The sequence below is a fragment of the Moschus berezovskii genome, chromosome 14 (genome assembly GCF_049115385.1).
Source record: "Moschus berezovskii isolate FMDL1 chromosome 14, NW_MosBer_1.0, whole genome shotgun sequence".
In the NCBI taxonomy this organism is placed as follows: Eukaryota; Metazoa; Chordata; class Mammalia; order Artiodactyla; family Moschidae; genus Moschus; species Moschus berezovskii.
In genome coordinates this window covers 70094208-70233961 of record NC_142473.1, presented here as the reverse complement: position 1 = coordinate 70233961, position 139754 = coordinate 70094208, and the positions used below count along the sequence as shown (strand labels likewise).

The following is a 139754-nucleotide window of genomic DNA, read 5'->3' as shown; positions in this document are numbered from 1 at the left end:
AGCCTTTTTTATGGTCCAGCTCTCACATCCACACATGACTACTGGAAAAATCATAGTTTTGATTATACAGACCTTTGTCAGCAAAGTAATCTTTCTGCTTTTTAATGTGCTGTCTAGCTTTGTCATAGCTTTTCTTCCAAGAAGCAAATGACTTCTAATATCATGGCTGCAGTCACGGTCCATAGTGATCTAGGAGCCAAAGGAAAAAATCTGTCATTGCCTCTACTTTTCCCCTTCTGTTTGTCATGAAGTGATGGGACCAGATGCCATGATCTTAGTTTTTTGAGTGTTGAGTTTTAAGCCAGCTTTTTCACTCTCCTGTTTCACCCTCATCAGACTAGCATGGGTTCAAATCCCAGCTCTGTTTTTTCCTGCCCAGTTGAGTGATCTAGTCCTTCATTGGAAGGACTGATGCTGAAGCTGAAACTCCAATACTTTGGCCACCTCATGCGATGAGTTGACTCACTGGAAAAGAGTCTGATGCTGGGAGGGATTGAGGGGTGGGAGGAGAAGGGGACGACAGAGGATGAGATGGCTGGATGGCATCACCGACTCGATGGACATGAGTTTGAGTGAACTCCGGGAGTTGGTGATGGACAGGGAGGCCTGGCGTGCTGTGATTCACGGGGTCGCAAAGAGTCGGACATGACTGAGCGACTGAACTGAACTGAACTGAGTGATCTAGAGCTCTTAATTGCTTGGAATCTCTTTTGTAAAGTGTGCTAATGAAACTCCTCTTACAGGATTGTCATTAGTATCAAGTCAAATAACATATATAGGTGTGTCTGTATATATATATACACACATATTAACAGGCAGACAATAAGCATCTGATGCTCTTTTAGGGGTCAGCAAACTTTTTCTGCAAAGGATCAGGTGGTAAATATTTTAGACTTGGTGGACATGAGTTTGAGCAAGCTCCGGGAGTTGGTGATGAACAGGGAGGCCTGGCAAGCTGCAGTCCATGGGGTTGGAAAGAGTTGGACACGACTGAGCGACTGAGCTGAACTGAGGTCATACAGTCTACGTGGCAACTCTTCACCAATAAGGTATGTGAATGAAGCAGAGAGGATGTGTTCCAATGAGGGTTTATCTACAAAAACAGATGGCGGGGTGGATTTGACAAGGCAGTCGCTGCTGACCCTGCTGTAGGTCAGCGCTGCCCGTTAGAACCTTAATATGAGCCTCCTTGGTAATATTAAATGTTCTCATAGCCACAGAAAGTAAAGAGAAACAGGTGACATTTGTTTTAGTAAAATATTTCATTGGCTTCAAATTATCCAAACTATTTTTGCTTCCACATGCAGTCAGTAGGGAAGATCATTACTGAGGTATTTTACTTTGATGTTTCGTAATATTTTTAAATGTCTGCTCTGTATTTTAAACTCAAACTCACCGCCCCTCTCATTTCATACTAGTCACATTTCGAGTGCACCATCCCTACATTGAACAGCACGGCTTTGGACAGTACTTCTCAAACTGCCATCATAACCATTTAGTGGGTCAAAAAATCCATTTGTTAGAAGACAGTCAAATTAAGAAAATGAAATAGAGAAGGATAGAACCCATATTGGAAGGATGCAGATTGTTTCCTGCAGTTTTGTGCGTACCTGCCCATGTGTCTATGTGCACGCGTGTGTGTGTGTGATGCATGTAAGTGTGTGCCGGGTCATGATGAGAAGCAGCAGATGTATTTCTTCCTGTGGGCTGTTGTCAAACACGCTTGATGTTAACTATTTTACACACTATAGTCAAGCTTGTTTTTTTTTTTTTAAAACCTATGCTGAGATGTTTAGCCTCTTCCTCACTTAGGCTGTGCAGGCACTGTGCCAAGAGCTTTGTGTTGACCACATGACTGGTGTAGAACCAGTCAAACTAGTTACCAAGTGTCATGCCAGCCATTTCAAAAGCACAGATCAAAATTCTCAACTTTAAACTTTACTATCACTGTACTTAATTTCAAAGACTCCTCCTTTTACAGATAGTAAACTGAGACCCGGAATGGTGCAATGCGTAATCAAGATCCCAAACATGAGCCGGGTTTTGGGGTGACAATGAGACACTCTGTGTGCCCAGCTTGGGGACAGCTCCTGTCTCACGTGTTGGGACTCCACCTATTCATGTGGATGGGAGCCTGGGCCAACTCACCCAGTGGCTTAAGTGTCACGAGCCCCTGAGGCTTGAAACTTTGGGATTTATGAAACACAAGGTAAAGGGGTGTTGCTTAAAAGTGTTTCCTTCTCTTCTTGATTCTTTCACTGATTTTTCCACGCGTTTTTGTGAGCAACACCCCCATGACCCAAAAGTGAAGTTCATGTTCTGTCCCCAAACAGCTCAGCTTTTATCTTTCTATAATAATATGTCTAATGTTTTTCAGAAGGTAGTGGAGAAGAACATGTTGTTGTGTCTGGCTCCTAATTCCATAAAAGTTGAAGACAGGAAACTGATAAAACTCATTTTCCCTTCTTCTCTTTAGCTGTGTGTGAAAGATATTGTAAATAATGTGTATAGTAAAAATTATTTAAGGTCCATTTTCCTGAAGTATATTCTGAGTTTATCCCACTCTCAGTTGGGTTCAGTTTTCTTCCTTTCCAACAGGACTGGTGTATAGACACAATACAGATTTTGGATTCAGGCTGACTTGGGCACAGATCCTGCCTACATGACTTCTAGGCTGTGAAGCTTAGCCATGGTGTCTAAGACTCAGCTTCTTCCCCTATAAAATAGGGATAATAATTTTGGCCTCATAAGTTTGTGGCAAAGATTAGTTGGGGAAATATATGTTAAGATTTAAAAAAACTTTGTGTGGAAAAATTCTTTTACATATGAATTTCCCGTATGAATATGTTTTCATAATAATGGAGCGGAGTATAGAAATGTTCTGTTTTTTCACTTCCTCTTCCTTCCAGGAGGGTGCAGTATAGAGCCAAGAAATGTTTTTGTGGCATTTATTTTAATGTCCTGATTATTTAATGACTTACAGGCTGCATTTTAAGGTATCTTTTCTCCACCTGTTCACATTTCACTCTCACATATATACCGTTTCCGTCAGGAATTCAACACTTGAGAAGAAATGGTCTTACATTTTAGATACTTAAAAAGAAACAACAAATAAGGGCCTTCAGCTGTCGCCATGACAACCAAACCCTCTCCAGTCAGTTATCCAGAGTGAATTATTAAAGAGCTCTGTCCAGAGAGTGGTGCTAAGAGGAAGGTTACCCGGCTCTAACGGTGCGAGGCGGTGGCAGTGCTGGAGAGCGGGGGAAGGGCTTGCTTTCTTGCTTCATCATCCACAGGGAAAGACTCAAACGAGCTGACCATTTGCACGTGATCCTCTTCGCTGGCTAACGAGTCTGTTTTCCCAGAATTTCAGGTTGCTTAAAAGACCGAGTGTCTCTCTGAGTCACTTTTTCAGAAGCAGGATGCCTAAGCGAGCACTTTCTCTCATTCCAGGAAAGAGCTGACCTGTTCCTACTCAGATAATCCTTCCTATAATTAAGATGTCCCTCTACAGTGATTGGTCCATCAGGAACAAGTTGTTACACCAATTCCAGGAGAGAATGGAGGAGGCTGCTGGAAGATGAGAAAGTCAGAAAGTGTAGGTTTGCAACTTATTGAGATGCAAATGGCTGTCCTCATTTTTATTTTAAAGTAAGAAATGCCACGTGTTAGTCATGGATAACCTTCTCAGACAAAGTAATATTAAGGCAACTTACTTAAACTTTTGGAGCCTCAGTTTCCACATAGGTAATATAGGTTTCACCCAATCTTTTAGGGGCGGTTGTGAGGATAAACGCATTGAAAATGTAGAGCGAAGCTCCTGGCACACAGGAAACTTTCAGTGTGCTAATCGTTGTGCTTAAAATGGTTGATTCTCGTGCCACACATCATGATTTCTATTCATTAAACCTATTAGGATATTCAAAACAAGACATCTTAAAGGTGATTATATTTTCATTTCCAAAAATAAGAATTGGTTTCCTTTGTTTTTCTTTCAGAAGAAAGTGCTTGAACCTGCCATCCAAGTAATAACACTTTGATGGCTTTTCTTCAGCGTGGAGTTTTGCTTTATATTCACATCTTTGAATTTCATTGCAGTGGTATCTGAGGTTGTCAGTGTCTAAAAGTATATAGAAAATATCTGCATTTTTAAAAGACGAGTTCCTTTGTGTGTGCGTGTGCGTGCTCAGTCGTGTCCAACTCTTTGTGACCCCATGGGCTATAGCCCGCCAGGCTCCTCGGTCCTGGAATTTTCCTTTCCTGACACAGTAGAAGAGTGAGAGATGAGAAGGCAAGACGGGCCTAAGCCTTTAGGTGGCCCCTTGGAGAGAAGAACCTGGTGATGTGGAAAGACATGGCAAGGAACATGGTGAGGCTCACAGACAGTAGTTTCCAAAGGGTGATTTTGCTTGCTCTTTGTGTCTCCTCTGCCCAAATTCCTTCTAAAATATTTGTTTATTTATTTATTGTCCGTGCTGGGTCTTCGTTGCTCCTCGGGTTTTTCTCCAGTTGTGGCGAGAGGGACCTACTCTCTGGTTGCAGTGTGGGGCTTCTCGTTGCCTTGGTTCCTCTTGTTGTCGGGCATGGGCTCTACTGAACATGGCATGTAGCTGTGGCATGTGGGCTCAGCAGTTACGGCTCCTGGGCTCTAGAGCACAGGCTTAATAGCTCTCTGGCTTAATAGTTGCTCTCAGGCATGTGGGATCTTCCTGGACCAGGGACTGAACCCATGTCTCCTGCATTGTCAAATGGATTCTTTACCACTGAGCTACCAGGGAAGCCCCTAATTTCTAACTCTGATGAGTCAAATTCCTGTAGGGTCAAAAAAAAATTATTATATGAGTTTGGTTAGAAGATGCTAAGGAGAATCAGGCAGAGAGAAGTGAAACTAAGCCCTGTATCTTTGAAGGAACCTATCTTGGGGGAAGATCAGAAGAGCAGATGGGCTTGCCTGGTTCCTTGTAGAACTAGTGTTCTGAGATAACTTACAGGTCTCAAACAGTGTACATTTAAGGAACTCCAAAAAGACCATTTCTCTGGCAACCATGCCCCTCTGCAGGATCTTCTGCCTGGGAAGAATGGGAGACACGGTATTGCAAAATTTGGAGGCTTTAGAATCAAACAGACTAGCTTGGAGAGGTTACCTAACCTTTCAGAGCCTCAGTTTGCTCATCTGAAAAAAGGGAGATACTATTTTTCTTGTAAAGCTGTGAAGAGGATGAAATGAGAGGCCATCTGTGATGGCCTCTCATGTCATGTACTTTCAGCATCTGCTATTCCTCTTCCGAGTATCGAAAAAGTTGTCCATTTTTCTAATTCATAAAGAGGAGGGCAGAGGTGGTTTGACCTGGGAGATTTACTGGTCTTTCTAAGTTACACTTAGGGGCGAGGGGGAGAACTTTTGTTTTTGAATATTTCTATTTCACTCTGAGGCCCAATCACATATGATGTATATGTGATTATGATCATTCAGCATGTGGGTAAATTTTTATTATCGTATGTCTTTAGTTTATCCTTGTATAAGCAACACATTTTGGGTATGTTTAACCAAGTGCCTCTCTATGAGTTGGGCCATATGTAGGCAGGTGGTGACCTATTTGGTACACACTAGAGTAGAAAAACTGTACTGCCCTGAGACTCTGCCTGTAGGCTTCTGGGCTTTGGCAAACACCTTGACCTCTCTAACCTTTGTTCTTTCTTTCATATGTAAAATATAAGGTTGATGATTGGATTTCTAAAATCCTTTTACATCCTCCAAATTCTATGATTGAAGTTCTCAGTTATTTGTGTAGTTGTCTAATAGCATAAACAGATCAATGGCCAAACTCCTGTGATGATATTTTTCATCCCTGAAGTTGGTGAATCTTCTGAAGGTTTGGAGGTTGGGACACTGATAAGTATGCCACAGCACAAGTACGGATAGGTAACTCAGCAAGTGAGTAAGCCTCAGTGATGAATGGATGTTCTCTAATCCACTGGGCCTAAAGCTGGAACAGTCTGAGACTCATTTAGGATTCAGGATTCTTGAATCCTCTACATGCTTGTCGTTTTGAATTATGGCCATATGCTGAGCAGATGGCCTCTGGGCTGACCTTCCTTGTTTGAGCGAGAAGAGGTCATCTTCATTTATCTGTACATTATATTTCTAAAACTCATGGAATTTTAAGGATGAGTTCAGAAGTAAGACATACTAGGATCAAGCCATATGGATGAGAACACTCATCTTCTATATTCCATGTGGGATCTGAGGTCATCCAGAGTTTGACAAATGCTTGTTGTTATATACTTTCAGTTAAAATATTTCTAGAATTATGATATTTCACAAAGTCATTCTCCGCTCTCACTAACCAATCATCCAGTCCCTGGTCCAAATTGCATTTGGCAGAACAACTTCTGTTATTACTTCGTTTCTTGTTCTTGGATTCCATGAGATACCCGTGCCTCACACTGTCACACTGTCCCCTTTTGTTGTGTGTGAGTGCATTTCTCTTTCAAGTAACCAACAGAGCCCAGACCAAAACAGTGGAGGAAGGTGGCAGGCCATTGCTAAACTTTACTGGGTTGTGGCCGTGAGTGTTCTTCAGCTGTTTCCTTTATTCTGTTAACTGTCAGTGCTCCAGACTTACCACTAGAACGACTGCTGACCCTTCAGCACTAAGAAGCCCCAGGGACGGGATCTGGAGAGAGATTTACACAAAACGCATCATGATTGAGGTGGTATCATGGTGGCTGCTCCTGAAAGCCCTAGCATTGCCCCCTGGAATCCATCTGGGTACCATTCAACAGACATTGATCAGATACCCACTGTGCATGAAGCCCTGTGATACTTGCTGGAAATATAAATGTGATAAGATAGGGTGCTTGCCCTTGAGTGGTTTTCACCATAATAAGCAGCAGCTTATCCAAAACATGCCCTATGCCAGGCACTGTTTTAAATGCTTCACATTTGTTAGCTCTTATGACCTTGGGAACGACTCCCGGGGTTACTATTACTATTCTCAGTCCTGTTTACTAGGTGGGGAAATGGAGATGCAGAGAGAATGGGCAACTTGCTCAGTTACAAAGCAAGTGAGTAACAGAACCAGAATCCAAACCCAGGCAGTTGACTTGAGTCTGGACTCCCACCCACCTTGGCACATTCTTCTAATACTTTCCTTTTCGCTGATAACCTCAGTAACATCTTCATCTGCCTCATCTTTGTAGCCTTTTTATTAATAACCATTATTAACAATCATTTGTCAAATAACATCATAATAAAAATAATGTTGCTCAAAACAAAACAAATTTCAACCAAAAAATCACAAAGCAAGAAAGCAACCAACCGAAAAAAAAAAAAAAAAGGACCACCACCCACAATCATTTTAGTTTCAGTTCAGTTCAGTCGCTCAGTCGTGTCTTACTCTGCAACCCCATGAATCACAGCACACCAGGCCTCCCTGTCCATCACCAATTCCCGGAGTTCACTCAAACTCATGTCCATTGAGTCAATGATGCCATCCAGCCATCTCATTCTCTGCCGTCCCCTTCTCCTCCCACCCCCAATCCCTCCCAGCATCAGACTCTTTTCCAGTGAGTCAACTCGTCGCATGAGGTGGCCAAAGTATTGCAGTTTCAGCTTTAGCATAAGTCCTTCCAATGAACACCCAGGATTGATCTCCTTTAGAATGGGCTGGTTGGATTTCCTTGCAGTCCAAGGGACTCTCAAGAGTCTTCTCCAGCACCACAGTTCAAAAGCATCAATTCTTCGGTGATCAGCTTTCTTCACAGTCCAACTCTCACATCCATACATGACCACGGGAAAAACCATAGCCTTGACTAGACGGACCTTGGTTGGCAAAGTAATGTCTCTGCTTTTTAATATGCTATCTAGGCTGGTCATAACTTTCCTTCCAAGGAGTAAGCGTCTTTTAATTTCCTGGCTGCAATCAGCATCCGCAGTGATTTTGGAGCCCTTACATTCTTTTTATTCCTGAAGAGTTGAGAAATGGTAATACCATAAATGTTTGAAGCATGATCTAAATCACTTTTTAGGTAAACAATTTTAAACTTAGGATTTGTTCTCTTGGAAATATAGAGAATTTTCATCTTGAGGACTGGATTCATGATTCTGCCAGTGATTAGCTAAATCACGATGTAACTGGTCTGGTTGCCTCTCTTCCTCCCTCTTGAAGAATCACAGTGAAATGCTGGTGAATCAAATACACAAAGATCACGAAGACATCAGTTTAGCAGGAGCTCTGTGGGAGTGAAAATATAAGGAGGCTGACAGACCAGGATGGAACACACAGTGTGAATAAATAGCAAGTAAAAAACCATCAAGCAATGAGTAGTTCAATACATAGTGGTCTACCACAGGCTTTGGAGGTACATGGGGTTGAATTGGAAGCTTGACTCCACGTCTTACTTGCTGTGTGACCTTGTACAAGTTGTTCCATCTTTCTGAACCTCAGTATCTTCACCTGTAAAATGGGTATGTGATAGTTATCTGCTTCAAAGAGTTAGTTGTTGTGAGGATTTAACCAGATCATGTACGTAAACATTATATATATGTAAAGTAAACATTCCAGTAGTCATGTATGGATGTGAGAGTTGATAAAGAAAGCTGAGCGCTAAAGAATTGATGCTTTTGAACTGTGGTGTTGGAGAAGACTCTTGAGAGTCCCTTGGACTGCAAGGAGATCCAACCAGCCCATCCTAAAGGAGATCAGTCCTGAATATTCATTGGAAGGACTTATGCTGCATCTGAAACTCTAATACTTTGGCCACCTGATGCGAAGAACTGACTCATTTGAAAAGACCCTGATACTGAGAAACATCGAAGGCAGGAGGAAAAGGGGATGACAGAGGATGAGATGGCTGGATGGCATCACCGACTCGATGGACATGAGTTTGAGTGAACTCCGGGAGTTGGTGACGTACAGGGAGGCCTGGTGTGCTGCAGTCCATGGGGTCGCAAAGAGTCGGACACGACTGAGGGACTGAACTGCACTGAACTATATGGAAACGTCTAACTGCTGTTGACTGACTGCTTTGCACAGGGCTGTAGACTACGGCAAGTTCATTATCATCAGTATCACTCAGTGGAGGGGACCGTGTGATCAGAGGTCAGAACTCACATTCTGTTGTGGGGCATGAAAACCATCAGGGAAGTTTGCTCTTCTGGGAATGACAACAAATGAAAGTGTGTCACGTGACAACTGTGGGAAATGAATGTTACTCTTTATTTTCCGAAAGTACAAAGTAGGATCAGCTTGGAATTTCCCATCTGCTTTCTGAGGGCAAATGAGGGCAGTTAAGAGGCCTTGGGTAGCAGGCTGGGCGTGAGTGGATAGGCTTATGGCTTGTACTTTTAACATTCCTCTGGCGTTTTTAGAAATCTGCATTTAGAGATCACTCTGCCTTACGCTTCTTTGGGGTACTCTTGGTAGAACCCCAACTCAAAGGCAGAAAAAGGGGAGCTTTATTCGTTAAGGTCACGAGGGTGTTTAGGGAGTCAGTGATGGATCAGGGCCAAGGGCACAGATACCGTGAGGATCATCCCATTCCCTCCCTTCTCTTGGTTGGGCTTTCCTGGGTTGTCTCGTTTCAGGGAGTGGTTTGAGGCTCTTGAGAGCTCAAAGCTTACAGCATCCTCACCGTTGATGATCTTAGTAGTAAAAAGTGCTTCTTTCCTGATGCTTCAAGGAAAAGGCCCAGGGAACAGCCTCATTTAGCTGGACTCCCAGTCCCATCCATTCGTGGTCTGACCGGCGTAGGAAAGGTCATCTGATTGGATCACTTGGTTCACTTCTAGGAGCAGATGGAAAGGGGTGGAAGAGTAAAAAGAAAGGAAAAAAAAGCGGGGGGGAGGAAGGAAGGAAAAGAAATATTTATAGCTACTAAAACTCCTGAAAATCTCGTGGTTATGTGATTTACACCTGAGCTCTGCAGTACTGCATTTACTAAGTTTATGAAGAACATTTTCTCCCTCTTCCACCTCCTCTTCCACGTATGTGTGATTGCTAAGTCGGGTGTGGCCTTCTGACTTCTGAAGCTTCAGCAGCCGCTGTGTGCATCCTGCTTAAGCTCAGGGTGTCATTAGTAGCATAACAGCCACGCTGTGCTGCTTAACTTCTCCCTACAGATTCTAAAAATACCCGGTGGCTCTCAAAACAAACGGTGAGGCCGCGGCGTCTGCAGGCGCCACCGCAGTCCAGCTCCCTAAATGCCTTAGCGCTTGGAAAGACAGCCTCTGGGTCTCTCAGCTCCATTCTTCATTCTTTATTTTCTGCTTTGGATCAACTATACCGCTACCTAACACAGAGGAGGAAAAAGGGGTTATTGACAGAACAGAATTGACTGGAAGAAAGGGAAAGAGAAACAAACCCCCAACTAATTCACGCTGTCGTTTTGCAGTTCTCTTGTAGACCTGAACTAAGATGTGTCAAGAGATCAGTCCGGGGAGCAGGAAAGATTAGCTGGGCTTTAAAATAAAACTCTTTAACCCAAGGTCACCTAGAATAACTCTCCCGTGTGTGTCCATGAAGACACCCGAGGACCCTATTCGGAGAAGGTTAGTGCTCACAAACCACCTGTGTTGCTACCTGGATGATTTTTTCAAAGGAAAGGAAACCCAGTCCCCCCTCGGTGAAATTTTCAGGTAGAGTTGACTCATCCAGGGTATTGAGGTTTTCCTGTTTCAAGGAGATATCCCATTCTGTGGGGCTGAGGTGCTAAGAATATTGGCATCACGTGTTTTGGGAAGGTGCCTGGTGTTGTTTGATCAAATCAATGAGCACTGGGTTGTTTTTGGAACTTGGCCAAGGGATTAAATGATAAAATCAGATGGGTTATGAAAATACGTGAGTCATTACTGATCAGACCTTTTATAGATTTCCTAGAAGAATGAGATGTCTCTTGAAGATAATGAACCTGAACCCAGTAGAAGCTTGAGAGTAAGGGCTTTTGCTGTTTGTGCTTACATGGAATAATAGATGTCATGAGTGATGCTCATGCAAAGGAGAAAAAAAAACCAAACACAGCTTTTTACCAACTGTATGGATGTCCAGATTACATCGAGCGTTTGTTTTAGCTCTTGGGAATTGCCACACGATTAATAGATTGCCCAGAAGTTGTTCTCAGAACAGCCTTTCAGTTGGCTGATTTATGGCAGAATGCTGAGATTTAAACTAAAAAGTTCAGCCTTGTAGGGTAAGCATGAGTAAGTAAGTTCTTGGGACAGAATGTATTTAGCATTGTTTCCATCCTTACGTGAATGGAGCAAGCGTATGTACCTTGGACATATGCTTCTCCTTGGAAAATGCGATCAAATGTCTCTTTCTGAACTGGTTCTCATCAGAAGTCCTTGGCATCTTCTCAAGACTCAAGTCAAGACTCCTCAGCTCCCCAGTTGCTAGGTGGTCTCTCCTTAGGAAAGTGTCAGAGGCAGGGGCTTCTTGCTCTTTGCGGGTGGGAGTTGGCTCATTCAGGATGCCACGTCTGCCTTCTTTAAAAAATCTGCATTGCTTATCTAACTGGAATTGCCTAAATGTGATGAAGGTTTTCTAGTAGTTTTGTGCCTCTGGGCAGCCTAATAAGAATGTTAGTAATAACCATAGCAGCAGGAAGGACAGCTAACTAACGTTGCTGGAGCACAGGCACTGGTCTGTGTGTCACAGATTTTAATGCACTTAATCCACAAACAATGGGGTTTCAGCTTACCCGTCTACCTTCTCCTTTCAGAGCTACCATTTGCCAGGATGCCTACACACACTTTCCAAGATTGCCAGCTTTTAATGGCATCCAGGCAGCTTTGACTCTCAATAGAATTTGATTGAAGAGAGCCACGTGTTATGTGTTTGTTGGGACACACTTATCTTTCACGTTCTTGTTGGTCTGTGAGCCGTTCAAAGTACACTATTTATCAGTCCAGTCCAGAGTTTTGGTTCCCAGCAAAGACTCACTTTGTTCCCTCTGCCCTTCTAGGTTCCAGCACTTTGGAAATGGTCTCATTGTATGCTAAGTAGTTAAATGTCATGGGAAAAAGAGCTGTGGACTTTTAGAGTTGCTCATAAAGACACAAATTGCTGATGCAAATGGGAAGGGTTAGTGTTTTCCGAAATGAAGATTTTGACAAATCAGTTCGGTTTGTGACAATTTTAAACTGCTTCTGATCAGTCATTAATATTAATTTCTGGTTTTTCCTGTCTTTGTAGGCTATGTATGATACGGAGCTGCGAGTTTGAGATTGCTCTGAGATTGCTGAGTTCCCAGGAGGCAGGGCCCCCCGAGTGTCCTGTGTATCATCACCCAAACAACGTTTCAGAATAATCGGTCCCCAAAGTATTATAGTGCAAAGGCATCAGGCTGCTTCCACTGTGCCTGTGTTTTAGGATCTGGGGACTCTGCCCTTTCCAAAATTCCAGGTTGCTTTTCTTTTCAGAATGGGAAATCCTATACTGAGAATTCACTTTTGAGGAAGCAGAGAGTGATATTACTGATTCTGTTTACAGGTTTGAAACCAATAGACTGGGCTTGCATTGAGGGGCACTAATCTGGTTTGGTGTAGCTTTATTCTGGCTGAAACCACTAAAGGAACTCCCAAGTGCCAGGCTGGTCCCATTTGACATGTGCATGTGTTTTCATTTAGGAATGCCTATTTTGTGAAATGGATTGTGAATCTGAGTTTCTTAAACAAACAAACAAACAAACACAGTGGAATGCAGGAGGGGTGTTTGCAATTATCTAGACGGCTTAAGTCATGGAGATGTCTAAAATAAGAGACGTAGGCCCCAAAGAAAAGAAAACAAGCAAAACAAACAAGCTACTCTAATTTTTTAGGGTCTAATCTGGATTTGATCACTGTGACAGGCGAAATCAGGGACAATGGCAGAATCTGCATGAATTTGCCTATGTAGGCCTGTCTTTTAGGGTTACTTTGCAGAGACTTGAGGTTTTTTTCTTCTTACCTGCTTGATTTTTTTTCCACCTTATGAGTCTTCCTTGGAAATGGAATGAATGAAGAGAGCATGATGGGCCTTGGCTATCAGGAAGATTCAAGCTTGAAAAATTCCGGTGTGCCCACTCAGCTGTCCGGTAACCTTTCTGAGCCCCAGTTACCTCCTTTGAACATGGGGTTAATAATCACTCCTCTTTGGTGATGAATCACATGGAATGATGGATATAGAGCATCTGGTACATAGTTTGTGTTCTGTGATATTTGTCTGGTTCACTTTGCATCTTACTGTCTGAGTTGAGGACAAACCAGAGGATGATTTGTTAGAGAGGGCCAATACAATTTTGGCTGAAGTAAGAAAGTCAACAAAGAAGGGAAACCTACAGTCTCTCATGATAACATGCTTTACATGCTATATCCCAACTCTACTGCTGAGATCAAATTGCCAACATCCCCTGGATCATGGAAAAAGCAAGAAAGTTCCAGAAAAACATCTATTTCTGCTTCATTGACTATGCTAAAGCCTTTGACTGTGTGGATCACAATAAACTGTGGAAAATTCTGAAAGAGATGGGAATACCAGACCACCTGACCAGCCTCTTGAGAAACCTGTAAGCAACAGAACTGGACATGAAACAACAGACTGGTTCCAAATAGGAAAAGGAGTACGTCAAGGCTGTATATTGTCACCCTGCTTATTTAACTTATACGCAGAGTACATCATGAGGAACGGTGGGCTGGAAGAAGCCAAATCTGGAATCAAGATTGCTGGAAGAAATATCAATAACCTCAGATATGCAGATGACACCACCCTTATGGCAGAAAGTGAAGAGGAACTAAAAAACCTCTTGAAGAAAGTGAAAGAGGAGAGTGAAAAAGTTGGCTTAAAGCTCAACATTCAGAAAACAAAGATCATGGCATCTGGTCCCATCACTTCATGGCAAATAGATGGGGAAACAGTGGAAACAGTGGCTGACTTTATTTTTCTGGGCTCCAAAATCACTGCGGATGCTGATTGCAGCCGTGAAATTAAAAAACGCTTACTCCTTGGAAGGAAAGTTATGACCAACCTAGACAGCACATTAAAAAGCAGAGACATTACTTTGCCAACAAAAGTCCATCTAGTCAAGGCTATGGTTTTTCCAGTGGTCATGTATGGATGTGAGAGTTGGACTGTGAAGAAAGCTGATTGCCGAAGAATTGATGCTTTTGGACTGTGGTGCTGGAGAAGACTCTTGAGAGTCCTTGGACTGCAAGGAGATCCAACCAGTCCATTCTAAAGGAGATCAATCCTGGGTGTTCATTGGAAGGACTGATGCTGAGGCTGAAACTCCCAATACTTTGGCTACCTCATGCGAAGAGTTGACTCATTGGAAAAGACCCTGATGCTGGGAGGGATTGGGGGCAAGAGGAAAAGGGGACAACAAAGGATGAGATGGCTGGATGGCGTCACCAACTCGATGCACATGAGTTTGGGTGAACTCTGGGAGTTGGTGATGTACAGGGAGGCCTGGCGTGCTGTGATTCATGGGGTCGCAGAGAGTCGGACACGACTGAGCGACTGAACTGAACTGAACTGCTGACTTGCTGTGTGACCTTTAGAAATTGTTTAACCTCTCTAATCAGTGACTTGGGAGTTATAACATAGTTCCTTCCTCCTAGGGCTGTGGAGAGGATTAAACGAGCTAATGCAGGTAGAGTGTTTACCTCCAGGCCCTATACCTAGTTATAGGGATCTGTGCCTCTGTTTGTCTTTACCTCTCTGGCTGCCAGCCATCTTGACCCTCATGAAGACGTGGGTCTCCCTGGCTTGCCCTTTGCTCCTAGTGTGTATCAAACCTGCTGCACTTCGGGAAGCTCACCCATGCCTATGAAGTGGTACTTCGCTTCCAGGGGATACAAGCCTTTCCTGGGCAGTGGCCACGAACCTGTGGGTACTGAGTAGATCTGTTAAGTAGTAGTGATGCTGAGAATCTGAATCAGAGAGGGAAAGATGAGAGACACACCTCAAAGCATGTGTAAGTGATCTGTTCTTTTTTCTCTTCCAGTTCTATTGAGATAAACTAACATGCAGACCTGTGTAAGTTTAAGGTGTATGGCATAATGATTTGAGTGACGTACATCATGAAATGATGATCATAATAAATGTGAACATCCATCATCTCACATGAATATAAAATAAAATAAATAGAACAAATGTTTCTTTATGATGAGAACTCTTAGGATGTATTTTCTTACTTCCATGTATAACATACAATAGTATTAATTATATTCATCGTTTGTACATTGCCTCCCTAGTGTTTATTTATTTTCTAACTGGAAACGTGTGCCTTTTGACTGCCTTCATCCAATTCTCCTGCCCCCAATCCTCATTTCTGATCTCTTTTTTCTATGAATTTAGGTGTTTTGTTTTTTAAGTATGATTGACCTACAACACTATCCCTTAGTGATTCAACATTTCTGTACATTTAAAACTGAAGTGATGTGTTTTTCTAAAGAAGATCCAGGTTTCTAAACTTCATCATTGCCAGCTTTTGTTGTTGTTCACAATTTTAAACAGATTTAATGTCAAGTCAAAATGAGTACTTAGAAGGAAATGTAGTCTGATTACAATGACAAAGATAAACACATTCATTTATAAACTGAGAATGTCACTGGTTTTGATCCTTTTGTCATTTGTATATTTGTTTTTTTAGCACCAAATTCTGTAAAAATTTTAGATAATTTTAGACTTAAAGAAGAACTGTAAAAATAATGCAGAGAGTTCCCGTATGCCCCTCACTCTGCTTCCTGTAATGGTAACAGTTTACATAACCACAGGACATTGATTAAAACTAAGAAATCAACCTTGCTCCCATACTATTAGAACTTGCTTGAATTCCCCCAGTTTTTCCAGGAAGGTCCTTTCTGTGCTAGGATCCAGCCTAGAGTCCCATGTAGCCTTTAGCTGTCCTGTCTCCTCCCACCAGTGACAGCTCCTCAGTCTTTCCTTGCCTTTTATGACCTTGCCACTTTTGAAGAGGTCTGATCGGTTATTTTGTAGAACACCTCTCAAGTTGGAATTGCCAAATGATTTCTCCATTTCTAGATTTTTAGTTGACTGTTCTATGTATACTTGACTACTCAGGCTGAGAAACCATTCACAGATAAGTGTTTCAAGGTCTGATAAATTATCTAGTTGCTTCTGAGGATAGCCTGATTAAGTATTATAAATCCTAGAGGTTAAGAGTGTGGACTGTGGAGCCAGAGAGCCTGGGTTTTGTTCCTGGCTCTGTGACTTTCCTGCTGTGTGTCGTCATGAATGTTACTTGACCTCTCTGTGTCATCATCTACAAAATGGGGATAATATTGGGACTTCTTTGGGTTGTGGTGAAGACTCAGTTACAGCACTAGGCGCATCAAACGGTACCTTGCAGGTGGTCATCACTCAGTATGTCTTAGCTGTTACCATTGCTGTCCTTTGCAACCCTGCCCCACGGAAGTTCAGGACTAATGATTTCCTGTTGTCACTTTTCAGGTCTGCAAAGTCAAGTGTGGTTCTTGCCAGAGTGATGACTTGGCAGCAGAGCCCCGGGGTTTTTGGATATAGGCCACATGTCCCATCTAGAAAACTCGTTTCAACAGGAGGATTGAATCTTAGCTGCCAGAACCATGTAGAAGTTTAGTCTGCAGTGTGTCGTGGCTCTGCTCAGCTCTTAGAGTGCACTTTTCTCATCTCCCACCCTCCCTGCCAGCAGCCCTGGGATCTGCTCAGAGCTCTCTCCAGGAGTCCTTTCTCTGTTCTGCCTTCTTCCGGCCTCTCACCTTGGTGCCCTCCCTTCACCTTGTTCTTCTGACTTGACGTGAGGCAGCAAGCCATAATGGTTACACACACCGCTTCCATAGGAACACAGGCTGGGTTTCCTTCCCCGGCCCATCACTTCAATGCTACTTAGATCTCTGTGCTTCAGTTTCTTTGTCTCTGAAAAGGGCAAATGATAGTAACAATTATTATAATGAAATTGATTTATTCTGTGTGATGCACCATTTCACATATTACCTCTATTATCACAGCTGTAGACAGAACTACTCACATGCTCCCATTTTACAGACGAGGAAACTGAGGAACAGAGAGTTTGACTAGCCTGCCCCCAGTCACAGAGCTAAGAGATGGAGGAATCTAGATTCAAACCGCACCTGGTCTCAGAGCTCACATTTCTGTTTCACTCCATGCTCTTTGCCACATGGAGTCTCGGGGGCGGGGGGGTGTTCTGTAAATAATTTACAGGGGGCTAAATAATTTATGTAGAGCACTTATCAACGTGCCTGGCTTGCGGTTAATGTTCAGTCAGTTTTAACTATCATTAATCCCGTGATCTGACTTCTGTTTCCTCTGGCTCGTGGTTTATGTGACTCTGGGTTGCAGGTCCTAGGGTTTATCAGTCATTTACCTGGCAGCCTGCACCATGAGCAATGGACACCTCACCCAGTTCCCAGACCAGTGTACCCGACCCCCGCCCGTGCTGTATTAGTCCCACAGGCCCCCCGCCCAGCAGATGGGCTCGCCCACAGCCCTCCACCTTGATCCAGTCCAGCCTGCAGTCCTCTGTCTGTTTCTGATCGACTCACTTTCTAGTGTCTTGACTTCTTTTCCATTTAGTTTCACCTTGCTCCTCCGACCTTCGGTTCCGCTTCTCTGGCCCAGTTTCTGCCTCCTTCCCCTCACCCACAGCCGGCCTCCTGCCTGCTCTGGACCAGCTGCTTCCTGTCCCCAGGCTCAGCCCCGGGCGCCTGTCGTGTGGGACAGTCTGAGACCGATCCTCATGACTGGTGTCCCTGCTGGGTTTGCCCAAGTCATGAAGGAACTCTGCCCTGTGGTGGAAACAGCAGCACCTGTTTGTGGGCCTTGAGGGCTGAGAGAAGGTGTTCAAGGAGCTGTTGGTGTTTGGTCGCTAAGTCATGTCCAACTCTTTGCAACTCCGTGAGCTGTAATCTGGTCAAGAATGCTGGAGTGGGTTGCCATTTCTTTCTCCAGGGGATCTTCCCGACCCAGGGATTGAACCCACGTCTCCTCCATTGGCAGGCGGATTCATTATGGCTAAGCCACCGAAAGGACAACCGTCGGAGGGGCAGGGAGCAGGAGCCGGCTAGCGTTTTGTTCCCTGGTGCCAGGAAGCTCTTCTCCTCAAACCTCAGTGTTTAAGGATCACCTGGAGAGTCTGTTAGATTCTGTTTCACGGGGCCGGACAGGGCCTGGGACTCTGCAGTTCTGTCTCCTGGGTGATGCTTGCTGGGTACCCATTGATAAACAAGAGATTGAGCACAGCAATTCAGCCAGTGGCATTTCTGACTGTTCAATAAAGAATTCAAGCTACAAAAGCGATGTCTTGAGCATCATTGCAGATGTTGCCTCCTCCTAAAGATGTTAAATGGGGTAATGGTCTGCTTTGGCAAAGGTTTTGAGGCATCCCTCATCTTCTGGGACCAAAGAAAATGAGGCCACAGGTTCAGAATCAGCCTCTCAGGGAGCAGTCAGCTTCTTAACATAGTCACTGGTCACCAAGGTCGTATGCAAGGGCGAGAAAAATCTACTGTGGCCAAGGGATGGGGTCCTGAGGGCCCAGCTGGACCATAGTAGACACTTCTCCAAGTCAGCAGGAAGGGAGTGAATGCTGGTTATGGTGAAGTTGGTGCCACATCCAGGTGCCAAGGGGAGGCCATAGACAGGAGGTGAATGAAGTGATGGGAGGCAAGGGAATGGGGCCTGTCCTGGAAGTGTCCAGGCTGGACTGGTGGAGGGGACTTGCTCAGGAAGGATGAGGCCAGGCTGTTCTCACTCAGGCTGGCCACCAGGCTTAAAGGGCCGGAGCCAGTACAGGTGAATCAACTCATTCCATCGCCTGAGCAAGACTCTTCTACCGCTGAGCCACCAGGGAAGCAGGGAACGGAGACTCAATATGGAGGCCTCTTCTTGCCTCTAGTTTCTCCCCTCTGCCACCCGCCTCCGGTGAGACAGCTGCTCAGATGGAATGGAAAGAGATGTTACCTCCCCCCGCATGGCCGTCCTCCCTGCCCCACCCCCTGCTCAGCCCTTCTCTTCGCTCACTGCTCCTGTAGCACCCTCTCTGTTGTTTGGGCTTCTCTTCCAACCTGTAAATCCCATCTCTTGGGCTGCTGAGTTTAGAGACTCCAGGCTGCTTCTCTCGTGGGCAGTGGGGCATAGCAACCCCCATACCAGCATCATCCTCATTCCCTTGAAAGCTGAAGTAACTCCCACAGTTATTTTAGGAGAGTCTTGGCTCCTTTCTTGAGGAGGCTTCGCCCAGCCTGGACTGTAGGTGGAGTGCCACCAAAGGCGGGTAGGGAGGGCCAGTGCCTTGGTCTGTCATTGCCTCTCCCCCATCATGTCCCCTAATGATTCTTGATTTCCATAACCAAATGAGCTCATTATCTCTAGATGCGCTGTTCCTTGCATTTATAGCTATAGATACTTATCATATTCTGAGTTTTGTTAGCATTAGTTACGGATTGGAGTTACTTCCAGTGTCATTCGACCCCAGCCCCTTGTCTCACCACATATACATCCTGCCGACAAGTCTGATGATCGGTTCTCAGATGGTGGGGCCTGCAATGGGCAGCATAGAAGGCAGTTCATGAAAATTCAGAATGAATGTGTCAGATGCTGATATGGAAATGCCAGGCTCCTTTCAGGCTCTTAGATGTGGCCCATATCGTGCCCTGGGGATTTGAGGGATCTGGTGTTAGGGGCAGTGCTGTGACCGGGATCCACAAAGCCACATTCATAAATGAAAGACCCTAAGTCTCCATTAATAACTTGCCTTCTCCTGCTTCCCACGAGTGCCTACAGGCATCCTCAATGTCCTTAGCTGCAGCACTAAGTGTCCTGAAGCTGCAAGCTGGCCAAAACCCTCAGGGAACTTCCTGGGAATGTCCAGCCAGTCCTTTGCTTCAGAATCAAGTGATCAAAATCCAACTCAGAGTCTCGCAGGCTATGGAGATCCAGAGTGGCTTTTCTGGACTGTTTCACCTGTCAACCTCAGCCAGAGACTTTTGGGGTACCCTCTGGGTCTGACCCTAATCGTGGGTTGAGAGCACCCCAGGTTCCCTGTCCCACTGTCTCCCAGACCATGGAGCTCCTTTATCCCCCAAAGCCTTGTGTCTTTATTTCCAGCCTCCAGCCTGGGTTTCCTTTCATTCTATGTGTACGTGTGTTGCTTCAGTTTGGGCAAGTCAGAGACATACAAGGCCTCTGATTAGGAATCTGGAGTCTTGTAAGGGGCATATAACTGAGCACCAAACATGTATGTATGTAACCCTTACAAGACTGACGATGGGGCACCTACAGCGCAGTCAGACCCGGTGGGCGATGCTGAAATATAACTTTCATGCTAAAGAGTATCTGACTCCCTCCACCCTCAACACCACTACCTTGAGTTCCATGACAAAAGCCCCGTCACCTGGGCTTAATCTCCAGAGCCTCCAGTCTCTGGGAAGGCAGTGGGGGAGAAAAATCCACTTTAGGATGTGTTATTTCTGCTGCACCCACACTGTCAGCACCAGAGCAGGACGTGACACTGGTGCTTTAAGACCAGTGAGGGGTGTGGGGAGGGAAGGCAAACGACAGGTGTGTATGCTGTCTCTCTTCCAGACTGTGCTTCTCTATCCAGGTGGCACTAATGGTAAAGAATCCACCCGCAAGAGACCCTGGTTCGATCCCTGGGTTAGGAAGATACCCTGGAGTAGAAAATGGCAACCTATTCCAATGTTCTTGCCTGGGAAATCCCATGGACAGAGGAGCCTGGTGGGCTACAGTTCCTGGGGTTACAAAGAGTCGGACATAACTGAGCACCAAACATGTATGTATGTGTCATCTTAAAGTGTTCTCTGCAGGTGGTTAATCTGAAGTAGAGTAGGATTAAAATCAGGTGAGACAGGTATAAGTGGAATATTAAAAAGGCACAGGAAACGTCAGCCTTGTCTGCAGTGACCTCTGCCGTGATGAGTGGCAGGGCTCTGCATGTAACAATGCCTCTCTGAGTGGTTTTAGATGAGATCTTTGCCCTCATGTGCTGCCGTCCACAAAATGGCAAGCCCCAGGGCAGGTTGGCACACTTTGGGGGCCAAAGATGAGGCAGGCACTTCTCACCCTGGCCTGAATCTGCTCCAACTGACTGCTTATGGCTGGGCATCAATGCCTTCTGTGTTTTAGTCAGAGGCAACCGAGCAGGCCTGTAGAGTGAGAAAAAAATAAAATAGGACAGGAATAAAAATATCCAACTTAAAATAGGTAATAATCCTGGCTGCACATTAAGGCAGCTGTTTATAAGAGTGGAAAAAGCAAGACTGTGTGACCTTGACAGATTATGCAACCGGTCCTTCCTCTTTGTCTGTAGAATGGGCATCAAAATACCTAGCATACATTGGGACTTCTCTGGAGGTCCAGCGGCTAAGACTCTGCAAGGGGCCCAGGTTCAATCCCTGGTCAGGGAACTAAGATCCCACATGCCACAATTAAGACCTGGTGCAGCTGAATATATACAAAAAAGTACTTATCATACAAAGTTAACAATAATAAATAGTAATAACAGCCATAATTAATTGAGCCTGACTGTGGGTCAAGCATTATTTGAGGTCTTCACATTACGAAGGTGGGACTATGGTTATCCTCATTTTGCAGATGAAGAAAGAGAAACCCAGAGAGGTTTAGGAAGTGGTAGATCTGGACTCAAACCTGTACTGTTAATAATAAAACCACATATGGTAAGAATCCAGGGCAATGAGACAGCTTTAGTCAAAGCATGAAACATGTCCCAGTGAAATGAAAGATGATTTAGATGGCTGTGCACTGGTGACAAATTAAGGAACGTTTCATTACATGGTGAAAAACGTACTCCTTTTCTGAATCTCTTCCAACCTTTCTGATGATGACAAAGTTAAAACCTTGGTCAGGTGCCACTAGGCCTTTATCACTGTCCTAAAGCCTTTCAGCTTCCCTTTTAAACAAAGAGAGCAGGAGGCCAAGGCTTCACCAAACATCCAGCTCACATTCAATAAAGATATTTGTTGTCACATTTGTTTTCATGCCTGTGTTCTATTTATGACAAGGGTTACTGGGTTTTCGTTGATAGTAGGCATGTAAAAATCCCTCTGAAGGTGGGATTTAAGTACAAAGAGTCCGTCAGCACTAAACATTATTAAGTCAATTCTAGAAGAGGTGGTATTCAGATAAGGCAAAAATGGCCAAGGCTCATGCTTGTGAGTGACCCAGGCATGAGAAATCTTGTGATAGACTGTGAGTAGGTTTCAGCCTGATGCATAGCACGGGGTTCGTACTCAATGGATGTTCAAGACAGAGGGAAGGGAGGATACCATGCTGTCTTCCCATCTGGGAACTGGGAGAGAGAGAAAAAAAAAAAGAGTCCTTGGTAAACCGCAGGAGACAGTCTTTCCCTTGAAATTTTGGGTATGAGTTTAGCTTGTTCTGAAGGTTGATGACTCAAGCACAGGCTGGAGAGAATGAGGTTGGTTTTGGCCTTCATTGAACCCAGGTGGCTGATTCTGGTGGTGGACTCAGATCTTAGGGTCAGACCCCAAGTTACAAATGGGAGGCTCTGGATGGAGGGAGGGTTTTCCCCACAGTCACCCAGGTGGAGAGCAGCTGCAGTAGGGACTGGTGTTTCCGCCTGTTTCTAGCCAAGTGCCTCGTCTTCGCCTCTTTTCCCAAAATAGTCACCAGGCTGGCACTGGTTCCTGGTAAAACCCGGATAGCTCAGGGATAAGTCCCCATCTCTAGGTGTTCACCACTTCTCAGCACTGCGTGAGGCACCCTGAGTTTCAGGAACCTCCGCGAGGGGAAAAACAATCATCTCCATCCTCAAGGATCCGGTAAAGCTCTGCTGTATGATTTTGCCCTTAGACGAGCATCATTTGAGAGGTAAGTAGCCCAGGTTTTCTTGAAAAGCATCAGTTAGGAAGGTCCCTCTAGGAGTGATAAGCCCCGTATGACTCGGCTTTCACCAGGTTTTGCTTCAGTAACAGCAACTCCCAAATCCTTGTGGCTTACAACCACGGAAGTTTGTTTCTTGTGTCTGTTACATGTTGGTTGCAGGTCAACAGCAGTTAGCCACCATGTTTCCTCCATAAGGGACCCAGGCTGAAGACACAGCCCTCACCTGGGTCATGCCATTCTCACAGGAGAAGGAAAAAGCAGTGGCAGAATCACCTGAAAGTTCTTGAGGTTTCTGCTAGGAAGAGAAATGTGTTGCTTCTATTCTGTTTTGGTTTGGGCAGACTCCAGAGCAGAATCCAGAACGAGTAGTTTATTTGGGAGGGGCAGGAAACACCAGGAGGGAGGGCTGACGTGGAAGGGCAGCCTAAGGGAGGGTGGGTTATCAAGCCCACCACCTCTGTGGGCGACTCTAGTTTAACCCACGGGAAATCGTGGAGACGGGGCAAATTACATGCCCTGTTAGCCCTGGAGTCATGTGTCCTGGTATCCTCTCCAGGAATGAAGGAGCTGATGTATTTACATATTCAAATCTGCCAGTCATTGGTTGAGGGCTGCTCCTTGTAGGAACGTTTAATTCCCCCACGTTTCTGGCCCACAGGGGGCCGGAATAGTCTTTTAGCTTCTGAGAAAGCCCTCAGGCAAAGAGATACAGATATTGGCAGGTGGGAGTTAGCTGGAACACATTAGAGTGACAAACGAGTGCTAGCGGTGAGGCACGGAAAATGTCTAAGACGTCTCTCATTGCACTGACAGAAGTGGAAAGGCAAAGAGTGGCATCAGAGATGGAGACAGATGGTCCCCCCACAGAGGAGGTCTGTTATCTGAGTGCAGTAAACTCTTGAGTCAAGAGCATGAGTGATGCTTAATTGAGAACTGCTAGGTAGACTAGGGGTGCTTCCCTGGTGGCTCAGAGGTTAAAGCGTCTGCCTCCAATGCGGGAGACCCGGGTTTGATCCCTGGGTCGGGAAGATCCTTTGAAGAGGGGAATGGCAACCCACTTCAGCATTCTTGCCTGGAGAATCCCATGGACAGAGAAGCCTGGAGGTCTACAGACCATGGGGTCGCAAAGAGTTGGACAGGGCTGAGCGACTAACACTGTCACTTTTTGGTAGACTAGACTGTGTTGACCTTGACAGCATTGACATTTGGGGCTGGGTTATTCTTTGCTGTGGAGGAGCTATCCTACGCTCCGTAGGATGCTTAGCAGCATCCCGGGCTTCCCTGGTGGCTCAGAGGTTAAAGCGTCTGCCCCCAATGAGGGAGACCAGGGTTCGATCCCTGGGTTGGGAAGATCCCTGGAGAAGGAAATGGCAATCCACTCCAGTACTCTTGTCTGGAGAATTCCATGGACAGAGGAGCCTGGTAGCTACAGTCCACAGGGTTGCAAAGAGTCGGACACGACTGAGCGACTTCACTGGCCTCCACCCATGAAATGACAGTAGCACCTTCCCACCTCCAATTGGGTCAACCAAAAATGTCTCCAGATTGCCAAGTGTCCCCTGGGGAGTGAAATTGCCCCCACAGAGAACCACTGATGTAGATCATGCATGCATTGCTAATTCCCAGAGAACTGAAATAAATTACTAATTCCCAAAGAATTAAATTATAGATGCCTGGGCAGAGGAGTTCACAATCCAGTGGAGGAGACAAACAAATATAAACTCTAAGGACAAGTCACTCTGTGTTGCAGCACTTTGAAATATGTAAAGGAAGGAGAACTAGTTCAGGAATGGAAAGAATGCATTCTTTGAAGAGTGGGGATGGGCAAGGAAGGCTGTATAGAGTCAGAGACAGCTGAGTAAGGTTTTGAAGGATGAAGAGTTTTCCAGATGAATGATACCATGTGTAGAAGTTAAATATGATCTTTGATGATGGTGGAGACTTGGGAATGCTATAATAATTGATGTTGGAAATGCTGGCTTCAGAGCCTTCTCACACTCAGGCCAGATTGCAGGACTGTAATTGAATCAGCTTTACTCTGTGATAACAAAGCATTCTGAGTGCACATGGACCTGGGTTCCAGCCCTCCTCTGTCCGTCCACCAGCTTGAACTTTTCGGACTCCCTCCCCATTTTCTCATCTGTAAAATGGGTATAATACCTACCTTATGGGACTGTCTTGAGGACTAAATCATGCTAAACTCTTAGCCCTGTACCTGACATGTAGTATGAGAAGAATAAGTGACAGTTAATTACCATAAGTATTATGAAATAGGCTGAATTTAAATAATAATAGCTAACTTTTATTGAGAATGTATTCTGCTCCCAGCACCACCACAAGGGCCTGTCTGTATTAACCTTTGAGTCAGTAGGTATTGTGATTGCTATCTCCATTTTACATGGGAAGAGGTCAAGGCACAGAGTAATTTGTTCGGTGGGTGAATGGTACTCAAATTGCCAGCAGACGTCTGAACAAGCAGTCTCTTTGGTAGATGGTTTAGTACTTAGCATTTCTCCTTAACTTTTTGAAAAGAAATCAATGGCTTGGTTTTAAAGTTATTTTCACCAAAGTTTTAAAGCCAGTGGAGCAACTTTTGAATAAGTGAACTTTTCTCACTGTTGACTGAAGGTCCTTAATGCAGTTAGAGAATATTAATAAGAAGATGAGTGAGCAGAGACTTATTTTTAACCACAGTATCTGAGCTGGCCTCTCAGTGAGAGTCTACTGGGGTAGATGATGAATCACTCAATGCTGACCCCTTCCAGAAATGTCTGTGAGAGGAACACAAAGGGAAACTTTCAGCTGTTTAACCCTCCCCCCAGTCCCCACCCCCAGGCTATTAAAAGAAAATGCTGGAAGTGTGTTTGTCAGCCTCCTGGATACCAGATCCAGAACAGGAGGGGGTTTGTTTTCTCTCCCTTTGTGACAGGCACACATATGGTGTTCTTGGTGTTACAGGGAGCAGAATGTGTTCCAAGGCCTGCTTTTAAATCCAGCCTCCCTCCGTGTGCCAGCAATGGGAATCAGCGTAGGGTCCTGGTGTCTGGGGGAATACCCTTCTTCTGCTATACCCTTGTTTCTGGCTAAGCTCTCATCTTTGATGGCCTCTCCTTGTAGGAAGAGAAAATACAGCTCAGTGAGGGCATGGACCTGGTCTGCCATACGTAGTTCTGAACCATTGGAGGAGCTCCAACAAGAAAGAGTCAGTGAATGAAAGGTGTGGACGCTCCTTCTTTCCCAATACCACCTATCACGTGCCTAGACTACACCTTTGCTTCTCCCATCTTGGGCTCAGGTCCAGACTCCAATCCCTGCCAGCCGCGTGTTCTGGGGTAAATTACTTCCTCTGTTTACGCCCCGTCAGTAAGGTGGCGTGTGTGTGTGCTCAGTCATGTCTGGCTCTTTGTGGCCCCATGGACTGTAGCCAGCCAGGCTCCTCTGTCCATGGAATTTTCCAGGCAAGAATACTGGAATGGGTTGCCATTTGCTTCTCCAGGGGATCTTCTTGACCCAGGAAATGAACCCAGGTCTGCATCGCAGGAGAATCCTATGGACAGAGGAGCCTGGTGGGCTATAGTCCACTGGGTTGCATGAGTTGAACATGACTTAGTGACTAAACCGCCACCACCACTTTCGTTTCTGTCTTGAATATGCGTGCTTCACACTACCCTTTCTCTAGTGAGACAGTCAACCCCTCCAGGGAGAGGCAGGGTCATGTAGTGAGTCCAGGCTCAGGCTCAGGAGTCCAAACTTGGAGGGTGTGGATCCCAGCTCTGCCGTGGAGCTGCTGTGTGAACTTGGGCAAGTTTCTCAGCTTCTCTGTGCCTTCTACTGGTCTATAAATGAGAATTAGTGCCTACCTGACAGGGTCTTTGAGAGATTTAAACAAGCCAAGCTCATGTAAAGCACATAGAATGTGCTTTGACACATGGTGAGTCTTCAGTGAAGCTTAGCTAATATCAGGATCTTCCAGTGACAAGTGGTAGCAAAAGAGGATGGTGATGCTTCAACCATAAGAGCTTGCATGTAGTCAGGCTGCCAGGGGGATCTGGGATCAAAAATCCAGTTGGCTGTGGATTTGCCATGGATTCTTTTAAAATTTTTTTTTTTTTCTTTCTTTATTTGACTGTGTTGAGTCTTACTTGTGGTGCATGGGCTTAGTTGTCCCGCGGCAAGTAGAATCTTCCCGGACCTGGGATCAGGTCTCCTCCATTGCAAGGCGGATTCTTTACCACTGGGCCACCAGGAAATTCCTTCCCATGGATTCTAATGGCAACTCTCAATAGTGAAATTGTTCAAAGGACCTTGAGGACTCACGAAGTGAAAGTGTTAATTACTCAGCTGTGTCTGACTCTTGCGACCCCATGGACTGTAGCCTGCCAGGCTCTTCTGTCCTTGGAATTCTCCAGGCAAGAATACTGGAGGGGGTTGCCATCCTTTCCTCCAGGGGATCTTCCTGACCCAGGGATCAAACCCAGGTCTCCTTCACTGCAGGCAGATTCTTTACTGTCTGAGCCACCAGGGAAGCCCAAGGGCTCATAAAGGCAATGGCTATTGTGCTTCTGTAACCTGATGCTGCTGCTGCTGCTAAGTCACTGCAGTCGTGTCTGACTCTGTGCGACCCCATAGACAGCAGTCCACCAGGCTGTCAGGGAGTGAGGCTGCCAGGGAATGAGTGGTTAATGATCACAGCGGGTGTAAGGCTAGTAATGGAGGAATGAGGGTATGTGCCAAGGAAGGATGGTGTGGTAACAGTGACTGGGGCTTGCCAGCTAGCTGCTGGGCTCGCTGAGTGTAAACTCACAAAGCCCTGATAGGAAAAAGGTGCAGTTCTTGCTTATGGAAAGGAGGGACATCCGAGGTCTACGATGATCCTGTTGAGTTCTCCAGTAATTACACAGTGTTCAAACAAACACTTACTGACCTTGGCGCTTTTCAGCCAAATGATACACTCAATAGGACAGTTTGTTGCTTCTGTAACATCACAACAATGGCTAGGTAAACTTTAAAGCACCTGACAGATCTTCCTGCAAGGTACAACAGCACCGGGATGACAGACAGAAATGCCCGTGCTGCGGGGCCAGCGCGTTCCTGGAGACGAGAGGATGGTCAGGTCGGAAGTCTTGGGATGGGGTGGGGCTGGGCTGTGCGGGGCGATGAGAAGGGAAGAATCACTTTGTATTCCTGGAGGAAAAGAGAAATGAAAAGTGGAACAATGGGTTATTATAGTACACTCTTTGGAGCCTGTTTCGGTATCTGGCAAAGATACTTGCTTTCCCAGGGGTTGAGGTAATGTGTGCTTCCTTCTGTGAACCAAGTCTTTCCTGGAAATGTAGAGGTGTCAAGAAAGAAGGAGTGAAAATTGGGAAATATAATCTGTTCATCAGAAAACAACTGGTTCTGAAAAGTTTGATGCTGGTGAAGAGAATCTGTGGTCCCTGTACCCTGATGCCTAGCGACGAGTCAGGCGCATGGTTCCCTTCCCAGTGAGTTTCTGTTGAATGAATGGATCAATGAAGGAATGATATTCATACGTTTTCATATAGATGTTTTCTCCTTTAGTTGTTGTTTAGTCACTAAGTCATTTCTGACTCTTTCTGCAACTCTGTGGACTGTAGCCCACCAGGCTCCTCTGTCCATGGATGACTGCTTAAATAACATTAGTAAGGTGTTTAGTGATGACTTGGAAAAACTGCCCCTTGTACTGAAATCATCATCTGTGATTGCATCTTGAAGAACTTAAGCATCCAGATGTAAGCCATAGTCCTTAATGAGGATGTCACCCACATTCAATCCCAGACTCTTTCTAGAGGTTTGAATGTTACCTTTTTCAGCAATCATTGCTGAAGGAATTGGTCCAGATAAAAGCCTGTGCATCTCAGCTCTGCCGTTTACCTGGTGTGTGATAACTGTATTTCCCTGCGCAAGCAAGTACCCAGTACAGTTTCGTTAAGACTGTGTTGTCAGTTAACCCTGCTGCAAAGGCTCTTCAGTCCAAAGATTTAAAAGCAAAAGTGTTTAAGTGGTGTTACTCTGTGACCTGAACTTGGTGTGATGGGAAAGCCAGCAGGCTTGGTTTTCATGTTGGAAAGACACTTTCTGATATTGCTAAATACATAAGGTGTTTGGTTCAGTGTTGTACTCTGGGACCCTGTTAGCATTTCTTCTCTCTCTTGCAACACAAAGTGTAGGTGTTACAGAGACCACCAGCTCCTCCTGTCCTTTTTCCTCTTCAGATCCCTCCTCTTCAATTCCCTCCATAGTTGGGAAGAAACGGCTGTTGTTCATTTCTTAAGTGTATCTATTTAGTGTTTGTTATCAGTGTTGGGCTCAGTTTTAGGGTTTACTAGAATTGGGATGGTACTCAAATACTCTATCTTTTTATACATTGATTTGTGTTTGCAGAAGCCCAAAAAGATGTTTTAAAAAGGCTAATGAAGAAGAAACTTCTGATACCCATAATTCAGGAAATCAAAAAGAAGAGATCCGTGTGGAGAGGTTGGATTTTGAGTAAGGACTCTCTGTGTGTGTTTGACACTGTGGTTGCTACCAAGTTGTGAAAAACCTAATGATTTTCATTTTCTACATTAATTTAAATGATTGATTCTGTTCATATTTTGGCTTATTTCTCCTCACCGCTTTAAACTAATTTCTTAAAGTTCATTTGTTCATAGTTTCATTTTTTTATAAAGGATATTGATATTATGATTATAAAAGTTCTATATGCTTATTATAACCAATGGTTAAAATTTTTTAAGTATAAATAAGGGGGCAGAATCACCTGCAATTCCTTCAACCAGAGATAATCACTATTCAAATGTATCTTTTTCTAGTCATAATGTAGGATAATATTTGGGGCCATGTTTTATATCTTCAGTCTTATATCTGTTTTTTAGATTATCCCCCTTCAATATTCTTTTTTAAGAAAAGGAACTCAAATCATTATACTGTAATTCCTGTTCTGAAGTCCCTTCTGCTTCTAGTGAGTATTCTTCAGTCCACTCTTGTCTTGTGTGGGCTGTGTGAAGGGCCTGCTCTATGTCCAGCTGCATGGACAGGCACCAGATCGTCAAATGGAAACATGGATAAGAAATTACATCTTTTAATGGCTCTGTCATACTTCACTACTTTGTGGCATTGTTTGTTTAACCTTTCAGAGAGAATGAACTGAGTTGTTTCTAATTTTATTATTATCTAAATAGTGCTACAAATAATCATCTTTGTCTGAATTGAATTTACTTTTCTTGGACATTGTTCCCAAGATGGGGTCACCAGGCCCATGAATATAAGCAGACTTATTGCAGATGACACTACCCTTATGGCAGAAAGTGAAGAGGAACTCAAAAGTCTCTTGATGAAAGTAAAAGAGGAGAGTGAAAAAGTTGGTTTAAAACTCAACATTCAGAAAACTAAGACCATGGCATCCGGTCCCATCACTTCATGGGAAATAGATGGGGATACAGTGGAAACAGTGTCGGACTTTATTTTTTTGGGCTCCAAAATCACTGTGGATGCTGATTGCAGCCATGAAATTAAAAGATGCTTACTCCTTGGAAGGGAAGTTATGACCAACATAGATAGCATATTAAAAAGCAGAGACATTACTTTGCCAACAAAGGTCCGTCTAGTCAAGGCTATGGTTTTTCCCGTGGTCATGTATGGATGTGAGAGTTGGACTGTGAAGAAAGCTGATCGCCGAAGAATTGATGCTTTTGAACTGTGGTGCTGGAGAAGACTCTTGAGAGTCCCTTGTACTGCAAGGAGATCCAACCAGACCATTCTAAAAGAGATCAATCCTGGGTATTCATTGGAAGGACTGATGCTAAAGCTGAAACTGCAATACTTTGGCCACCTCATGCGACGAGTTGACTCACTGGAAAAGACTCTGATGCTGGGAAAGTTTGGGGCGGGAGGAGAAGGGGACAACCGAGAATGAGATGGTTGGATGGCATCACCGACTCGGTGGACATGAGTTTGAGTGAACTCCGGGAGTTGGTGATGGACAGGGAGGCCTGGCGTGCTGTGATTCATGGGATCGCGGAGAGTCGGACACGACTGAGCGACTGAACTGAACTGATAATACTTGTTACCTCTTTACAGTATTCAGCTCAGTTCAGTTCAGTTCAGTCATGTCCGACTCTTTGCGACCCCATGAATCACAGCACGCCAGCCCTCCCCGTCCATCACCAATTCCCGGAGTTCACTCAAACTCATGTCCATCGAGTTGGTGATGCCATCCAGCCATCTCATTCTCTGTTGTCCCCTTCTCCTCCCGCCCCCAATCCCTCCCAGAATCAGAGTCTTTTCCAGTGAGTCAACTCGTCGCATGAGGTGGCCAAAGTATTGGGAGTTTCAGCCTCAGCATCAGTGCTTCCAATGAACACCCAGGACTAATCTCCTTTAGAATGGACTGGTTGGATCTCCTTGCAGTCCAAGGGACTCTCAAGAGCCTTCTCCAGCACCACAGTTCAAAAGCATCAATTCTTCGGCAATCAGCTTTCTTCACAGTCCAACTCGCACATCCATACATGACCACGGGAAAAACCATAGCCTTGACTAGACGGACCTTTGTTGGCAAAGTAATGTCTCTGCTTTTTAATATACTATCTAGATTGGTCATAACTTTCCTTCCAAGGAGTAAGCGTCTTTTAATTTCATGGCTGCAATCAGCATCTGCAGTGATTTTGGAGTCCTCAAAAATAAAGTCTGACACTGTGTCCCCATCTATTTCCCATGAAATGATGGGACCAGATGCCATGATCTTTGTTTTCTGAATGTTGAGCTTCAAGCTGACCTTTTCACTCTCCTCTTTCACTTTCCTCAAGAGGCTTTTGAGTTCCTCTTCACTTTCTGCCATAAGTGTGGTATCATCTGCATATCTCAGGTTCTTGATATTTCTCCCGGCAATCTTGATTCCAGCTTGTGCTTCTTCCAGCCCAGCGTTCCTCATGATGTACTCTGCATATAAGTTAAATAAGCAAGGGGACAATATACAACCTTGACGTACACCTTTTCCTATTTGGAACCAGTCTGTTGTTCCATGTCCAGTTCTAACTGTTGCTTCCTGACCTGCATACAGGTTTCTCAAGAGGCAGGTCAGGTGGTCTGGTATTCCCATCTCTTTCAGAATTTTCCACAGTTTATTGTGCTTACTTAATCCAGTTTATAATGCCACCTGTGATGTCCAAATGTACTTGTTTGCAGAAAGCCCACTCCTGTCCAATTTAAGTCATTATATTTGTTGGGTTTCTCTGGTGACTCAGTGGTAAAGAACCCGCCTGCCAATGCAGGAAACCTGGCTTCGATCCTTGGAGTCAGGAAGATCCCCTGGAGAATTAATGGTGACCTACTCTAGTATTCTTTCCTGGGAAACCCAATGGACAGAGGAACCTGGCAGACTGCAGTCTGTGGGGTCTCAAAGAGTCAGACACAACAACAATTTATATTTGTTGCCTTAATAGGGATCTAAAATTAAGTGAAACAGATTTGAATTTACTTTTTGAAACTCTTACCTTTTTATCACCAGAGGTACATATAATGCTTCCCAAAAAAGTAAAATGAGTTTGTTGATTATTACCTAAACAATACTTTAAAACATATGATATATTGTTAAAAAATTAATTTCTACTAAGTAATAAAATTAACATAAGGACTTAATGTTTGGGAAAAGTTCTAAATGAAAAGACTTGCTTCCATTTTTATTTTCCCTCATTTTTCTTTATCTTCTCACCAAATTCTCAGAAATTTTACCTCTCAATGCCATTCACCTACTTGCCCTAAATGTTTCAAGCAAGCCTAAGCAATAAGAGAAAAGTGATATTCTAGACCTTCAGAACCAATGTCCTTTCAGGTGGTGGAGAAGGGTCCTTGGATTTCCTTGCCTGGGAAAGAAAAGATGCCATATGTTCTTGACCCAAAGTAGCTGTCTTGGAATGCACCCCCTCTCTGCTCACATCCAAACCAAAGACATTCTGCCCAGAACTCCAGGTGAGCCCTAGTCACTGCCTGGAGTCTTAATCTTAGCAAACACACAGCCATAACATTTGGCTAGAGAAGCAAGTAAACATGAGGGGCTTCTCTCCGAATGAACCTTTCTACTCTCCAGGGACACCAGTGGGGTGGAAGATCTTATCCCTGTACATTTATAAGATGAAGCAACACAAGCCCCTAATATTCTTGTTAAAAATTAATTAGTAATATTGCATGGGTTGATTATAGGTTTGTGAGTATGAATTTGGAAAAAAAGTTACAGGCTCCCTCAGTTTGGTCTACTTGATGGCACTGAACCATCAAGTTGAATTCAAGGACATCCAAAGTGTAAACATCCAAAAAGTACAAGGCTCTGGAGGCTTTAGAATCATATGGCTGGATGCCTTACAACTCACCTGGAAGACTAAAACAACCGCTGCGGGTAGTCGGCCGTGCATTTCACATGCTTATTTTACTTAACATCTAAAGAGAAAGAACAACTCTGTAGTGGGCAGTGCTATGATCATCCCCTGCCACGCTCTGTCTGAGAAAACCGAGCAGAGTTACCTTACCGTATCCGGTGAGAAAGTCAACCAAGGTGCTGAGTCTCAGTCTGAACTGACCTCACTCACTCCACAGTCATGTGTTGACCAATCCCCGCTGATCTGCAGCACCCATGCAGTCAGACAAGACGGTCAGCAGGCAGGACCCATGGGTGCTGCCCTCCCAGTGGGCCGCTGAATGCCCCCAGGTGCTAATCACCGGAAATGGTGCCAGTTATGGGAGACAACAGTAAAGGGGCAGTGGAGATGAAGAGGGAGGAAATGCCACAGGAGGGCATTGAGGGCCAAAGGGAGGAGGAGGAGGACAGCCCACCATGGTTGGTGTCATCACAGACCCTCTGGATACCAGCTGTTTTTCGTCCTAAGAATAAAGTCTGTGCTTTGAACTTTTCTTCCAGTGAGGGGGCGGATTGTGACTTCCCACTGGGTGAGAGAGCCTGCTGCAAGGCAAAAATCCTCTGAAGGCTTGTGTTTTGTCTTTGACATTCAAGCACATTTTACACCACCTTCTATCATATCTCTGTCTTTATTTCTATATGTTATAATATTTTAAATTACATTTAAATGATTCTAATATGCAATCATTTATGAGTTTCCGTTGATTTCAAAACACCACATAGGTGGGGAGGGAACTACATTAATTAAAAGGCACATTCCATTTTCAGAAATATTGAAATATTGGGACAAGGTATACCTTAATATGAAGACATACAGCAAATTCTGAGTGAAATCGCTGTTCCTGGAAGCTGTGTCATGTTTCTGGTGGGGCTGGGTGTGTCTTCTGGTGTATGTTTGTGTACATGTGGGGTGGACAAGTGCCTCGGCATCTAATGCACAGCCTTCGATGTGTTGTAGGGTGGGGGTGGGGAGTGTTGGGTTTGGGGCTGAGAGGTGTGAGGAATTTCCCAGTGCCCATTCTGGATTCTTTTCTGACATCCCTTAGGACAAGGTTCCTAGACCTTGGCAATGTTGGCATTTGGAGCCAGCTATTACTTTGCCAACCAAGGTCCGTCTAGTCAAGGCTATGGTTTTTCCCGTGGTCATGTATGGATGTTAGAGTTGGACTGTGAAGAAAGCTGAGCGCTGAAGAATTGACGCTTTTGAACTGTGGTGCTGGAGAAGACTCTTGAGAGTCCTTGGACTGCAAGGAGATCCAACCAGTCCATCCTAAAGGAGATCAATCCTGGGTGTTCATTTGAAGGACTGACGCTAAAGCTGAAACTCCAATACTTTGGCCACCCCATGTGACGAGTTGACTCACTGGAAAAGACTCTGATGTTGAGAGGGATTGGGGGCGGGAGGAGACGGGGACGACAGAGAATGAGATGGCTGGATGGCATCACCGACTCTGTGGACATGAGTTTGAGTGAACTTGGGGAGATGGTGATGGACAGGGAGGCCTGGCGTGCTGTGATTCATGGGGTCACAAAGAGTCAGACACGACTGAGCGATTGAAATGAACTGAACTGAACTGATCCCTGTTTTGGGAGATGTTTAGCAGCATGCCTGGCCTCTAACCATGAAACGCATCCCTTATCCCTGGTTTTGACAACCAAAAATGTCTACAGATGCTACAGAATTGCCCCTGCTTAAGAGCCGCTGCGTTAGGGCCAAAGAGAAGCTCCCGAAGCAGTGGACCAATACAGAGCCTTTGGCATTTCTGTTCTTGGGAAAGAGTACTGTGATTAAGAACCAAGTTTCTGAAGTTAGGCTGGGATTTTTAAAACTCACTTAGTCTGTCACTTTGGGCAGATTGGGTGCCTCAGTTTCTTTGCCTGTCAAATGGGGATAAGAGTAGCTCCTACCTCTGTGACCTCCCGGGATCGTCGTAGGTATAAAATGCTTGGAAAGACACCTGGGGTAAGTGCTTTGGAGAAATTAGCTACCATTACTGTCGATGTTGTTCTTGTTGCTGTTATTGTCGTTGCCATTATTACTGAGGGTCCTTTGGTCACTCCCTCCGACTGGGATAATTACTGGCCATTTCTTCCCTGCAGCTTCCTGCCTCCCAGTCGCGTTGATAGGGCTTCTCACTCCCTGATCAAGCTCTTCACTTTTCAGATCCATCCTCCTTCACCCCCTGAATTCTCGTTTACTTCTGCAGCGCTGTTTGCCATCACATTACCCAACTCACTCCCAGCCTAATCCTTCGAGTGAAACATGTCCGTTATGTTTATTACAAAATAAGAGCGACTCGTGTTCTTCCTCCTTACCTCTCTCCTCTCGCTCTCTCATTGTCTCGGGTTTGGTACAGCTCACTGTGAGATACTTTTATAAATCTAGATGGAGATGATCCTGTTAGGAAGAGAAAGAGGAAAAATTGTGCCAGTGCTTTGGAGAAGCAAGCTGGAACCTGGCAGTTTCCTCAGCCATTGGAATGGCTTCTAGAAGGACAACCTTGGCACTGGGACAGGATAAAAATGCATCTCTGTGACCTCTGAGGATCGGCTAAGGCAAGAGTGGATAAAGAGCTAACCTGCCCTGCCTGCCAGCCAAAAATAGGCCAACTGCGTCACAGGGCTTTCGGTCATTAAACCTTTTCTCTGCAGAAGGCTGTGGTTCCAATTGGAAAGGGGCCAGGGACAGGTTAAGGTAATTCACTCCCAACCCTGACGTTCCTCTCTTTGCATCAGAGGCAGCCTTGGAAATTGAGTAGTGCTACTAGTGCCATCTGTGGGAGCAGAGACATGCTGGTCATTCAGGGAGGTGGGGAACGAATGGGAGGTTGCCCAGCCGCCCTGGAAAAAGCATGGCACAGGGAGTGGAGCGTGGGCTCCTAAGGAAAGCACTTCTGGGTTATATTCTGTCTATGCCACCAATCATTTTCCTGACTTTGATTAATCTATCTTACCCTCTAAACCTCAGTATTCCCATCTATAAAATGGAACTAATGATTGTGTCTATTTCTTTGGATTACTGGGGATAGTACCTGACTCAGAGTGGGTACACAGTAGTGATCCTTAGTATGCTATCATGATTAATCCCTCAAATGAAGACTGGATCAGCCGACTCCATTCTGTGAGGATAGTGGGTAGATGGGTTCACCCTGGAAGAAAATGTCTAAAAGAAAATAAAAACGTGGATTGGACTTCGTATGTTCTCCCAGAGGGGAGGTGCAGTCAGGATACAGGGTGGTCCAAAGAATGGAGTTAGGGCTCCTTCCATTATGCTTTTGAGGCCATTAGTGGAGGATGCTTCCAATGCCTGCTAGGAGGTCACCCACCCCAGAGTCTGGGTCTAGACCAGAGAGAGTCTCCAACTCCAGCCAGGTGTCTTTATAATCAGGCTTGATGGAGCAGCTAAGAGTATTTAATACATCATCATCATCAGTTTTGTTGCCACAGCCAAGGTTGTTAAGACCTGGAATTGAGACACTGGGATGAAATCTTATCTCCCAGTGCCTTTATGGAAGGATCCCCAGGTAGCAGGGTTTCAGGTGTGGCTCCAGTAAGGAGCAAGAAAGCATCTGAAATGGTTGGAGATACCTGAGTTTGAATCCTACTTCTGCAGTAGCTTCAGGACTTTGGGTAAGTTTCACACCTTCAGTCTCTCTTTACCTTCTCACTTGATCCAGATTAAACATTTGTACCTTGTGGGTTGATGTTGAGGATTGAAAGAGATAAGGTCTAGGACATGCCTAGCACCATGCTGGACTTGCTATAGATACTAAAAAACTGTTGATATCATCTTCCACCCCCCACACTCAGCAAGATAAAACAAGGAATAAGAGAGTTTTTTGGTTTCTTCATCTGTAAATAAGAAGCGTTAATAAAAGTTAATGGCTCACTCAACCTCTAGGGTTTGGGAAATGTTTGTCTTGTCCTTTGATTGCCAGTCCTAAACATCAGTAGTGAGTTTCCAGTATTTGCTGACACATTCTGGCAGATAACCATTGAGTATATATCATGTGCCGAGCACTGAACTCAGCCCTTTGCTTGGGTCATCCCATTCAGGGATTACATTCCGTAAAGAAGAAAAACAGAGGCTCAGAGACATTATTAAGAGACTCATTCCAAGTTTCTTAGCTGGTAAGTGGTGGAGGTGGTATTTGTGCCTAAACCCTTGGACAGCAAATAGATCAAACCTGTCTATCATAAAGGAAATCATCCCTGAATATTCATTAGAAGGACTGATGCTGAGGCTCCAATACTTTGGCCACCTGATATGAAGAGCTGACTCATTGGAAAAGACCCAGATGCTGGGAAGGATTGAAGGCAGGAGGAGAAGTGGGTGGCAGAGGATGAGATGGTTAAATAGCCTTATTGATTCACGTGAGTTTGAACAATCTCTGGGGTATAGTGAATAACAGGGAAGCCTGGCATGCTGCAGTCCATGGGGTTGCAAAGAGTCAGATACAATGTTGTGACTGAACAACTCTTTACCTCTGGAGACCGTTTTCACAACTAAAGACTTCTGACCCTGTTGGCAAAGATAAGTACAAAACAGACTAGAATGGCCATTTCAGCAGCTAAATTGAAGCCCCCCTGAGTCCAAGGACTGTGGGTTATCCACTCTGTCCCCTCCCAGGCAGGCATGCAGCGAATAGGAACTTGTGGAAGAATCTATGGGAAATCTAAGCATCTGAGTCAACTTCCTTTAAATGCAGATGTCCTGTGAACAGCAAGTGCCTTAGACACGTAACTCCACTATAAGAGAGACCAGGACTTTCTCGGGTCTCTGGGGAACTGCTCGGAGTGAAGGAGACTGAAAATCTGGAGGGGAAGGATGTTCCCTCAATTTTTGTTTCCCCACAAAAGGAAGGGAGGAAAGGACCAGAGATGAAGAAGATAGCTTCATAGGTTTCAAAACAGAAAACCATCTGAATTGTTGATTTCCAGGCCCTAGACATTAGCTGGACAAAGTTTGGTGGTTAGCGGCATATGTAAAGAATCCGTGTTTCTAAGGACTTACAGAAAACTGCCACTTCATCCATCATTTAATTTCTTGTTCCTGGGGGATGTTGGCCTTTGATTCCCTTTGTGCTTTTGATTCCTTCCTGATTCTTCTTTTTTTAATTTTATTTTGTGTGTTTATTCCTTTTTTTTTTGACTGTGCTGGGTCTTCGTCGCTGTGTGCGGGCGTTCTCTAGTTGTGATGAGCGGGAGCTCCTCTTCATTGTGTTGTGCAGGCTCTTCATTGCGGTGGCTTCTCTTGTTGCAGAACTCAGGCTCTAGAGTGTGGGCTTCGGTAGTTAGGGCACACAGGCTTAGTTATCCCACTGCATGTGAAATCTTCCCAGACCAGGGATTGAATCCATGTCCTCTGCACTGGCAGGTGGATTCTTAACCCCTGGACCCCCATGGAAGTCTCTGATTCTCCCTTTTAATGTGGCCTTGATTTTTGTCTTTATTTTCATCTGTACGGGGCACACCGTACTTTTGGCCTCATTCTGCACTCTCTAGGTGCTCCCATTCACATCCTAACTTCCCATTTTGCTCCCTGTTGCTCCCAGATTCACCTCCCACATTGTCCTGCCTGTTTCTGAACCTTGCCTTTCCCAGCCCACCCCTGGGCGTTTGCCCTCTGCTTCCTCTTCCCGATGCACGTCTCCCCTTCTCTGTCCCTATGTGGTGTCTGCCTATAGCCTTCTAGGCTCAGCCCACCTCCTCCGCCTCTGTCACTCTGTCCGAAACTGTTTCATCCATCCCTTTGTCCCTCCGATTGCACTGATGCGCGTGTGCATCTGTTCCTTTGGCGGTTAACCATGTGCTTCCTCTGTCCCCTCTATCCTGTCTCCACATCTACTCAGGAAGTCTTTAAATGTCTGTCTTATTATGGAGACCCCTCTACATACACGGCACTCTGCTAAGAGCTGAGGGACAGCCAAGAGGAATATTGGGTTTGCTCATCAATAGATGCTTGACGGAAGATGCCCCAGAAATAAGTGTCCATTGGCCTGACTCGTGGCTGGAAATTCTTTCACCAACCGCAGGGGAAGCCAAGGCAGGCATGTCTCTGCTTTTGACTTTCCTTGTCTCTTCTGTGCAGAAGCAGATGCCTGAGGAATGCTTTAGTGTTAGCCTGGGTTCACAGTCCTGTTCCTAGCGAGGTTGTGCCCGTCAGTCCCGGAATCCACCAGCTATGTGAATTCAGCATCTCCCACAGGGCAACATGTGGATGCTGTTGGGGGGTTGGGCACTTTCTCTGAATAAGAGCGGCCTCAGCTCAATCCAAGTGGAGCCCAGACCATCACAGGGAATACGGTCCTTGGCAGGGTCAGAAGGGAAAGCTGGCTTCAGAGGGAGAGGCCCCTTCTGCCACTTTGGCATGTCCTAAAGCTCACCGCACCCAGCTTCTTTGTTGTCATTTTTCTTAGGAATAAATGAGTGTGATAACTCATTTAATAAATATTTGCCAAGCACATCATTCTCTGATGCCGTAGTTCCTCCCTGGCACAAAGATAAATATGACTGTCTCTGCTCTAACGAAGTCGACATCTAAGAATGAAGGTATATGCAAATTACTCAGAGAAAGATGGCAAATATGAGCACTCCTCAGTATTGTGTCCTTACAGACATTGTTAATTAAGCATAGAACTCACCTTGAATCTGGATTCAGCTTCAGAATCCTTCTCAATACATTGTTCTAGGCAGCCACGGTTATTGAATTGGGTATTGGGCAAGAGTCAACTGGCTTGTGATCCATTCTTATCTTTTTGTTTCAGTAACTAATTTGTGTCCAACTCTTTGTGACCCCTTGGACTGCAGCACACAGGCTTTCCTGTCCTTCACTGTCTCCTGGAGTTTGCTCAAACTCTTGTCCGTTGAGTCGGTGATGACATCCAACCATCTCATCCTTTGTTGGCCCCTCCCGCCCTCAGTCTTTCCCAGCATCTTTCCCAGGGTTTTTTTCAATGAGACAGCTCTTCTCATCAGATGGCCAAAGTATTGGAGCTTCAGCTTCAGCATCAGTCCTTCCAGTGAATATTCAGGACTGATTTCCTTTCAGATTGACTGGTTGGATCTCCTTGCTGTCCAAGGAACTCTCAAGAGTCTTCTCTAGCACCACAATTCTAAAGAATTCTAATCTTTAAGGCAGTCTAAAGGCCACTGAGATAGAGGGAGGGGACCCATTGTATTGAGTTACTGTGTCTGTCTGTTTAGTGAAAGTGGCAAAAGTAACCTGCTTTGGGGGAAACCCCCTAAGACCACTCCTCATGACATCTTCATGCTTCCCCTGCTTTCTCATGCTCCTTTCTGCCTGTGTTTTAAAGGATTCCTCTTCCTCTCTTTCCCCACAGAAGTAGTTGTGAGATTCCATTCTCATCCTTTTTAAGGTCTTTGTTTTTGCCAGTTCTCCCACTTGGAGAGTTAATTGAAGTGGTCAACTCCCAAACCTTTATCTTCAGGTACATGTTTTTTTCCAAAGTCTCCCCTTCTTCCTTTGGCACTGGAGCACCAGGATAACCTAAGCCTACTTTATCGTCCCTACTCCCTCCCAAGCCCCCACTCCTTGCCTCCAGAACCTCTGCTGGGAGCATCTGGGTCCACTCACGTGGAGTCAGCTACGGGGCGTCCTGCCCCCATGCCTCTCTTCTCTGCTTTGTCATATCCTAGCCAGCATCTGAGTCTCACTTCACCTGGAAAGTCATCCCCAACTTCTTTATCATTTCTGAAGAGAACCAGGGGCCGAGATTCTTACTGTCTTACTCTTTCAGTCATTCAACAAATAGCTGCTAACTGCCTCCTAAGGATCTGCAGTGAATACGAGGCGAACCTGCCCTCAAGGAGCCTGGAGTCTGGTCACACTTCTGCTGCTAGTTGTCCTTGTTCGTATGTCATGCCTCTGCCATTAGACCACACCCCCTGTGGCCACTGTGTCCCCACAGTCCTGCGCACGTACCAGAGGCTCCACATATCCTGGAGAGGACTGAAAGGCGGCCTCTCTCAAGTTTGATGAATGTGTCATCCTTAGGGCAGCTCAGAAAGGGTGGAGGGCTGGAAAAGTAGGAACTTGGAACATGGTGCCTGGACCCCAGAGCATTGGGAGCCGGGGTAGGAATGGATGCCTTGAATGGAAAGCAGTTGTGGTTAAAACGTGTTAAGGACACGATCTGGGTTTGCCTTCCAGCTCTTCTGCTTAAAAACTAAGAAACTTCGGCAAGTAACTTAACACATTATTGACCAGGGGATTTTTACAGAAACCTGTGGCTGGCGATTTGTTATATAAGTGAATATTGTTGTATCTCCAATCAATAACATTTGGGTAACAAATGTTATGTCTCTGGTCAATAAGTTGTTAATTTCTCTGTGCCTCAGTTTTATCATCTGCACACTGGGTCTTAAAATGTCACCCTTATAGAGTGGTTATGAGGTTTAAATAAGTAAGTGGGTTTAAATGAAAATAAAGTGCTGAATACAATGCTTGGTCTACACATTGGCTATTACTTACACTTTCCTGACAGTGGGATTTACTAGGGATTTTTAAAGTAACATTCTGTAAACAAAGTGCATATTATTTATGTAATCTGAAAGGACAGACAATAAAACTATTTTTTTAAGAGACAAGGAAAGTCTGGTGGGTGGGGGGGTCACAGTCATCTGCTAGCTCCTGCTCCGCCATGTGTAGATTTCTCGGTGCACTGTGTGTTGGGGAGGTAAGTTTCAATCCCGCCACCCTGCCTGTTCTCTTTGGTCCCTCCTTGTCCTAAGAGTTTCACAGAGTGAGGCTCCAACCTTTCTGGATGCTGTCATGGTTTGCTCCCAAGAGTCGTTTGTTCTCATAACTTGCTTGGAGAACAGAAATGAACTCACCAAGGGTTCCCCTGCAGAGAGGATTCGCTGAGCACTGCAGTAGCAAGGGTTCCTCAGGACTGGGCAGAGGTCTCTGAAAGTGGGAAGGTCTATGTGGTGCTGAGCAGGAGAAGCGGGGAGGGCCAGCCTGCGTTTGCAAAAGCAGGAGCCAAGTCCACACGTTTTATGAAGTGTTTTATGGTGAAGCTGTAATTGGAACCCTGCTATTTAGCAAGAATTATGAGGTGTGATGGTCTTAACGCTGAGAGTCCTGTGGGGACCTGAGCAAAACTAGCAGGAGAAACAGAGAAGTAGGCATCATGGAGTGGGTTGCTTGGATTCCTCACGCTGCTTAAATCTGCCTATTTATTATTTTTAAAATGATTGTTATTCACTTTTTACTCTGGACATTCAAAATTCAACTAAGAAACAAATCAGAGATATTTGACAGTTACCTGCTGTCTCTCTGAACCAGAGTTGCTAAGCCTCGTTGAATGGTTCGATTCTCTTACTACCTTCTAGAGATGAAAACTGCCTCTGGGTCACTTTCAGCTCAGAGGGCAGGGGAATGGGATCCAATCAGCGTGCTCAGGACCCAGAAGCCCTCGCCATATAGAGAGAGGGCGGTTGTCAGGCCCACGGTTGATCCCGCTCATCACTGCCCCATCCTAGTGTCTTAGTCCCCTGAGCTGAGGGACGGGCTTTCCAGGTGGCTCAGTGGTAAAGAATCTGCCTGCCAGTGCAGGAGACTCAGGTTCGATGCCTGGGTTGGGAAGATCCCCTGGAGAAGGAAATGCAACTCATTCCAGTATTCTTTTCTGGAGATTTCCATGGCCAGAGAAACCTGGTGGGCCTACAGGCCATGGGATCACAAAAAGTCAGACACTACCGAGCACACACACACACACACAAGCTGAGGGAAGGGGCTCGCGCTCCTTTGGAAATAGAACCTGCAAGTTGCCTGAAGAAGGGATGTGGTCTCATGTTTGCCTCTTTTACCCCGTGAGGGATGGCGGCCATGACTCAGATTTTTGGAGCCATGCTGTATCCAGAGCAACAATCTTCAGTGGTTGGCGAAGGAACAGAGGTTGTTCACCAAGGTCCATGAGTAGAAGGCTTCAGGGATCTTGGTTGTTAGGAGAATGTTTCTGTATGTGCGTTTTCAGGGGGAAACGCCTTCAATCACATCAAGGGTGTACTCAACTGAATTTGCCTGTCTGTGTGAAGGTGAGGAAAGCCTCCTTGCTGTTTTCAGAATTTACCACCTCGCTCCTGCCTCCGGGCCTTGGCACTTGCTGTTTTTCACTCTCAGAATACATTTCCCAGGGTTTCCACATGGTCACCCTGACTTCTTTCAAGTCATTGATCAAACATGCCCTCCTGACCCGCTTATATAAAATAGTCCTCCGTCACTCTCCGGCCTGTTGCGTCACCCCACTGTTTTCCCACAGTGCTTTGTGGTACTTACACTGTGTGACATTATTTGTTTACGATCTCTCTCTGTGTAAGCCTCTGTGGTATTCACTGCTCTTTCTGTGGTATGTAGAATAGTGCCAAGACCAGAGTAGATGCTCAGGAATGGATGAGCAGATGCTCAGTACCATCTGAATGGATGAGTGAGTGAACAAATTAATATCTTTGATTATATTTGGGTCTCAGATGTCAAATGTAGAAGGTGGAAGTCTGAGTTCTTTTTTAAAATTTTTTGTTGAAATATAATTGATCTACAATTCTGTGCTAGTTTCAGTTTGCAGAGAAAAGCAGTTCAGTTACACACACATATTTTAAAAATATGTATCCTTTTTTTAACATTCTCTTCCGTTATAGGTTATTGTAAGACATTGAGTATAGTTCCCTGTACTATACAGTGGTCCCTTTGGCCATCCATTCTGTACACAGTAGTGTGGGTATCCCAGTCCCTAACTCCTCATCTGTCCCTCTCCTGCTCCCCGAACAGCCACAAATCTGCCTTCCATATCCATGAGTCTATCTCTGTCCCACAAATAAATTCACCTGCATCACTTTTCTAAACTCCACACACAAGCAATACTACACAATCCGTCCCTAGCTCTCTGTCCCACCCCCGCCTCCAGCACTCAGCACACACACGCCACATCTTCTCCATCCATCCATCTATCCATCCATCCGTAGACACCCAGGCTGCCTTCATGTGCTGGTCACGGCAGACAGTGCCGCTATGAACACTGGGGTCTGAGTTATTAGTGGGGCTGCTTCTCAGCCATGTACCTTGGGTCTCAAGCATTTCATTTGCTATGAAATACATGTGGGCACTGCAATGGATCTATCTGTGTGTGTATGTGTCTCAAAATGAAGCGGTCAGATCTTGGTGCACAGATATTATTATTACTAATTGTTATAGTCTGGGGCACAGATAATGGGTTTCCTCCCTTTGAAAATGGGGTACCGACATTATAGACACATTGGTGTGGTTTTGTGACTTACCTGAGCCCTTACGATCTGTCAGAGCAGGACAATGATGAAAGTCTCATTTGCAAGCTGCAGCCCCATTCTAGAATCATTATTACCACATTCTGGGGGAGATGTCCCAGGGGTTGAACCGAAGTGACCAGGAGCGGTTTGGGGCTGGTATCTTCTCATACATGAACTCCTGTGTGAATGGGGTGCAGTGGCCTCTGTTACTGATCAAGGGGAAGTGGAACTAAAACTAGGAAAGGAGATTCTGCATTTTCCTCTAATTTTATTTTTTTTAACTAAAAATAATTCTATAGTATTTTTTCATTTGGTGAAATTTTAACTGTTAATGTTTTTGGCATTGTACTTTGTACCATTTGTTAAGTAAAAATTAAAAAAATAATTAAAATATTTATTTACTTACTTTTGGCTGTGCTAGGCCTCTGTTGCTGCGTGAGGGCTTTCTCTAGTTGCAGTGAACGGGGGCTACTCTTCGTATCTGTGCGTGGGCTTCTCCTTGCGGTGGTTTCTCTTGTGGAGCACGGGCTCTAGGCACGTGGGCTTCAGTAGTTATGGCGCACGGGCTTAGTTGCCCCACAGCAAGTGGAATCTTCCTGGACCAGGGATTGCACCTGTGTCCCCGGCAATTGGCAGGTGGATTCTTAACCACTGGACCACCAGGGAAGTCCCATTTTCTTCTAATTTTAAAGAAGAAAATAAAAGGTATCCACTTTTCCAGGAAGTATGTTCCTTCTGGTCTCTTCTGGACAGATTATTTGTTTTGTTTTGGGGACATAAACCTCAGAATCATTTTGGACAGAAGGTTATCTTTTGTCAGTATCTGTATGGGGTGAGCTTGGAAGTAAATTCAGCACTCAGGCTTATGACCTCCCTGATAACTCCTCTCTAAAGGACAGCTTCTAAGTTTTGTGTTTTAAAAAGGTAATACTTTCCTGTATTAAAAAGAATATTCTGTCCTCTTCCAGGCATTTTAGATGGCTTATTCACCATTCTTCAAAATAAATTTTAACTGTAGAGCAAGACACATGTATAGCATTGTTTCAAAAGTCAAAATCTTAAAAAAAAGCCTACCAAAAATATATATACACATACTCACCTCTGAAACTTTCTTCCATTCCCAGAGTTAACCCCAAGAACTTTTTTTATTTCTCTTTCCAGAATTTTTCTCTATGCATTATAAGTGTAAATGTGAGTATACAATTTTTATATATTTATATCCTGTATATTTTTCCAAATAGTGATACATCATTCTTTCAAACAGATGCAGTTTTTCATTGCATCAGTGTATCAGAATTTATTCAGCCATCCCATATTGATGGAGTTTAGGTTATTCCTCAGATTTTACTATTATAAACAATTCTGCAAAGACTATACATCTTTATGCATAGACATGCACGCTTCTCTAGGACAGGTATTAAAAAAAAAATTCCAGGGGATCAAAGAGCATTGCATACTTTTAATTTTGATAGAAACTACAACATTAACCCTCCTTCCACCCGCCTTACCAATCTAGACACCCATGTTTAATTTCCTACATCCTTGCCAATCCTAGATGTTATAATTTTAAACTATTTCGTCAATTTGATGTGCAAAACTTGCTCCTTTCCTTTGCTATACTCTGATTTCCAAGGTATTTGAGAATCTGTCTGTTGCTTGTGATGCTCCCAGCATTGGTGGGTTTTTAACATTATTTTCAAACATTTTCATTAGTAAGACTATCCCAGAAATGCCTCTCTTCCAGGACTAACACACAGTTGGTAGTTAAAATATTGAAATCTTTTGCAAAAACAACCAGCTTTTACCGTATGCATGTTGATAGTGATATGAAAGTGACTTGGAGGGATAAAGCATTTTCTAATCTGGAAATCAGTATGGAATCACAGCTTCTGGTTATCTTATATGTTCTCAATAACTCTGAAAACACAGAATCCTATGGGAAGAAATGTGTTGAGGTACATAGCTGGGTTATTAGCATACTTTTAAAGCTAAAATTAGAGGACTGAGGCCACCTCTGCCACTGACGTGGCCCGTGACTAGTTAATAAACCAGGAGATGAAACAATAAAAAACAAATAAACATTGAAATGCTTTCATACTTGTTGGTAGAATGCTCTGACCTTTAGTTCCTATTCCCTCACCCCATTCCCTCCCAGGACCTGCCTGGGAGGCAGCAATGAAGAGGTTAATATGCAGGCTAGAGGTGCAGGAGACCCCTGAGACCCTGCTTTGTCACAGTCCCAGCCTCTGTTCAGATGGTTTGGTGCCCTGATGTACTAGTTAAACAACATTTAGACAATTCTCTCCCCTACTAGCAACCATGTGGGCGCCACCTGTGTTTTAAGACATTTGGCAGTTTCTGGCTTCTGAGAGAGCCACTGGAGCATGCTGCTGGTTTGCTTCTTCAATGGGTCCCTGTTTTGTTTGCTGGTTTTCCAGGATTACGCTTGCATAATTTCCTTGTGCCCTTAGCCTGCCCACCATAATCCCAGAGGGCACACCAGGGAAATAAGATGCCCGTTATGTAACTTGTTATGTAAGAGTCCAGAGATCCAAGTCACTGGAGAGTGTCTGCCACATTTTCCATGAGGTCTGAAAGTTCATTTTGACAGGGGTTTATGTTGTCTCTTTCAGTCAGTTGAATTCTTTCAAAAGCATTGTGTTATTTCAGAAATAGCTGACGGGAAGGGAGAAAGAAGAAAGGACAGTACTGCTATTCTGTGTCAGATGCTTAGCGGAAGTTATTGTATCTAATTTAATCTTCTCTGCAATCCTCTTTCCTTCTAAACAGACCCAGGCTTTCAGGGACAAAAGTGAGTAACTGAGACTTGTGGCTGGAGATCCCAGCTCTGGGCTATACAGTCAGACCCAGGTTCTGTGTATAGAATGAGCCTGTGTGTGTGTGTGTGTGATGGGGCATGAGTAAATCAGAATCATGCTAGACTGTTCTGTTTCATGGCCTATTCTCTTGAAGCCAAACTTTGCCTACTGACTTAAAGCTGATAGGAAGCTCAGACCATTCTGAGCACTTTCAGTGCCTTGGGGGCCAGGCTGAGGCCACCTCTTTGATCTCTGTGCCATAGATACCCTCCCTAGGCCTGGCTGTGCCACGATGGACTGGAGGCTGGCACTTTGGCTCCCAAATGCCTATCCCCTTCCTCTTTACCTCAGAGCTATGGCAGACCCCAAAGCAGCAGGTCCCATGTAACACGCTTCCCCGTCACAAGCCGGGTCTCCCTGCTGCTTCTCCCTCTGCTCAGGGAAGTGACGTGGAGAGGAGATCACACCAGTGTGAATGTTTGCAATGACCAAGCTCACCAGTCCTCAAAGGAAAAGCTTAACCAGGAAGCCTGAGGAAATGGGGTTCTGGTTGTTTAACTTTTAGGGTCACTGGGAGATGAAAGTGGAGGGGTTTCTCAGAAAGTATATTTTTGGTAATTCTTTCTTAGTTTTAATCCTTACATTGAGAAAGTAGTAAAAACGCATGGAAAAACATTCAAATTGTGCTAAAGAGTGTCTGCCTTTCGCATGAGATACCTATTTACATATTCTTCTCCTAAGAGGCCACCTCTATTAACAGTGCCCCGTGATCCACCAACAATATTATCTGTAATCTTCGTGTATTAGGTTGGTGCAAAGATAATTGTGGTTTCGGACCATGAATTTTAAATCATTATAACTAAGCTCAAACACATCTTTATTAATCAAAATAAGAACCATTGCAATCAACATATTTTTGCCAACAAGAAATAGTTTATTCATGTAGCATAAAAATCTGTGCTTTAGAGTTCAAGGAACTCTTGGAAAGCATTTTCTGTCTCCTGCTGATTGTGGAAATGTTTTCCCTGCAAAAGGTTGTCGAGATGGTTGAAGAAGTAGTAGTTGGTTGGCAAGTGGTCAGGTGAATACGGTGGATGAGTCAAAACTTGGAGGTTCAATTTTTGAAGCATTGGTTGTGCGACATGTGGTTAATGTTGTCATGGAGAACTGGGCCCATTCTGCTGACAGTTTTCAGTGCATCGCATTGATTTGCTGAGCATACTTCTCAGATATAATGGCTTTGCCTGGATTCAGAAAGTTGTAGCGGACTGGATGGGCAGCAGACCACCAAACAGTGACCATGACCTTTCTTTGGTGCAAGTTTGTCTTTGGGAGGTGCTTTGGAGCTTTTTCTTGGTCCAGCCACTGAGCTCGTCATCACTGGTTGTCGTATAAAATCCACTTGTCATTGCATGTCACAAACCGATCTAGAAATGGTTCATTGTTGTTGTGTAGAATAAGAGAAGATAACACTTCAGAATGATGATTTTTTTTCTTTGACCTGTGGTTAGCTCACAAGGCACTTACTTATCGAGCTTTTTCACCTTTCCAATTTGCTTCAAATGGCAAACCACCATAGAATGGTTGACGTTGAGTTCTTTGGCAACTTCTCATTTAGTTGTAAGAGGATCAGCTTAGATGATGGCTCTCGGTTGGTCATTGTCAACTTTGGATGGCCGGTCACTACGGTCCTCATCTTCAAGGCTCTCGCCTTCTTTGCAAAACTTCTTGAACCACCACTGTATTGTATGCTGGTGAGCAGTTCCTGGACCAAATGTGTTGCTGATATTGTGAGTTGTTGACGTTGTGAGTTGTCTCAGCTGCTATATAATCCATTTTGATTTTGAATAAGAAAATTGCTTGAATTTACTTTTTTGTCTAACATCATTTCCATAGTTTAAAATAAATATATAGTAATCAGGAAGTAATAAGTCCTTAACCAAAAAAACATAAAGCAGGAAATGTGCATTAAAATGATGTATAACACAACCACATTTATTTAAGAAGGTATTCCAATATCAAATGGCAAATTTCAGCAATGCAAAAACCATGATTACTTTTACACCAGCCTAATATATAGTAACAAGTGTGTATATTTTCTATCGAATCATTTATCATCAGATAGGATAGAATAGAATCATCATTCTGTTCCAACCTGTGCTTAACTCTTGTGGTTGAAAATTATTTAGAATTCTCAAATTTATTTTCTCATCTTGGTTTGTTGGGGTCACTACACCCCGACAGAAGATCTTGTGTGTCCCCTGGGATGCCTGTCTGAGGTCCAGTCCTCATTTAAAGTCCTCCAGCTGGTGAAAGTGTAGCCCTGAATCACACAGCAACCAGAGACCTCTCCGAGGTGGGGTCGCCATACCCTGCACTGTACTCCTGTGTCTGTCTTTCTCTTCAGAGAATAAGAAGATGCTGTAGGAGGAGGTGATAATTTTTCCCCTAGGCTTCTAGGTTCTTGGATGATAGCCTGTGTAATAAAAAGGCAGATTAACAGGAGGAAAGCAAATTTAATTACTTATGCATATATGTACAGGAACTCCACAAAGATCTGAGACCCAAAGGCAGCCAGGCAATCGAGACTTGTATATCATCCTGAGCTAAGAAAAGGGATAGGGGTTTAGATCTTCAAGAGGAGAAAGGAAATTCACAGGAAGAAAGAAGGGCAGATATTTGGTAGATGAATGTTTGCCCTGCCATGCTGGTAAGTCTCTCAGATGAAAAAGTTACACCTGGTAATAGTTTTCTTCCAGAAATACAGACCTCCTTTCTAAATTCTTTTAGACAGTTAAGAAAAAGGTAAAAAGGTCTTCCCAGGTGGCACAGTGGTAAAGAATCTGTCTGCCAATGCAAGGGGTGCAAGAGGTGCAGGTTCAGTCCCTGGGTCGGGAAGATACCCTGGAATGGGAAATGGCAACCCACTCCAGTATTCTTGCCTGGAAAATTCCATGCACAGAGGAGCCTGGTGGGCTCTAGTCCATAGGGTTGCAAAGAGTCAGACGTGATTGAGAGACTGATTATGCTCAAAAAGTTTTACTGAGTCTTCTGGATCTTGATTGACTTCAACTCAAGACGATCCTTAAACCAAAGAGGCATATTTTGGTTTTGGCATATTCTGCCTTACTTCAATGCCCTGTGGGTGGATGGATCCAGTTGGGTGAGATTTCATGGAATCCCTGCTTCAGCAAAAGCAAAGCCCTCTTTGACTCATCCTTTGCTAGAGAAGGATCCTAATTTATAATCCTTTCTCCCTGCATGGAGACTACCTGTTTATCTATGTTGATTGCTAGATAACCATATGCTCTAACAGAAGGAGGTCAGTTTTCTCCACAGCAAATTTTTTCCCCTTTTAAGTGTGGCAAGAATAAAGAGCTTGAGAAATGGCTAAGACACCACTTTTTACTACAACTGCTTCTGAATTACCACCTGAGAAACCAGTACTCTACTGGGCCTTGTCACAAGTGGAAAACAGGATGATCCCCAAAGAACTACTCTCTAGAGAGCAGAGATACAGTTAGGCAGATTCCTTTTTCAGAGAAAGGAAAATAACCTGTTGGTTGTGTGCCTGTCCTAATCTGATCTTCTGGAGAACTCTACGTCTAGTTCCTTCATCTCATAGAGCCCCATGTAGACCTGGGTCCTAGCCTCTGCAATCTGCTACTCCATAGCTATGTAACTTTGGGCAGGTAAGTCTCCATGGACAAAATAATTGTCTATTTGAAAGGATTGTTTTGTTTTAGTTGTAAGTTATAGACGCCTGACTTAATCTGACCTTAGCATGTGAATGTATTGGCTTATTATCTGAAAAGTCCAGAGGTAGCTTCAGGCAGCTTTGGATCCGGAAGCTAAAACCCTATCATTAGGACTTGTTCTTTTTCCATCTTTCTTTGTCTTCAAACACAGGTAATTCATTTCCATGCAGGGTCTTATTAGCTCTGGACTTACATCCTAGCAGCTCAGAAACCTCTGCAAAAAAAAAGAGTTTTTCCTTCTCTCAATTTCCAATTTCAGTCTTAGGATTGAAACTTACATCCCACCTCTGAATCTCTGGTGTCCTGAGGATGGAGTATCTTGATTTGTCAGGCCTGAGGTGGGCAGTGGGTTAGCTCCACCGAAAACACAGGCTCACCAAAGGAGGTATCCTAAGGGAAGTTAAAGAGGCAGAACCAAGAAAGTAGTATGTGGATACGAGTTAGGCAAGAGCAACAGGTTTGCAGAGTAGGGACTAAATGAGGGGTCAGCAATTTTTTTCCGTAAAGGGCCAGATAACAAACATTATAGGGTTTCTGCCACAACTCCTCAACTCTGCCCTTGTAGTGCAAAAGCAACCATAGACAATAGGTAAATGATGGGCCTAGCCATGTTCTGATAAAACTTTATTTACAAAAGCAGGCAGTGGGCTGGATTTAGTCAATGGCTAGAGTTTGGTGATCCCTGATCTAAAAAATGCACAGGATCTTCTCCCATATATTCCAAATGACATCTGCACATACAAAGTAATTAACAGATACTGACTATTATTATCATTTAGGCTGTAAGTAAAGATAATAACAATGATAACATTGATAATAATTATGAGAACACTAATTGGATAATGAGACGTAATGCACTGTGAGTAATATGTCAGCCATGTGTTCCAAGACTCTTTCTACCCTGTTAGTGGGGCTTCCACTCCACCTACTCAAAGAGCTGGAAGGCACCACAGAGGTATCCAATGCAAATGTCTCCTTGTAGCCATGAATCTTAGGCTCAGACCAGGGCCGACTCATGTACAAGTTTATATAGCAAACTGGTGGCATTTTTGGAATTTGCAGCTGTTACCTCTGGCCCCTGTCCTGCAGTCCTGAAGGACTCTGCCCTATAGACACATGGTACACCTAGCACATTTTAAAATAGAAGTAGAATCAGATCATAAGTGTTCATTGATTTTGGATCCAAACCAAGTAATGTAGTGACTTTGTATCAGTACAGCTCTTGGCACATTCTTGAGCCAGGGGGAAAAACTTCTTCTGGACCAGTATGTTTTTATAACCCAGGAGAACTGCCTGCTGTTGGGATGACTCAGATGTCTGTTTTACACGAAGATTACTGAACACCTCTTGATGCTTTTGAAAACAGTGAATAAAATGAATAGTTACTCATTGCCTTACTTACTTCCCTCTTTGTCACTGTTTCTGTTGGCTTAGCATGCTGGTAGCCATCCAAACAGCCAGTTTCCAATTTGGCTACATGCTGATGAAAGGTTTCCCCTCATATCCCCCATCAACATTTACAGAGACCCGTGTGCACTAAAAGGGTTGAATTGTGGTGTTGGAGAAGACTCTCGAGAGTCCCTTGGACTGCAAGAAGATCAAACCAGTCAATCCTAAAGGAAACCAACCCTGAATATTCATTGGAAGGACTGATGCTGAAGCTCAATACTTTGGCCATCTGATGCGAAGAGTCGACTCATTGGAAAGACTTTAATGTTGGGAAAGACTGAAGGCAATAGGAAAAGGGGGCAGCAGAGAATAACATGGTTAGATAGCATCACCAACTCAATAGACATGAATCTGAGCAAACTCCGGGGATATAGTGAAGGACAGGGAAGCCTAGTGTACTGCAGCCCATGGGGTCACAAAGAATCGAACATGATTTAGTGGCTGAATGAGAACAAAAGAGGGTCATATCCTTTGGCCAAAGTCTTCATGATTAGCAAAGCCCTCTGTGGGGTTTGGTTAACCAATAAACAGCCCCACAGTGATCCAAGAGATGGATATTGTAGAACCACAGCTCTGTAGCTTCTCTTTTTTTTTCCACAAATTTATTTCCGATGGTCATTACTCAGCCTTATAAATCAGTTAATTTACATAAATCAACAAAAAGAAGTTTTTCATGAATCAAAAATAAGCCATAGACTCCTCTGATCTCAAGTACTACAGGGACCTCAGTAAACACAGTGGAACATTTGGGATTTGGTTTATCATTCCTCTAAGGCAAAGGCCAGCAAACTTTTCCTGTAAAGATCAGATGGTAAATAGTTTATGCTTTGTGATTCATTTGGTGGGCTATGATCTGCTGACTCCTGCTCTAAACTCTAGTTAGTTACAAAAGGCAGAGCAAAAGATGGAGTCTTTGCATGGGCTGCCCAGTTTCTCAAATGCAGTCTTTAAAAACTCGAGCTTTAGAGTTAGACAGATGTAGGTTTACTCTGTGGTTCTGCTGCTTTGTGGGTGAATTTAGGCATGTTAGTTTTCTTGCCTGTAAAATGGAAATATTAGCTGCTGCTGCTGCTACTGCTAAGTCACTTCAGTCGTGTCCGACTCTGTGTGACCCCATAGACGGAAGCCCACCAGGCTCCCCTGTCCCTGGGATTCTCCAGGCAAGAACACTGGAGTGGGTTGCCATTTCCTTCTCCAACGTGTGAAAGTGAAAAGTGAAAGTGAAGTCGCTCAGTCGTGTCCGACCCATAGCGACCCCACGGACTGCAGCCTACCAGGCTCCTCTGTCCATGGGATTTTCTAGGCAAGAGTACTGGAGTGGCTTGCCATTGCCTTCTCCGGGAAATATTAGCAGTCTCCCCTTAATGACTCGTGAAGATGAAGCAAAGAAAGTCACTTGCCCCAGAGTTGGTGTGCTGTCTAAATTATAGTAGTATAACTTGCACAGTTATTGATAACCAAGACCAGTGGGTGAAAGGAACTATTCGGTAGGATGCAATTGAGGTATCTGGTTACCTTCAAAGAAAATTAGGTGGGGAATGCCAAGAAACCTATTTTCATCATCATCTTCTAAGGGAGGAATCTGAGACTAGATCAGATTTGCTTTGTGCTGTTGCTAGGAGGCTAGTGCTAACTCATGACAGACCATGTTCCTTTCTCTGACAAACGAGTCCTTACATCATTCAGAGGAAAATCTCAAATTAAAAATCTATTTTCTGAACACTTTCTTCAGTCATAGAGTTAAGGCAAGTGGTCTGCTTTGGGCCTGGATCATCAACATGGTCTGAGAAAAGGTGGGAGGAGGGACTACTGCTGTGGGAGCTCTGGGACCTTGCCAATTACTTCCCAGTGACTTCATCATGCCGCCTAGATTTTGCAACCCTTGTTGCCATGGCTGAAGCTTGAAAGAATTTGGCCTGAAGCCACCTATATGCTCAACATACTGGGGAATGTAACTTTCAATAACTAAATTTTATATTTATTTCAGAAGAATTATGAGCTATGAGGTTGAAGTTGGGTGTGTTGGTTAAGATTGGAGAATGAAAAGTTTACTTCAGAAAAGTAAAATAAAGTGCAAAATAGTAATCTCTTTTTCTTACACACACACACACACACACGTCACATCACATCACACCACACTCTGCTTAGAACAATTGGAAGTCAGGTCTGCTGCTGCTGCTGCTGCTAAGTCACTTCAGTCGTGTCCGACTCTGTGTGACCCCATAGATGGAAGCCCACCAGGCTCCCCTGTCCCTGGGATTCTCCAGGCAAGAACACTGGAATGGGTTGCCATTCGATTCAGTAACTAAAGGAATATCTGAGAATGGTATTCTCATTTGAAAATTCCAGGTTCTTATAGCTGCCATTTTTATGGTAAAAAAGGAAGAGGTTTTGAGTAAACACAGATCAGGCTGTGATTTCCAGCTCTGTCCTTTCCTAGCTATTTGACAGCAGGCAAATTACTTAATCTTGTTTACTCATCTGTAAAATAACAATCACTTCTCACATTGTACAAAACGTCTGTTTTAAAAGATGCTGCAAGTAACTGCTGTCCAGCTGGACTGTACAGACTGGAGTCCAAATTACCAAATCTGCACACCCTGCCCCTCACTGTAGACTTGTTAAAAAAAAAAAAAAAGGCTGAAGTCATTTTCAGCATTTTAGCACATGTTGAGTCATTGATCTAGAGGGTTCTAATCCTGGGGCCGTGATGACAAGGAGACCTGCTGAAAAGACAATGTAAAGCCTACTCCACCCTCCATGGCCTGCAGGCCTGACATTAGCTGTTCTTCCTTGCATTGTCTCTACCTGCTCTCGGGGAAGGTGAGGGAACAGGTCACAGGTCACTTGCTTTTCACTCTTGTCCCCTGGGAAACTTTGTTCAAAGTTGTAAATTATGTGACATCTTTAGTAATAACGTGATTCACTCTGAACCACACTCCTGGCCAGTAAACACTCAGTCCTTGCTTGGGGACTACATCTATGCACACAGGAAAAGTCCTCATCTGTACAGTGACAGAACCACAGGGGACAGGGATTGCCAACCCAACAGGAGTCAGGCAGGTGGATAAATGAAGTCAGGAGGTGTTTTATGCTCCTCTTAACATTTGTCTCAGGAAAAACAGCAGTGTAAGCTGTTTTTGTATCTGACACTGGGCTTTGACATCAGGGAGCAATAGGGACTGGTGGGAACTGTGGCAGAGTAGAAAATTTGTGTCTCTCTAAAGGACAGTCACTTCTCAGTTCTAATTAAGTTGGAGGATACCTAGATATTTCTAGTACTCTAAGAGATGAGAGAAATCTGAATTTTGACTTGCAATCTATTAGCTTTTAAACATTGTTCAATAATTGAAATTTTTAAAAGTAGTAACAACAACTGTGTCACTCTTGTGTTATCGGCCCTTCCATAGACTGAAAGGAAGAATTGGTGGGGAAAAACTGAAGTTGGGGAAAAGATAGTTGTGTGGACTAACACCTCAAAAAATGGTATATGGTATTTCTTGCAATACTCTCCAAGTGGAAAACCTTGCCTGTTTCATTTAAGCTTTGTCATATTCCTCAGACTTCACTTACAAAGGCAGGAAAGTGGTCAAACACCTTTGGTACTTTAGATCCAAACAAAGAGCAATGATGCTTAGTTAAGAAAAATGTAAATAGTTAACAATTGGCTGGCATTTATCACTGCAAATTAAAAGAGATTTTTAGGATTAATTCTCAGATCGTTACCTTTAACATTGCTAAAGTTACTTCTGACTGAACTTAGCCAAAAGTAAAAGGAATATTTGCCTAAAGGAGTGAATGGGTTCTGTGACTTCTCTCCTTTATTTTTGCTGTAAAAACATAAGAATATTTTCTTCGTGTCTAAGAAAGACCTCTTTGGAAGGTCTTTGTTATACTGTGTAGGGATGGGGAAGAGACCCACTAAAAGGAGCATGCTTGAAGAACAACAGCTGGGCAGCTGTTGGACAATCAATCAGGCTTGTGTTTTGCTCAGCGGACTATGGTAACTGAGAGTGAGGAGTATGGAGGAATATGAGGAGGAAGGATAAAGATGCTTGCGATGAACTTTTATTACATGTTTGCTAGGTGGGTGTGATGTGACACCTCTTCTGCCCGTATTCTGTACTGCACTGTGAAGTTAGATCTGTTCTCAAGTAAGGGACAATGGGCCCAGTGTCAGCAGACTGTGACCTTACGGCGCATGGGCTGGGTAGAGGAAGGAGGTGAAATTGCCCGTGGCAAGAAAGCCTGCCACTTCCGTTTAACTCGAAACCCTGGGATGTCCTGGAGTCCAGGGAACTGATTTCAAGGGACACTGTAGATCTTCAGTTCAGTTCAGTTCAGTCGCTCAGTCATGTCCGACTCTTTGCAACCCCATGAATCACAGCACACCAGGCCTCTCTATCCATCACCAACTATCCAACCCCTATTATCATATGTTATCCTAGCACTCATTTTGATCTACTAGTTTTCACTGAACACCTATTAGGTGCCTGGCATTGTGCACGCCATTGTATAGTGGATTCAAGGAAAGATAAGACATGATCCTTGTTTTGATGTCATGATTTAAGAGCCAATCAGATAAGTCCTTGATGTGGAAATAAAGCACACTCAGAAATAAATGAAAGATTTTAACGGTTTGAGCAAGATTGACCCTTTCTTCTCAAGCACCTGGGATGAAGAACTTTCACTTCATTTGTTGTGGAGTGAAATGGTGTTGATGGTCCAATGGCCAACATACCAGACCCCTTCCAGGGATACTGGAAGAGCTGTGACTGGAATGATTCAAGAGTGCTTAAAAAGTCAAGGTATGACTACTTTCAGTAATTAGAGGCCCTGGTTGCTCTGGGCAGGGCCATCAGATGTTAGTTGAGCTTCCAGTCGACTTCAAGGCTGAGGAGTTTTGTATATTCTTTCCCTGTGCTTTGTTTGTGCTTCTCTCCAAATCTATATTCATAGGAACAGCCTCTTATTTAGTGCCTGATCTGGGGAAGCTCCTGCCACTTGTTGACAAAGTCACCTCCTAGATCCTAAAGACTTGGGCCCCCCGTGGTACCTGCAAATCATTAGTCTCTCAATGAAATCTTGTGTGCTTAGTCATTCAATCATGTCTGACTCTTTTGACCCCATGGGCTATAACTCATCAAGCTCCTCTGTCCATGGGGATTATGCAGTCAACACTGGAGTGGGTTACCATGCCCTCCTCCAGGGGATCTTCCCAATTCAGGGATCGAACCCAGGTTTCCTGCATTGCAGGCAGATTCTTAACCAGCAAAGTTACCAGGGAAGCCCCAATGAAATCTGAATGAGCACCTAATAAATATTGAGTCCAGGAGTAGATATGGGCCCTTTCCTCACAGAGTTTAGAACCTAATGGGGAATATTCAGACATTAAGGAGGCAATTTGAATGTGGTAAACTATGAAGTGCAGGCTCTTACAGGCATGAAAAGTAGATTGGGACTCAAGAAAGGATTATTCAAAGAAACAATGTCAAAGAGTCAGTTAAGATTTCAGGTTTAATATAAGAAGTAATATAGTCCTAGAACACCATGAACTACATCTAGCTATTAAAAGTGGAGGGGAGGAATGGATCATAAAAAAGGACGTATTCCACTTGTGGGCTTTGCCAAATTTACGTAGACCACTGTGAATCAATCTGTCTCAATAAGTTACCAGTTTGAGAAATGCACATTCTTCTCTTAAGAAGGAATTCTCCTGCTGATTGAATGGCTCTGTTTATCACTCATAAAATAAACATACAAGATTAGTTAAGAGGAGATTGGGCAGTCAATCTGGTGGAATTAACAGGGACTGAATATCTAGTTGACAGATTCAGTACAATTCAGTCATTCAGTCGTGTCTAACTCTTTGCGACCCCATGGACTGCAGCACACCAGGCTTCCCTGTTCATCACCAACTCCCGGAACTTGCTCAAACTCATGTCCATCAAGTTGGTGATGCCATCCAACAATCTCATCCTCTGTCGTCCCCTTCTCCTCCTGCCTTCAATCTTTCCCAGCATCAGGGTCTTTTCCAATGAGTCAGTTCTTCACATGAGGTGACCAGAGTATTGGAGTTTCAGCTTCAGCATCAGTCCTTTCGATGAATATTCAGGACTGATTTCCTTTAGGATTAACTGATTTGATCTCCTTGCAGTCACTTTCAACTCCTTGAAGTTGACAGATTAATAGCCTTATATTTAGCGGCTCATTAGAAGTAACCAAGGTAAGAAAAAACACAAGTCATCTCGGAGGCCCTTAAATGCTTCCTTGGGTGTGTTAACCTAAAACAATGAAACAGCCAGTTATTTTTTTTTCTAGCAAGACAGGTTTACTTAGGAGAAGTGAAGAACTGAAATTTGGGACTTGCAACTATAATGAAACATGTATAAATCTGGTTAAAAAAAAAAAGAAGAGGAGACTTTTATAGAGGAGAAGAGGAAGTTGGGAGGGACTGCTATAAACAAAAAGTCCATCAGAGGAAACTTTGAGTTCAAAATCTAGTGGCTTCTCATTGGCTGAGTTGTGACAGTCTCTCACTGGCTGAACTGTTGCCAGGAAAGCAGAAGTCTTTCTTCTTCCTGATCAGGGTAGTGTCTCTCCCTGCTGGAGATGCAAGGCATGTCTCTTCCTGTTGGTTTGTGCATGAGAGGTCTCCCTTCTGGTCCCCTAACTCCACTGTAGTGAGTTTCCTTTTCTTAGTTTTCACAGGTGATGAGTACCATTTAGAGACAAGATGTTGACCAGTCTTTGAAATAGGCTGATGGTTAAGGAAAGATAGTGCTTTAGCCTCTGTTTATCTAGAGCTTCCCTCACTAGTGGAAGAAGGGAGGAAGGGTGAGGTTGAAGAATTCTGCCTACATCACAGGAAGGGAGACTAAGAGACAAGCCAGCTGCCTCTCCAAACAGAACTCTGGAAGGAGACGAGTGAATACTGATCAGAAACTCCCAGTGTCTGCCATCTTGCCTCTTAAGCTTACTATAAACACCAAATAAGACACTTAGCCTATGGTCTGGGACTATTACTTTTCTATTGTTGCTATAACAAATTGCTACAAATTAAGTGTTTTAAAAGACGCTTACTCCTTGGAAGGAAAGTTGTGACCAACCTAGATAGTATATTGAAAAGCAGAGACATTACTTAGCCAACAAAGGTCCGTCTAGTCAAGGCTATGGTTTTTCCAGTGGTCATGTATGGATGTGAGTATTGGACTGTGAAGAAAGCTGAGCGCCGAAGAACTGATGCTTTTGAACTGTGGTGCTGGAGAAGACTCTTGAGAGTCCCTTGGACTGCAAGGAGATCCAACCAATTCATTCTAAGGGAGATCAGTCCTGGGTGTTCATTGGAAGGACTGATGCTAAAGCTGAAACTCCAATACTTTGGCCACCTCATGCAACGAGTTGACTCACTGGAAAAGACTCTGATGCTGAGAGGGATTGGGGGCAGGAGAAGGGGACGACAGAGAATGAGATGGCTGGATGGCATCACCGACTCTATGGACATGAGTTTGAGTGAACTCCGGAAGTTGGTGATGGACAGGGAGACCTGGCGTGCTGTGATTCATGGGGTCAGAAAGAGTCCGACACGACTGAGTGACTGAACTGAACTGAACTGAACTGAAAGGCTTCCCAGGTGGTGCTAGTGGTAAAGAACCTGCCTGACAACCTAGAAGATGTAAGAGACATGTGTTCGATTCCTGAGTCAGGAAGATCCCCTGGAGGACAGCATGGCAACCCACTCTAGTATTCTTGCCTGGAGAATCCCATGGACAGAGCAGCCTGGCAGGCTATGGTCCATAGGGTCACAAAGAGTTGGACATGACTGAAGCAACTTAGCATGAATGCACAGCCTAAAATCAAGATGTCAGCAAGACTGTGTTTCTTTCTGAAGGCTGTAAAGAAGAGCTTGGTTTTTTTGCCTTTACCAGTTTCCAGAAGCTGTCCACACATCCCTTGACTCACGGCCAATGATGTTAGACCGAGTCTTTCTCACATTGCCATTTCTCTAGTTCTCTCTCTCTCCTGCCTCCTTCAATTTATAAGAGCACTTGTGATGATACGTGTCTCACTTGGATAATCCAGAATAAACTCCATCTCAAGGTCAGTTAATGAGTAACCTTAATTCCCCTTTGCCATGTAACTGACATTCACATGGGTCCTGGATTAGGACATGGACATTTTGGGAGGGTGGGCATGATTCTGTATCTGTACTATTGTGCTGGTACACAATAAAAGTCTATCAATGGTCCCTGTTTATTATTATTACCTGATCTGTTCTTTCTCAAGTGTAAGATTAGCTACTGGCCTTCATTCTTTAAATGCAGGACCAAAGCCTCAGCTCTGGTAGACTTTAGAAAGCCTGCCCTCGACTGTCTCAGGAAGCAGGGATGTAGCCAGACCCCACCTGGAGGGTTGTGTCTGGCCTAGGAGGTACATTGTAAGTGGATGTAAGTGGTTTGAAGTGCTGCAACCAGGGTGGTCAGGAACTTGAGGAAGAGAAAATTATGGGAAAGCTGGTGGGTAGAGAAGGAATTAGGCTTCAGGTATTATAAGTGTCTCATGATTAAGAACATGCACCTTACACATGTCGAGCTGGGTTCCCATCCCAGTTCAGTCACTCACCAGCTGCCCGGCTTTGGGCAAATGACCTCCCCTCTCTGATCTCCAGTTTTTCGTCTATGAGAAGGAATAATAATAGTATCTATGTTGTGAAAGTGTTTGGAGTGGTAAGTGAGATAATGCATATGAAATGTCTAGTATGTTGCCTGGTGCTAACTATTATCATTATTAACTGATTCCATGGGGTAGAAAAATAACCAAGGAGTAGAAGCCATAGGGAAAATTTAGTCTCGTCGTAAAGGAGGAGCTTTGTAATAGTGAAAGCTGTCCAGTGGCAAGATGGTGAGATGTGTGAAATCATCACACTGGTTCAGATTTTGACTGGACATCAGCCTGTGGGTCAACAACAGCAATGCCACCTGGATGCTTTCTAAAAAGTCCAGAGATCTAGGACTCAACCGATGTGCTGAACTGGGATAGTCAGGGATGGGGCTTAGAGATCTGTGTTTTCTTAATATAAAATAAAAAAATAGCACCCAGGAGCATTGATTGTCCAGGACAGGTGACAAGATGATGGGTTCCCTGAGCTCACATTGCCTTTTTTCTCCACTAGGGTCATGCTCCTCTCTCTGTTTCCCTTCTCTGGGAGCTAGACTCGCATGTCCCATAAATTGCTAGTCCCTGGGCAGAGATGGAAATATTTTTGTGTCCATCACTCTGCAGACATCCCTAGAGAGGATGTAGCCAAAGGACCCTAGACTGAAAGGCAGAGTATAACACAGGATTTCATTCTGCTGCAAGACCACCTGGTTCAAGTCCCAGCTCAGCTGCTTCTGAACTTGTGCGAGCTTCAGAATCTCCTCTGAGATGGAATAATTCCTTCCCAGTAGAGGACATCATAAAGAAATAAGTTAATAGATGTGAAAATATTTTGTAAACTATGCAAATGTTAAGTTGCTGCTATTTTTAATTTATTTTGGCTGCACGGGTCTTCATTGCTGCTGGTGGGCTTTCCTTAGGTGTGGTGAGCCGAGAGTTACCCTCTAGTTGTGGCTTTTGGGCTCGAGAGTGCAGCTCAATAGTTGTGGCTGCGTGAGTTTAGTTGCTCTGCAGCATGTGGGATCCTCCTGGACCAGGGATCAAACCTATGTCCCCGGCCTTGGCAGGCAGATTCTTAACTGCTGGACCACCAGGAAAGGCCTTATTAAGTTACTATTAACTTATGTATTTATAAGTTCAATGGATAAAATGTTGGTTATTATTTATAATTCAGAAGAAGAATGAAAAGAGAAGAGCCTACAAGGAACATTCTTTTGGAAGTTAAACTGTGTGAGAATACTTTGCAGTTATGGGCATGGAAAGGCAGAGGCAGATAAAGACCGGGAATTTATTTTTTGGGGCCCATGAGATCACTCTTGGCTTAACCTGGGCTACCCAGAAACCCCACCAATTTTGTCTTATCTGAAGAAGACCTTTGCTGCTGTTCAGTCACTCAATTGTGTCCGACTCTTTATGGCCCCGTAAAGTGTAACCCACCAGGCTCCTCTGTCCATGGGATTCTCCAGGCAAGAATACTGGAGAGGGTTGCAATTTCCTTCTCCAGAGGATCTTCTTAAAGTGTTTTTTCAAGTCTAAGGTGCACACAAAAAAGCACATAGACTTTAAATCACCAGCGTAATTAATTTTCATAAATTGGAAACACAATTTACGAAACTAGCCTCCAAATACAAAAAGAAAATCGAAAAAGAAAAAGAATATCGGTAGCCTTAAGAAACCCTGCTGAGGCCACAGAATTTGAACACAGTGACTTCAGAACTGACTGGGGCAAAATTCACATCCAGTGTTCTGACCTCCCCTCTTATTTGGCTTCTGGATGTGGTTCTGGTCAGGACCTGTGTCTAGAGATTTTCCCCCAGCAAGTCCTATTCTTTAGGAGAGATCTGAGAAGATCCTTCACACTGAGGTGTCGGTGAATGCCTTTCCTTGGATTTCTAGCTTTCATCTGGTCTCCTTCAGGGATATAAAGGGACAGGTCTCTCTTGAGGAGGACTTTCAAGGCCTCTGGGAGCCGGGAGTGGGTGATTTTGAAGAGCGATGAAAAACCTTAAAGAAGTCCTAAAGCATCACCCCACAAAAGCACAATGTGGCCTTTTGATTCCCTGCCGTAGCAGACCTGATCATTTACATGGTCATGATGGTGACTTGCCTTCTTGCTTATTCCTGACACCACGTTTCAAGATTGGATGCTTGGCGAGAAAAGGGCTGTGAACAGACAGACCACTCTGGTCATAGAAGACTGCGTTGAAGAAAAGCAATGGTAAGGTGTGACCAAATGCCTCATCCAGTTCCTACTGGTGCCTGAAGGCCGTGCAGCTCATTAAGCTACTTAGTCAACATATCAGCCACTCCCATGTCTTGGGAAGGCTCAGTTTGGGGAGCTTCTGGGGCCAAAGGAGGAACTTCCCAGGCCTCCGGGCCAAATCCAGAGCTCTATTAATCAAGGGAGTGCCTCGAAGTCAGAGTCCCATTGGGAAAGGAATAAATGTCCATGCTCTTTGGTTGAAGGATCACATTTTTGAGAATCCAGATTTAGGGATGTTGATCTTGGCAATGGAGTCCTGAGAAATGTAATATTTCCTGCCATATCAGTAAACAAGGATGTCATAGTCACCAGCAATTGCAGCCACCACTAATGGTGAGGTGATGAACCCTGAGGAAACTCAGGAAAAAAAGAATACCTGCTACCTAGAAGCGATCAGGCCGCAGCCACTCCCTAGGGTAAGCCCTGGAAAAACTCAGGATGTGAAAAATGCCAGAATCCAGACCCAGCTAGCTGAGGTGCATGTCAAAGGAATGGTTTCACTGAGCCCAGACTCTTGCATCTTTCCAAACTTAGAAAAGCTCTTGTTGTTTAGTTGCTATCTTGTGTTGGATTCTTCATGATCCCACGGACCACAGCACACCAGGTCACACTGTCCTCCAGTAACTCCCAGAGTTTGCTTAAATTCATGTTCTTTGAGTCATTGATGCTATCTAACCATCTTATCCTCTTCCACCCCCTTCTCCTCTTGCCCTCAATCTTTCCCAGCATCAGGGTCTTTTCCAATGAGTCAGCTCTTTGCATCAGGTGGCCTAAGTATTGGAGGTTCAGCCTCAGTATCAGTCCTTCCAAAGGATAATCAGTCCTTCCAATGAATATTCCAATGATTTCCTTTAGGATTGACTGGTTTGATCTCCTTGCTGTCCAAGGGACTCTCAAGAATCTTTTCCAGCACCACAGTTCAAAAGCATCAATTTGAAAAATGCTGAATTTCTTAATTTGGGATATCTGGTATCCTTTAATTAATAGTAATCCTTTGATGTTCAGACTACCTGCCCTTTGTTGCAAAACTTCTGTACCAGCTGGCTCCTCCCTTGCTCTTCTCAGCAGTTCTCTCAGGGTTGCTTGAGGTGCTGTCTCCCAGCCTTCAGTTCTAAAAATTCCCACCAAATAAAACATAGCTCTCAACTTTGAGCTTCTGAATATTTTTTAAGTCCACAGTCCTAATGTATCTTCCTGTGTCCTCATCAGTTTTCCCTGAAGGCCTCATTAGCTGAGGTTCATGGCTCCACATTCCCCGAGAATGCTGGGAGCAGTGAGGCCACCAAGCTTGGGCAGGGCAACTGGATCAAAACCACCAGCAAGGCAGGGCCAGCCCTTGATTGGTGCTGACCTGCCCTTCCTACCTCCCACTGGTTTTTCTAATGTGAGTGTTTGTACATCTGTTCTCTTTTCTCTCCTCACAGATTTCTTAGTCTTTTAGAACACTACCATCTAGAATGGAGTATCACACAGAACCTGTGACTAGAACATATTTTTTTTATCTAGTCACCCATTCATTCATTCATTTCTAAACATGTAGTGATTGCGTGTCTGCTATATGCCAGGAACCACACTGAGTGTGGGCAAGACAGAATCAAGTAAGTCAAAATCTTGCCTTAATTCTAGTCTGGTGGGGGAAGAGACAAGTAAATTGTGATAAATACCTTGAGAGAGGTAAGCTGCAGGAAGAACATCCAAAAAGCAAACTCGGGTATCAACAAAGACTTCCCAAGGGAAGTCATAGCAGAATTGAATTTTGAAGAGGAAATAAAGATTAGTCTCCAAAGGCTGGATCAGAGGGTGTGGGGAAGAGGACACTTTAGCAGAAGAGACAGTTTGCCTCAAGGCAAACTAATTGGGGCCAGGTTCCCTGTGGCTCAAACCTAGAGCCCATGCCCCATGGATTGCCTCCTTTTATTGGACTAATATGAAGTTTTCAAATTTATTTTCATGTTGTTCAGTGAACCAGAGCCAGAGGGAGTGGCATTTACTTCAGAATCGACACGCCTCTGGGGATTGGGCTGGCCAGTATGTTCCTAGGCCATGGCTCAATCTTTATTTTTAGAAGGAGTTCCCACTTTGGGAAGATCAAACACCTCCACCCCAGTCTGTCACTTGGGCCTGGAGATTCACTGTTCCTTGGTGTCTTATTTCTGTTTTGGGTGATGAAACTTTCTGGACATGGGTGATTCCACTGGGTCAAGATTGACTCAGGTCTCTACCCTGGGGAGGACCTCACAAAAGTCCAGAGGTTTTATACTTAAGGGTGTTCTCCTGATGCTCTTCCAGAGGCGGTCCAGGCCAGTTCACAGTGTGGAGCTTACAGCCCTGGGAACTTCCCAGACTCCCACCCACTGGGGCCTCCTTCTGGTACTTTCTTTTTGTAAAAAGCACAAATACCATTTGTTACTATAATGACGTACTAAAACTCACTGGTAGCTAAGCTATCTGAGTGGTCATTTTGTACCATTTTAGGCATTTAAGACAAGGAAAGGAAGCTAAAATAGGATGTTGATTTTGCAGTAAATACTGTTGGTGCTTTCATAAGTACCATCTATTTTCTTTGGCTCCAAAATCACAGTGGACAGTGACTGCTGCCATGAAATTAAAAGACACTTTCTCCTTGCAAGAAAAGCTATGACCAACCTGGACAGTGTATTAAAAAGCAGAGACATCGCTTTGCCGACAAAGGTCCATATAGTCAAAGCTATGGTTTTTTCAGTAGTCATGTACAGATGTTAAGAGTTGGATCATAAAGAAGGCTGAGCATCAGAGAATTGATGCTTTCAAACTGTGGTGTTAGAGAAGATTCTTGAGAGTCCCTTGGACAGCAAGGAGATCAAATCAGTCAATCCTAAAGGAAATCAACCCTGAATACTCACTGGAAGGACTAATGCTGAAGCTGAAGCTCCAATAATTTGGCTGCCTGATGTGAAGAGCTGACTCATTGGAAAAGATCCTGATGCTGGGAAAGATTTAAGGCAGGAGAAGAAGGGGACGACACAGGATGAGATGGTTGGATGGCATCACTGATTCAATGGACATGAGTTTGAGCAAACTCCGTGAGATGGTGAAGGAGAGGGAAGCCTGGTATGCTGCAGTCCGTGGGGTCACAGAGTTAGACAGGCCTTAGCGACTGAACAACAGCAACAAATCTTACTGAAGGTTCTATAATGACCCAGTGAATTGAATGTTATCGTTCTAGAGATGAAATGAATGCCTTGTCCCAGCCATAACTGGAAAAGGTAGATTTTAACCAAGAATCTGATGGCCATGTAATTATGTAGTTGCATTCTGCCAAGGTCCCTTCTGTCAGCTGCTAATCAGAGCTAGTGTTTTTGACTTTTGGTTCTCAGCAGAATGAGTGTCATTTTATTTATTCCTTCATGGTTTTTTCTCCTAGTACTTCTTCTTTTTTTTTAATTAAAAGATATTTTTAAATTTATTTTTTATTGGAGGATAAGTGCTTTACAGTGTTGTGTTGATTTCTGCTATACCACAAAGTGAGTCAGCTGTAGGTGTACACACATCCCTTCCTTCTTGAGCCTCTCTGCCACCCAAGCCCCTACTCCTCCTAGCCCTCTAGGTCATCACAGAGCACCAGGCTAAATTCCCTGTTCTATACAGCTGCTTCCCATTAGTTATATATTTTACATATGATAGTGTGTATGTGTGTGTCTGTGTATAAATTTATGTGTGTGTCTGTGTATAAATTTATGTGTGTGTGTGCTTAGTCGCTCAGTCATGTCCGACTCTTTGCAACCCCAGGGACTGTAGCCCACCAGGCTCCTCTGTCCATGGGGATTCTCCAGGCAAGAACACTGGAGAAGGCTGCCTCTGCTATTCTCTCCACTCATCCCACGCTCCCCTTCCCCTCACTGTGACTTCAAGTCCATTTTCTGTGTCTGCATCTCTATTCCTGCCCTGCAAATAGGTTCATCTGGACCATTTTACTAGATTCTATATATATGCATTAATATATAATATTTGTTTTTCTCTTTCTGACTTACTTCATTCTGTATAACAGTCTCTAGATTCATCCACGTCACTATAACTGACTCAAATTAGTTCCTTTTCCTGGCTGAGTAATATTCCATTGTATATATATCTCCTACTACTTCCTGTGTGAGAACACCTGAAGTCTCAGCTGACTCTATTTGCCATTTATGTCATTAGCCAGTTTGGGCCCCCTGGCCTGGAAAGTGATTTTAAAAAATTCATTTTTTTTATCTTAAATGTTTTTGTGAGTGCCTCCTGTCCAAATCCACAGGATTTGACTGTGAATGAGATAAGTGACCTTTCAGTGATTCAGCGGTGAATTTGGCAATTGGCTGGTCAAATGCCAGTTCACCTGTTGGACTATATTCCCACAACATTGATCTGCCCCTTTTAGAAGTCTAGACTAAGAATTGGTCAGACATGAGAGGGTATTAAGATGATTCCTATGTCTGAATTATACACTGAATTTGACCCCAAACTCAATGTTATTAGCTCTAGAAAAACATGCTTATGTAGCAGAGACAGGAAAGGAGAAAATGGAGGTAAAGACATTAAGCAATGGTTGTTGTTATCACTGGTTTGTCTCTTATCTGTAAGTCACCTGTAAGGTCTAAGCTCATTCAGTCCTGAATAGAATAGAATAGAGGCTGCCTCTCTGGAACTGAAGATTATTAATTACCACCTTGCACCCCAGGAGAATTAGAGAATCACAGAATTTTAGAACAATAAAGAATTTCTAATACAACCCTCTTACTTTACAAATTAAGAGCCTGGTATCTAAAATATAAAAATCTGCCAAAATTGATACCTAAACCCCACTGGTATTTCATTTTAAGAGTGTGTTTTTTATCATTTTTTTAGTGCTTTACTCTTCTGTCTGCTGATTATGAGCAAGTAAATTTCCATCCATCTGATACTGTTTCTGACATAGCCAGTTAGTATCACCCTGGAGTTGGAACCCAGACCTCCTGACTTCCCATCTCACGTTGTCTACTAGGTCCAATCCCATCATGATTTGGGATAATTGTGAACTGCGCACCTTAGCCAGATCCTCCAGTCAAGAAGAAGCTTAAGATGTATCATTTGTGAAGTCTGGTGTTCACTGGCAGGGCTTTTCCAGCAAGTATGTGATCTAGGAAATGGACACAGTGAACAGAGGGACTGAAGGAGATTTGGAGGCTGTGAACCTCTAGATTTCATTTATTCTCAGGATCAGTGAGGACACAGCATCTGTCAGAGAGATTCTGACTTCTTGGTTAGTGAGCATCCTTGACATGGTTAAACCCAGTCTTAACAGGATCTATGGGTGAAGGGAGTGGTTGTTGGAAATTCCCAACTGTTTTAGAGTTCCCGTCCCTTTCCCTCCAGGGTGGTGTTCTTTTGGGAGCCAGGGAATTCCCAGGTGTGGGACAATCACAACTGTAACCACCGTTTTGCGGTGTTCAGATTTGACAGCACTGGTATTTCCGGCATTCTTCTCCAAAGACCTTGGCCACCTTGGGGGAAAGCCCCCTCAACAAACACTGTTTCTGTTCTTGAGGGTCTACCCTAGTGTCTCCCATTAGGGCAGTTTCTGGACACTGTCTTTTCTGCGTCTCTGAGGTCTTTGATTTGGGCAGCAGAGGGTGGGAGGGGTGATGTTCATGGCAGATCTCACATCCTCCAGATAAAAACACACTAGTTGCTTTTAGGTTCCCTCGGGAACATTCTGTTGTCACCTCATTGAACCAGCGTAGGAGGAAAAAGAGAATTCAGTGCCATTTAAGTTGACACAGAGCGTGCAGGCAGGAAATCTGTATCCAACACCACATCTAATGAGCCTATCATTAGAGGCTCTTGGCAGAGTGAGGGAAAACAAACGCAAATGAAAAACAGGTTCTGAGAACTGTTTAAAACTTAGTACCAGTCCCATTACACGCTCCCTTTGGATTCACAGAGGATGTTCTGCACGTTGAGCTGAGCTTGCCTTTGAAACAGAACTCACGTGGATTTGCATGAGAAAGAACAGGCCAGCAACTTACTGCAGAATTGACAGCTGTTTAAATAGTTCCGTGGAGGAGCTAAGGCAGAAGGAAGTTATCGGCTCACTGTTCAAGTCTGGATTATCCAAGAAGCTCTCCCATCACATGGCCTGACTTTGTCGGGCAGTGGAGAGAGATCTGGTGGAACTGGCTTATGGAACATTCCAGTACTCTGTTAAGGAATTGCATTGCTAAATCTTCCATCCAGAAGGGACTCAAGTAGAAATAGAGGTGATGAACAGTTTGGGGAGAGCATCAGGCTTGATGCATTGGGTAGAACCAAGCCATCACACTTGGGCTTTCAGAGTCCTTATTGCTTGGTTCTCTCTGCATAGCCACAAGTTGTAGGAATGGAGTGCTAATAAAAGTGTGTGCACTTGGATTAACTTATTGTGTTTATCCAACAGACTTACCCAGATCAGGCCTTGCCCTTCCTGTTCATTGCCAGGGTAGCAAATCTGCAGGCTGCTATGACCTCAAGCCTTCCTCCTGGGTCCAACCCATGTTTCTCTGGAATTCATTTCTCTTGAAGCTGGGACAGTCATTGAAATCCACCATATTCACAATGATAATGGGATGTAGCGTTACTGCCTTGACTTTCGTTTGAATCTGTGTCTGTGCTAAAATCCAACATGTGGACACCAGAATCGGCATCTGGTGGGAGCTTCAGGCGCTAGTTTGGACAAATACATTCCTAGATTGTGTACATTTCATTTATTTTGCTAAGCGCTGGACAAATTGCATTCTTAATTTAGGAGACCCCTCATTCCTCCAGGTTTCTGGTCAAATGCCCTTTATCACGGAAGCTCTCCTTTCCTGACCAGCTGATGCAAAATAGCTCTGTCTTCTTTCTGCATGTTACCCTCTTCCTAGCATATTATCTTTACTTGAAATATATTTATTCATTTATTTGTTCTCCACTAAAATGTACATCCTGCAAGAGCAAGGGCTTTGTCTCTTTTGTCTATTGTGTTATTTCAGCACCTGTAACAACACGGGGCCTGTAATATATGCCCAGTGGGAACTTGTGGAATAAATGCAGAATGGTGAGAGGGTTGCTAGGTGGTGTGCTGCCAGCTACTGTAGAAGGACCTGGTTCCCAGGAGGAAGCACAGTGCTCTGTATAGCTGCTTTCCAGTTCATAGTTTCTTTGAACAAACATTTATCAAGTGCTTGGGGCCAGGTGTTAAAGCACACAGTCCTGCTCTCAGGGTTCAAAGAGTGGTGGAGGATGTAGACATTTAAATTCAATCCATCCTTTAAGATCCAGCTCTGGTATCAGTCCCTCCTGGGAAACTTTCTTGAACTTTCTTCTTCTTCCCCAAAGCTAGGTTAGTAGGCACCGTTCTAACAAGGTCCCATAGCATCCTGTACAGGATCTTATCATGGCCCGTATGTAAGGAGACAAGTACCAGACCCTGTGCTTTGTGTTCCACATACGAGCTCCTTAAGGGCAAAGATTATACCTTACTCATTACTGACTGTCGTGTCTGACACACAGAGTCCTCAGGAAATACCAGGTATCCTTGCTATCACTGCTGTTACTAGGTACATTCAGTAACCAGCATCCACATAGCTGTGGATGTGTGTCAAATCATATGAAAAACTGTATCTCTTCCCGGAAGGTAATGTACACCATGATAAATATAATAACACTGCTGTATATTATATATGAAAGTTGTTGAGAGTAAATCCTAAAGGTTCTCATCACAAGGAAAAAATTGTTTTCTATTTCTTTAATTTTGTACATATATGAGATGATGGATGTTTTCTAAACTTACTGTGATAATCATTTCACATTGTATGTAAATCAAATCTTTATGCTGCTTACCTTAAACTTATACAGTGCTGTGTGTCATTTATATCTCAGTAAAACTAGAAGGAAAAAAACCTTACAACCATAGGAAGGAATAAAAATGATTGCTGTTATTCAGCTGCTAAGTCGGGTCCTACTCTTTGCTACCTCATGGACTGGAGTATGCCAGTCCTTCCTGTCCCTTACTATCCTCCTGAATTTGCCCAAGTTCATGTCCATTGAATCGGTGATGCTATCCAACCCTAAAGATGATTAGAAAATAAAAACAAAGCAATATATCTCTTCTTCTGAGGATATATAAGGCTTAGAAGCAGTTCTGTGTTGTGCTCTACCATGTTGTTTAACGTTATGTTCTATAATATTCTCCATTTCAAGCTCTCTTTGTGTTCTTGGGGGTGAAGGGATCACTTAGACTTATCAAGGATTTTTACAAAGAGTTCTTAGAGGACTCCTTGCATCCCCAGAGGCAAGCCGAGGCCTTGATGCACTCTACCAATGATTTTCTACACGCAGATGTTAGAGCTTCTCTGAGCCTGGAGCACGTGTTTGATTCCAAGTGAGCAAGTCACAGGCACCCTCTCAATAAATACTTGTGGGTTCATGAGATTTTGATGCTGCCACTTTGATGTGGCTGTTTTGATTCTGGGCTTCAGGGATGTTTTGCCATGGCTTAAAAGGCAAATCATTAAACAGAGATTTTGTGCAACTCAGAAGGGTGGGCCACATGCATGCAACCACACTGCTTGATGGGGTGTGGACATTAACCTAATATTTGTGTGTTTTTACTTGGACGTGGCTGTCTTGATGCCTGACGTTTTCATTATATCGTATGGGTCTTGCCAGAATGTCGGGTTTAAATACTTGATAGTCTCACTGAAATACCAACCATGATTCTAACTTCAGTGGCAGGAGGGCTTCAAATGAAACAGGAGGCAGGGAATTACGCTCTCGAGGCGCTCATGGAATATTTTGCCAAGGGCTGGCTAACGAATGCATTCACCATTTCAGAACACGTACAGCCGCCATTCTTTATTGGCAATTTCCCGGTTTACAGCTTCAGATTATTGGCTAGAGAAGTGTTTAAAAATATAAAAAGATCCTAATGCAAGCATGGAAATATGGTTCATCCATGTTAAAAAGATCGTTTTGATTATTTTCCCTGCTGTGCTGTAAAAAGAACTTTTCCGTCTGTTTTGTTTGGTGATGGGAGGAAATGGTCTTTACTGCTTGCTGGTCAGACAGCCCTTGTCTGCTTGCAGTGAACTTCCTGCCCTGTTTCTTTAGACTGCCTGAATGATCATTAATATACACATGCCAGATAGTCGGGGGGTGCCCCCAAACTAACTAGCTGAGTAGAAAATTAGGCCACTGTAGGAAGACTGAGATGCTTTTATTTTGACTAATGTTTTCATCTGAGTGTTCTACCAGACCTTGCTGCATTGCTCCTAATTTTAAAATATTTTAGAAGCAAATACATTAAGCAGTTTGTTAAGAAAAAGTAAGTCATTGTATTGGGTCCCTGGTCTTGACTCTGAGAGTCCAGAAGCTAAGCTTGGTGTCTTGAAAGAAAGAAAGAGAAGTCACTCAGTCGTGTCCAACTCTGCGACCCCATGGACTGTAGCCTACCAGGCTCCTCCCTCCACAGGATTTTCCAGGCTAGAGTACTGGAGTGGGTTGCCATTGCCTTCTCCAAAGATTGTTTCCGCCCACTTTTGAACCGGGGACTTTTCATGTGTTGTTAGGCAAACGTGAGAACCACTGCACTATGGAAACCATTTGGCTGTATGTCCCTAATGGTGTCTTGAATGGTGGTGCAACTGGATGGGTCCCCTAAGTTAAATGTCACACTTGTCATGAATATTCCCTGGAGAAAGGAACCGTGTGTGCTGACTGCCTAACATACATCATCATGTTTAACTTCCACAAGCTAGGCCTCGAGCCTTTCTTTCCTTTTTCTTTTTGTTTTTTAGAGAATATTTATTTATTTATGGATATGTCAGGTGTTAGTTATGGTGCGAGGACTCTTTCCTTGCAGCCACACAGGCTTCTCTCCAGTTTGGTCTGCAGGCTCCAGAGGGCCTGGGCTCGGTAGTTTGCAGTACACAGGCTCTCTAGTTGAGACCCTGGGCTCAGAAGTTTCGGTATGTGGACTTAGGTGCCTCACGGCACGTGGGATCTTAGTTCCCCAACCAGGGATCAAACCCATTCCCCCTGAGCTGGAAGGCAGATTATTAATCACGGGACCACCAGGGAAGTTCCGAGCCCTTCTTTCTATAAACCATACAGCTAGCAAGTGATAGAGTCATGATTTGAACCCAGGCTCTCTGATTCCAAGATCCTCACTGGTCTGCAGGTTGGCGTTGACTCCAAAGGAATGTCTCTCCAGTCTGTGGTGGGAATATCTGGGTAAGGCTGACACCTGTTTGTCTTGAAGAAAGGCATGTGTGCTAAGGTGAATCAGTCGTGTCCAGCTCTTTGAGGCCCTGTGGACCACAGGCCCCCAGCCTCTGACCATGGGATTCTCCAGGCAAGAATGCTGGAGTAGGTTGCCATGCCCTCCTCCAGGGGATCTTCCCAAACCAGGGATCGAACCGGCATCTCTTAGGGTCTACCTGCATCGGCAGGCAGGTTCTTTACCACTAGCGCCACCTGGAAATAGTTGTTTATTCAGAGACCGTGACTTGTCTTTCAAGGTGTTAAAGACCTTTTTTTTTAATTTGTCACATGATGGTAATTGTAAATGACAGCTAACAGAAATGTCCTAAGATGTCAAAGTAAAAAAAAATGCTCTTCCTGTGTTGGTCCCCAAGCTTAAACTTGAAATCTTCTTGGCCCAGGAAGTGACATAGCTGGAAAAAAGAGACAATCTACTCATTGTCCTGGCAGGGTCTCTGATGGCTGACTTAGCAGAGCTTGGGTTCACGTGGGGTTTTTCTGGAAGAGGACTGGAGTGCAACTGCAGTTGGAGGTGATCACAGGCTGCTTAGAGAGATGCCCCTTTGACACTGAGGAGCATGACTCTTGGGCAGCTCAGAGGAGTCCTGATAATGCAAGTGACCTTTTAAAAACCACAATGGAATCAATTTTTTTTAAACTAGAAAAGTCATCTTTTCCAAAAGAGAGGTAGAACTTGGACTACTAGCTTGTCTGAGTTTTCCGTGTCCAGGATGGGGAAGACTGGAGCTCAGAGGCATTTAATTTAGCAGTGACTCAGGCTTACTTTCCTGACCTTAGATTATTAAAAAGTCATCTTTTTGCTCTTGATACAAGAATGAAAGGGCTCAGATTTTGGAACCAAACATATCTGGGCAAGTTACTTTCTGTAAAATGGGACAGGGACACTCGCCTTGGAGAGTTACCATGAGACTCTTGGAAGAAACTTCCACTGCCTGTGCGATGCCTTTCCTGTGATGATTCAAGATAATAGGGATAAAAACACTTAGCTGGTTGGCATTTGGTGTGTCCTGGTGTCCTGCTTACAGGTGAACTGTCATTCAGGGCACCCTGAGTTTCTTTGATTTTTTACTTCCCTGCCAATGATTCCAGAGTCCCAGCTGTGCCCGGGGAGGCTGTTTCGCCTCCTACATCCTGAGCCCCTCAAACTGCAGAGAGGTGGTGCCCAGCAGACTCTAAGCACTGCCTTCACTTCTGTTTCAGTGCCAACAACATGCCCAAGCAGGTGGAAGTACGGATGCACGACAGCCACCTGAGCACGGAGGAGCTGAAGCCACGGCATCTGGGGCTGCGCTTGTGTGACAAGCTGGGGAAGAATCTCCTGCTCACCCTGACCGTGTTCGGTAGGAGACAGGCGGCCCCGCCCACCCCTCCACCCCGGATCTCTCTTGGCTCTGTGTGGAAGCTGGTTCTGGCAGCGGGCACACTAACCCAGAAAGCAAGCCTCACGTGCTGCCTAACCCCACCTTTGCCCTGGCACAGCCGCCTCGGAGACTCTTTTCCCTTTCACCCGCCCCAGCCATGTTTTCCTCCTTGGGGTTCTAGTGGATCTCAGATTCCAGTGAACCTGAACAGTTTCTGTGGGTATATGAGCATGCAGATTCCCGAGTCCTGCTCACACAGACTGTGCTATGGGCCATTTGCATGAGACCTTGGAATCTGCATCTTAAACCTTCTGTGCATGTGTGTGGGCTCAGTCACTTCACTCGTGTCCAACCCTTTGTGACAATATGGATAGTAGCCCACCAGGCTCCTCTGTCCATGGGATTTTCCAGGCAAGAATACTGGAGTGGGTTGCCATGCCCTCCTCCAGGGGATCTTCCCCACCCAGTGATCCAACCCACATCTCCTATATCTTCTGCATGGCTGGTGGATTCTTTACCACTAAGCCACCGGGGAAGCCCCTTAAACCTTTTAGGTGATTCCAAAGCAGATGATCAGTATACCACATTTAGAGAAGTGCCTGCATCTTGGTAAAGGCAACAGTTGCCAAAACCTCACCAACAGGACTCCAAGGATTCACCTTCTCCATGCACCTCATTAACTTAGATTCAGTTAGCACAGTAGCTAACAAGGTCAGCATGGAAGAGGCTTGTCCTGAAGCTTTGCCCTGCTCCAGCTCCACCTCAGAAGCCTTGCTTCTCTGCTTCTGGAATCACCCAGGCTCTGGTTGTCCTTTTGTGTGACCATTGATATAGACTTAGCCTTGGATTTTCAACCAGGATTTATTGAAAATGGGGGAAATTGCAGTTTCTTGAACTGAAACCGCATCATTTCATGCCTTCTCCTTTGAGTCAGTCATCTTGGATGTCAATGGAATACAGTCAGGAGTGGACGTTTGCCCCAGCTCAGTTCACTTAATAGAAGAAAACCTCAGGCGTGGTAGGGTTTTCCAAGGGTTACCCTCCACAGAAGGGATGAAATTTCATTCATCCTAGTTTTTAAAAAGTGTGCTCTTCACTTGTGGAAGAAAAAAATATCAGATTTCTGACCGTTTTACTTACTCTCTTTGCATCTCTGGAGTTAATCCCATAGGACCCCCTGCCTCGCTCACTGCCTCTAATCATGCTGATGACCCCATTTGTGGTTTCCACAAGGGTGGCTTATATTAGCCACCGGTGTGGAGCGATCCAAGGTTTTGTTGTGGAATCCTTGAGTATGCAAAGCGAAAGGCTCCTGGTAGCATCTCTGCTCAAATTGTTTCCTTCCAAATCTTATATTTTTAGACACCCTCCTTGATCTCCCTTAAGATCAACATGTTTCAAGATTATGTATCAGGACATAGACGTCAAAGACAAAGCTCCTTGAGGATGAGCCAAGGGGAAATGACTGGAAGTCAAAGAAAATAGTAGAAAAAAGAAAACTAGCGCCAGTTTGGTCACATAAATGTTCCTTTTGTCTGATATTCCGTTAAAAAGATAAGAAATATATTAGACACAATGACATGTACCCAGCCTAGGCTGGGAAGAAAAGCGTATCTGACATTGTGGGTTATTTCTACTGACAATCTCTGACTCTGCAATTGGATGATATCCTAAAGAAACTGGGATCAAGTTGCCAGTTTATATTTCCCACAAAGCCTTCAGAAGGCTCTTCTTGACTCTTCCAGTGTGGCCTTTTAGAAGCGTTAGAGATAGAAAACATTTTCTCACAAGTCAGCAAAATTAACTTCACTTTTCTAATGGTATTTTTGTTATGTGTTAGTCATCATCTGATAATAGAGAGGTACTAGAAAAGTCAATGTTATTGAACTATATCCCTAGAGCTATTCATGTGATGAAGGCAAAAAATAGATTCATATTTTTTCTCCTTCCTTATAGGTGTCATCCTGGGGGCAGTGTGTGGAGGACTTCTTCGCTTGGCATCTCCTATCCACCCAGATGTGGTTATGTTAATAGCCTTCCCAGGGGATATACTCATGAGGATGCTGAAAATGCTCATTCTCCCTCTCATCATCTCCAGTTTAATCACAGGTAAGACCACTTCTCTGGCACTGGGTCAAAGTAGGTCATACTCTTGCTCTAGCTTTTGGACTGACCATAAAATCTCAATTTGGTTGAATCAATGAATCTGATCATCTTCTGTGCCATTTCTCTTCAGAGTCTTGATTTTCCTATCTCTAAAACTGAAATAAGCAACCCTAAAAAAAGAGTTTGCCATCTATTGGTCAGTCCATCTGTTTGTGTAACAATAAAAGATAAAAACGAAATAGCTACATGTTAAAAGTGATCATCTCTAGAGATTTTAATTTTTAATGTACACTTTTCCCATTTTCTAAATTGTATTTGTTCAGAAACTGACAAATAAAGATAAAATATAGAAAAAGAAGTTTTTTCTTTAATATTTAATTGAGTGTAGAGGGAAGTGGTTATTAAAGATAAATGAAATACTAGCTATGAAACTCTTGGAGTGCTTCAGAAGAAAGATACCCTTAATGTATAGTTCACATCTACTTGTTTTTTGGTTCAAAGTGTTGTTTCATTTGAAAGGATTTTTTTTCCCCTCCCTGGGCTTATACAGGTACTTTCCTCCTTACCAAATATTACTCAAATGTTGTTGAAATTGTTGAACTTTAGAGACTAAGCTCTGCGTTAGGGATGAAGAACTGGGTTTTGGTTTGTATCTGGGGGACCAACAGGCTGGGTGACCTTGAGAAATCTGTTCTAGACTATCCACCTTATGAATGTAGTGAAGCTCTGGTAACTCCAAGAGATTCAGCTGTTACAGTCTCAGAGCTGCTTGGCCAATGAATCCAGTGAGGGAAAGGGCTGGCACTTGGTGTCAGGAAGGTCTTAGCATTCAGCCTCAGGCTGCGTAAAGCTGTATTTTACTTTAAAAGCTCCTTTTGAAACCAGGCAAATTTGTTTTCCATGCCTGTTTAATAGATTGTACATTAGCCAACCCAGTAAGGAAGTTTCATTTCCATTAGCTAGAGTTAGACTTCAGATTGTAAGGACAAATAGGTCATATATGGGTCAGATTCATTCAGAAAAGTTAATGTCAATAATAGCTTCCTCCTCCATGGCAAAAAAGACTGATCCCCAGTAATAGCTGCATATCTCAGTCTAGTAAAAGCAGGAACTGAAACCAGGAAGTAGAAAAGCTGAAGAAACTACTGGAAAAAAACCCAGTGAAGGCTGGAGTTTTTGTGACTTGCTTGGAATTTCTGCTAACCATCACAGAAGCTTCTGAGATATAGACGGAGCTTCCAACCATGCTGGTGTTTTGTGCGTGTGTTCCCATATCCCTACACAAGGTCAGAAAACATGGTCTGATCAGGTTTCACCTGAAAGGAGTGATAGGGCTGTGCTAGAACCACTTCCACTTTCCCAGACTTTGGATTTTGTGACCCGCAATGTATTCAAAAGAGATTTTGAATAATAGGGCTATCAACCTTTTGTTTCCCTAAGTGAGGACCTTCAAACAAACAAACAAAAAAACCTAACATGTACCAGCATCACCACTTCATAAGGAAAGGATTTCTTAATACCTAAGAAGTGGGAAGGACATAATCTCAGAATCAAAATTGAATAGAGCATTCAACTTTCACTATCACAGGCTGAAAAAAAATGTTGTCATCATCCAGTTTATAAACCTTGGACCGGATGTTCTCCAACTCTTCCCAGTTCCCTGTGTGCTTGTGATCAGTCGCTCAGTCGTGTCTGACTCTTGTGACCCCCATGGACTGCAGTCCACCAGGCTCCTCTGTCCATGGGATTTTTCAGGCAAGAATACTGGAGTGGGTTGCCATTTCCTCCAAGGGATCTTCCCGACACAGGGATAGAATTGTGTCTCTTGCATCTCCTGCATTGGCAGGCAGATTCTTTACCACTAGCACCACCCTCTAGAATCTCAAAAATATCCTTGGAAAATTGAATCGTAAACTGTGGCGTTGACCAAATATTCAGCTGAAGGAGGTTTAATTAATCATTAATACATTTGAGTAATACAAAGCTGAGGGTTGGTTATAGGTATGTGTGCCAAGTAGCTTCAGTCGTGTTTGACTGTTTGCGACCCCTTGGACTGTAAGCTGTCAGGCTCCTCTGTCCATGGGGATTCTCCAGGCAAGAATACTGGAGTGGGTTGCCAATTTCTCTTCCAGGGAATCTTCCCAACCTTGGGATCAAACCCAGGTCCCCTGCATTGCAGGTGGATTCTTTACCACTGAGCAGCTGGGGAAGCTATAGGTAGGCAGACAGGGTCAAGAAACAGAAAGATAATGGAACTAATCCTTCTGGATTTCTTTTTCTATCCAGGGTTGTCAGGCCTGGATGCTAAAGCCAGCGGCCGATTAGGGACAAGAGCTATGGTGTACTACATGTCCACGACCATCATTGCCGCGGTGTTGGGGGTCATCCTTGTCCTGGCCATCCACCCAGGGAACCCCAAACTCAAGAAGCAACTCGGGCCTGGGAAGAAGAACGATGAAGTGTCCAGCCTAGATGCCTTTTTGGACCTTATTCGGAATCTCTTCCCTGAAAACCTTGTTCAAGCCTGTTTTCAGCAGGTAACCCAGAGTTTGGATAGTCTTGCTTCTCCAAACTCCTAAGTTATGAAGGTGATAACTTTGAGACTATGTCAGCAAATCAGCTGTGGGCAGTAACTTTTTTCATATTTATATCTCTGCCTAAGTGTTGTGGGGGCTCCTCTAGGGCAGAATTTTCGGATAGGAGTCGCTTAGTCTTTTCTTGGTTTTTTTCCCCTAAACTTCCATTTCTTTTGCAGTACTTTTAATAGCATTCAGCTCTGGAATTTCTCTTCTCCTTTTTCCTGTTTGTCTATTTTTCTTCTTTTTGGTTATTGTCTCTGTATCATCCACAGGCACAATTTTATCACCCTTTCCCACAACCCTCTAGAGTACCCCGGGGTTCTCGATCTTAGCAATGTAGCAAAACCACGCATGATCCATTTCAAAATGCTTATTTATGTTCTATAGAGTCAGAATCTCCAGAATGGGCCCAGTAATTGGGTATTCATCAAGTTAATACTTGAGGGTATTTGTCAAAGTAATGAGGACTGTAGAAATTTAAAGAAATTTTTGGATGCACATAAAGTCCCCATGTCCCTTCCCTAGGCTACTCATGTTTCCTCCTATAAATACGTATATATATATATTTATATTTATTTGTCACATATATGTTGTGTATGTGTGTATAAAATAAAAAAATATCAGTCTGGGAGTATTGCATCGTATACATGGTGCTACATTCCACTTTCTTGCTTAACAGTGTTTTAGTGTCATCTTTCTTTTTCTGCTGTGTAGTATTTCTAAAGGATAAATTTTAGAAGCAAAATATGCCCTGTCAAAGAGTTGATATTTTGAATTTGCTGATGTTATAAAAAATGGTCCTACAAAATTTGTAGCAATATATACTCCTACCAACTGCATACACACATATCTGTTTTTTTAACACACAGTTTTTAAAACCTGTTGATTCTGCTGGGTATGTTACCGGCCAGAGTTCTTAGACTCTAGAAATTGATAAGAGGTCAGACCAGAAATTCAGGCAAGGCTTTATTTGACCTCAGGCTGCAGCTGGAGGGAGTGAGAACAAGTAACATCTTCTCTTGCTCTGTCCCTGGATGTGTGTGGGGGGGGGGCAGTTGGGGGAGTGCAGGGGTGTGGGACAAGCTGGGCCCTTAAATTGGGTACTCTTGCCTGGAAAGTCCCACGGATGGAAGAGCCTGGTAGGCTGCAGTCCAGGGGGTCGCTAAGAGTCAGACATGACTGAGTGACTTCACTTTCACTTTTCACTTTCATGCATTGGAGAAGGAAATGGCAACCCACTCCAGTGTTCTTGCCTGGAGAATCCCAGGGACAGGGGAGCCTGGTGGGCTTCTGTCTATGGGGTCGCACAGAGTCGGAAATGACTGAGGCGACTTAGCCGCAGCAGCAGGAGCAGCAGCAGGGTAGTCCAGGGGTTAGGCCAGTAGGGTGCCTTGGGTGGTCTGCCCATTCCCTTGGTGGTGCTGTGTGCAGGGGTCGTGCCTGGTACCCTGCTTTTGTTCCAGGAACCTCAGAAGTGGCAGTTGGGTTTTGGGTCTTTTTGCATTATGTTGTTCATAATTTGCCTCAACTGTGCATGCATGCAGCTGTCTTTAGTCCCTAATAGCTTCTTTTTACTGTTGCTTGAGGAGACATTTGCCCCGGTGTAAGCACGGCAGCAAAGGGTCCCAGGTCCCAGGTCCCAAATCCTAGCCTCTCTCAAATAAATCCACTGAGTCAGTTGCCCAGACCCCCTTCAACAGACAACCAGCCTGTTGACTAGACCCAAAGTTAGTTTAGGTTAGAATACACCTCAGTTCCCATTAGCCCTGGTTGGAAGTAAACTTGAACCAAGCAACTTTCTTCAGCCATTTCCAGTGACTCACAGAAGAATAAATTTAGGAAACAGGTTATAGAGAAGAAAAGTCTGCATTCCCAGCTGCGCTCAAGGTCCCATTGCCACCCACTGCTGAGCCAGTGCACTCTGGATAAATCTGGAATATGGTATCTGCTTTCCAAGGCCACTTTGGATGCACTTGTAGCAAGGAGATATATTAAAGGAAACATCCCAGGCAGGAGAAGTTGAGTGGGGAGTGACTAGAAACCAACTAGGGGACCTCCCTGATGGTGCAGTGGACAGGAGTCTGCCTGCCAGTGCAGGGGGACATGGGTGTGGTCCCTGGGCCGGGAAGATTCTGCGTGCCATGGAGTGGCTGAGCCCATGTGCTGTGACTGCTGAGTCCGCGTGCTGCAACTATTGAAGCCTGCGTAACCTAGAGCCCGTGCTTCGCAACAAGAGAAGTCACTGCCACTAGAAGCCCTCACGCCCCAAAGAAGAGGAGCCCCACTCGCCGCAATTAGAGAAAGCAATGAAGACCCAGTGCAGCCATAAATAAATGCATTTAAGAAAATAAAAACATTCTTTGTCCTGCAAGCAGTCATAGATTAAAAAAAATAATAATAAAACAGGCTAGGGAAGGGGTGCTTCCAGGTACCCTTTCTCTAATGCCCCTGTCCCTCAGCCAGCCTATTTAGAAAGATGAGCTTGCTGGCTTTGAGGTGATGGACACAACCAGGTGCCAAGTCTATTCTTAACGTTTTGGAAAGAGCTCTCTAGAGCTGGAACAGCTGGCGGCTGAGCTGGTAGGAGACTGGGGGTGGGAGTAGTATCGGAGGGAGGGGAGATGGACAGATTTGGGCTTCCGTCTGGTACCCGATAACAACCACTCTCCATCCAAGAAGGAGCCTCTTTCGTCTGAGTGACTGGGGCAGGAATGAGAAGCAGGCAGGCCCCCAGGGCTGTGGATGTGAGCTAGAGGAGTGTTCTGTGGCGTCAGCTGTGCTCATGCTTCCTGAGCCATCCAGTCGATGGGCAATCTCTGCATGCTGCTGCCCTGGGCAAAGGGCACTGGGGAGTGGGGGCAGCACCAGGATAGAGGATCGGGCCATTCCCTGCCCCGCTCGGCCCTGGACCCACCCCTCCACTGGCAAAATTCACATGAAGAGTGAGCTGTTCGAACCCAGCGAAGCCCAAGGACATGGTCTCTTTGGGTTCAGACTACCAGAAAAAAAAAAAAAATCATGTGGAAAATTTTACCTCAGGCTGAGAGAGGGTGCAGATTTCATAAGCCAGTCTCCGGGCAGCCCAGAGGAAAGGGAGCTTAACCCACAAGCAATCCCACGGGCTTAGGAGGGTCTTGAAGAGGGTTGGAAGACAGGGAACGCTCAGATGGTGACATGGCATTGCCAGGAAGAAAGGCCGAGAACCCCATCTTGGTGGCAGCATCGCTAGCGCCTGGCCTCCAGCTCAAGTCACTCACCTGTGCTCTTTGGGAACTGCATTTTGGAGTCACTAGAACTCACTTTGAATCCTGCTTTAGTAACTACTGTGTCCTAGGGTTAGTTACTCAGCCCTGTGAGTCTTGAGGGGCTCCTGTTGACATAAGGGGTAGACAGATGTCACATGAACATGGAACACCTGCCACCTGATCCTGGAGGCCACCATTCATTCAGGCCGACGGCCATGGTGGCGCTAGTGGTAACAAACCCGCCTGCCAATGCTGGAAACTCAAGAGACACGGTTTCGATCCCTGGATCAGGAAGATCCCCTGGAGAAGGGAATGGCAACCCACTCCAGTAACCTTGCCTGGAGAATCCTGTGGACAGAGGAGCCTGGCAGGCTACGGTCCATGGGGCCACAAAGAATCAGACAAGACTGACGTGACTGAGCACACACATGGCCATTACTCCTTTGAGCTTTAGCTTTTTTAGCCTTCTCAGAATAGGCCTGTATTTGCTATGGTCCCCGCTTTGTCCCCGGGCACATGACTGTGTTGTCCATGGAGGCGTCCCTTCAGATGCCTCCTGCATTCTCTCTTTGGGCCGACGTTGCCCAGGCCAAGGGGGCTGTGAGCTGCCTGCTCCCATTCAGCCGGGCTGCCCCTATCCCAGCACAAGTGCATGTGGCCAGGTTGGAGCACAGAGCACTGCCTTGCCCCAGGGAGTGTATTCTCCCTCTTCCAGTTAGGAGAGCCGATCTGTTCAGCCTTGCTTACTCGTGGCTCAGCTGCTGGAGGATTGTGTCCATATAGTCTAGCAGGCAGCACAGGTGATGAAAGAACTCGGTGGTGGTCAGTGCATCTGAGCTGAAGTCCCAATAGCTCTATGACGTCTGATGAGTCACGTGACTTCTTCATGCCTCTTCTTTCGTGTCTATTTGGGCTTCGGCCATCTGTTGCCTACTATGTGCCGACACTGACATTCTAGGATTCTGCACGCCTTCTATTTTCATGCCCAGGGAGGTAGTGATTCTCTGGGCTCAGACGTTGCGTTTTCACAGCATGCAGAGTGTCTGGCACCTTTGAAAATAGGATGGCTGCCCCAGATGTTGAGCCTGAGAGCTTCTTAGGGGACTGTTGGCCCAGAGATGCTTGGGGAACATAGAGCAAGTCTTGGTATCATTGCCCGGAAGGAGAGGCTGTTTTCCCACCTCACACCTCCCTGCTGTGGTGGCTGCTGGTGGCTGGCACATCTGGCAGCCAGACGGAAATCCCCAGCAGAGCCAGGCTCTGGCAGGAGCCCGCATGAGAGTGTGTCTGTGAAGACTCCGTGTGACAGAAACCAGGCAGAGAGAAGCAAATCTTGTGGGTCATGGGGTGCTGATCTGACCCCCACCAAGACCCCCACCCTCCTATTCCTGGCCAGATCCAGGACCCGTCACAGGGGCCAGCAGGTCGGCCAACTGGGTCTCATATTTGATATAGTCTCCCTGGGAATGAAAGAAGCAGACAGGCGTCCCTCCGCTCAAAGTTTGTGTCCTGTTGCTGACCATACTGCTCATAGTAGTTACAAGAGAATGTCATAAATCCTGTCCCTACCATGGGGTGAGGACAGCCATTTCTCACCAGCATTTGTGCCTTAAAGCATCACTCTGTCAAACACAGACATATAAAATACTCCCCAATTTTATAATCTCATTTATGACATTTCTTATTTTTGGCATATTAGAAATTTAAAGACACGTAATTAGCTAGGATTTTGGTTATTTTAACAGCGTCTCATCTGTATGTTTTTTCCCCCAATCGCATTAGATTCAAACAGTGACGAAGAAGGTCCTGGTGGCCCCCCCATCAGACGAGGACAGCAACGCCACCAATGCCGTCCTATCGCTCTTGAACGAGACTGTGACCGAGGCTCCGGAGGAGACCCAGGTGGTTATCAAGAAGGGCCTGGAGTTCAAGGACGGCATGAATGTCTTAGGTGAGCACCCTTGTCTTCATCTCCTTCCGGGAGACACCTCTGCCAGGGCCACGTGGCCGGCCTTCCCCGCAGTGCAGCACCCGGGCATCCCCGGTTTCTTTCTCAGAAAGCCAGTCGCCCTGCTGTCCTGTAGGTGGAGCAAGAGGCTTTCTCTGGGGAGCGATCTGAGGGTGACTGGGGCTGAGAGTTGAGATGAAGGGCAAGGGAGAAGGCCGGGGCAATACCACGTGGGGGTGTGGGGACTGGAGTCGGAGAAGGAGAAGGGACTGACACTCACGGGGCACTTCCCCCGACTTTCTGCCTGGTGTTGGCCAGTCTCTTTCTCTGACTCTCCATTTCATGAGGTTACACTTCCAAGTCTTTCATTTCTTTCTCTTCTAGCCACCCTTGTGTGAGTCCCAGGACTGTGTAGGCATAGGAGCAGTCCCGCCCCAGTCCTCACAGTCTGTAAACAAAGGCAGTACTTTTAGAAGTGGAAAGTGTTGGCATTGGTGCTAAAAGGAGCTTCTCAAAAGGAGAGGCTTTTGTTTTAACTTTCTGGGTTTCCAGGGAGCCATTTCCCCAAGTGTGAAAGCTTCTGAACATGCCATCACAGGGGTTCTTGGTCTCTGCAGTTAGACCAGTTTGGATCCTGTTTGGATCCCTTATGGACCATTCACTGATTATCTAATTGTGGACAGATTCCTCTGTGTCTCAAGCTTCATGTGTAAAGTGGGCATGGAGTTGGCGTTTCTCCTGTAGATCATTGTGAGGATTCAATGAGACTGTACACGCGGACCCAGTGGTACATGCCACGTGCTTTATCACGTGAGCTGCTCTCATCAGAAAGGCGAGCTGCTCAGTAGGAAAGAACCCACAGAGGATACTCCCATCATGGGGGTGACTCCAGTTTGCTCAGTTTACTCCCCACCCACCCCCTGGGTCCATTCTCCCCACCATAACCCAGTCCACTGCTAGAACGGTGTCCCCAAGCCAAGACAGAGAGGCATTTGGTCATAAGGTACAAGAAATGGGAGATCTGTGTGGAAGAAATATGCTGATCCATGCAGAGCGAGCTTTCTAAGGATTTGAATGAGAGCTCTTCAGAAAAGACTGAGCTCGCTTTGTCATCTAGGAGATCAAATGCCCTTGTCTCTTTGGTAGGGGTGTCAGATAAAATACAGGGTGCCCATTTCATGTGAATTTCAGATAAACAACAGATAATGTTAAAGGGCTATGTCCCAAATATTGCACCGGATATACTCGTATTTAAAGAATGCATTCTTTGTCTGAAATTCAGATTTCATCTGGGAGTCCTTTTTTTCTTCTAAATTTGGTAACCATGCTCCTTACTCATCCAGAATAGTTGACTCAGCAAGATCGCCCCACCACTAAAAAGTGCTTTTTCTTTGACCTGGCAGGAACTGAGAGTGAGGGAAGAGATAAGCAGACCACGTTGCCAGGCAACAGAAGATCAATAAATATTGTTGACAATCAGTGAGAGGCGAGAGGAGGAAGGAGAAAGTGGGAGAGCTCCTCTGAGGAGGAGGGTTTGCAAACACCCTCCGCACTCAACCTTGAGTGGCTCTTCTTTCCACTGTCCAGATATCTGTGACCCTATCAGGCGTTCCCAACTCCTTGTGTCCCCCCACGACCCACGGTCAGTGTGGCCCCACTGTTTTGTACTGTGGCCATGAGTAATGGGGTCAGGGCTCTGGAGTGACTCATTCAGAAGACTTTTTGTGGTCATTTCCAGGGTCTTGGTGGATTCTGGGAAGTCACATGACCTTTGGCTGTATTGGGGAGTTTCAACACCATTCAGGACTCACTCAACCCCAGCGACCAAGCCTAAGAGGGCTTTGTTCAAATGAAACACTGGCTGTTCCAGTGAGTGAGTTCAATGAGGCAGTGTTTACAGAGGGAAATGACAGGCTGGCCATGAGTTTCTAAGTGCAGATTGAGGCCCTGGAAAGCTAAGGGAAGTTAGACTGTTGAGAAACTTCCCATTTACAAATCATGGCTGAAATAAGGTTCTTTCCATGGTCTTCCAAGGCAGAGATGGTGGCTTTTTTTTTTTTTTTGGTTTTGGTTTGTTTTTTGGCTTTGGAAAGTCCCAATGATCAAGCATTGCAATAGTGAAGATAAAAACTCCAGTTCCAGCCTCCCACTTCTTTAAAGACTCATTTCTCTACTCCCCAAACCTCCAGACGACTCTGGGCTTCACTTCAATTCAATCCCAACCACTTAAGTCAACTCCTGTGAGAGATTGTTCCTTTCAACATCTCTCTTTCTTATACTCATGGAGATGGACAGTTTCTGCTGACCCTGCCAGGGATGCTATTTTATTCTAGTTCTTTGGGACCTTGAGACCTTGGGCATTTTCTCTTAAAATTTCCAGATGGAATTAACCACGTGACACTAGCTATTCTCAGCCATGATATTCACAGATTATCACTCACCACACACCTAGAAAACTCCTCTCTGTGGGCTTGAGATGAGCCTAAATTTGATTTCCTCTGTTACTGCAGAACTAGGTCACTCTAATTCTAGGTCACGCTAATTCTCATTAAGCCTTTGTGTTTATGGCCAAAACTGACTTGTAAGTCACTAGTTAATCTTTCTGGCTAAGAGCTGAAAAGGGGAAATATTAAATATCATGGATTAAGAATTTCAGTGCAAGTGCTAGATTCTTTTTTCTGAAGAAGAGAGGGTCCAGCAAAGGACAGTTGAACAATCTGGGTTGATATGTACTTGGTATGAGAAGTGAATGGTTTTGGTAACTACGGAAAAGGTAAATTCAGAAGTTTGGACAGGAAGAATTTTCCCCTAAGAGAATCAAATCATAATGCTATAATTTACCTTGACATGGCTCAAGACTATGGACATAAATGGACACTGTAGGAAACTGGATATAATAAGGAGGGGCTAGAAATAAAGTCTGCCAAACTGGGACAGAGTAGGTATAGGGAAGAGGAAGGGGAGAGAGGGAAGAGTGGATGGCCCATACTACAGGGCAGAAAAGAAGTCAGATGGGCAAGCACAGGCCTGTTGCCAAGGGAACAATGACATTGATTTTTGCATAGTCCATGCAAGTCATTAGCATTGGAATACCAAGACTGGCAATCACAGATTGGTAGCTGAGGGGCACATGAGGACTGGTTATCAGAAATCCAGAGACACCACCCCCACAGGCAGTATGGGGACATCTGTTAGCCATGGAGTGCACCCAGACTCTGGGAGAGTCTGGTGAGACTCCAGGGCGAGATGCTGAGGAAGAGGGGCGGAGGGAATGATGGCAGAGAGAATCTTCCGGGCAGAAAAAAGCTGGGTCTTGCCTTGGAGGAACTAACATATCAGGCAGGTTTCCAGGACAGATACCCAGAGAATGAGGCAAAGGCAACACAGCAGTAAGATCCAAGGTTGGCGGTTGGTCTTGGTCCAGGACTTAGTGCAATTTGACGCTGACATCAAGAGGTGGGGACAGGGTTCCCCAGACCCTCCTGGCCTGGGATTAGATCGACCCTGGGAGCTGGGGTGCGGCTGCACTTAGATGAAAGTCAAGTGACATCAAGTAAAAGGAGATGAAGGCCAACGAAATAACAAAGAGTATATTCTAGTTTTATGATCCTGAAAAAAAAAAGCACACACAATAAAAAAGAAAGCGTTCTAACCGTTTGGACCATGGGAAAAATGATGATGAATTAATAAATAACAGGTTAAATCCAAACAAACTGGGTCATCTGGGGTTTCCCAGCTGTTTTGGATTTCTCATTGCTTTCCCTTTGATTTTTCAAGATTTCTTCCTCCTTCTCAAACAAGCAGTAGAAAAATAATTTCATGTTTAGGATTTTCCTAAAGTGAAACATATACCAACCATGCATTAATTTGGGATAACACCAAACTAATATAGACATAACCCTGGCAAAGACTGAATTGGCTAATTGGTCTCTACTCTTCTAATATTGGCTCCAAGGTTTGCATGATAATCCCCAAGTCCCAACAAGCCTTCCTTCGTTAATCTATGTACTAATGGAATCTGCTTGCACATGACTTCATAAGTGAGGGGGAGAGAGAGAGAAGAGAGTACTTTTTAGTTTAGAATGAAAATGAATTCATTTTCTCCAAGGAACTAACCTGTTTACAGTTCAACTTGCTCATGTGGAAAATATTCAGGAAAGCCATAATTATGCAGGGGAAAGGTATTTTCAGTGTGGGACATAATACTTCTGTCTTTTAATGCTTAATTCATAGGGTAGCCAGTAGTGAGAATATGGCTGCATACACAGGAGATGGTTACAAACAAGAAGAAAAGACGTATTTTATCATTTGTCCTTTTGTGTTCTGTGATTCACCCAACAGGTCTGATAGGGTTTTTCATTGCTTTTGGCATTGCCATGGGGAAGATGGGCGAGCAGGCCAAGTTGATGGTGGAATTCTTCAACATTTTGAATGAAATAGTAATGAAGTTAGTGATCATGATCATGTGGTAAGTGGATCTGTTCTTACATCATTGTGGTGGGGGTGTGAGGTGGCCTTGGGGTCTCCAAAGGACCCTGGACCCTCCTAGCAGGAAAGAGTGAGCAGGCATGAATCAAGGAAAGATTTCTCTGGAAAGACTTTGAAAAAAAGGAATAGAACTCTCTTTTTTGGAATTTTCCATAGAAAATGATCAGGAAAACTATAAAACCTGTGGGACAGATCTTATCTGCCATTTGTTTTGTGTGGCCTGTGAGTTAAGAATGGGTTCTATGTTTTTACTTTGCTGAAAAAAAAATCCAGAATAGTAATAATCACAACACGTGGTTATGCAAAATTCACATTCAGTGCCCATAAATAGTTTTGTTGGGGCCCAGCCTACCTATTTGCTCATGTATTGTCTAAGGTTGCTTTTGTGCTAAAAGACAGAGTCGAGTAGTTGTGACCAAGACTGTAGGCTGAAATCCTAAAATGTTTACTATTTGACCCTTTCATAAAAAGTTCACCCATCTCTGCCCTGCAGGAAAAAAACACACACATACACACAAAAACAAAAAACTGAAAACCAGACAAGCTGGAAATATCAATCAGTTATTGTGAATCTGAGCAATATCAGGATACACTGCACTGAGATAGGGCCAAGATCCCAAGGATGTGGCATGGCCCAGGGTGTGTGGGAGAATCACTTCTCCAGTATTCTGGTGTCCAAAATGAAATGCCTCTTAGATCTGGGTTCTCATGACTCATACAGAAAATGAATAAATAAGTAAATAAAAGGCAGTTCTTAGGCCATGCAAGAACAAGTGCCATCACACAGGATTAAGCGCTCTTGGAAATCTGGTTCCACCCTCCAGTTTTACAGGAGAGAAAGCTGTGGTCCCAAGACACTAAATCTTGATTCTTTAACATTGTCATGATCACCATGATCTTTATGGATTTCCTTTTATCTGCTGAGAGTCATGAGAGTGCTTCATACCTCTCAAGTGTAATCCCCATAACCCTGCAAAGATGGTGTTATGGTTCCCAATTGACAGAAAGGCAATTGAGGTTCATGGAGGTGAATTAACTTGCCTAAGATTTTATAGCCAGGGAGAAGAGGAGCTGGTGTTTATAGTGATATCAAAGTCTTTGGTGTGTACGTGGGTGGGGGTTTTGTTGTTGTTTGAATCATGTGAGTGGTATTGTCTCCAGTTCATCTCATGTGTGTTTATGGTCAGTGGTTCTGAAGTCTAGGGTAGCCCAGGACAGCATTAGCTTCTTCTCCTTCACAAGGGATCTGTGTCACCTCCAGTTACGGGAAATTTCTTATGTTCAGAATCTACCAGATAGAACGATTTTTACATGTATTCATTTCAGATCCCTACGATGGTCCTGTATGCCTACCTGGGAATAAATTAAAACCACTCTTAGACCAAACAACATGTGTGTTCTGTTTGCCATGGGAATTTTGGGTTACAGATTCCTTCACTCTGCCTGCTCCAGTCCCCTGCACCTGCCTCCCCAATCCTCCTCCACTTTCCTTCCCCTGAAATTCCACCTGTTTAATCTCTTCTTCCTTTTCTTGGCCCTTACTTCCCACCTTACAAGGGCAAAATCTGTTCTCAACTTGTATTTTATCACCAAGCACCTTGATGTGCCTGTAGTAAATTCCTACTAAAACTTTAGGAAGAAGTGGGCTAGCTGAAAGCCCCAGGGTCTTAGATCAAGAAGATATTCCTCATGATTTCATGAACCATATTTAATAGTTCGGCTCTGTTCTAATCATTGCTTTATTGACTTTGGAAACACGGAAAAGATTCTCGTACAATATTGTGTTCTTCTCAATTATTGTATTGATTCTTCAACTTCCCAGGCAAAGCTAGATTTCTAAATATTTCTTTTGTGTGAAGATTTAAAGTCGCACACAATGTCATGCTGTAAAAATATTTTAAAATATCTTTTAAGGACTTCTCTGGTGGTCCAGTGATTAAGGCACCATGCTTCCAATGCAGAGGGCATAGGTTCGATCCCTGGTTGGGGAACTAAGATCCCACATGCGCATGGCAAAAAAAATAATCTTTTGTCTTTTGAATCCATTCTGATCTTGCTGAGAGTTTAATAAATGGTAATATGCAAAGCTTCCTCCAGCCCAGCACTTCTCATGATATACTCTGCATATAAGTTAAATAAGCAGGGTGACAATACACAGCTTTGATGTACTCCTTTTCCTATTTGGAACCAGTCTGTTGTTCCATGTCCAGTTCTAACTGTTGCTTCCTGACCTGCATACTGGTTTCTCAGGAGGCAGGTCAAGTAGTCTGGTATTCCCATCTCCTTCAGAATTTTCCACAGTTTATTGTGATCCACACAGTCAAAGGCTTTGGGTCCATCTAGTCAAAGCTATGGTTTTTCCAGTAGTCATGTATGGATGTGAGAGTTGGACTATAAAGAAAGCTGAGCACCGAAGAATTGATTCTTTTGAACTCTGGTGTTGGAGAGACTCTTGAAAGTCACTTGGACTGCAAGGAGATCCAAACAGTCCATCCTAAAGGAGATCAGTCCTGAGTGTTCATTGGAAGGACTGATGTTGAAGCTGAAATTCCAATACTTTGGCCACCTGATGCGAAGAGCTGACTCATTAGAAAAGACCCTGATGTTGGGAAAGATAGAAGGCAGGAGAAGGGGACAACAGAGGATGAGATGGTTGCATGGCATCACCGACTCAATGGACATGGGTTTGGGTAGACTCTGGCAGTTGGTGATGGACAGGGAGGCCTGGCGTGCTGCGATTCATGGGGTTGCAAAGAGTCGCACACAACTGAGTGACTGAACTGAATGGATATGCAAAGAAGAACAGGCGTCTTAGTTTTAAACATTAAAGATCTGCCTTTACTTCCTAGAATTCCTAGCAGAGTGAGCACCCTCACTGTAAATATGCAGCTCAGTTTTCTTTACTATGATGTCAATGATGTGGGTTGTGTATGAAAATTCCTTCCTTCATCCATGCCAGTGTCATTTCCACTAAGCCCTTGAAGCAGAAGGAATCTTCTAGGAAATCAGATGAGTCATGAGATAAAGTGTAGCCTCCCTTCTCCCCAGGGATGGAGTGGGTGTGGATCAAAATGTTTCCTCTTCACTGAAACCAAAACTCCTAAAGATTTAGCATCATATCCCAGGAGAAGAAGAGCAATTGTGAGTCAGGAGCAAGGCCTATGGAATGGTTTCTAACAGCTGTTTGGTTACCACATCCAGCCCAACAGTCTGGAGGGTGTAATATGACGTGAGCTGTCAATCCTACATATTTATTTCATTCTTCAGCTGCCTTGCAAGCAATTGATAATGATGTGTATAAGAAGGTTCTGGATAAAACAGTCAACCACGTCTTAACTGACACCCTCAAAGCTTAAATCATCAGAGTTCTTTTGTAGTCTTCTCTATGCAATAGTAAGAATAGTAATAATAGTTAAAAAACAAACTAGTGCTGCCATATATCCCTATAATCCCCCCCTGGCCATATAACCCCCCAAAACATGATCCGATAGGATACATGCACCCCAATTTTCATTGCAACACTGTTTATAGTAGCCAAGACATGGAAGCAACCTAAATGTTCATTGACAGGTAAATGAGCAAAGAAGATATGGTACATATGTACAATGGAATATTAGCATTAAGGAGAATGAAATAATGCCATATGTAGTAATATGGTTGGATCTAAGGATTGTCATGCTGAGTGAAGTAAGTCAGACAGTAAAGGAGAAATATCATATGACATCCCTTATATGTGGGATCTAAAAAGAAATGATACAACTGAACTTATTTACGAAATAGAAATAGACTCACAACCTTAGAGAATGAACTTATGGTTCCCAGGGGGAAGAATGGGGGCAAGAGATGGTTAGAGACTTAGGGATAGACATGTACACATTGTTGTATTTAAAATGAATGACCAACAAGGTCCTACTGTATACACAGGGAACTCTTCTCAATGTTATGTGGCAGCCTGGATGGGAGGGGAGTTTGCAGGAGAATGGATATATGTATATGTATGGTTGAGTCCCTTTGCTGTCTATCTGAAACGTCACAACATTGCTAATCGGCTATACTCTGATGTAAAATAAAAAGTTGTTTAAAAATTTTAGAAAAGAGTAGTAATAATAGCACAAAGCATCATTGAGGAGATTGTTATTAATCTAGCAATGCTAGCATGGGATGTGTTAGTCACTCAGTGGACCCTATGGACTGTAGCCTGCCAGGCTCCTCTGTCCATGGGATTTCTCAGGCAAAAATAATGAAGTGGGTTGCCATTTCCTTCTCCAGGGGATCTTCCAACCCAGGGATGGAACCCATGTCTTCTGCATTGTAAGCAGAGCCACTAGGATATTAAATTAATGACAGAATTGTTAAATTCTTGCTATATGTTCAGCACTTTTTCAATTACTCTCCTGTATCTATTATTGAGAAGGTAATAATTATTATAATCATTATTTTAGGTCATAACTAAGATTTTCCAAATTGCTGCTACATGCCTAATACTGTTCCAGTATTTTACATGCGTTGACTCTTTTATTTGTCACAGTAAGACCTAGTGAAAGTGCTGCACTCAATATGCCAGCAAATCTGGAAAACTTAGCAGTGGCCACAGGACTGGGAAAGGTCAGTTTTCATTCCAATCCCAAAGAAAGGCAATGCCAAAGAATGTTCAAACTACTGCACAGTTGCACTCATCTGGCAAAGTAATGCTCAAAATTCTCCAAGCCAGGCTTTAACAGTGCATGAACCGTGAACTTCCAGATGTTCAAGCTGGATTTATAAAAAGCAGAGGAACCAGAGATCAAATTGCCAACATCCGCTGGATCACTGAAAAAGTGAGAGAGTTCAAGAAAAACATCTACTTCTGTTTTATTGACTACACCAAAGCCTTTGACTGTGTGGATCACAACAAACTGTGGAAAATTCTTAAAGAGATGGGAATACCAGACCGCCTGACCTGCCTCCTGAGAAATCTGTATGCTGGGCAAGAAGCAGGAGTTAGAACTGGACATGGAACAACAACTGGTTCCAAATCGGGAAAGGAATACATCAAGACGGTATATTGTCACCCTGCTTATTTAATTTATATGCAGAGTACATCATGAGAAATGCTGGGCTTGATGAAGCACAAGCTGGAATCAAGATTCCCGGGAGAAATATCAATAACCTCAGATACACAGATGACACCCCCCCTTATGGCAGAAAGCGAGGAGGAACTGAAGAGCCTCTTGATGAAAGTGAGAGAGGAAAGTGAAAAAGTTGGCTTAAAACTCAACATTCAGAAAACTAAGATCATGGCATCCGGTCCCATCACTTCATGGCAAATAGATAGGGAAACAGTGGAAACAGTGAGAGACTTTATTTTTGGGGTCTCCAAAATCACTGAAGATGGTGATTGCAGCCATGAAAGTAAAAGATGCTTGCTCCTTTGAAGAAAAGCTATGACCATCCTAGACAGCATATTAAAAAGCAGAGACATTACTTTACCAACAAAGTTCCGTCTAGTCAAGGCTATGGTTTTTCCAGTCGTCATGTATGGATGTGACAATTGGATTATGAAGAAAGTTGAGCACCAAAGAATTAATGCTTTTGAATTGTGGTGTTGGAGAAGACTCTTGAGAGTCCCTTGGACTGCAAGGAGATCCAACCAGTCCATCCTAAAGGAAATCAGTCCTGAATATTCATTGGAAGGACTGATGCTGAAGCTGAAACTCCAATACTTTGGCCACCTGATGCAAAGAACTGACTCATTTGAAGAGACCCTGACGCTGGGAAAGATTGAAGGCAGGAGGAGAAGGGGACAACAGAGGATGAGATGATTGGATGGCATCACGGATGCGATGGACAGGAGTTTGAGTAAGCTCTGGGAGTTGGTGATAGACAGGGAAGCCTGGCGTGCTGTGATTCATGGGGTCACAAAGAGTCGGACACGACTGAGCGACTCAACTGAACTGAAGACCTACCAAAAATAGGTAGTTTGGTGAACTTCATTTTCCAGATGAGAAAACCATGCACATTGGTTAGCTTGCCCAGTGTTGCATGGCCTTAGTAATGGGAATTAAAAAGAAATGTTATTAAAGTCAACTTCTATCTGAACTGGGGATCTTCCTCTTATGAGCTGAGTGATGTTAGACAAGTTAGGTACACGCTACACTCCTCATCTTCACCTGTGAGATGGGTTGATCATAGAATCCACATCATAGGGTTGCTGTGAGAATTGAGTGAAATTGTGACAAATAGTTGTGGAGCAGATCCTGTGTGCTGGGACCCGTCTAAGCATTTTATACGAACTAGTATAATAATCATTAGGGCTTCCCTGGTGGCTCAGGGGAGCTTCTCTTGTGGCTCAGATGGTACAGAATCTGCCTGCAAGGTTGGAGACCTGGATTTGATCCCTGAGTTGGGAAGATCCTGGAGAAGGGAAAGGCTACCCACTCTAGTGTTCTGGCCTGGAGAATTCCATGGAGTGTATAGTCTCAGTTCAGTTCACTGTATAGTCTATAGGGTCACTGTATAGTCTAAAGAGTCCGGCATGACTGAGTGACTTTCTCTTAACTGGTGGCCCAGCAGTAAGAATCTGCACGAGGCACAGGAGATGCAGGTCCAATTCCTGGATCAGAAAGATCCCCTGAAGGAGGGCGTGGCAACCCACTCCAGTATTCTTGCCTGGAGAATCCTGGGGACAGAGGAACCTGGTGGGCTACATTCCATGGGATCGCAAAGAGTTAGACATGACTGAAGTGACTTAGCACGTTTGCAGGCACAATATTGTTATTATATTATAATTATCATTATTATCAATTCAATCCATAAGCTTTGTTTCTCTGTGCTCATGAATTCCTTAAGAAGCCTGCAAAGCCCTCTGAATCACCTAAAGGAAAGAAAGAAAAACTCTTAATTTCGGTGTGATTTTCATATCCTCATTTTTTGCAGAGTGCTTTAAAACATTTTTTTTTCAAAATCTGCAAAACATATGGAAAGTAAAACTTTTCATATTCTCACCACCATAGAAACATACAGTAAGAAGTGAAATCTCTCCTCACTGTTTCAATTCTTCCTCCCAGTTAACCCACTACCGCCACCATCCATCCACCCCCAGTCCACCAACCACCCATCCATCGATTCATTCTTTCACTTCCAAAATACTTTTGAGCGTGTCTTCTCTGCCAGCAACAATGTTAGGCACTACTCATATAATGGAGCCTGGAGGCTGCATGAACTGACTTTCACTCTATCCTAAAAGTTCTAGCCCCCATATGGTAACTCTCAGCAAAAGTGACTTTTTGGATAACCAGAACCTCTCCTGAAGTAAAATGGGAAAATGGAGATTTGTGCTTCTTCCTTACCCTGAATATGGACAGCACCTTGGGTAATTTTTGGAATCTTTATTGATAAGTTCTTCCAACACTTGAGTTCTCTTGAAATCTGCCCCAAACTGGTAGACTGGTGTTGTTATTGGCAACGTGTGGGACAGACCACAGTGACTTCAGGGCAGGACTGAGAAAGTCCCTCCACTTACCTCTATCCACTCCAAGTGTCTGGCCCACCATCTGTCCTGTCTTTGAAAGTCCCCAGTTAATCATTTTAGTGGGTTAAAACTGGAAGCCTTGAATAAGTTGCAGCTAAATAAAGGAAATGGTTCCCAAAGACTAACCAAGGAATATCTGTATTCTAGCCATTGCAGATCAGATTTTATCGCTGAAAACACTGATTTCTAAACACATCAGAATGACTTGGGGAAATTGTTTGGGGTATAAATGCCCCAAGGCTAGCTCTAGGAAATTCTCAGTCAGTATGTGGTGGGTCCAGGGAATCCTTGTTGTTTCAGGCAGGCCAGGTGATTTGGAGGCAGGAGTCTGCGGTTACACGGGCTGAGATTGGGTAAATTAGTGCTGTGGATGAGCCTGTTCATGGAGCAGAGAGCAGACCTTGGTGAGAACCTTAAGATAATAAGAACTGAGGTATGAAGTGGGCGGAGGAAGAAAAGAGTGATGCAACAGTAAGAAAAAGATGCCACAGGCCAGTCCTGGATGAATCAGTGGCTTTGAAAATGCTGTCCAGAGCTGAGGATACAGCCAGTTTCAGGGCAGCATGGGAGCCATTCCCTCCCCCAACTCTGTAGTCATATCCTTCTGATTTAGAAACTTCTGGGCATCACTTGGCTTTAGAAACCTCACAAGAGTTCTCAGCCTCTTCACGCACTTTGGTTTATGGCTTTGGTTGTTTGCTTCAACCTTAACCCTGTATACGAGACTGCAAAAGAGACATAGGTATATAGAACAGTCTTTGGGACTCTGTGGGAGAGGGTAAAGGTGGGATGATTGGGAAGAACAGCATTATAGCATGTATATTATCATATGTGAAATGAATCACCAGTCCAGGTTCAACACATGATACAGGATACTTGGGGCTGGTGCACGGGGATGACGTGGAGGGAGGATATGGGGAAGAGGGAGGTGGGAGGGGGGTTCAAGAAAGGGAACACATGTACACCCGGGGCGGATTCGTGTCAATGTATGGCAAAACCAACCAATATATTAATGTAAGGTAATTTGCCTCCAATAAAATAAATTAAAAAAAAAAAGTGGTGACCTTGAGCACTTGCTTATAAAATCATCTATAGTTGGGTGGCAGTAGCCTGTGAGATACCTTGAAAGGGAAAGGGAAAGTCGCTCAGTCATGTCTGACTCTTTGTGACCCCACGGACTGTAGCCTGCCAGGCTCCTCTGTCCTTGGAATTCTCCAGGCCAGAATACTGGAGTGGGTAGCCATCCCCTTCTCCAGGGGATCTTCCCAACCCAGGGATCGAACCCAGTTCTCCCGCATTGCAGGCTGATTCTTTACCAGCTGAGCCACCAAGGAAGCCTTAGAAAGTCTTTTTAACTCAGACTTGACTCATTCAGCATGGTGATGAGGGGACATGAGTAGATGTGTAGAAACAGAACAAGCAAGGGATGCCTGCGTCAGGGGGATTCCCCCATGGCTTAGTCGGGGAAGAATCTGCTTACAATGCAGGAGACACAGGAGCTGTGGATTCAGTCGCTGGGTTGGGAAGATCCCCTGAAGGAGGAAATAGGAACCTACTCCAGTATTCTCACCTGAAAAATCCCATGGACAGAGGAGCCTGGCGGGCTACAGTTCACAGGGTCGAAAAGAGTTGGACGTGACTGAGCAGCTAAGCATGCACACCTGTGTCAGCAATCAGAGAACTAATGGTCCTGACAGGGATTGGTGGGGGGCAGGACTTCCGATAGTGTGTACATATGTGGAAGTTCAAAAACGTAATCACAGACTTCCCTGGTGGACCAGTAATTAGGATTTTGCCTTCCAATGCCAGAGGTGCAGGTTTGATCCCCTTCCCTGGTGGCTCAGACAGTAAAGCGTCTACCTATAATGCGGGATACTCAGGTTCAATCCCTGGGTCAGGAAGATCTCCGGGAGAAGGGAAAGGCTACCCACTCCAGTATTCTTGCCTGGAAAATCCCATGGACGGAGGAGCCTGATAGACTACAGTCCATGGGGTCGCAAAGAGTCGGACACGACTGAGCGACTTCACCTTCCTTCCTTGGGGAGCTGAGATCCCACATGCCTTGTGGCCAAAAAGCCAAGTCATAAAACAGAAGCAGTATTGTGACACATTCAGTAAAAACTTAAAAAAAAAAATCCACTTAAAAAAAAACCCTAATTCTCACAGCAATCCCATGAAGTTGTAGTTAGCCTCTCTAAGCCTTGACTTGCACATCTGTTAAATGGAAATAAGTCACCAGCCAAGGTCACAGAGCTGGTAAATGGCTGGACAAGCTCCACCTCTCATGTAATTGAGCATATGACTCTCATCTACTCCTCATGGCTTTGCTGTAACCCAGGAAGTGCTTGCTCCAAGCACAACTGTTAGAAAAGAAACCACCAAATCTGCTCACTGTCCTTCTCTTTTTTCTGACTCCCCTCCTCCAGCTGGGAGCCTGACTTCATTTGCCCCACAGTCTTTCTTTCAAATATATTCATAGTTCTTAATAAGGTAGCAGTGTTCCCACAGACATGTTCATTTCAGTCAGAAGTGTCACAGGCTAAACAATTTCATGCTCCAACATCAGCAGGTTAAGCAGTGAAAAAGGGGTGATGCCAAGCATGTGAAAAGTATACCCAAGGTGAGAGAGAAAGAACATGGTTGGCTGAAGGAAAGTGAGGACAACAGTATATTGTTTCCAAGCATACTATAAGATAATAATAATATAGACATAGAAAATAAGTTTATTTTAGGATAGATTGGTAGGTGGCAAATTGTTTGCTTCTGTACAAAAAGCTACAACTGCTCCTTCAAGGAAGTGGTTTGGTGGGTAGAGGTGAAAACCCCCAGTGGTAGAGTTTCAGAGATCTGAGATTATTCTCCTCCTCCTCTTTCCTGGTTTCATGATCTTGGGCCAGTTATTTAACTTTTCCAAACCTCAATTTCCTCATTTGCCAAACAGCCATAATGAGATCTTGGTTTTAGGGTTGTGGTAAGAATTAAATGTGTGGATCTCTCCCCATAATGCTTGAAATTCGATGAGTGGCAGCCAGCATTCTTGTCGGAGTAAGTATGGAAAGAAACATTTTGAAATTTGGACGTGATAAAATCACGTTTCTCTAAACACGCTCGTTGGCTCATATGATTTTCTTGTTTGGGCAGCTCTGTCTCTCTTTCTCTGTATTTTTTTAGATTCTTTTCAAGCCAAAAACAAAGCACAATTTACAAACACCAGTGTTCATAAGTTGATGAAACTTGAATGAGTTTTCTGGGAAGCTCTAGATTTATTCTCAATTTTCAAGAAAGGAGATATGGAATAGAGAAGTCAAACAAGATTATTAAAGATGTAACCTGGGTGTCTCTTAACTTTAAGCATGGTGCTTACTTAAGAGGTGGTAAAACTTGTCTCCTCTAGCCCTAAAAAATTACATGAGCAACAACGTTTATCTTGGGACTTTTCATCACAGCAGGAACCACTGGGTACATAGGAAAGATTTCAGATAATGTGGCTAGTCAGAAGCAAAATATAGTATGTCTTGAGTCTCCTGGTCCACTTTTGTAAACACTCTGTACAGAAATGTGGAGGGTTCTCCTCAGGGTGTGGCACCTAGGAGGGCCCAGATTTTAAATTCTGAATCCCGTCCCCAGCTCTTTCATGCTTTTTCTTTTATATTTTTCAGGTACTCTCCCCTGGGTATTGCCTGCCTAATCTGTGGGAAGATCATTGCAATCAAGGACTTAGAAGTGGTTGCTAGGCAACTGGGGATGTACATGATCACCGTGATTGTCGGCCTCATCATCCATGGGGGGATCTTTCTCCCCTTGATTTACTTTCTAGTGACCAGGAAAAACCCTTTCTCCTTTTTTGCTGGCATTTTCCAAGCTTGGATCACTGCCCTGGGTACCGCTTCCAGGTAGAGAACACAAGAAATCCCCGTTTCTCTCTGCTTGCTCCTTTAACTTCTTTGCAGCTCCTTTTTCAAAACCTTCCCATCACAATATTCAATGAGAAAACTTTTCACATATTATTAAAATATTTTTGAAAAAGTAGAACACTGTAGCTTCTTGGCTCCTTTTAGGAACTTTTGATTTTTCTGATGAACTTTTTGCTGGTATGCCACTGTCCTGGAACTACGATCTCATATAACATTTCCCAGGTGAATGTATACTGTTTATCTTTAGGCATAATTTGCCACATATAGCATTAAGGAAAAGTGTTAGTCGCTCAGTCATGTCCAATTCTTTGTGACCCCATGGAATGTAGCCTGCCAGCCTCCTCTATCCTTGGTATTCTCCAGGCAAGAATATTGGAGTGGGTAGCCATTCCCTTCTTTAAGAGATCTTCCCAACAGCGGGATTGAACCCGGGTCTCCCGCATTGCAGGCAGATTGTTTATGATCTGAGCCACCAGGGAAGCACATATAGCATGAGTTCAGCTTTAGATGTTTTCCAAAAGGGTATAACAGGATGCTATTTAATTTAAGAAATTCTCTCACCTGTGATTTGAAAAATGCTATTACAGCATATCACTCTATTGAGTAATTTTTCAAGAGTAAGAGAAAAAGGTTTTGCAGGGTGAATGGTAGGTTAGGTGAGATTTTTCAAACAAACTGGAAATCAGACAAGTCTTTGAACCCATAATGGACTATTCAGTCCCATTGATTTTGAGGAAAGTCAGGTTGGTATTGATTTGACTTGACATTGACTAAGAGTTGGTTCCTTCTTCGTTACCTAGTTCCAGCACCTCAGAAGCCAGCGAGGACTCCAGAGATATGCAGACAAAAAAAGCAAAAACTCTTCTTCCTTGGATACCACTTTGGACTGAATTTAGCAAAAACAAACCAACAAATCAGCAAAAACAAGTACATAAGAAACACCAAGCAATGTAGAATTTCCAAGACTAAAGGAGCTTTATTCTCTAAACCTGCAATGTTTGCTTTTATTTCTACACACGTTTCCTGTTCGTGAAACAAAGACTGAGGCCATAAAGTAGGTGGCAGGGAGACAAAAATGCTCTGCAACCCACAGCTCAGTGTTATCTCTGGAGTCACAGGTTGGCAAGTCCTTGTTACAGAGCCCATGACCATGCTCTGCCAGGGAGATAGCTACTCTGTGACATAGGGAAACTGCTGCTTCTAAACTACTGAGCAGGCCATCAGGTTTTTCTTAAGTTACATAATAGGCACATAGTGGTGATACCTAGGAAGCCAAATTATATTTCCATCTTGCAAATCAATGAGAAGTTTGGACTAGTAGAATGTAAGGTTTCAGAAAAAGTGAAAATATATACAATATGGAAGATCTAGATTCTGCATTTGGTTTCCCAAGATAAAGCACTCCAAAATTTCCTTTTTCCTTCTTGGTCCTATAAATTTCTTATGGCTAAAGAGTTCTATCCATAAAGATCCTGTCTTTTTAGTGAAAAAGTTAACTTTTTTCAAAAATAAAAACAATCAGGTTTAGTTTTATTTTTGTTTTTAGGTGATGAACATGATGTTTTCTCATTATGAACAAGTTCAAACAGTGAATAAAAATTTGGAGTAAAAACGCATCACCACTGATACCTAAGTAGTAACATTTTAGTTTATCTTTACAGTTATATACATTTTCATTTCTTATTATATGCAGATATTGTACATTGCTAAAGTGGGTTGAGAAGATCCCTTTCAGAAGGAAATAGCAACCCACTCCAGTATTCTTGTCTGGGATATCCCATGGACGGAGGAGCCCGGCAGGCTATATTTCGTGGGGTTGCAAAGAGTAGGACCACAACTTAGTGACTAAACCAAAAACAACAAAATTTTCACTGGTCAATATATCATAAGAGTTATGTTATATCTATTAATACAGCTCTTACTATAACTATATTTCTATTACTAGACGGACCTTTGGTGGCTCAGTGATAAAAAGAATCTCCCTACAGTACAGGAAACACAGGCTTGATCCCTGGGTCAGGAAGATCCCCTGGATGACAACCCACTCCAGTATTCTTGCCTGGAAAATTCGACAGACAGAGGAGCCTGACGGGCTACAGTCCATAGTGTTGCAAAGAGTTGGACTTGACTAAAGCGACTGAGCACAAAGTCATCAATATTTTCCTTTAGTATTTAAATTTTTGACTTTGCTTAGGAATATCTTTTACACCAAAGACTGTAAAATATTACCTTATATTTTCTTCCAATGCCATTATGGTTTTGATATCTATACTATCTCAAAATATTATTATCATTTCTTTTGAATGACTAGACAATTATCCTAGTCCCTTTATACAACAAAGGTAAATCTTAAAATCATAGGAAAAAACCAAAATTATATTTAAATCAAAGACAAATTATTGGGTTATCTGACCAAGACCACAAACATTAGACTCATTTCTCCCCCTTTACCTTGTATTTCATTTGAAAAAAGAATATGGTTTTAATCTTTGGTTAAAATGTGGCTTTTGCCTGGATGTGGAATTTCTTTTTAAAGTCACTGTGGCAGGAGTCAAATACTGAGAATTAACTCAGGGTTTCTTTCCCATTATGACCACAAGGGAAAAGCCCTAGGGACAGCCAGTTAAATATACTTTCTACCTCCTCGACCCTTGGCCTGAATGGGACAGAGAGGGGAGGATTGGCCCCATTTTCCCAATAGGCACAGGGGCTGGTGTCAGGGCAGCCAGATTGGTGTGGGGGTGGCCTGGGACACATCTCTCTGCATCCCTCTGACTTCAGTGCCTGCTGTTGAAACTAACCTGGATAAAAAAAAGAAAAATCTCGAGTACCAGACAGTTATAATCAGCAACATTGAAGAATGTCATATGACCATGGAGGCAGGAGCCAATAAAAAACATTGTCAGAATGTCAGCCTGTCAATACAAGAAAGAGTTAAAATTCTCAAATCCTAATTTGGACTAATGGGGTACATATGAATTTTTAAGACACAAAGCATATCTCCTAGTGGCAGTAAGAATATTTTCATGCCTCACCAATTGTGTTCCTCAGTTTGTTGAATTGTCTAAAGACCCTTTGATGACAGTGAGGGGAAATGAATACAGTAATAATAGGATATATTCCAGTCGTCCCAGCAGTGTCCTTGGATTCATACCAGTGAGAATCTAGCTGCCCACCACAGCTATGCTGCCATTTCAGACCAATCACGGTGTCCCGGTGACATCAGAGGGTCTTAGGAGGGCTGGGGGCGTGGGAGAGGAATTAAGGACACGAAGTGAAAGTATTGTTGCTCCGTTGTATTCGGCTCTTTGTGACCCCGTGGACTGCAGCCCACCAGGCTTCTCTGTCCATGGGATTCTCCAGGCAAGAATACTGGAGTGGGTTGCCATGCCCTTTCTGGGGGAATCTTCTCCACCTAGGGATCCAACCTGGGTCTCCTGCATTGCAGGCAGATTCTTTGCCATCTGAGCCACCAGGGAAGTCAAAGGACACTAACTTCTCTTGAAATAGCTGAGGCAGCAAGCCAGGTACAACGACACCCCCGCATATAAATGAGGCCAGACCCCAACCTTTTCTCTGGGTTCCTAGGGTTTTTTTAATGAGAGGTCTCCAAACAGCCGTAACTTTTCCCCACCTCAAACCAAAGAGGAGTTATGAGACAGACCCCTGACCTGAAATCACAAAGAATGGTTCAGTAAGATGACTCTGGCTTCTCTAAGGTTGTTAATAGGGCTTGTGGGTCTGTGGGATGTTAAGGTGAAGATTTAGGAGACCCTAAGTTTGGAGCTTCAGGGTCCTTGGTTCTGAGTTGGTCCTGGAATCTGCGTTTTATTTATCATGTCTGAAACTGACAGTCCTCTTCCGATCTCTGAGAAACCGAGGCCTTTGCAGGTGTCTTTGTCCAGCTTGGCTCGAGCCCTAATTCTGACAAGTAGGAGGGAACAGTGACTAAGGCTGTAAAGGCAAGAGAGGAAAATGTGCCGTCCAGACTAGGGGTTCCTCTCAAGTTAGTTTGCTAAAGTTTGAATAAGAAAAAAGAGAATGGCTCACAAGGTATTCCCATGGCAGTTGGAATGTTCTGTGTTGCTTTCCATATTCATTAAACTCTGAAGCAAATCCACTTGCCCTCCCATCACCTCTATCCACGTGGAAATAAATAGTCTGGCTTTCAGCAACCCTTACTCTTGTAGGTCTCCTCTTTTAGAAGACACTGAACATGTCAGGAGTTCTGGCCCTTGAGACTGATTCATATGGTCATGAATTTGCATCCCACGCCTGGGAGGAGTGGGAGTGAAGTCACTCCACATTGGGTTTTTGATTAGCTACAGAGCTTTTCTGCCCTATGTCATAGGAAAGACTCTAGAGTTGGCAATGACCATTTATCAGGGAGTTGGAATGTCTGTCAGGATCCCCAGGGAATTGCTAGAAACTTGGATTCTTGCTGAATGGAGCTTACCATATTTGTCCAGCTTTCTCAAAATTAGCAAGCCAGCTCAGGGCAATTCCCAGGGGCTGGGTACAACCCATGTAGTTAATCTTGTTGGAAACAGTGTTTCTAGCATAAAATTATGGGTCATTCAAAAATTCCTCATTCTGTCTTACTATTAGTAGCTGGTCCTTTTCTGATACCTTTATTTTGCAGCCCAATTAATGTGGACAATCACACAGGTTTTGAATATTTAATCCAAGATGGAAACAGGGACCAAAGGGAAAGGAGAACTTGAAGCTCTGAGTAGATCTCAAACTAGAACCAACAAAAATATTTTGCTGCCTAATAAGCATCTTAATAAGATTGAATTTGAGCCTCCAAATCAAGGGTTTTTTTGTTTCTGTTTTGTTTTTTGTTTTGCTTTATTTCTAGAATTAAAATTTATTTGGATTTAAAACATTTTTTACTGGAGTTACAGAACTCTATTCAATACTGTGTAATGGCCTATATGGCAAATTGATGGGTTTTAATTTAGTTCCAGATGCTGCTTTTCTCAAGTCACATTGTTTGATTGGAACAAAGAACAAAAGCTTTGTGGTGGCATTTCAGCTTGTGCTTTGTCCTGCTTCTCTAAAGTGGACATAACTCTCATCTCTCTTGTTGTCCCTTAGTGCTGGAACTTTGCCCGTCACCTTCCGCTGCTTGGAAGAAAATCTGGGGATTGATAAGCGTGTGACTAGATTTGTCCTGCCAGTTGGAGCAACCATTAACATGGATGGTACGGCCCTTTATGAAGCAGTGGCTGCCATCTTTATAGCCCAAATGAATGGCGTCGTCCTAGATGGAGGCCAGATTGTGACCGTGAGGTGAGTGAGGTGGGTGGGCTGAAGCACTGAAACAACCCCTTGCCCTTTTGTCCCTTCCACACTAATTCCACTTCACAGAGGCCACTTCAGTTTCAGTTAATCTGGGTAGAAGGATGGTGAAAGAAATAAAAGAGAAGAGGAATTATTGGCAAGCTCAAAGGGAAGACTGGAAGAGGGATTAAGCAGGCTCACACTAATGTCTTCTGTTTATATTGCCTATGCGAAATTGCTTCAGAAATTTGATATTAATTAATTTTTAACCATCGTGTGATGTTCCAAGGCAGTTACTTCTATGTTTATTTAATAGATGAAGAAGCACAGGCTTCCGGAGCTTGGTAGTTTGTCCGAAGCTGTAATACTGTCAGTAATGAGCCAGAAGGGCTGTTACTGCGACCAGCATCAACTGACTCTGGATCCAGTTTTTCTTAAAATATGCTTCCTTCAGCATTCCAGGGAATGACAGCATAGCTGATAAAGTACTTGGAGGAAGAGATTCCTCAATACAGCACATAACATTTTATTACAAATAAATAGTAATTTTTTTTTGTTTTTTCTAAAGTCATTTTACCTATGTATTTATCATTTTTAAAAATTCAGAAAGAATACTTTTCCAATATGTCATTAAAAACATGCTGCTTCTCTGCAGACTTAAAGATCACGCCTACTTGTATGTATTAATTTATCTAATCCTAACAACCATCCTAGGAGGTATGTACTTGTCTCAGTCAGCTCATGCTGTGTAACAAAATACCACAGACTATTTGGCTCAAACAGAAGATGTTTATTTCTTACAGTTCTGGAGGATGGGAAGTCCAAGATTAAGGTGACAGTGGGTTCAACTCCTGAAGAATGTCCTCTTCCAGATTTGCAAATAACTGCCTTCTAGATGTTCACTCACATGGACTTTCCTCGGTACCTGGAGAGAGACAGCAAGTTCTCTGATGTCTCCTCTCACGAGGGCACTAATCCCACCATAAGAACTCTACCTTCATGACCAAGGCTCCATCTTCAAGTACCATTACATTGGAGATTAGGGCTTCAACAAATGAATTTTGGGAGGACGCACTTCAATCTATAGCAGTACTGTAAAGGAGCCTCAATTTCAAATAATGGGACAATAATCACATATTCTAGGGTGATTGAGAGCACTGTGCCTGATATGTAGTCACCTGTCAATAAATCTTAGCTACTAGTATTATACTGTTATTGATGCTTAATCAGATACAGTACTCCTAGCATATGACGGAAAAATGTGACAGTGATACAGTGAGTGACATGATGTTACTCAGTGGAAAACATGCTTTACGTCAATTATCAAGTCATGTCCTTCTAAGTCATGTAGCCTTCTAAGTCATGTCCTAACAGACTGTGTACAGGACTGCCAACCTCCCTTCCTTTTAAATTCAAAGACAAACCAGCCTCCCTTACTTTAAAATTCAAAGATAAATGGAGCTTTTTAATGTCTCTGAAGTCTCCCATTGATGACGCAACCATGCTTCCCATCAAGCTCACATCATTAGATGAGAACTTGCAAATCGGACCAGGTGATTGAGATTGGGCTTGAATTACTTAAATTTATCCTTTATTTTAATAATGATAGTACTGAGAATTTTCACTGGACAAAGGAGAAAGTTGGCCAGATTTATTTAATACTGGTGCCCCTGGCAAGTTCAACCAAATCTGCTATGTTTGTAGACATCACAAGGGCTATCTCTGGGAGACACCCGCCCCTGCCCCAAGGAGTATATGTTCATATATGTCCATGTGTAGTATATGTATATGTAGTTAGGTAGTTTCCTGGCTGCTACATAGTATATGTAGTTCCAGTTTAGTCAGAGAAAAATAGCCAAGTCTAGCTTCATTGCTGTGCTTCCAAGTACATTTCTCATCTTCTCATTTCCCTGCATGTAGCCGAACAGTGGCCAGGAATTCTCAGCAGATTTGTTAAGTCTTAGAGTTCAATGTGAGGAGGGATCAAGAGACATAAAAAGGCAGCATGGCATTGGAATTGAGCAGACAAGTGCTCAGATCCCAGCAGACTATGTTCAAGCTGAGTGACCCTAAGTTTCTCCACCCATCCAGTTGGTGGTACAACCAGATGTACCTTGCAGGGTTACCGTGAGGTTCTGCTGTGATTAATGTGTGTGCGGCATCTTGTACAACATCCAAAAACCAGCCAGGGGAGTGAGCCAGAGGAGTGGAAGGACGTGAAAAGCGGGAAGGGATAAAGAGAGGGAAGATCTCCGCCCAGGGGCTATTGCAGGACTTAGAGTTCCACAGACACTCCGCCAATGTTCGGGTCTGGGAATAACTGAGATGGAGGAACAGAAAGAGAACCAACTTCCAGGAAGATTTCTTTAAAGAAGTTTGTCTCACACAACCAGGGGGTAACAAGACAACGTGGCCACAGTACCCAGGGATGTGTAAGAGTGACTCATAGAACAGAAGCAACTGAGGTTATAAACAAAACAACCTCAGCCAAGACCGTTGGAACTTGGGAAGTTCCCCTTCCCTGGTGTGTTCTATCCATCTGGGGGAAATGGCTGAGAATTCCCACCTGCCAGCTCTTGGGACTTTAGGGAAGTTTTCATCGCAAAGCGGCCTCATCCTGCCCAGATTTCCCAATGAGAATAAGAATTCACATGTATTAGGGGGAGGGGAATTTGCAGTGTGCCAGCAGCCTCTTCTAAGTGCTTTATTTCTGAGCTCCTGCATACTTCATGAGTGAGACCCCATTGTTATCTCTTGTTTTACAGATAAGGGAATCAAGACACAAAGAGGTTAAGTAAGTTACCCAAAGTCACGTGCTTAATAAGTGGCAGAATTGGGATTTAAAGCTAGGTCGTTCAACTCGAGAACCTTCTCTGATAACCACTACTAATTACTATCTCCTATGACCTAAGTAGAAACCCCCCACTCCAAAAAAATGGAGCTCTTTAAACTCTTACATCAGCTCCATATTGCTGGGGCAGGGTGAAAGCAAAGATGGATTCTAACCCCACTTAGGAGGAGTATCTGTTTTGTGATAAGCCTAAGTAGGGGGTAGGATGGCAATATGGAAAAACCAGTGCAAACCACAAAACCTCCTGGGAACTTTCTTTCCTCATGTGTAAGATTAGGTAAGTTCAGGTTCCTTTTGACTGTAATACCAGGGTTTTGTACATGGACATACCAACTGGCAAACCAGTTTGGGAGTCTGATTCTTTGTTTGAAGCCAGAAGACCTACTACAGAAACTCTATAAAAACTATAAACACACACACACAAAACCAACTTTATATAACCACAGAAAAAGCAGCCCTCTTTTTCTTTTCAGCAGTCAGAAAAGCAAGTTGGGAATCCATATTTTCATAAGCTGTCTATTCAGAAATGACAACTTTTATAAATAGCATCCAGAATAGAGGGAGAAAAAGTCACTGTCCTTTGCTGGACCACAGGGGCCCTCTGGTGTCTAGATGGGGTGCTTGAACCCTAGATTAAACTCGTTTCCAGAGACAACTTCAAAATGGCACTGGGTATGCCCTTGGCGTTCCTTGGAAAGCAAGGAATGAGATGTTTCAGGAGGAAGGTCTCCCATTGTTTTATTATCATTTCTTGGCGCCCTCTTTCTGAATAACGTATTTTCCAGTCCTTGGCAAAATGTCCAGGCATCTAAAGCTTAATGTCATTTGGAATTCTGTCAGTTTGTTTCCCTGATGTCCACTCAACTGAGTCTGGATATTTGCTATTCTGAGTTCCCATGTTAAAGTTGGCAATGACCTCCTCAGGCTCTTGCCACTTAGTCTAGAAGTCTCTGTTTCTCACAGAGACATAGAGACATAAGCAGAAATGAATGCAGTGGTGTTCCTGCGGAAGGGTTAAGGGTGATTTGTTTTTCTTCTTTAGTATTTCCTTGCCTGCATTAGAGCCATGCTTACCTTATTTGAGCCCTGTGATATATTTGGTGAATTGCAAGTCATGATGGGGGCAAGACTCTGATCCATGAATTTGTAAGCTTCCATCAGACTGAGCAAAACCCAAATAGACCCTATTTCCTGGGTCTTGGTACTCCAGATTTCTCTATTCCTTGGGAGGAGAAAGGGATTTTATGACTGCTGGGAAAATTAGAGCTTAAAATTGCCTGCCAGTGATGGTTTTGGCAGGGCTGCTTTCTCTTCCTTTGACCTGACCTTTTTTGTTCTCACAGCCTCACGGCCACACTGGCCAGCGTTGGTGCAGCCAGTATTCCCAGTGCTGGGCTGGTCACCATGCTCCTTATTCTGACGGCTGTAGGCCTGCCGACCGAGGACATCAGCCTGCTGGTGGCTGTGGACTGGCTGCTGTAAGTGTCTGTGTGTGTGGTTCTGCTGGGAATCTGAATACTGCTGCTCAGGGGTGGACAAGATGCAAGGTTGCATCAAGATCTTCTTCGCCAGTCCCCATGACAACACTCTCATTTCCTCCCTCCTTTCTTCCCCCTAACATTTACTAAGTGCCTCTTTGGGAACCAGAGAAGATAAAGAATGTTTGAGAGCTTCAGAGTCTAGTGGAGGAAGCAAATTAATTAAAATACAAAGTTAAAAGCAAAGCTACAAGGGACCAGTTACTGTTGAAGCATGCAGGGGACCTCAAAACTGAGTGAGCTGATTATACTGAGTGAACAAAACACAAAGGAATATACACTGTGTGATTCCATTTATGTGAGGCTCTGGGAAAGATAATATGATCTCCAGCAGTAAAAAGAGATCATATTTGCCTGGGCCCAGAAATAGAGGCATGAGGATTAACTGGGAAGGGCACAAAGAAGGCTTTAGGAGTGATAGAAATGTTCCATAGACACAGGTATGCACAGGTGTTCACATAAATAGAAACTCATGAAAACATCTGCTTAAATGGGTACATTTTATTGTATGTAAATTATACTTCAATAATGTATATTTCTAAATTGCACACACATAGAATAATAGTGATCGAGATAGACCCCCATCCCACACTAGGATGGAAAGGCAGAGTGGAGTAATCAGAAAACAAGGGCAACGGCTACTGAATACTATGAGTCAGCTACAATGAGTCCTTCACGGCTTTCTTTAACAATGCTGAAGATTTGGTGTGATCACTTCCATTTTATAAACAAGAAAAATGAGGTTTAGGGAGAATGAATAGAGATTCAACTCTCGGTCTGCTTGGGTTTGGAGGCTACCACATTCATAGTCATGGCCACATTCAAGTTTCTAAAGGTAGTGGTACCTAAGTTGGATCCTAACAGGTAGGTAGAAGTTACCCAGGTACCCATGGGGCGGGATATAGGACATTCTGGTCGAGGCAAGCCTACACAAAGGCACAGGAGCAACAAATAAAGTGGAGACTTCTGAGTGGTTTGGTATTGTTGGTGCACAAAGTGTAAGGTAGGAAGTGGTGAAAGGTGACGTAAGGTAGACAGCCTCGAGCCCTTGCAGAGATGATTGAACTTGACAGTGTACATGTGGCCCAGCTCGCTTTCCCAGTGAAGGACATTATCCTAGTGTGAGACTCACTATCTGTTCCCAAAGGTGGGTCAGTCTCTCCCGATGGCCCCCATTAGGAGGCTGGCATATTCTTGCCAAGGTCTTACTGGGGCTCTGGTGTTCTATGGGATGTACACTGATACTTCCAGTCCAGTCCTGGCACTTCATGACAGGGGCCAGCCCTTGGCTTCAGAGTCAGAGGCTCGGAATGACGAGTGCAGAGATCCAAAGTGCTCACACTTAATTTTGTAAAATTGCCCTACCTGCCAGCAGCAATTTTTCTGACATTTATTGACACAGATTTTAAGAGTCAGAAGCCACATTTTATGGACTTGAGTTCCTCCATGCTAAAGAGGTTCCACTTCTCTACAAGCACCCTTCCAAAGAGAGAAACGTGCAGGTGGCCAAAGGCAAGAAGGACATCTTGGCAGGTCAGAGGGAAGCCTGGTCTTTCCAGAAAACTTGCCTGTTCTTGAGGTTTAGTTGGAAATGAGAAGTGGACAGAATCTGTTCAGCCCAGGAGGGACACGGATCTTCCTGGCTCGTTCTTCTGTCACCAGAGAAATGCCCTGGAAATGCCTTTCATGGGAGATGAGTCTCTCTCAAAGGGGGTAGAGGGACGTTAGCGCTAGTTTGGTGGTTCTCTGTGCCCTGCGCTGGCCCCAAGCGGCAGACTTTCTCATGACGTCCATCCAAACAAGGCAGTTATGGGGGCAACTGAGATTGGTTGGTGGGTTTGGTGGAAGGATTTAGAGAAAATAGGATAAGAGAGACTAAGGGGTGGGGTCGGTTTTGGTTAGGAGGAGGACAAAGTGGAAATAAAGATGTTGGCAACTGTTGGGGACAGAGCACACAGCAGGAATTCAGTAAATGCATGCTAAAGTAAGCTGCATTTGTGATAACACACAGAGCTGCTTTGTGATAACCAGGGGCCTTTCCACCCCTGAGGAATGACAGAAGAAGCTCTTAAAGTCCCAGCTGCTTCCCTTGGGCCTTGAGCCTCCTCTACCTCTTTGACCTTTGAACTTATGTTGTTAGGGTCCTTTGCCTGCTCCAGCTACATCGTCTACTCTCTTCTTGGACTTGTTGCCAAGGCCTGAAATCCACCATTAGAGATTTATCTCTGTAGCAATGATTAGTATAGATGCTGCCCCCCATTATAATGCAAATTCATGTAAGTGGAAAAATGCACTTGTTTTATCAGGAATGAAGAAAAGGAGCTGATATTTGGTCGGTACCACCGTGCTCTTTACCTTGGTTTACAGTTAATCGATAAAGGGCACAGTGGTGCGTTTCACAGGTGAGGAAGCTGAGTGTCCAAAAGCACAGGGCAGCCTGTGTGGCTAGGTCAGGGCCCTGCACACCACCCCACACAGTTTCCTAGTTGGAACCCAGGAGGAGGCGCAAAGCGGTCCAGAATCAGAGAGGTTGGGAAAAGCAAGCTGATTCGGGGCACCCCTCGTTTTGCATACTAACAAGAGAATTTTTTGTCTGACTTGTTTTTTTTCCCCTCTCTCAGGATTAAAAACAAAACAAAACAAGGAGGTTAAGTGGGGACAAAGAGGGTACAATGTAGGTCTTAGCCACTCTTAGACTTCAAGTCCTCCGGCCTCCTTGGAGCAGTCATTGTGGGCTGGTCTTCCTGGCAGTCATCTTCCAAGCCTCTTGGAGGCTCATGAAACATGCACAACCCTGCCTCCTCCTGACCTAAATGTCAGCAAATGGGCGCTCACAGGCTCACACCTGCACCCTGAGCAAGGTGTCCTCATTCTGGAGGTGAAACATGCTAGCAGGAGGGAGTTGGCTGAACAACAGCAAAAACACGATGATCCGTTTGGATTAACTATTGATGAGATTACATATGAGAAAACATCATTGCAGGCTGCAACTGGAAAGGGTAGAGTGATTGAAGAACTCGCTTCTAGTTCTGGGGTCTGATCTCAGAAAGAAAGAGGCTCTGTGATCAAGGGGAGAAAGGCAGAGGCGGGAGCCCCATGTCTGAACTCTGCACCTACTCATGGTGGGACTGGGGGCTAGTTACTTACTTTCTGGATTCAACTGTGTCATGTGGACAGTGGGAACAGTAAACCTACCAGCTTGAAAGCACAGTCTAGACCCCGTGCCCTTGAATGCCCTTCCACTTTTAAGACCCAGACTAGGATTCTGCTGGGGATGGATGTTTATATACAAATGAGCATGAACATTCCTTTTCAGAAGCAAAGAAAAAGGGAGGGTAGAGGATCCTGGGAAAGTGTGTAGGGGTCTGTAGCTAGGTCAGATCTGCTTTGAATTAGTAACGGTTCCACATTCTTTCTCACCAACAAGAGGAGTTCTGGAAACACGCTCTTGGTCATGGGCTCCATGGCTGTGGGATGCCCTTCAGTGTGTGAGTGGGGCAGGGGGATGAGTTGAGAGAAGGGTGCAGGGGGCTTTGGTTTTTCCCTGCTGATGTAGTCTGTGCAGGAGACAAAGAAAAGCAGGACGTTTCTTTTCCTTCCCAGGTTTGTGAGGTTTGTAAGCTTTCATAACTCTAGCAATTTTTCAATTTAGAACCAAACAAAGCCCACAGTGACATTTAACGTGCCATGCTGTTTGCCAACTGCTGGAGGTCAGCCAGCCACATTATTGCCTGCCAAGCCCTGGATGATTTTCAATGAGCAGGCTTAGCTGCTCTGTAAATGTCATGGTGAAAACCAAGATTCTGGGCTCTGAAAGTATCTGAGTCCTAGAACACCGGATGGGAGGGGCTGGTAAAATCAGAACCTCCCCCAGGGTCCAAGAAGCCCTTTGCGTCAGGAGTCCTTGGCAGATATTTATGAGTCCTTGCTGACATCCCCCCTGTCTCTGAGGCGTCAGGATGGAAGGAAAACTGGGGGATCAGTACCAGGCTTGCTAGCTTAGTCACTCAGTCATGTCTGACTCTTTGCAACCCCATGGACTGTAGCCTGCCAGGCTCCTCAGTCCATGTGATTTTCCAGGCAAAAATACTGGAGTGGGTTGCCATTTCCTCCTCCAGAGAAATCTGTATCTGGCTGTGCTCAATTAATTGTAAACACTGATGCTCTCAGACCAGCCAGGGACCGACCCAGGGATTGAACCCACGTCTCAGTCTGTCTCCTACATTGCAGGTGGGTTCTTTACCACCAGCGCCTGCCAGGAAGCCAGTACCAGGGAAAGGTGATAAATAACTGAGTCAGACCACAGGTGGGAAAAGGAAAGAAGATGGACCTATGGCCCGCTTCTCACATAGGACTGCTGGTGAGATTGTTTCTGGGGACGTATTTGCTCATTGGGGACATAGTTGAGTTCTTTCCTTATAAGGAAGCCAAAGGGGGCCTCCACCCTTCAGGGGGCACCCTGAAGTTCCCCCATTCGCCCCCCCAGAGGGAATAGAACTTTGGTTCTCAAACTTGAGTGTGCACTCAACCTACTGGAGAGTCAGAAGATCTGGGGAGGGCCCAAGAAGTGGCTTGGCTAATAAGTTCCCAGAGGATGCTGATGCTCAATCCAGGGACCTCACCTGCAGAAGCAATGGAGCAGAGGTAGAGAAGGGGGAGCAGGAGTTCCTGACTGTGGTATGTGAACATCTCTACTCTTTTCTGAGCTCCAGTTGATATTGGGGGTATCCATTCAATGAAAGGAGATCAAGAGGACACCAGACTCTAATAACTGATACTCAGTGTCAGACGTTGTTCTACATGTGTCATTTGGACTTGTTGAAAAAGTTGCAGCACATTGTGAGGCAGCTTGTAATACTATCCCTGTTTTACACTTAAGAAAACTGAGGCTTAGAGCAGAGAAATATATCCCAATTTGGTAGGTCTTAAAGGGCCAGTGGTCATGTATGGATGTGAGAGTTGGACTGTGAAGAAAGCTGAGTGCCGAAGAATTGATGCTTTTGAACTGTGGTGCTGGAGAAGACTGTTGAGAGTCCCTTGGACTGCAAGGAGATCCAACCAGTCCATTCTAAGGGAGATCAGTCCTGGGTGTTCATTGGAAGGACTGATGCTAAAGCTGAAACTCCAGTACTTTGGCCACCTCATGCGACAAGTTGACTCATGGTAAAGACTCTGATGCTGGGAAGGATTGGGGGCAGGAGGAGACGGGGACGACAGAGAATGAGATGGCTGGATGGCATCACCGACTCGATGGACATGAGTTTGAGTGAACTCCGGGAGTTGGTGATGGACAGGGAGGCCTGGCGTGCTGTGATTCATGGGGTTGCAAAGAGTCGGACATGACTGAGCGACTGAACTGAACTGAACTGAAAGGGTTGAGCTAGGATTTAAACCCAAACCATCTGGCTATTCCCTGGGTGTCCCAGGCTTGCCCATCTGCATTTTCATTATCTCATTTAAGACATGCACACATGCATATTTATACACACTTAGCTGAGGTCACCCCCACTCTGTGTATGGTGGGAAAGAAAACCAATTCCTATGCATACCATACCTCTGAAGAGTCTACGGGTTTATGTTCCAGTCTTTCGCTTCAATTTCCTGCTTCCACTGACTTCTCTTTTCTACATCTTACCTCATCTTTCATTTTTTGGTCATCCTTTAGCATGCCAGCCTTACCCTTTTTGATTAAGTACTTCTCTTCCCTGCCAAAGTGTTCCTGACTCAACGCAGTGTAATTCCCCATCGAAGGAGTGGCGTGGAAGTGGGTCACATTTTAATGCATCACAAAAGAAGTATATATATATATGCTCATGGAAAGATTAGAGGAGGGACCAAGCTCAGAAGAGCTATAAAATGAGAAAGAAAAATCTCCTTTTGCTTGCAGCTGCATCTTGAAAAAGAGCAGAATATGAGACTCCCCAAAATGCCAGTTAGCATGTGGCTTATTTCAAGCTGAAAGTGGTCAGGACCCATCAGATTAAGGACAAGCTTTTCAACTCCTCCTTAACTGACTGAAAGGATTTAGAAGGAAGCCTATACCAGGACGAACTCTATTACCAGAGAGGACTTTTTCACTGGAGAGGCTTATCTGCATGGCCGGGCAAACATTTGTTTACCAAATATTTGCTCTTCCTGTGAGTCGTCTTCCTCTCCTTTCAAGCCCCAGACCCTTGTCCCCTTCCTTCCCTCAATTACCTGACTGCCTTTGAGTCTCCTATTTTATTAAGGCTCTGCTGCTGCTGCTGCTGCTGCGTCACTTCAGTCGTGTCCGACTCTGTGTGACCCCATAGACGGAAGCCCACCAGGCTCCCCCATCCCTGGGATTCTCCAGGCAAGAACACTGGAGTGGGTTGCCATTTCCTTCTCCAATGTGTGAAAGTGAAAAGGGAAAGTGAAGTCGCTCAGTCGTGTCTGACCCTCAGCGACCCCACGGACTGCAGCCTACCAGGCTCCTCCATCCATGGGATTTTCTAGGCAAGAGTACTGGAGTGGCTTGCCATTGCCTTATTAAGGCTCAGGCATATACAAAATTACATTTTCCCATTAATCTCTTGTGTAGACTTAATTATTAGACCAGCCAAAGAGTCTAGAAGGGAAGAAGGGAATTTTTTTTCTTCCCCTATAATCTCTTGTTTCTCTTGTATCAGAATAATAATTTATGGAAAGTAAAACCTTGAGAACAGGCATCTGTTTTCTTTTTGAAGCATCCTTTGGTGCACCCACCCCTGGGAGTCTCTTCCTGCACCTGTTGAGTTCCAGTCTCTGCCTACCTGGCTGGCGCTCTTCACTCCCCACCTCTGTGTCTTTCCTCGGTTCTCAAGACCCTGCTCTCACTTTCCTCTGCCAGGGAATCTGGGCTGTGTCTCCCTCTTCATTCCTCTAGATCTCACCCCGTGCCCTAACTTTTCACCAGTGAAATAGCCAACCGGAGGTTTGGTGAACAGAAGGCAGTTCCCTTTCTAGAGTTAATCTGCTTCCACTTCTTAAACAATGCTCCATCCCCACCCTGCCTCCTTCACAAACCCGCTTAGCTCCTTTCCAACCCCCCTCCCCTCCTGCCCGTGTCATAAACGAATACAACATGGTGTCCACTCTGAACGGGCTTATAGTCTGGTAAGATGTGGGGACAGATTTGGTTAGAAAATCCTAACAGAGGTAGGTACAGAGGAGGAACATGTAAGATGTGATGAAGGAATAAGAGAGGAAGTGATTTGCTCCCCTTTGTGCTTGGACCAATGATGATGGTGGTGATGCAGTTAAGGTTGAGCACTGAATTTCAGTCAGCTGCTCTGCAAAGGCTTTTATAGGCAGTTTGGTCCGAGACCTTTCAGAGGTTGAGTACTTCTATGTGTTCAGTTCAATTCAGTTCAGTTCAGTCGCTCAGTCGTGTCCGACTCTTTGCGACCCCATGAATCACAGCACGCCAGGCCTCCCTGTCCATCACCAACTCCCGGAGTTCACTCAAACTCATGTCCATCGAGTCGGTGATGCCATCCAGCCATCTCATTCTCCGTCGTCCCCGTCTCCTCCCACCCCCAATCCCTCCCAGCATCAGAGTCTTTTCCAGTGAGTCAACTCGTCGCATGAGGTGGCCAAAGTATTGGAGTTTCAGGTGGTTGTTATCTTCTCAACATGCTTGGAAGTGGATATTGCTTTCCATATTTTACAAATGAGAAAACTGAGCAGAAAAACTAAACAACCTTCTCTGCTGGAGCCAGGACTGCAATCCAGGCTCGAATCCAACATTCAGTGTTTCTGTGGTTCCTTCTCCCTTTCCCTAATCCCATGTGGTCTGAGCCCTTAGATGCCCAGAATAGTGCCAGCCTTCTAAAGGTCTGGGGTCTCAGGGGACCCCTCTGCCACACTGTGCACCCTGCATTCTTAGAGGCAGACACAATGGTTTGTTTCTATGAGTAGTAGACTGCTGTTGCTGCTGCTAAGTCGCTTCAGTCATGTCCGACTCTGTGCGACCCCACAGATGGAAGCCCACCAGGCTCCCCTGTCCCTGGGATTCTCCAAGCAAGAATACTGGAATGGGCTGACTCCTATCAAATTGCCAATAGTTGGCCTTTCTGAAAGAAAGTGAAAATTGCTCAGTCTGACTCTTTGCGACCCCATGGACTTTATAGTCCATGGAATTCTCCAGGCCAGAATACTGGAGTAGGTAGCCTTTCCCTTCTCCAGGGAATCTTCCCAACCCAGGGATCGAACCCAGGTCTTTACCAGCTGAGCCAGAAGGGAAGCCCAAGAATACTGGAGTGGGTCATTGGCCTTTCTAGACTTATAAAAATGGGAGTGTCATAAGTGACCCTGGATCTGTTCTGAGAATAAGACTTTCAGACAATCCCACCATCTTCCTGCCAGAAGATTTAGACTGAGAGAAGGAGAAAGAGAGAGCCCCTTGGCAATTGTTTTTCTTCTAGAAACCCGACCCAGTGCCTCAGCATGAAGGAACTTCATCAAGTCCCCATTTTGGTATTGATTCCTGGTAACTCCAAAGAATAGCTATATCATTTTGTGAATTCATTCAGTTGAAAGCTCACGTCTTTCCCCTTCTCACAGTCTGGACATGCCATACCCAGACCAGAGAATAACAGGAAGCACTCTAAAATTCTTTTTATGAAGCAGCCTAAAAATCTCCTGAGATCAGCGGGGTTTCATGAACAGTTGGGGCTGTTGGGAGAGAAAATGAAAGCATTTGTCTGTGGAGAAATTTTCCACACGTGAGCCATAAATCCCCATATCCTGCTCTTGGCTAGAGTCGGGCTTCCCCAGAGCTGGTCGGATATTTCGCTGGTGGCCTCGAAAGCAAACCCAAATTCCTCTCTCCTGCCTGCCTTTACCGTTCTGTCTCCTCAGCTTCTCAGTCAGTCATCTTGAATAAGTTGGTTCTACACAGTGTTCCCCTCTTCCTTATCTCTCATTTAAGCTTCTTCCAATAGAGAGCTGGCTTCTGGCCCTGCCTGTGTACTGAAGCTGCCCTTGCCAGGCTGATCATGGCCTCCTCATTGCTGAAACCAAGAGGCACTTCTTTTCTTTATCTTACCCGACCTCAGGCAGTCATGGGTGCTTCCCCAACCCTCTTCCAAATTCCTGCCACCTTTGCAGGCTCTTGTTCCTTTGCTCATTCCTTAACTATTTTGTCTTCCTCAGGGCTCTGGACTAGATTATCTGCTTGTTTCACTCTACTTTCTCTGCAGGGATGAACTGAACCTGCCTTGGCACTCACCCCTGGCCTCTTTAGGTGTTGACTCTTCATTCACTACCTTCAGCTCAGATATCTCACCTGAACTTTGGTCCATATTCCCAGTCATTTGCGGGACATTTTCCCCTTGGCTGGGTCACAGTCCTCACATTTGGCACATTTATGCTGACACCAGAATCTTTTTCCTCCCAACCAGTTATGCCCTCTACATATGGTAAGCCTTGTCCTTTGGTTGCCCAAACCAGAAACTGGAGAGGAATTATGACTCTTTTTTTTTTTCCCTTTTCCATAATCAATCAGTCCTCAAGTCCTGTAATCCTGTCTCTTGGTTCTTGTTGTTAAGTCGCTAAGTCATGTCCAGCTCTTTGCGACCCCATGGATTGCAATGCACCAGGCTTCCCTGTCCTTCACTGTCCCCTGGAGTTTGCTCATATTCATGTCCGCTGAGTCAGTGATGCTGTCTAACTCTCTTTCAGGTTCATCTTTCTCTGTATCTACTACGTCTTTACTAAGCAGATTTTGCTCTTTCAGTCTTGCCATTCTTTATAGTGAAACAAGTGTGATGCTTCCCTTCCATGGCTCCCCGTCACACTTGGGATAAAGTCCTAACTCTTGCACTTGACTGATAAAGCCATACATGATTTGGTCAGTCCTTTCCTTCTGCTCCCACTGTACTCATTAGCCATCCTGAATGCTCCTGAGAGTACCTGCCTCTTAGATTACACATGTATTAGTTCTCTTCTCTCTAGCTCATTATCTCAGATCCATCCTTGGTGCCTGACTCAAGACATTTCGATTCAAGCCATTGATGCGACCCCAGTGTAAATAAAGTGCCCTGTCTACAAAACCCAAGAACATCCAGTACTCATTCCTATTAGAATATTTATCTTATTCTAGTGGAGGATACAGACAAGTAAAGAGAGTGTGAGTTTTTACAGAAAAGAGAGCATAGGAAGGGTCTTTTCTTGTTCTTTACTGCTTGGACACGGCATAGTTCACACACTAAAATGCTTATTATGTATTTGTTGAATGAATCAATAAACTGTTGGGTTGGTCAAAAAGTTATTGAGAACTTTCCATAAGATAGTATGGAAAAACCCAAATGAACTTTTTGGCCAACCCAATAACAAAGAGCTCAGCAAGTATTAGAGTCCACATTCTTATTTTGTTTCCACTTAACCATTTTCATACTTAGCCATTTTTCAAATCAGGGCTATCTGGCTCCTGAGTGCTTTGTGTCATATGGTGGACAGTAGATTCTAGAGTCACTTTGCCTGTGTCCAGATTTGGTTCTGTGGCTCTATGAGGGTGTGTGACTTTGCAAAGTCACTTAATCTCTTTCAACCTCAGTGTTTCCATCTCTTAAATTTGGATAATAGCCCTTCTTATAGAGTTATGGTGAGGATTAAATAAGGTAATATCTATAAAGTGTATTCCTATTCATATAAATATGAGGAATCATCATATTTCAACATCACCATCAGGCTTCCCTGGTTGCATGGGGTGGCAACGAGTTGGACACAGCTTAGCAACTAAACAGCAACAACTGTCATCATCACCACCACCATTACTTTGATCCCTCTTTTTGCCAATAAGACAGATTCTTCTGGGCCATGAGATGAGTGGGTATTCAGAGCATTCTTCTTGAAGGCTTTAGTTCTCTTTGGAAACAATTGTCCAGGAGTGTTGGGTGTACAGTTCAGAGCATAGGCCAAGAGGGATGGGAAGTAGAGTTGAAAAACAAAAAGTAGCCTACAACTCTCTGAGGAACAAATAACTCAGTTGGTTAGCTGGGAGTGATGCCTTAGGAATTGGCCTATAAATAGGGTTGATATTTTAAGGGGAGATAGGAACTTAACCAGGCATGTTTGGACGGTCTGCCTAGGAGCTGCCCAAAGAATATATGAATTCACTTAATGAGATTAATAGTAACAGTGAAAATGTTAGTCACTCAGTTGTGTCTGATTCTTTGAAATCCCCTGGATGGTAGCCCTCCAGTCTCCTGTCTATGGAACTCTCCAGGCAAGAATACTGGAGTGGGTTGCCATTCCCTTCTCCAGGAGATCTTCCAGAGCCAGGGATTAAATCCAGGTTTCCTGCATTGCAGGCAGATTCTTTACCATCTGAGCCACCAGGGAAGCCCAATGATGATGGTAGCTCACATTTATGTGAACAGGAATATACCTAATAGATACCACCTTATTTAATTCTCGCCATAATTCTATTAGAAATAAATGTATACGTCATGCAATAATTAATGTTTTGTGAAGTCGCTCAGTCATCTCCGACTCTTAGTGACCCCATGGACTGCAGTCTACCAGGCTCCTCCATCCATGGGATTTTCCAGGCAAGAGTACTGGAGTGGGGTGCCATTGCCTTCTCCGAATGTTTTGTGAGTTCTCATTAAATGTCTGTAACTATTCTAAGCATTTTGTTATTTTATTTAATCTTCACAACAACCCTTATGTAGGGAACATATTTTTTAATTATTATTATTATTTCCATTTTATAGATGAGACAACCAAGGCTCACAAACATGAAGTATGATTAGGGTTGTCCAACAGGTAAAGGGAGAAGCTGGCGTTTGAATCCAAGACAGCTTGCCTCCAGAGTTCAAGCTTTTCCTTTCTTTCCTTCTTTCTTTTTGGTTGCTCTGGGTCTTCATTGCTGCATGCAGGCTTTCTCTAGTTGCAGGGAATGGGGGTTACTATTCACTTCATTGCGTGGATTTCTCATCCCCCGGCTTCTCTTGTTGCAGAGCACAGGCTCTAGGCATGCAGGCTTCAGTGGTTGTGGCTCATGGGCTTAGTTTCTTGGGTGCATGTGGGATCTTCCTAGACCAGGGATCTAACCCGTGTCCCTTGCATCGGCAGGCAAATTCTTATCCACTGTGTCACCAGGGAAGTCCCAGGCTTTTTCTTATTACTTATTCCTTCTCATCTCCTTATACTGGGGCTCCTTAGTGATCTCCACGACAAGTGCCTGAGTCTGCAGATGACCTCAAGACTCAGTGTTCATTCATGTTAAGACTATCACTCTGAAGTAGATTCTCTAAAGCAGAAGGGAGGGCAAGAACCTTCTCAGATATAGAGATGTCCCTGAGAGTTGAAGCGGGCTGTGATCTGTATTTTTTTCATGGACAGTATCTTCCTGCTCGAAACCAGAAGGACAGCTGGCTCCCAAACTCCTTGCAAGAGAACCAAGCCAGACTCCTTCTACTGCAACTTCATAATGACCGGGCTTCCCTGGTAACAAAGCTGGTAAAGAATCCGCCTGCAATGCAGGAGACCAGGGTTCAATTCCTGGGTTGGGAGGATCCCCTGGAGAAGGGATAGGCTACCCACTCCAGTATTTTGGGGCTTCCCTGGTGGCTCAGATGGTAAAGAATCTGCCTACATGCAGAAGACGTGGGTTTGATCCCTGGGTTAGGGAGATGCCCTGGAGAAGAGAATAGCTACCCTCTCCAGTATTCTGGCCTGGAGAATTCCATGGACAGAGGCGCCTGTCAGGCTACACACAGTCCATGGGGTTGCAAAAAGTCAAACATGGTTGTGTGACTTTCACTTTAAATGAGAAATAGATTTGATCAGAGTAGGTAGAATTTATTTTAGGCTTTTGTTCCAAGAACCAATTAAGGTTTCCACTTTGCCTTAAACCAGTTCTGGTATCCTTTTTTTTTTTTAATTTTGAATCGAATGCTAGAGTGCTGGGCTAAGATGTCTCGGTAGCATTTTTACTTAAACTCCTTTTTTCTTTTCTTTGTGATTTTCCAGCATTCTTCTTTTTACAACTTTTAGTATCTCACAAATCTGGTCAAAAGGACTCTTCACACTGTTTTTAACTTATGGGTGAGAGATTGCAACCTACTCTTAAGAACTTAATTAGTTTTCCTGATGCTAACATTTTGAGAGGGAATGTTATGAGCCATCCTATTTTTTCCAAGTCAGAACTTGAGAAACAGATTTGAGGAAGGGTTTTTCTCAGCCCTTCCTGGTTCAAGGGGCCCTCTGGAAGATTTTATTTGTTTTAGATTAACAGAAAGAGCAAGAGAAAGTATTTTGGTTTTTTTCAGGGCACATCGTCATTACACATATTAGTCAGGGAGGAAACTGTGACTGGATGTCTTAGCCAACAGCTGTGTATGTGTGTGTTGGGCAGAGATCCTTACAAAAAAGATAAAATTTCTATTATGAGGGAATTCATATGTGGTTACCCTTTCATGAAGAATTAATAAATAAGTGGAGGTAATCTGGAATCTTTGAAGAACAGTTTAAATCAAGAGGACATGCTGGACATAACTAGATATGGCTGCTGTCTGGATACTAACTCTGAGGTCTGGACGTTGTTGTTGCTGTTCAGTCACCAAGTCGTGTCCAACTCTTTGTGAACCTGTGGCCTGCGGCTTACCAGGCCTCTCTGTCCTTCACCATCTCCCAGAGTTTGCCCAAGTTCATGTCCATTGAATTTCCCATCATATATGAATGGCTCAGATGGTAAAGAATCTGCCTGCAGTGCAGGAGACATGAATTCAATTCCTGGATCTAGAATATCCTCCAGAGAAGGGAATGGCAACCTACTCCAGTATTCATGCCAGAAAAATTCCATGGACAGAGGAGTGTGGTGGGCTACAGTCCATGGAGTTGCAAAGAGTCAGACATGACTGAAGCAGCTTAGCATGTACCCCGAATGTGAAGCAAAATGAAAGAAAGAGGATTCAAACTTGATTTGTGGTGTTGCACACCTTTCAGTTCAGTTTGGTTCAGTTGCTCAGTCATGTCCGACTCTTTGCAACCCGTGGACTGCAGCACACCAGGCTTCCCTGTCCATCACCAACTTCTGGAGCCTCCTCAAACTCGTGTCCATTGAGTCAGTGATGCCATACAACCATCTCATTCTCTGTCGCCCTCTTCTCTTTCTGCCTTCAATCTTTCCTAGCGTCAGGGTTTTTTCCAATGAGTCAGCTCTTCGCATCAGGTAACCAAAGTATTGGAGCTTTGGCATCAGTCCTTCCAATGAGTATTCAGGGCTGATTTTCTTTAGGGTTGACTGGTTTGATCTCCTTGCATCCAAGGAACTCTCAATAGTCATCCCCAGCACCACAGTTCAAAAGCATCAATTCTTCAGCACTCTGCCTTCATTTGGTCCACCTCTCATGACTACATGACTACTGGACATTATTTCCCTCTAATTCTTCCTCCTTCCTGCCTCCTTTCTTTTCTGCTATTGTTTATTGGACTTACCGTTTCATTAGACATTTTGCTAAGCAATTTATGTACATCGTCTCGTTTAATTTTCATACAAGCTTACGAGAGAAGTACGATTGTTATCTCCAGTTGACAAACAAGGAAATCAAGGCTCATGAAAGTGAAGTCACTTGGTCCAGACCAGTCACAGGTCCAGAGCGAAAGATAGAGGTAGAACTCAACCCCAGGGCTCTCCAGCCCAGACCTTGACCTTTCCGCCCTCACATCACACTGCTTCCTCACTAAGCGTGTTCTGTTCTTTGTCTCCAGGGACAGAATGAGAACGTCTGTCAATGTTGTGGGTGACTCTTTCGGGGCTGGGATTGTCTATCACCTCTCCAAGTCTGAGCTGGACACCATTGACTCCCAGCAGCGAGTGCATGAAGATATCGAAATGACCAAGACTCAGTCCATTTATGATGACTTGAAGAACCACAGGGAGAGCAACTCAAACCAGTGCGTCTATGCCGCACACAACTCAGTCATAGTAGATGAGTGCAAGGTACCTTTCCCGTTCATGGATATCGAGACCTGCATATAACAGTGCATGCTCAGTTTCTTAAAGCAACACAAAAGCCCTGCATGTATCGTTGTCACATTTACTTTTCTAAAGAATCATGTAACTCAAGCTTCCATGAGTCCCAGATCATCTAGCTCTGTGTCTGACATGGCAGGAAATCAATAAGTCTAACAATGAACAAGTCAGATGGTTGCTTGTTGCATCTATGTGATATAAAACAATCATTCTGATTCCCCTGTCCACCTACTCTGCAAATTTGATCAGTTGTCTTTGAATATTATGCTCAAGAATTTGTGGTTTCTAGGGCTTTGCTGGCTTTCAAATAATCTGTTCCTCAAGTGAAGCATGAAGAGAAATGCCCAGAATCACTTAATTTACATAGCACAAGTGTTCCTCCTTGCTATATATCATGTATTGGTTAAAAAAGAAAAGAAAAAGAAAAACATGCCCACATAACTTCGCAAAGCTATCATTCTCTTAATTATTTTCGTGGGAGCATGAGTTTTGACTTGGAAGTCACTTTGCTCCAAGAATGGGGAAGCAATTGTCTCCTTCAGGATGATTATCCATAAATGTCTTTTAAAAAACACTATATGTCACACATTGCCTGGCAGCACCATTATTCCTGAAGCATGGATGTTCTGGACTCTTTTCCAAGCTGTTGGATGATGTCTTAAAGCTCAGTGGGCTCTGTCTCACCTTCATTCTAACTAACTTGACATTGTCAAAGACTGATGGTCATGACCAGAGTGAAGCAAACTTGGAGAAACCCCAGCAGGTGAGCAAAGTCAACTCTGGAGGGTCTAGACAGCAGCTGAGGACAATCTGAACCGAACACAGATTTCTGATACCTTTTTGACTCCTGTTGATCTCATTTAATAATTAATTTCTCCCTGTGTTTCTGGGTCATTCCCATAATATGCCAGACAACTGAGGATGACATGGAAGCAATTCGCTTTATTGGACTATAGTCCAATAGCTCATCCCCTCTATAGCAGCTACATTGTACATAACCTAATTTTCTAATGAAAATTAGGGAGGGACCCCACTCATCAAGAGGCAATTGCATAAATCAATTAACTCTGTGAAAACAATTAAAACTGTTGGAAATTAAGATGGACCTAAATGGTAAACTCCATTCTCCTGGAAAGTCAGTGTTTTCCACTGACTTTTCCATATTCATATCTAAATGAATATGCTGGATTATTTTCCATCAAAATGTTAGTTTTGGTCAACAAGAGTCAGTATTTCATGGAATAGGTTTCTGCTCTATTATATTTAACAAGTATTTGTTGTGTGCCTTGTGGGGTTTAATTGAGCACCCCCATCTTATTCCTATGACTTCCTATATTTTGATTATTAATCGCGTTTTACAGAGTGCCCATAACCTGCAAAGCCCTGAATTAGGCACTGGAGGACAGCAAAATGAATGTACAATTACATAGCAAAGATACAGCTTGATCCCAATGGCTGCCATACAAGAAAATGCAGTATGAACCAAAATAAAATCACCATATGTATTTTTTAATTTTGCAGTTATATATTAGAAGGACCTTAGAGGTTAATTACCTTTTTGGAGCATCTCAGCAGGCTTCTTAATATTATACAGGACAAGTTTTGAGGAAGATTTGTAGGCATGGGGATAGTTTTAGATTTCACACTTCCCAGATTTTTTCTTCCCTTTAAGGACATCAAGCATATCAGGACAAATTCATTTCATTTTTTTAGCAAACAATTCAACCCCCAAAGGGAAATGTTGGTCAGCTCTCCCTATCACTAGGAAATCATGAGAAAAGAGACTGTATTCCTATTTATCACTGCTGTGCCCTAAAGCAGTGCCAGGCATGCAACGGGCTCTGCAGAAATATTTACTGAGTGTATCCTTTTAGCATCCTGAACCTATGCTTTAATTCAGATAACCTTCTTCTTTTTTTTTTTGCTGGACAGTTCCATAGAGGTAGTGACTTAGTCTCTCTAGATAATTTACCACTGAACCAACCACTCATTGGTGAATTAGTGTTTAGATAATCAAGTAATGAAACTGAACAGGTCATGAAAATAATGCAACGACCATATTGGTTTAATAATTATTCAGCTATTTTCATTTTTAGTTAAGTGATCGAGTTCAGCTCTGTGAAGATCGTGAGGTCAGGCAATTGACTCATCTTGTTCTAGACCAATCAGCTGGGTTGACACCCATGCACAAAGGAGGCAGCCAGAGCTACAGAGATGAATTCGCAGGCTTTACCCAGAATATCTGAGTTACATTTACTCCTGCCTTTGAAACTCTTTCCAGTCTGTTTCGTTCCACTGTTTTAAAAACTGAGTTGGAGAGACATCAGTGTTTTCCACCAGTCCTCTACCCTTTTGGCTTTTCTATTACCCAGGTGTTGGAAAAGAGCCAGGTGGAATGGATGGGGGGGGGTGGAGTCCCCATTTCTTTTAATCCAGTCAGAAAAAGGGAATGACCCCCAAAAACTGCTGTCCCAGCTACTTTAGAGACAGAGGTCCTAATATTTGAAAACACCCCCACCCACGTTCTATCTGGTTTTCCAAAGGCACCACACTGAGATTTATAATGCTGCTCAGCTATTGATCTGGTTCATCGCTAGAAGACAAATAGGCACATCCAAGGTCATGGTGTACAGGCAGCTTGCTCCAGGCAGACAGTTTGTCCCTGGCAGTCTGTCCTGACAGTTCACTGAAGGGGAAACAAATTTGCTGCTGCTCTGGTCACAACTTTAACCATTTTAAGCATTGTTATGTCATGTTGGTCTCTCTAGTTTCAGACTCTTGCCTTGTAACCATAGTTTGAAATTATGCAATGTTTTTTATTTTAACCAGAATAACTGCATGTGATGCTTACATTTGTTTCTTGCATGGTCTTTTTTTTTTTAATGGAGGCTTCATGGGGACTGGTGGAAGGAGTAGTTTTTATTTTCATTTGCTTGGTTCATGAAAGGCATTTGGTTTTCTGTCCCTAGCATTTTGTGTGTGTTCATAATGCATGCATCTCCCTTCCACTTGGGTAAGAAGAAGGTCAGATTTCTTTCAGTCATTGCTGCCGTTTGTCATGTCTCCATGTCCTAATGCTTCCATAAATCCAGTCTCTCCATTATGTGGAATATCAGTCGTGGGTTTAAGTTTGCACATGACGTTGAGGACAGACAGATGGAAGGTAAGCTAGGAAAACGATTTAGATGTGGAGGGGGAAACCTCCCATTTCGTGTAAGGGTTCAGTTTGCTTAGAGCCAGGGAAGCATAATCTGGACAGTCTGGTCATTGTAGTTGATTAATAAATGTCTGCATTGAAATAATTTAGATTTACTGATCCCCGGCTTTTAATTCCCTACTTTTCTTCTTTCAACGTTTAAAGCCTGGACAGCTTATATGGTGGAGCCAGAACACCATGACTTCTGATTTTAAAATTGGATATGTATAAAAATCCACCTGGGCTCATTGAAACTGAACCTTTCACATGCATGAGTAGAACTAGATCCTGGTTCTGGATTTTTTTGTTTCTCTGCGGTTGTCTGGAGTAGCACGGGGCACTATGTTTTAAGGACTGCGTTATTGTGTGATGAGTCTATGGGTAATTAGACCCCCTCACAACCCTAGAAGCATCATACAAGTTATTTATTCCCCAACTTACAAAGTCTCTCTAGTGCTTCAGATACCTCCCCAAGGCAAACATGCATTTTTAAAGTGTGCAAATCATTGTTGAAAACCAAGACCAGCTTGAAATCAATTTGAAAGAACAGTGTCTAACATTAATATTTAAGTTGCACAGTAGAACCTGGGTCTGGTGCTCCTCCACATAACCCCCGGGGTGGTTTTCTGGTTCATGGCCCGTAAGTTGGATGTTGATGATAATTATTTTCAGGTAACTCTGGCAGCCAATGGAAAGTCAGCTGACTGCAGTGTTGAGGAAGAATCTTGGAAACATGAAAAATAAGGATATGACTCTCAGCAAATTCTTGAATAAACCCCCCCAGCGAATCTTATGGTAAAAGAGGATATAAACAAGCTTTCTTTAAAAAGAAAAAGATACATCTATTTCTGTTTACTTAATCTATTAGCTGAGGCTTAGAGGATCTGTTGTGAGTCAGTGACAGGCACGGTGCTGTGTGTCATTGCCAAATAATACTTTGTAAATGTCTCATTTTCTCACTTGTATTGTTGTTTGAATGGATGATGCTGGAGGAATCAGTTTGAATTGAAGACGCATTCTTGCCAGCTTCCCTTTTCTCTCAAGATGCAGAAGCATGGGTGCTCTTTTTTCCAGGAGACACAGCTAAAGGCGTGTGGCGCATTCTGGGGATTTGGAACCATGAGCAGACACCTGGTGTGTTACTCTCTCCATGTTCACCTTGTAGCACACAAGAGACTCTGTGAGAGCCTTCATAAGAAAGTCCCCTTCAATGTCTTAGAGCGTTTGCCCTTGTGTTGGTGAAAAGAAAGTACCCATCTTAGGGAACTCTGACAATTTCTCTTCTGTATATTCTTTAAGTTGAATGACTAAATGTTTCAAAGAGAGTCACATTTGGAGCCATATCTTAAAAGCAGCCTATTATGGAACCCACTGAGTCTCTGCTCTACCCCACCTAGTCTATGGGAATAATTGTTGAATTTCCAAGTATGTTTCATAACTTGCTCTAAATTTGGTAATAGAGTAGGATGTAACTTACATAGAATTGCTGTATATATTGACAACACTCAGAGAACACAGTCAACACAAATTTTAACCAGATTCAAATTTGTGTTTGGGTTACATCACCTTGTATAGTGAAATCAAGTGAGATTATTTGATCTATGTTTCACTGTCTTTGTTTTGTCCATAAAATTCTTATTTGGGGTTCTACCTAAAAAAAAGACATTCTTCATCTCCAAATTATTTCTGTCATATTCTCATCAGACTAAACGACTTAATCATTTTACTGTCCTCACAGGTGGAAAACAGTTACGTTGGCTGTGTCTCTTTTAATACTAATCTCATGACAAAAGCAAAACCAAAACACGATTAGTTATCTAATATGTAGAAAGCTTTTTGTTATATTTTATCAAAGCACCTAAAACCAATTACAGGACATAGTTGAAAGCAGAGCCCATCTTCCTCCCCAGTCTTCTCTGTGGAAAGAACCAGGAAACAAACATATGTGCAAAATCCTATAAAGGTGACATTTCTACGGCAAAGTCAAGGCAGCCTTGAACCACAGAGTAGGAAAAAAGGGTGGCTTTACGGAACTTCACAGACGGAATCTTTTCCAAGCTGTGGAAGTTTGAGGGGGTACATAATATAATACTGGAGTAACTCACCAGTGCCTTGCATGCTGCAGGCATCTCCAAGCTACGTTTTTCAGTGTCTGTACTATCATTTTCTATTGAATAACCCACAGTATTTTCGTAAGGTAGCTGGCTTTGGAAGTTTGCTAAGGATTACTTGAACATGCATCACTGGGAAATAAAGCACACTTGACTCTAAGGTCAACCTTGGTCCAATGTGGGAGTAGGCTGGTCATCTGAGGCCAGCAGATGTGTGCTGAGATATTCATGAATAGTTGTAGAATCCAAGTTTTCACAGGAGAAGGTTTTATGGACATCACATGCCCTTCATTACCTACTTCTTGCGACCTTACTCTTCCACGTAGGGAAACTTTGGAACAAACAAGAGACATGAGATTCTAGTAGTTTTGTCTCTTAAGCTCTGGTTTTGTTTTGTTTTTTAATTACAATCACTATTGAGCAGTATTAAGTAGCTCTTTGCTTTTTAAAAGAATAATGCATTGGTCTTCACTTTCATTAGATGGACGGTGAAGAGGGTGGCCAAGGGCTTGCTGAACTGTAGTAGTGGCAAATGCATCCTTTATAGTAGATGTCATGGGCTGTGGGGATGGTTCCTGGATTTAACTGTGACACTGTTAAGGAGTCTCTTTAAGTCGTGCTTCCGAGGGCATTTTTTACGGTGAGGAGGATGTAGATGTCCATCTAGGAACTTGTGGTTTTGTTGTTTAAGGCCAGCTTAGCACTTGAACATACTGATAGGCTGCTCAAGGGAGTGGTCTCAAGATTGTCTTCCAAAGATTCTGCCTAAAAGTCTTCCATGATTGCTTGTCTTCAGTTTTTTCCTAGTTATTGAGTTAGCCTATACATATATAAGGAGGCAGTGTATTCAGAAGAAACTAGGTGCTCAGCTTAACAGAGCGGGTTTTTCTAGTTTGAAACTATATGCAGTAAGTTTCATGAGAATATCCTTAGGAAATCGGTTTATTTGGAAGTTCAACAAATCAGTTAAAAATAAGCAATTTCTCAAATTCAGGAGTAGCTTGAAAACCCAGGGTGTCTGTGGAACTGACACGTCACTGTGTCCTCTAGTTTTTTGGGCCTCCCTCATTCTTCTCATGCCATGTTGGGGTTTTCTTGTCCAGCATATGTGCCATAAACAGGGCAAGTAGATCCAGAATATACCTCTAACAACCATTTTCTAAACAGGATATTATAACTTGTCAGTTGCATGCATAGATTTATTTTAACCAGTCAAACACAAATATGAATGCTTATAACACTCCATTCATGTTTGATCATGCATAAATGTTACGTTTGTACACAGACATGGCAGGCTAGATATAAACACTGTATCCTGTAAGTTCTGTTAAATCAGGGCTTTGGCAACATCATTTTTTATGGACTCATTTACTATATTTAGGAATCAGAATCGTTTCAGGAGAAAAGCAAGTAGACTTTTATTCTCTCCTTCCTCATTTATGTCCTTTGAAAAACCCAAGTGGCGCCACCATTTGATCAACTACTACAATTCAATGAATCAACTCCTATTCCTGAAAAGAATGGCGTAGCTCTCAAGGCAAAGCTTTATCTTAGACGTTTGGGGAAGTGCCTCCCATGAAAAGAGCAACAGAAATTCAAGGCAATCATCTAAATCACTCAGATCTTCGATATAGAACTTTAGATGGTAAGTTCTAAATCAAGTAGTTATCAGATTTGATTATTATTGTTGGGAGTGGAAACACAACCTGTAGCCTGCAGAAGTTACCATGTTCCATAAAATATAAATATTTACTTCTCTTTAACTACTCATCAGCTTGGATGTTCAGGAAGTCTAAACAAAGGTTGCCAAAATGCCTGGTTTTTGGATTTGAACTGGTGGAAGCTAAGAAAGGCTTAGGGGAAATTCAGTTTATGGGGAGATGTACTCTTGGTCAGTAAGGTCAGGAATCCCAACAGCTGATTAATTAGAAAGTCTCAGATCATTTCCACTTGTGTGCAGAGACAGATGTCATTTGCAAGGGTATATCTAGTCAAGAAGCCCCCTTTGGAGTTGGGTAGAAAAATCCCACGGACAGAAGGAGCCTGGCAGACTACAGTCCTTGGAGTTGCAAGAGGGTTAGACACGACTTAAGGACTAAGGAACAATTCACCTACTGGATCTCCAGAGGGAACCCAATCCTGCCATGTTTTTGCAAATACCGCACTTCCATTTGTTCCCAATAGCGAAAGGTATGTCACCATATTTCACTTTTGTCTGAATCAAGGGTTCTGTTTGTGCTGTTTTCCATACAAAGAGTGTTAGAGAATTAAGGCCGTCATCTAGAGCACACAGATCTTCATGATCTGAACCAAGTAGCTGTTCAAAATTCAGCCGCGAATTCATATAGGTACCCACATGTTCAGAGAGAGTTCTCCCTCATTCAGACTCTTGATAAACAAGCCTCAGCAGCCGTTGCCTGGTATGATGACTAAACGCTCGGCATTTACACCCAGTTGAGGTGGCCATTCCCACTTCATTGCTCTGCAGTGCTTGGGGCCATACAGTTGCATGGGTTGCTGGCTGGGCTTTGCTTATTCTCCAAATAAATTCATTCCAAGTCAAGGAAAGGGACCAAATGGGATTTTTCAATTATATAATACTTGCTCTCTGAATACAATATGATGATCTAGGAGCCTGAAAAGATTAAGGTTAAAAGCAAAAAGGCCTGAAGGAATTTTGAAATGAGAGTTTTATAAATCTAGTTGTCAAAGAAGATAAATGGTCTCAGTTCAGTTCAGTTCAGTCGCTCAGTCGTGTCCAACTCTCTGCGACCCCATGAATCACAGCACGCCAGGCCTCCCTGTCCATCACCAACTCCCGGAGTTCACCCAAACTCATGTCCACAGAGTCGGTGATGCCATCCAGCCATCTCATTCTCTTTCGTCCCCTTCTCCTCCCGCCCCCAATCCTTCCCAGCATCAGAGTCTTTTCCAGTGAGTCAACTCGTCACATGACAGTCTCTGGTAATTTTCTAAAACCAAGAAGGGCCACTGAGCACCAACCCAGACAGGTTGCGCTATTGGCAGGTTGGTCTCCTGGGATGAAATAAATGCAAAGCTATTCAGACATGAGTTGCTTTGGATTTTTTTCTGAAAACTCAACTTCCACTCTTCCTTTTCCTGTCTTCTTATTCTGGTGATTATTGTTGCTCAGTTTAGTAAATGACCATCCACGTTAGCGCAAAGGTTGGTTTTAGAACAGATGACAGGGAATCTTAATTGAGTAGTATCTAATTTCATAGCACAGCTAATTTAGGAGATAACAGAAATAACAGAGATGAGGAAAAATAATGCAGTTGGGAAGAGAAACATTTGACTGAGACTCTGCCCATTTTTATTCATGCAACTTAGGCTAGTCACTTTACACATGAGCACCATTGGGAAAAAAAAGGCTAGATTAAATTATTAAAATGCCCATCCATCCCTAAGAAACCACCGTATAACTATCTCTGCTTTAACTTCTTTTTCTTAAGAGGCTTACTACTATGTGTTCATGCTAAGTCACTTCAGTTGTGTCCGACTCTGCAACCCTGTGGACCATATAGCCCACCAGGCTGCTCTGTCCATTGGATTCTCCAGACAAGAATACTGGAGTGGGTTGCCATGCCCTCCTCCAGGGGATCTTCCCAACCCAGGGACTGAACCCACGTCTCTTATGTCTCCTGCATTGGCAGGCAGGTTCTTTACCACTAGTGCTGCCTGGGATACTTACTTACTGCTATAACACATTACTTATTTATATTGTAAGTCAGAGGAGCCCACAATAATGAATAATCAATTTGGATTTTTCTCATCCCCTTTGGGAGAAATTAAGTTCAAGCCTGTCTCTTCATTTGATGTCTTACAAGCTTGGAAGATGGCCATGTTCATCTACAGTTTGGTGTTTGGGAAAACAAACCAACCTCCTTTTATAAAACTGTCCTTTACTTAACGCATTGTCCTCGTAGAAGTAGCCATTCAGCTCAGGGAAAAATGCTGCCCCAGTCACCATGAGGGGCCAAGATGAATCTGTGGCCTCCCTCAAGGCCTTGCATCATTCCTGCTGTAGCAACAGAGCCCACGCTGAATACCCAAAACACACAGTTTCCTCCAGACGGTCCTAATTGCCAACCCAGTATGGGAATTTGGGAGCCTTTGGCAAATCAGCTTGGACACTCTTATGAAATTTGGTGCAAGACTTACACAATAACAGCAGCTGTCTGTAAATACCTTCCTTTCCAGCAGTACTCAGACATGCACATCCACATGCAGGGTGGGATCGAGCCAAGTCCTTTCTCTGGAAAGGTTTGCAGGGATGTTTGATTGAGTTCATTTTTGAATTTTCCTCTTGGCTTGTTTTCACTGTGGTCATCACATCACAGGCGGAGAAGGTCTACCTCACAAGAGTGGGCTTGTATTGGTAAGCCTAGATCTTCTTCTATGCCCAGAGTTTCTAAAGTGAATAAAATGCATGGTCTGTCTGAAGGGGGCATGTGACCAGCCATGGCCTTTGAACAATCTCTAGAACATTCCAGTATCATTGCAACGGGCTGCTGTTTGCATCCTTGTTCTTTGTCCAAACTTCTACTAAATACGGAATAGGATTTGTATTACTGTGCCACGAACACTTTCATTAACAAAGACCTCAGCTCTGTAAACGCGGGGCAGAGAGATGTACAGCTAGTACCGAAAGGAGTTAGTTTTTGCTTGTTTACATTTTTCATGCAGAAGACCTAACACTGGAGCATCAGTAAAAAGATATTTCTTAACTGGCCCATATAAGAACATATGAAAAAGTAAGAGAAGCCCGCAAGTTCTTGTTTCATTCACTCTGAGTAATTACTGATCAGCCTACCTATGTCCAGCCTTGCCTCACCTTCTTACCTCTGGAGCATGTACCCATTTCGATATATTTTAAAGTCCTTCTGATTGTCATACAGAGCCCTTTGGGGCTGAGGATAAAACCTGCTACCTTGCAGAGTCAGCACTTGACCTAACAGGTCTCCAATTTCTCCAGAGACACCCCTCATGCCTGGGTGAGTGTTGGAACGTAACTTATGACCTTGACCATTGTCATCTTTCCCTGCAGAGGTGGGGATGATGCAGTGGGAGCCTCACTCCTTCTGGGGTTCTGTTTCTTCTCATGGCAACCATGTAAGCTGCCCAAAAACAGTCTGTTGCCTTTGGTAGGAGAGAAATGCACATACTAGCCCAGGAAGTTAGTTTAGCGTATCTCTGAGGTTTCGCCCCCACGGAGCAAGTTCTCTGAGATGTATGATCAGAAAGTTGGTACTCTGGTTTCTTCCTTCCCCAGGAGAGTTCTTCTCCTTATGTGGAACTCATCCTTTGGCAGCCAGATCTTTCCGTAAATGACCTTCACTCCTTCCCTCCCTCCTTCTGCCAGGAAATCTCAGCATTACGTTTCCACGTTGCACAGGACAGACCAGGTGATCTGGTCACTCTAGAGATTTGTATATAAAAAAATACTTTTGTGAGGATTTTTGTATATTGTTTTTCTATTTGTTTTCTATGGCTTGAGGAAAGAGCTGGCAAACTGTGAATCTAATTTGATCTTGCTGCCAGCAGACATATTTTGGCTTCCTGGTAAAAATCTATTATGTTACCAGGGACAATAGATTGCCCTCTGATCAGTATTGTACCCTCCAAAATTCACAGATTCCTCCAATCCAACCTTACATTCTTTTTTAAACAAATCCCTGGGCTTCTTTGCTGTTATTTATAAAAAGCATGAGAAAACATATTTAGAGTCCTGGATACTGTATGTTTAACATTGATTTAGCCTTTAATAATGTTATAGGTTTGTATCTATTCTTCATAAACCATAAAGAACTCAGCGTAGACTGAATGGATCTATTTAGTATCTGTAATTTTGCAGACAGATATTTTCTTACGGTATTTTCTATATAACCACATATGTAGAATTACAACTAATTCAAGCACAAGACATTTCTACAGCAATTTAGAGCTGTCATTGTTTCCTGAGCATATGGTCACATTTGAAAAATGTAAAAACCCAGTCCTTCGTGATGCAATGAACAAAATAACCATTAAGAACAAAGAGTCAGTTAAATCCTTTAGCTGGTTAGGATATGTATAACATTTAAACAATTAGGCTTTTTAACTCAAGGAATGGTGCTGACTCTTTATTTTTGACACCACATCTTGTTTTTCCACCTAAGCATTCTAATTTTGCTTTTCTCCAAGAACATGAAAAATAAGATGATAATAGTGGAATCATCTCTATTCCAAATCTCCCATGCCTTCCTAATAATTTTTGTGAAAATTGGCTTAGGACAACTTTGGATAGCAGAGATTGAGGGTAAGTGTGAGGAAGCCAATCAGTACAGATTTGTCGCAGTTCATTCTTGCGAAGCAAATTGGTAGTAAATGTCACATTGTTATGTGAATTGAGCACATATTTTTAAGGTTAAAATAAAACACATTAGTACCAGCGATGAAGCAATACTCTATCAATGGGGCTTAGAGTCTCACTGAAATTATTTAGAAGCAGCCCAGGTAGATTCTGTCCTCAGGTGAGTAACAATCTATGTAAATTTTCCCAAAAGGCAAATCAATAATCACTGCAAAGACAAGGAAGGGTGTTCCTTCCGCCAAACACACTTTCTGATAATATGATTGTAGGGCTAGTATTTTTGCTATGTTTTAGGAAATAGTTACATAGAAAGTGTACTGGTGTGTATTTAAATCCATTCCTCATTAAGCAATCAGATTAGACGTGCCCTCAACTGGCAACAATTATATCTGTGATTTTCAAGTACAGATAGCTGTCAAGCATGAAGTTCTTGTGTATACACAGTAACACTTGGTTCACGCATGAAGAAAAGTGCCTATGCACTTTGTGTAGCTATGATGTAGATATCTATGTGTAATTTCAGTGAAATGGTATATAGATGTATTGTAATTTAATTTAAATGTTATTTTTGGCTGTTTATCTAAGTGCAGTAGACATGTTGATTGATGTTTTGAAAATCCTTCTTTTCCTTCTTAGATAGCTAGTGGTAAATCATTTCTCCTCTTTCTTAAAGTGACTTGGGAATGTATATCAGTGAAGAACTTATCTGTGAATCCTTTGTACTGATGATTGGTTGAAAGTCTGTGTGTATCCAGTATCTTTGTAAATATGTGATTCAGGGCAAGGGGGTGTTGGATATGTGTCATGATTCTTAGTCAGAGGTCATCTGATGTCTATGTAGTGCCCAGTGAATACATTTGTGGAACTTTTGATTATCTAGGCCTAGGTAGATTTAGAACAAGGACATTTATCTGCAGCCAAGACATTTATATTTGCTTGATGAATTGAGCTCAAAGAGACAAAAGGTTCATCTGCTGAGCATGAGCATGTTAGCATTATGTCTGTAGGTTAAAGGTCTGCTTCTCTGGTTGCCAAATACCGATCATCATGCTCGTGACTTAAAGGCTGTGAAGAGCCTTGTCTCTCTCGGTTTCTTGAGTTGGGGTACAGGAAAGACGTTCACTAACTGCCATGCAGGTAAAACCCCTCAAAAGCACATTTCTGGTAGTAAATTGCACAGCTGTCTCTGGAAAGAGAGAGCATGAGAAGCACAAGAAGGGTCAATATACTTGGGGGCAACTAGTGAAGCACAGATCCGCGTTTGTGAAGTGAGTAGGACCTCAGGCTACCTGGCTTTGTGTGTGTGTTTCAAGTGTTTGAAGATAAGGTTAACTAATGCAATTATATACTTGCCTCCCGAACACACATTCTGTCTAATTATCACTGAGTGGAATGCTATGAGGTCTCTAACTCCTGTAACCCCCTTTTCCTTCTTTAAGGACAGAGAAAAATGACCATGTGCAGCTGGGAACACTGGGAGTGTTCCTCTCTTTTCACTTGAAATGTGAAGCTTAAGAGATCCTCTGAGGGCACAAAGCATGTTAATTTTCAGTGTCTACTCCAGCTGTTGGAGTGAAAGGGTGTAAGTGTGAACAGGCACATTTTTTTTTTTTTTCTTGAAAATGTGGCTTCTTCAACTTGTGTCATATTCAGGATGGAAACCTTACTGAAAGAAATCTAGCCTTTAGGGAGAATTCCCTTTGCAGATTCTTGTGCGTGTCCAGAATGAAAGATAAGACGAATTGTTTCCCTCACATTCACAATCCCCACTGATCTAAAGTCATGTAACATAGAGCATCTATAGCACATCGGGTTTAATGAATGAAAAAAGATAAAAAATTTCAACTAATTTTGGGGTTGTTTCTTCCATATGGTACTAGGAGATGCCTTGTTGGCAAAGCACATTTTGGGTATTTGAAGTATTTTGCTTTCACCTTTAGCTTTCTTACAATGTGGACTGATGACTGTAACATTACATGTGTAAAATAACTGGATATTCTTTATATACTGGAAACAATCTTTAAATCCAATATTTCACTAAGTGTTTTAACTTTTATGTATATATCTCTCATTAATAAATGTGGATTCCAATTTCTCTTGGCTGTTGACTCTCCTTCAATTCTGATTATAAGCTAGTGTTCATTACATAGTAAGTGTCTCCAGTGTTCTTTTTGGAGAAACTTGTGAATTGAAACCTACAATGTCTAAATGAGTATTTTCTAGGAAGCCTAAATATACAGTGGAGTTACATCTTATGCTATAAAGTTATGCATTGAACAAAAATGGTGTGTAATCAAAATTATGCTTGTGAATCAGCCAGTATGGGTTATCTCCCACATCTCAGGAACTTAAAGCAACCAAGGTTGATTTCTTATTCATATGACATGTCCATCCCTGTTTGTCTGGGGGACTTTGGTCCACACC

At 43.8% G+C, this 139754-nt stretch overlaps 1 protein-coding gene across 1 annotated transcript; it reads left to right on the top strand.

The window, feature by feature from the left end:
* The first annotated feature begins 74940 nt into the window (after positions 1-74940).
* Positions 74941-139415, top strand: SLC1A2 (solute carrier family 1 member 2). The gene is made up of 10 exons (XM_055423842.2): positions 74941-75178; positions 77156-77308; positions 79592-79842; positions 84912-85080; positions 89419-89545; positions 100735-100968; positions 106090-106284; positions 110470-110604; positions 125386-125617; positions 129519-139415. Exons 1-10 carry the CDS (start codon positions 75049-75051, stop codon positions 129588-129590), a joined length of 1698 nt encoding a protein of 565 aa, XP_055279817.1. The 5' UTR covers positions 74941-75048; the 3' UTR covers positions 129591-139415.
* Positions 139416-139754: the final 339 nt, after the last annotated feature.

What these genes read in the sequence shown, in the direction of transcription:
- SLC1A2 (XM_055423842.2), top strand. Translation starts at nt 75,049, where the DNA reads ATGCCCAAGCAGGTGGAAGTACGGATGCACGACAGCCACCTGAGCACG. An exon ending in GCTCACCCTGACCGTGTTCG is followed by an intron (nt 75,179 to 77,155) that starts GTAGGAGACAGG and finishes CCTTCCTTATAG; the next exon opens with GTGTCATCCTGGGGGCAGTG. An exon ending in TTAGTGATCATGATCATGTG is followed by an intron (nt 89,546 to 100,734) that starts GTAAGTGGATCT and finishes TATATTTTTCAG; the next exon opens with GTACTCTCCCCTGGGTATTG.